General features: G+C 38.2%; 5 protein-coding genes, 2 long non-coding RNA genes and 1 pseudogene across 14 annotated transcripts; 4 read left to right on the forward strand and 4 right to left on the reverse strand.

Annotated features, from left to right (window-relative positions):
- Positions 1-11,326: 11,326 nt before the first annotated feature.
- Positions 11,327-12,309, forward strand: LOC142172839 (chitinase 2-like). The gene is given in 2 exon segments (XM_075236511.1): positions 11,327-11,489; positions 11,491-12,309. Coding segments are annotated over 2 exon segments (909 nt in total). The 5' UTR covers positions 11,327-11,337; the 3' UTR covers positions 12,248-12,309.
- A 32,414-nt stretch (positions 12,310-44,723) lies between these two features.
- Positions 44,724-45,161, reverse strand: LOC142172731 (uncharacterized). Its single transcript, XM_075236404.1, has one exon. The coding sequence runs from the start codon at positions 45,159-45,161 to the stop codon at positions 44,724-44,726; it is 438 nt and encodes a 145-aa protein (XP_075092505.1).
- A 2,154-nt stretch (positions 45,162-47,315) lies between these two features.
- On the reverse strand, positions 47,316-47,921 carry LOC142172733 (uncharacterized). Its single transcript, XM_075236405.1, has one exon. The coding sequence runs from the start codon at positions 47,919-47,921 to the stop codon at positions 47,316-47,318; it is 606 nt and encodes a 201-aa protein (XP_075092506.1).
- A 10,446-nt stretch (positions 47,922-58,367) lies between these two features.
- Positions 58,368-79,373, reverse strand: LOC107783988 (uncharacterized). Of its 8 annotated transcripts, none has more exons than XR_001647589.2 (5): positions 79,186-79,373; positions 79,014-79,091; positions 76,195-76,274; positions 74,131-74,241; positions 58,368-58,613 (listed from the first exon to the last, which is right to left on the reverse strand). It is a non-coding gene; the product is annotated as an uncharacterized LOC107783988 (long non-coding RNA). The 8 variants fall into 8 exon arrangements; XR_012702335.1 differs by lacking the exon at positions 58,368-58,613 and adding an exon at positions 59,693-59,756; XR_001647590.2 differs by lacking the exon at positions 58,368-58,613 and adding an exon at positions 65,433-65,647.
- Positions 67,434-69,786, forward strand: LOC107783987 (uncharacterized). Its single transcript, XM_016605030.2, has 3 exons — positions 67,434-68,205; positions 68,668-68,841; positions 69,392-69,786. Exons 1-3 carry the CDS (start codon positions 67,825-67,827, stop codon positions 69,578-69,580), a joined length of 744 nt encoding a protein of 247 aa, XP_016460516.1. The 5' UTR covers positions 67,434-67,824; the 3' UTR covers positions 69,581-69,786.
- A 53,723-nt stretch (positions 79,374-133,096) lies between the features above and the next one.
- LOC107773508 (histone H4) lies at positions 133,097-133,815 on the forward strand. Its single transcript, XM_016592917.2, has 2 exons — positions 133,097-133,220; positions 133,462-133,815. The coding sequence occupies exon 2, from the start codon at positions 133,484-133,486 to the stop codon at positions 133,793-133,795; it is 312 nt and encodes a 103-aa protein (XP_016448403.2). The 5' UTR covers positions 133,097-133,220; positions 133,462-133,483; the 3' UTR covers positions 133,796-133,815.
- A 2,461-nt stretch (positions 133,816-136,276) lies between these two features.
- On the forward strand, positions 136,277-137,157 carry LOC142172987 (uncharacterized). Its single transcript, XR_012702336.1, has 2 exons — positions 136,277-136,569; positions 136,710-137,157. It is a non-coding gene; the product is annotated as an uncharacterized LOC142172987 (long non-coding RNA).
- Positions 137,158-137,283: 126 nt separating this feature from the next.
- LOC142172986 (chitinase 2-like) lies at positions 137,284-138,291 on the reverse strand (annotated as a pseudogene).
- Between the last annotated feature and the right edge of the window lie 5,888 nt (positions 138,292-144,179).

Here is a 144,179-nt window from a genome sequence, read left to right on the forward strand (position 1 = left end):
CTCCGGACTCAATTGTCGCAACATCTTCTTGCTTCTTTTTCCCAAGTACACCCCAGTGCCGTTTTGGATGGCCTGGGTGGTTGCCTTGATTGCTGAATAACTCATGATCTTGTTGGACTTAAGTCCCTTCTCGACCATGTCTCCTATTTTTACAACCTCATTAAAAGACTTGCCGATTGCTGACACCAAATGACCAAAGTAGCTCGGCTCTAAAGCCTGCAAAAAGTAATCAACCATCTTGCTCTCTTTCATTGGGGGATCTACCCTTGCTGCATGCTCCCTCCATCGGAAACCATATTCTCTGAAGCTTTCACTATGTTTCTTCTCCAGTTTAGTCAAGGACAGTCGGTCTGGAATGATCTCAAGATTATACTGGAAGTGACAAGTGAACGCTTGTGCGAGATCATCCCATGCGTACCATCTTCCGTGATCTTGGTAGGTGTACCATTCCAATGTTGATCCACTCAAACTCTGACTGAAGTAAGCCATTAACAATTCATCTTTTCCTCCGGCTCCCCTCATCTTATTGCAAAAACCTCTTAAGTGTGCTACTGGATCACCGTGCCCATTGTATAGATCAAACTTGGGAATCTTGAAACCTGGCGGCAATTGCACATTTGGAAACAGACATAGGTCCTTGTAGGCCACACTTACTTGACCTCCTAATCCTCGCATGTCCCGAAATGACTGTTCTAGGCTCTTAACTTTCCTGAACATCTCCTCATATTCGGGATTTTTGGCTGGTCTCTCAGCTTCTCTCGGGAGATCAGAACGTGGATTATAGGGGTAGGTTTCGGGAGCTTTGAAGGTGGGCTCCGGGGGTAGTACTGGTTGTCCTAAGCTTGGAACATAGGCTCACTCGAGGATCTATGGAGTGCAGCTGGTGGAGATGCCACAAAGACAGGGGTGACTGGCGGAGGGGGTATGGAATTGATTTTGGTAGTGGAGCTTGTGGCATATGAGAAGTAGTGCCATGGTAATGTTGGTAAATGGGAAAGCTTGGATCGATGGCAGGATGATCCTGAGCCTAAGCCGGTGGTGGGGTGGAAGCAGGGTTAGCAAGGTAAGCTGGGGGTGATTGTCCTTTAGACCAGGCCTGATATATCTCGGCCATCTGTTGCTTAAGTTTGAGCATCTCCTCTTTCATTTTACTGACGTCCAACTCTTATACCTCAACACTTGTGTCGACATCCGGGATAGACATGATTTATGGTATTGGTCCTTTTGATCTGGTTTGGTAATGATAATGTGCCAGTATCCTCTAGATAAACTAACTGTTTGAATTCTCTGAAAAACAACAAACTTGTTAGTTTTCAGAGTTTAACACATATGCAATTACACGTTGGGATGCAATGCACCTAGGCAATTGACCATTTTCTATCATGCATTTGCTTCGGTTGTGTGCGTCATTCCGGCCTCTCATAATTGTGCCCTTCTTTTAAGCTTCCTTTATTCTATCCTCCTTTATTTATTTTTCATTTCCCCCTTTTCTTTTTAGTGGTGGTCGAATCCTATAGAGATTGCATACATATCATGTCCCCGCAAATCAGACCGTGCGTAGTTCTAGCAGATAAGTGCACAAGTAAACAGCTCTAAAAAAACAAATGCTTCCATTACAAAACACAAAACTAACAAATTCCAAAAGACTAATAGATTCTGATGCAAAGATGAAATACAGACTCCGAAAATAAGCTATCATACTCCAACAAAAGTAAATACAGAACAGAAAGAAAATACAAACTCAACATGACTGACAGACTTTAACCGAAACAGAAATACAGACTTCATGAGAAATCATGAATACATCAATGCTACTGATTCCCGCGGGACATCATTCGGTCTCGCCGCGGGCCTATATGCAAGATCCCTTTGAAGTCGGTCCAAGTCACTCATTATATGCTTAACAAATGTCATCACTGCTGCGAAGAAGATAGTGCGAGTCATATCCTTACAGATCTGGCACTTCATAACGACGTAGTCGGCGATGTTTCTAATTCTCTCTCTTATGACGCCTTTTTCTTGTAACAAACGTCCAATCTGCTGGGCCCTAGCTTCCAAAGTTTGGTCGGCCACATGATTCTGCTCCTGAAGTTGTTGCAAGTCTATTTCTAATTGCGCCAAGGTCGTATAACAATGTTCCCTTTCAACCCTAAAGTCTTTTGCTTGTTTGATCATTTTGTTTTCTATGGCGATGACCCTTTTCTTTAGCCCTGCAACCTCGTTGGCGTACTTTTATTTCAGCTGCTTAACCAGACGTGCTCGTTCTGCTGAGTTTTCGGCTAATTGTTTTCGAGCCCTGGTTAATTAACTTTTTGCTTTGTTTAGATCAAAATTATATTCGCCCACTTTCCGCCTCAGGTTATCTATAAGTTTTTCATCTTTGGCACTTCGGGCGGGGTTTTTTGCAGCTATTTTCATCTTTTGAATTTGGGCTCAAAGGGCCTCATTTTCTTTAGCTAGTTTCTTTTTCTCCCCCTCATCTGCGGCGGCCTGCAGATCTTTCTCAAACTGCAACTCCATGACTTGCTTCTCCAATCTACCTATTGTGTCCCTGTACTCATGTTCTTTAGCCAACCAATCCCAATGTTCTTGCGATGCCTCGATGAACTCCTGGAGATGGGGTTTCTTGGTCGGCCTCCCAAACTCAATTTCTCTCCTATACCAAGCAAGGTATCCCGGTGAAACTTCACCTTTGGACCGATCACGTACACATGTATTTGCCGTTAAGTATTGACACTCGCTCCAAATTTGGTGGACTGTTGCTTCGTGAAATTGTCCGTTAGGCCCGATCTCGGCCACTTGGCCACTAAGATCTTCATCTTTCGGAACTATTTGGCATCTCCCCAACTGCCTCAAAACTCGATACGGGGCATAGGGCTGGATACTCCTGAGTCCCATAAAAAGGAAATGGGGTCCAGTGGCTGGCATATATATGATTTCATCCACAGGCAGCCATCCAAATGTCCACTCTATTTGGCTTGCAGTGACGGAACGGAGGTGCGCTATCCACTCTGTGACCCCTTCTGGAAAGCTGATTCCATCAACCCTCGTAGAAAATTCCTCTATGCATGTTTTCTCTGTCGACCCATAACTCATAAATTAAGGACGACGGCATAGGTGTTCGATCATCCACATCTGCAGCAACACGTTGCGCCCCTCAAAAAAGTCTCCCTTGGCTTTGCAGGCTGTGAGAGCGCGAAAGATTTCAGCTACTATCATGGGTGCGAGGGTGTTGTTGGCCTGAGTAAACAAAGTATTGATAACCCCGACTGCTCGTATGTTAATATTCTCATCTTTTCTAGGAAACACCAAAAGTCCCAAAAAGACCACCATAAATGCAAAACATTTGTGTTCTTCCCACTTAAGGTGGTTTCCCTTGCTGCAAATTTTGTTTTCCGGCTTGTTGAACCCCCCTATATGACCATATATGTTGTATATAAACTGCAAAGTACAAAAATTAGCTGCCAAGTCTAGGTTGTGGACCTCCCTAATTATTTTCAAAGAGTCTAGGAACCTATGCACGGCTATGGCCCTCAGAGCAATTAGGTACTGGTGTCTCAGAGGAACTTTGGGACCCCCAATATATCCGGCTATTTCTTCCAATGTTGGGGTAAGTTCAAAATCTGAGAAATGAAATACGTTGTGAGCCGGGTCCCAAAATGTGACCAATGCCTTTATGATATCCCCTCTGGGATTAATTTTCAGCAACCCAGTGAGGCCTCTCAAGTATAGATTGACCGTGTCTCGCCCTGATTTGCCCAAGTCATCCCACCACATGTGCAACTTCAAAGGGATCTTGTTTATAATTGTTACTGGTAAATTCTGGCTTGTGCTCATTCTGCACATTTATTAAGGTGATTAATCATGATTTACTCTATTTTGAATCAAAACTGACCCTTTTTTAGATTTTTTTTTCTAAAACCAAAAGCCCAACTTTGCAAATACGGCCCAGCACTTCTGGAGGGAGATTTTAAGGTTGTGCCTGCTAACTGGCCAAAAATTGGAAAAAGACCAAAGGTGGTTGTTTATGCAAAATCAGTCTTCCGACGTCCCTTTCGGGAACATTTGGCTATTTTTGATAAAAACGGCATCACCTTACCTATTTACAGTAAAATAAATTATTATTTTTTTTTTTCGTTTCGGGCTATTTTTGGCAAAAAGAAGTTGGACCCGATGAGGGTTGCCTACGTATCTCACACCCTGTGAGAATCAAACTGACGTAGTTCGGCAAATAAAATAAACTATTTTTGAAAACAAGATTCTTTTTTCATTTTATTGGCAAAATAAACAAACTATTTTTGAAAACAAATCTTTTTTCTTTTCCTTCTCCTTTTTCTTCTTTTCTTTTTTAAAAATTTTCTCAAAAATTCGGCAGAGTTTCGGCACTATTTGGACATTGTTTTTTTTAACTCTCTTTAACCCTCATACTGCTATTTCTCTTTCCTCAAAATATTCAAAAGCCGGTCATCATGCAAGTCCGAAGCAAATAAATGCACAAGTAGCAAGTAAGATGCATCAGGATGGTCTTTTTCATTTTTGGTACACCTGTCCTAGACAGACCCAACCCCTGTGTTGAGCCTCCAAAGTCAAATGCACATGATGCACACAAACGTTCCTATTAGGGATCTGGCATGAAGCTGAGTTATTCTAGGTTCAAAGCCTGGGTATTTGTTCTAGACTGTGTACCCGAGCGGACAACTCAAGCCGGGGAGGGGGCTACGAACCGGGAACCAAAAGGCCATCCGGCTTAGTAACTTGTCTGAGCCTCTTTCTTATTTCAAGGTACGACACTAACAGAATAGGGAGTCTCGACCAGTGAGCACATCCCCGAAGGTGAGAAGAGAAGGGTTTCGTAGTAGTTTATATACATTTCAGATAATATCAAAGCGGTAAAAGCAGCATTTAGCACATTAGGCCCAAACATGTAAAAATCAGATAATAAACAAAGCCAATTATAACAATTATTCCAAGCTCGAATTCTCGAACCCTGAACCAGAAGTTCTGGGTTCCAGTCCCCAGCAGAGTCGCCAGAGTTGTCACACCTCCTTTTTTCCTACACTCCGGAAAGGGTATAAGGGAGTTTTTTCCAACTTAAAGTGACAATCGAAACGAGATTCATTTATTATTAAAACTTTAGAGTCGCCACTTGGGATAATTTATGGTGTCCCAAGTCACCGGTTCAAATCCCGAATCGAGGAAAAGATTGACTCTGTTTTACAGTCCGCGAACACAGAAATCCGGGTAAGGAATTTTGTTAACCCGGGAGAAGGTGTTAGGCATTCCCGGGTTCCGTGGTTCTAGCACGGTCGCTCAACTGTTATAATTGGCCTATTATCTGATTTTAATACATATTTTAGCCTATGGTTCAATTTTAACTTATTAACCGCTCTTATGTATTTTTAGGAAGATTGCAACGTCATTTAAAATATGTCTTGAACCATGTCACATAAATGCACCCGCGGTCCACGACACATTTTATTTAACGTTGTTGGGATTTGGATTTGGGTCACATGAAATGCACACCCGAGTTTAGGAAGGTAATTTCAAATTACGCGCCTAAAGCAACTACGCATTTTTCAACTTTGCGAGGGCCATAGAAAATTCGCTAAATGGCATGCCTCGAATTCTAAGGATTTAAAATTAAAATGAGGGCCATGAGTTTTGATGTTTTATTGTGGATGGAGTGGTATAAATTGATAAGTACAAAAGGCCTAAAGAAATGGGTTAGCTACATGTATATCACTGGAGCCTTTTGTTATAGCATACTACAATTCAGAAAGGTGGAGTTGGCATTTATGTGAAAATAACAAAAGACAGGTGCCAGCTTTGGGTTCATCTCCATATCATCTTCAAATGACCGACTTTCGTTTTCAAATTCTAGAAAGAAACTAACAAAATTTTATAACAAAATAATGAATCTTAAATGACCATATGAGCACAAAAAAAACATGCTGAGAACTATTCGGATGAACCAGAAGGAACAAAACAAACATGGACATACGTATTTTAAACTTGATTATAACAAAGAACACTTAAAGTAATTAATTTATTTAACACTATGCTAAAGAGAAAGTTGTAGTATCACCACTATAACTTCTACAGTACCATTTTGAAGTAGAGGAAGTTGAATCTTCACATGGTTAATTTAAGAAAATATGCAGCCAATAATATAAACTGAAGATAAGATCCTTCCACTAACGCAATCTTTTTTTTTTTTTACATCTTAATGTTGACAAATTGTTCAACTTCACATACTTCTTTAAATTTCAAAATATGAACATGGTGCTACATGAGCTTGAAATTTAAAAGTAAACAAAACAATACCTGCTGGTTACAAGTCATGAGCCAAGAAAAAAAAAGTAAAAAAAAAAAGAAGAAAAAACGAGACAGAGTCATGAACATACTAAAATAACATTAACATTTGCAAATATCAATTCACTCAATCAAAGAAACATCATTCATTCGAACAGATTAAATACGAAAGAAACTTTATCAAAAGAACCAAATCAATTTATTTCTGCTTCAATAAAGATGCTCCGACATTTTTTAACTCAAGAGCTTGAATTACATACCTACAAGAGAGTGAATTCAAATGAATAAAATCTGAAAGTTGTAGAGTCAATACAGCAGCAACAACAAAATCACTATCAACTCTTCTTCAAACCCAAGATTCAAGGCCCGAAACATTGAAAGAAAAATTTAATGAAAATTTTCAACCTAAATTTCTCTCCTCCCTCTCTCTTCTTTTTTTTCTCCTCTTTTTTTCTTCTCAAATTTTCTCTTCTATTTATAGCAAATTTTTCAGATTTTTTTGAAAAAAATATTTTATTATTTTATTATTTTTAAATTAAAAGAAATCTCACTTACAAATTGCTTTTATTATTTTTATAAAAAAAATCCCACCTTTCTTTACTTTTATTTTTTAAATTCCAACTTTAATTACTTTTATCTTATTTAAAATTCTACTTTTTTTAATTTTTAAAAGAGAATTCCACTTATTTAACTTTTCTTAAAAAAACAATCCACTTTCTTTTGCTTTTCTTTTAAAACTGCTACTTTCTTTTACTTTAATTTTTTTTAAATTTTCAGATACCTTTATATTTGTTTTTTAATTCCAACTTTCTTTTACTTTTTATTTTTTTAAAATTTTCACAAAACTTTACTTTTATTTTTTTAATTTTCAACTTTCTTTTACTTTTTAAAAGAGAATTCCACCTACTTTTACTTTTATTTTTTTTATTCAATACTTCTCTTTTTCTTATTTTTTAAATAACTCTTGAAAATTAAAAAAAATAGTAATATTTTTTCGGAATTTTTTTATTATTTTAAAATAAAAATAAAAATAAAATAATATTAATAGTAATAATTCACCTTTTAAATTTTGTATTTTTACCCTATAATAAAAAGTGTAACAAAGCTAAAAATTGTATGTTAAAACCCTTAAAATATTTACATAGAAGAAGTGATAAGAAATTAAATATTATCAAAAATTAGGTGTTCACAATCATAGTCCCTGAGGGTGATGGGTAAGAGTTATTTGTTATTTTTACGTTTATTGTTTTGTACAATTTGTACTAACATATTAATGTATTTTTTTTTTATTAAATTGCAGGTTCATCCCGAGTAATATTACTACGAGGATTATCACCAAAGCCACCAGAAAGCTTTATGATGGCACTACGAAGGAGCAAATTTTCAATCAATTTAAGGTATAAATGTTCTTTTAAGCAGTATAATTATTTATATTTATGATATTTCTATATAATATTTAACTTTTGAAATACAGAGCAAGTGTGTATGGGAACACCGCTATAGCGCGGAAGTGGCTGCAAATTTTCATCACAAAGCTCGCAAGCAATTGTCGCATAGTTTCTCCAAAGCTAGAAAGTTGAACCAGTAGCCTGACTGGTTGCTTCAAAATTTATTGGAGGATTTGCAAAGGCAATGGCTTACCGCAAAGTTCTTAGAGAAGAGCAAAAAAGGAAAGAAAGCTCGCGCATCTGAGAAGGGAGGCTCCTTGCACACTGGAGGTGCGATCAGCCTAGGGAAAATAAAAAGAAGATTGGTACGTAATTGCTTGATTTATTTTAATTTTCAAAGTATATCTATTCTGTTTATTAACTAAAATTTATGAGTTTTCATGAAAAGAAGTTGGGGCGTCCAATGAACCAAGATGAGCTATTCAAGGAAACTCATATTATAAAGAAGAAGAAAGAGACGGATCAAGAAAGGTGGGGCGAGGGCTGAGCCTCGACTGTACATGTAAGTTTTCACTTTTCATTAAGTATTTTGATTTACTTTTATATAAATTTGAAATACTAATTCAATGTAATTTTTCTTATAGGGTCACTTCCCAGTTGACGTGGAGGAATTCATATGCAGTCAGCCACCTAATGAGTCGGGTGAGCCAATCCAACCATCGGACGAGGATGCTGAAAGAATGTGGACGGAGGCTGCTGGCGGTCCAAAATGGGGGAAGGTATACGGGCTTCCTACTAAGAAATTTCATCGCTATAAGTGTGAATGCAAGGAATAACAACTTCCTCGCAAGGCGATCAACTTGATGGGGAGAGCCTCTCCGTTATGCGGGAGACTGTGACAAAGCTCACATCCGAGCTAGAAGCGGCCAAGGAAAGAGAAAAGCTTAGAGATGCTCAGTACATTGGCATGCAAGCTCAGTACCAGGGCATGCAAGAGCAGCTCAAATCTCTCCTAGCTTCTGGAGCTTTTCCGATTCCCCGGTCTCGTGAGTCATCGCTAGAGACTCGACTTGAACGTGAGCGTTCCTTCCGTCCTCCCCGTGCTCGTTCCTCCCGTCCTCCCCGTGATCGTTCTTCCCGTCCTCGACAAGTAGACCCTTCTGCATAACGTCTTGTTGATGAAAGTTCATCAGACGGTGATGATAATGATGTTGTACAAAACACTCCTTGACTTTTATATACTTTGAACTAGACAAATAGAACCGATTTTGAACTAGGTGTAATAAGCGTTAACTTAGTTTAATTTGTTAGTTCTATTGAACTTTAAATTGTTGGTTTTAATGTGTTTTTTGAATTGTGTTGTTGTTGTGTTGTTGTTGTGGTGGTGGTGGTGGTGGTGGTGGTGTTGTTGGATTGTTGTGGAGATTTTGGTATTGAAATTGTAGTTTATGAATTGAATTATATTGTTATTTAGGGAATTTGGTATGCTAACAGGTGGTGTAGCTACCAAAACAGGCAGTTTCTGCCAAAATTATACCCAGAAAAGCAACCAAAGTTGGTCGCTTTTCTATTTAAAAAAATATTTTCTGGGCAAGATTGGTCGCTAATTAACCCAGATTTCCTAAAAAGCAACCAACTTTGGTCGCTATTCTATTAAAAATAATTCTAGAAATTAGGGACCAATTTTGGTAGTTTATGTTTTAAAAAAAAAAACCGACCAATTTTGGTCGCTATTTTTCAGATTTTAAAATATAACATTTGATTTACAGACCAAAGTTGGTCGTTATATTTTGAATAATAATAAAAAAAAAACGTAATTTAAATATAGAGACCAACTTTGGTCGCTAAATTTATATTATTAAAATATTAAAGCGCCCAAAGTTGGTCGGTATATTGTTTACCCGGAATATTTGGTCCTTTTACCTTAGAGACCAAAGTTGGTCGCTAAATTAGCGACCAACTTTGGTCTCTAAGGTAGGACCAGCAAAATAGCGACCAAGTTAGTTTGGACGCTTTTTGGTCGTTTTGTAACTTGTAAGCGACCAACTTTGGTCGCTTTTTGTTGTCGCTTTTTTCCGAATTTCTAGTAGTGTAAAGACCACAACTGATGAGCTGCTAAGGGTTGAAATATGTCGTGAGCCATGAAGTGTTAAGATTTCTAAGTTGGTCACAAGCCCAATGTTTGTAGATCATGTGGACAATTTGGGAGACGAAACCTTGTTCTTGTGTGAGTGTGGTTCCATGTCTGTTTTGGCTTCCAACCTTTTGGGATGTAAATCAAATTCCATATACTATATTGAGAGTGGATACTATTCATTAAGTTCTTGTAATGATCTGAACATAATTGACCTTCAAGATGGCAGCGTCCGCACCCTTATTTCTTTCAACGAGCCACGTATTAGTAGTCATGACTCGATGATTCCACCGGCCTCATTCATCATTCCTATTCCAAAGTTTACTACTTGACAGGTTTGCATACACATATATAGTTAGCTGCACATAACATGTAGTACTGCATTTGAACTTTATTATTGTTCTTAGTATCGATCAGTCTATTGAAATTTGTATAAGTCGGAATGTTTTATGGTGTTCTGTTGGAGAATGACCTCGGAATTCTTATTTGTACAAATGGTGCTTCGAGCTCGGAACGAGCATGAAGAGATTAACATACTTCTTTATAGTTTGAGTTGCTCTGCTGACTGCTGGATAGGTCGCCCAAGATCTTTGGTCTTTATTCGGATCCAATGAAAAAAATGGAATCAAATTCTTATGGACTCGTTGAGAATGATTTTGATCTAATTCATGGCCTACTAGAAGTAAAAGGTGCTCTAGTGGGATCTTCACAGACATTCGAGTAATATTCTTTCTTCGGCCCCAGGTGCCAGTGGAGCTTTGAGGTACCGAGTTCATCTTAATATTTGTCCTTTTATCTTAATTACTCTCGTCAAAGATTTTTCTTCTTCTAACAAGACCATTAATATTATAAATCACATTGCATAGTTGTTCATTCCTCTCGAAACGAGGGTCTTTCGGAAACTACCTCTTTACCTTCCCTGGTAGGGGTAAGATCTGTGTACACATTACCCTCCTCAGACCTCACTTGTTGGATTCCACTGGGTTGATGTTGTTGTCATTGTTATTGCATAGTTGTTCATGTTAAATATCCCATCACGTTAAATTTTTCATTTCCATGCACTTCCTTTGGCTAATTTCTAGTCCAACTCCTTTATAACAAATGAATGTGAAATATAATAAGCCATCTAATGACATGGTATGAGATCCATATAGACGTTCTCCTATTGATTGGTGACTACAATTAAGGACCAGGCTATCCGTTTCTGTACACAGTTTAAATTTGGCATAGAAGGACTAGAATTTTGGCATACATGTCCAAAGAATACAATAATTTTTGGAGTCAAGCTGCAGATCCAAATCAGTGTTCCACTTCTGCTAATTAAAAAAAGAAAGATAATGTAACTTTTTACCGATTCAACAACTAGCTGAAACGGCAAACTAAAGGTAACAATTTTTAACTTTCCCTTGTGACTGATGCTTTAACATCCATCTATTAATGAACCTATATTTAAACTGCATACCATTCTAGCACACTAAGTTCTAATTAACAAATCTCAACTTCATGGAGTTCTCCAAAATTTTAATTTCAATTTGTGCTTTTCAAGCCTTAGTACTTTTTCTCTCACCAATTCATGCAACACCTGGAAATTCCAACATATTCAGGGAATACATTGGAGCAGAGTTCAAGAATGTCAAGTTTACTGATGTCCCCATTCACTAACGTCGACTTTCACTTCATTCTCTCCTTTGCCATTGACTACACTCCTTCTGCATCTCCCACCAATGGTCAATTCAACATTTTTTGGGACACAGATAATCTTACCCCTTCTTCTGTTTCATCCATCAAAACCCAACACTCGAATGTTAAAGTAGCATTGAGTTTAGGAGGAGACAGTGTTGGAGGAAGTAGCGCCTATTTCAACCCTTCTTCTGTTGATTCTTGGGTTTCAAATGCAGTCTCTTCTCTTAGTGATATAATTAAGCAATACAATTTGGATGGGATAGATATCGACTATGAACATTTTCAAGCTGATCCTGATACATTTACAGAGTGCATAGGCAGACTTATTACAACACTCAAGAATAATGGAGTCATTTCCTTTGCCTCAATAGCTCCATTTGATGATGATGAAGTTCAAAGTCATTATCAGGCGCTATGGAAAAGCTACGGTCACATTATAGACTATGTTAATTTCCAATTTTACGCGTATGATGAGGGAACTACTGTGTCTCAATTCATGAACTATTTTGCTACACAAAGATCCAATTATGAAGGGGGAAAGATGTTGGCTAGTTTCAGCACTGATGGGAGTGGGGGATTATCTCCAGATAATGGATTTTTCACAGCGTGTAGTAAGCTGAAAAGTAAAGGAGAGTTGGCTGGGATATTTGTGTGGAGTGCTGATGATTCTAAATCTAATGGTTTCAAATATGAGAAACAATCACAAGCATTGTTGGCCATATCCCACTAATGCTTTAATCTTTGTTGGCATTTCGTATGCAATATTGTAATGGTCATATAAATCTAAAGTTATGCTCCTCTTTGTTTGTACAAAATTATGAGTATTTGATATATACTACTATGTGGTTTATGAATATTTTGTGCTTAATCTGAAAGAGAAAGAAACGCTGATATTGATGAATAATTAGATAATGTCATGAGTTTAATTTTGTGTGGTTGACTCTTACAGAGTCAGGACCAACTGATGCTATGCTTATAATTAGTGTAGAATATTTGGTGGTATATCAAGAGGAAGGATCTATAAGATTGCAAAGGAGTCCACAGGCAAGTCCACGTATAGCCATTCTCAGGAATGCTATTAAAGATTAGTCAATACATATTTTGTCATAAAATTTTAAACTAATAATCTTAACTTCGAGACAATCCGGGACAATTTTTGTTCTGAAAAATTGAATTGAAAAGCTAAAATTCAAGGCGCACCGGCTAATTCCTAAATAGCAGCCCTTTAGAGTGGCTACCTAATGTCATTTCTACAAGGAGTCAATGGGACTAGGATAGCCCAAAAGTCCAATATAGTTAAGACGAAAGTGAGGTATAAATAACTTCAGCCCTCTTTCTCTTCCTCCTTCGTTTTCTTCTTCTTCTTCTCTCGGTCATAATATATCTCCAACCCGTTTTGCTTTTACAAAACAAATTTATCCAAATGCATTTATATCAGTTCTTTGAAGTTTTTTTTTATATTATTTAGCATAAAGATGAGACTTGAACATTAATTATAATTGTAATAAATAGGACCATGAATGAATTGAGGGATCATGTGATCGTAATTGTTTCCATTGTATTTTCCTGAAACAGTTACCATGTTGCTACTGAGTTGCAGGTAGTTGAAGTTCTAACAGAGTCCTGAAATTTTACAAATGAATTAAAGAACTTCAGCTTTAGAGCTGAAGTTCGACAGTTACAAAACAAAAACTTCAGTTCTAGAGCTGAAGTTTGCCAGTTACAAAAACAAAAACTTCAACTCTAGAACTGAAGTTTGTTAGTTACAAAATAAAAACTTCAGCTCTAGGTCAGTTACAAAACAAAACTTCAACTCTAGAACTGAAGTTCGCCAGTTACAAAACAAAAACTTCAGCTCTAGAGCAGAACTTCAGGTCCGCCTACTAGAAATGCTGAAGTTTTAGGCCAGTTACAAAACAAAACTTCAGCTCTAGAACTGAAGTTCGCCAGTTACAAAACAAAAACTTCAGCTCTAGAGCTGAACTTCAGGTCCGCCTACTAGAAATGTTGAAGTTTTGCGTGATTGCTTTTGCTACTTCAGTCTCGTATGCTGAAGTTATGCGAAAAAGCAGGTACGCTTGCAATTTTTTTTTGCAAAGCGGCCATAAGTTAAAACGTGACACAGAAAGCGGGTATAGATACAAATGCCCCAAGTGAGGTGCCAAAAAATTAAGCGAGGTCTTTGCATGAAATATTAAGAGAACTTTAGGCCAATAACTAATCCATATTCATACCCTTCCCATCCAATTACATAAGGGATTTTTACCTACATACACACTATTTAAAATTTTATTACGAAAAATGTTCATGTTTTGGTATTTATCCGACCTAAACACATTTTAGTTATAAAATATATACAATCCACCTTAAAAGGCTCTCAATCTATTATTTGTACCTTCAATCAACTGATTTAGTTACACCATTTTCCTTTTTTCTCTCATCTTTCCCCTCTTCTCTCCAAACAAGTGCAATTTAGATTATTTTATTACTGGGTATGCTTCATTCATATATATGAACAACATCCGAAACGACAAAAACCGGTAAAGAAAGTGAAATTAAAGGCAACATCAAGTTAGACAAATTCGATACATTGTCAAGCTAATCCAACATCAAACATTCAATAATACTCAAATGGATGCCAAATTTTTATACAAATTTTATATAATATGTCTTTTGTATATTTTGTATCTGATTTATACATAATAAAAATAAATTTCATATAATTAATAATATATTATACAATTTATTTACAATTTATCTACAACTTTCATGCATTATTTCTACGCAACTATATACAACTACAATAACATACCACTTAAATATAATTTTTATACAATATTATTCAACTTTCATACAATATTTAAATAAAAAAACATATATAAACAACAAAATACAATTTTTCTACAATTTTATTATAACTTTACTAAATTTCTACTGTATAATGTATGTCATGTCTTCTTCGTCTTCGAGTTTCAATCTGAAATTCAACCAAAATCAAGTCTAATCTTCATCAAAACACCTTCAAAATTGAGATATAAACTCCAAATAATATTCTCAATTATTTGCAACAACATTCAATCCAAACAAATAATGGTTTTTGAAAATCCAAATTCGAATTCAAAGCTTCAAAGTTTTTTAATGGTTGTAAATGGTGGAATTGTTGCTCTCTTTTCCTTTGCTTTACATTACTGGAATTAGGATTGAGAGATAGAGAGAGACGTAGAGAGAATTCCCAATTGTTTGCAACAACACCCAATTTAAACAAATAAATATATTTTGAAAACCCAAATTCAAATTCAAAACTTCAAAGCGTAGGCTGTCAATTGTGAAATTGATAGTCTCTTTTTCTTTGCTCTATATTACTAGAACTAGGGATTGAGAGACGTAGAGAGAGAGAGAGAGACGGAGAGAGAGAGAGAGCATGAGGGAGAGAGAATAAGGATGGGAAATAATTGATTCCTAATATAAAGGGATACTCATTTAATTCCTAAAGTGTATATAATTGGTAAATTTGTATATAGGAGGTAATTAAATTAAAGCTTGAGTAGGGAAGGTAATAAAATTTTCAATAGTGTATAGTTATGTAAAATATATCCTAGTTGGAATTAAATCACTCTTCTGAAGTAGCTTGATACCTCCTAGCTAGCTATCTTAAGTATTATTGAACTTTTTAAACTAATAGACAATTCAGACTTTCATGTATGAATCAGGACATGTTTCCTTTCCTAATTATATGAGCTATTATTGTACATTCTTCTTTGTCCCCGGCTTAGATAACAATTGGATTGTGGTTGTAGAAATAAAAGCGGCAAAGTTTGGAATTCTCCTAAGGGCGTTCAAAATTTTATATTTATAAATAAAAAATTATATTTGACCTATACATATAATATATTCAGAATAAGATAACATTTCGAATCAATATAATTGATATATTATTGAAAATATTTAGCAATATGACGGAACATGATTGAATAATCTTGATCAAACTGAATTGAACGGAATTCTTGGAGCAACCGTAAAGTTCTCTCTGTGTTACACCCTGCAGTATTACGATGATGTTACACTCCGCAGTATTATATTACGATGATGATATGCTCCGCAATATTATATTACGACGATGTTATACCCTATAATATTGTACGATGAATTTGTCGTGGGATAATTGACATTAGTTCAAGGACAAGATTATTTGGAGATTACAAGTATTATGCTATTTCAAGCAAGTGATAAGTAAATTCGTGAAGGTGAGAGGGGTAAGCGAATCGAAGAAAATGAGTTCTGTCGAAGTTTGACATTTTGAGATGAAATACGGTCTGAGCTATAATATCTGATATTTATGAATTAGTGCCACACAAGATACCACATGACTATGATAGTAAAGTATATTATAGTAAGATATATAAAGTGTGTTAAAAGTGAATAGTATTTTAAGTAATTTGAGATAACTCTTAATATGTAAATAATTAGGTAATAATTTTTAGTAGGAGATCAATTAAAAGATTGGATAAGGCCTACAAGACCCAACGTGACAGCACCCCCCATTTCAATTTAGTGACTCTTAAAGTTCCTACATAGGTGTCACACTTAGAAGATTAGGTGGATTAGTAATCTAATAAATGGGTCACGCCTACTAAGAGTTTTCCTACACTAGTAAGGTGTTTCATTTACGTAATAACTAAGATCAGGAATCCAGGGAGGAATTCATGAGAGATTTTCCTCAAAATCCAATTATTAGGTTTCCTCTTGAATTTCTTTGGGGAATGCTACAAGTAATTGAAATGGAAACAATTATGCATTGAGGAATACTTGTTTCATTATATAAATGTCGTAAGATTGCAATTGTCAATGCTCTGGTCATGATTTGATATTGCAAAGTTGTATTCTGGAGGTGGGATTACATGGAAACTGTTAAATTTTTGCTACAACATAAATGACATTGTTTGTTGATTCCATGCCAATGGGATAAACCATGAATTGCAAATTCTAGAAAAGCGCGGTACAATCTTTCTCAAGAATATCATACGAATTTTTTCCTAATTCGATCTGTCGTTACGTATTTTATCACAAAAGACGGGTGTTAGAGGAATTGTTAAGAGAATAGTATGTTAAGGCTAATCTTTCCTTATTTTGGCATGATCCAAGTAACGATACGTGAACGTAATGCTATTCCATAAATGGTTCTACTCTTAGCAGTTAAGGATGTCTATGTTTTTCATTCCTGTAAAGTAATATTCAAGCATGTCTAAGTATGTTCCTAAGTCTCTATTGAGGTATTCGATAAAGATGTTAACGTTCATAATATGGGCAGACATGCATATTTATTTACCACCGTGCTACGGCCAGTTGGGCAGTTACACATTTACCACCGAGCTACGGCCGGTCAGGCAGTCATGCATTTACCACCGAGCTACGGCCGGTTGGAAAGTTATACATTTACCACCGAGCTACGGCCGGTCGGACAGTCATGCATTTACCATCGCGCTACGGCCGGTCGGGCAAGCAGTTACCACTGATCAGTTGGGCAGTCATGCATCTACTACCAATTAGGCAATCATATAACTACCACCGTGTGACAGCCGGTCAGGCAGTTACCACTGATCGTTTGGGCAGTCATGCATCATACGATATGGATAATATAAATAGTCTCAAAGAGAAGCATTATATATGAAAGTATGATAAGTATGCATATACGGTGGCACTTCAGATATTCAGGTTGATTCTTATATGTCTTTAATTAATGTTGACTTATTGTTATTTTCAGTTCCACCTTACATACTCGGTACATTATTCGTACTGATGTCCTTCTGTTGGGGACGCTACATTCATGCCTGTAGGTATAGATAATCAGTTTGACGAGCCCTCATAGTAGACGAGATTGGCATTCAGCGAAGGATCAGTGAGACTCCACCTCATTCGAAGTGCAGCCGAGTCTATGAGTCACTATGTCAGAATTTTGCTATAGACTTATGGGTAAGCCGGTACCCTGTCCCATTTGATGTCAAATAATCTTAGATTCTTTGTAGACAAAGGTTCATTTTGTACAGTATGTCAGAGCCTTGACGGCCCATATACATTCATATTTTAAGAAAGATGATTCATTGATACAGTGTTTTCCCACTTATAGGACCCGGATTTTTCACCTCGGGAGTCGTGATAGCGCCTACTAATGTGAGCTAGGCAAGCCAATTATTGAACCATCTACCTTTTTACCAATTTTATTTTCTTTAACAATTACAAAGAAATAACATTTAGACAACGGAATATAACATAAGCGGAAGAAAACAATAAGCCATCTGAACATGAATGTCTATTACAACTGTTTGAGTCTCGACTACCCAGAACTGGTGTCACAGTTTCATAGACGGTCTAATAATACTACAAATAAAGATCTGAAAGAATTAATTACAACACTATTTCTGAAAATACATGTAAGAAACAAGAAAGTATATAGAAGGAGACGCCAAGGCCTGCGGATGCCTGCAAGACTACCTCGGGTCGCCTAATGATCAAGAATCATAAATCTCACTGCGGTCCGAATTCCATAGCATTGGGGTCTGCACAAAAAAGTGTAGAGTGTAGTATCAGCACAACCGACCCCATGTGTTGGTAAGTGCCTAGCCTAACCTCGGCGAAGTAGTGACGAGGCTAGGACGAGACTACCAAATAAACATGTGCATTTCAAATATATGTATAGCGGAAAAGAAATACGGAAATAAACAAGTAAAGATAGGAGGGGGAAACATGTTTCGGGGAAAAACAGGTAAAAACATAATATTAATAGAATATAAAGGAATCAAATCCAACCACTAACAAGATTAAAGAAAACAAAGGTATATTTCACTTTCTTTTCACATCTTGTTGCAGGCATGCAATCCGATCCCATTTCTCATATCTTGTGGCAGGCGTGCTACCCGCTCCCATTTCATGTATCTCGTGGCAGGCATGTCACCCGCTCTCATTTTATTATATCTTGTGGTAGGCATACCACCCGCTCCCATTTCATTATATCTCTGTTGCGGCGTGCAACCCGATCCACATATAATATTATTGCGGTGTGCAACCCGATCCATATATAATATTGTTGTGGCGTGCAACCGATCCATATACAATATTGTAGCGGCATGCAGCCCGATCCATATATAATATTGTTACGACGTGCAATCCGATCCATATATAATGTTGTTGCGGCATGCAACCCGATCCACAGATAATATTGTTGCGGCGTGCAACCCGATCCATATATAATATTGTTGCGGCATGCAACCCAATCCATATATAATGTTTACAATTATAACTAGAGTCTTGACAAGAGATCAATAAGGTCTACACTATCCCGACAAGGGATTCGACAGGATAAGCAATCACGTCCCGGCAAGGGAGAAACAGCTATAACCAAACTTGATACCACACCTAACTACCTCAGCTATAACCAAACTCGTTACAACATCTAACCACCTCAGCTATAACCAAACTCGTCACCACACCTAACTACCTCAGCTATAACCAACCTCATTCCGACACCTAACTACCTCAGTTATACCTATAATCCCTACCCAACACAAAGAATCCTCAACCTAAGCATTCGTAATATCAATTAAGAACACAATGCAAGGGAACCACAATTCAACAATAGCCCGGCAAGGGGGCAACATAATGATCTCTTCTTTTTCTCACTCTTACTTCACAATTCACTTTACAACTCGAGCCAATGCTCTAAAAGTTCAATTGTCACTTATACTTTCACAATTTTGCTATACAACTGTAACGACCCGATCGGTCGTTTTGAGCTCCGGCGCGTCATTCAGCAGTTTGAGGCCTTGAGCAGCTTCATCTCAGGTATATTGACTTGTGTGTATGGTCAGAATTAAAATTCAGGAAGTTTGGAGTCAAATCTAAATGGAAATTCTCATTTTGAAAGCTTAAAATTGAAGAAATGAACTAGGATTGGAATTTTGAGTAAACGACCTCGGAATTGGGATCCGAAGGTTTTAGCAGGTTCGTATGATGATTTTGTACTTGGGCGTATGCCCGGATCGGGTTTTGGATAACCCGAGAGCGTTTTGGCGCCTATTGTGGAAGATAGCATTTTAGAAGAAATTGCATCAGTTTGGCTTAAAATGCATTTCAGTGTTATTGATGTCCGTTTGGAATTCCGAGATAGGAGTAGCTCCGTATGGTGATTCTGGGTTTGGGACCGCGATCGGAAGTGAATTTGGAGGTCCGTAGGTCATTTTGGAGTCGTTTGGCTAAATATAGAAATTTGAAGGTTTTTGAGAAACCGGAAGTGGAAATTTTGCTATCGGGGTCGGAATGCGATTCCGAAAGTTGGGACAAGTCTGTAATGTCGAATGTGACTTGTGTGCAAAATTTGAAGTCATTCCTGAATGATTTTGGTAAGGTTTGAGACACTTAGTCTCTTTTAAGGAAGCTTAAGTTGGAAAAGTCAACCGGATATTGACTTATGTGTTAGAGCGCTCGAAATGCGAATTTTATGGTTCGTATAGCTTTGTTAGGTGATTTGGAACTTAGGAGTGTGTCCGGAATATTTTTGTGATGACCGGTGTAGAATTAAGCTTGAATCGGCAAAGTTAGTACTTTGGCGAATTCCGGTTGATAGGTAAGATTTTGATCCGAGGCACGGAATGGAATTCCGAGAGTTGTTGTAGTTTTGTTATGTCATTTTGGACTTGTCTGCAAAATTTGAGATCATTCGGACTAGTTTTGACATGTTTCGACATCGGATGTGAAAATTAGAAGTTTCAAAGTTCATAGGCTTGAATCCGAGGTGAATTTAGTATTTTTGCGTTGTTTTTGGTGATTCGAAGAAATAACTAAGTTTGTGTCATATTATGGGACTTGTTATTATACTTTGTTGGAATCCCATGAGGCTCGGACAAATTTTGGAAGAGTTTTTAGAAGATTTTTGCGAGCATAAATGTAATGATCTAAAGGTTCATTTTTAGTTCTAGAGATCCAAATTTGATTCCGAGACTTCCAGAATTTTGATAATGAATTATAGGACTAATCTGGAAATTTTGGTCTAATTTTATCAAGTCGCAATTGGGTTTTTGACGCGAAACATTAGTAATTGTTTAACGAGCGAAATGGATATCGCACTGGGCAAATGAGCTCCGAATTGAGTTTTGATTAAAGGGTTGTGTTCGTATTATTATTATTTTTGACTCATAGGAACAAGAATCGTCTAATTCCAAGTTCGTATGAAGGAGTTAGAGCCTTTTTAGTGAAATTAAAGAATGTTGGTGCATCAGGTCTGGTGTGGCACTTTTAGCGACCAGATTAGCACCTTTAGCGACCAGATTTGGGTCTTTAGCGACCAAATTTGCTTATTAAAAGCTGCTGCATTTCTGCTCGTTTTTTTTTACCTATTTTCTTGCGAAATAACACGGTTTGGGGCGATTTTTGAGCAAGAAATCTTGAGGTAAGTCACTTGTGATTATTTCTACTCCATAATATTGAATTATCATCGAATAATCCGACTAGATTACATGTTTTTTAGGTGTAAATTGGGGATTTTGGACCTAGGGATTTGAAAATAAGATTTGAAGATTTGAGGGGTCATTTGAACTCCGATTTTGGTAAATTTTATATGTACGGACTCGTGGCGAGACGAGGAATCCGGTGATATGACTTTCGTAATTTTTCGAGAAGTGAGCTCGGGGCTCGGGTATTGCCAACTTCGTGATTTTTAGCATTTTTCGAGTATTTTCGATTGGGTATTGTTCCCTTAGCATATTGTGATGTATTCGCTCTGATTTTGGTTAGATTCGACGCGCGTGGAGGCCGATTTGAGGGGCAAAGGCGTCGCAAGCTATAGATTTCACCGGTTCGAGGTGAGTAATGATTTTAAATGATGCATTGAGGGTTTGAAACCCCAGATTGCACAACATACTGCTATGTTGAGATGAGACACGCGTTGTATGACGAGTGCGGGGTCATTTACTATTGGGGATTGTGACTTGGTCCATCCCAGATGATATTTTACCGCGTAATTGATAAAGATTTATTGTTTTTCACTATGATTTGGGCTTATTGCTATATTTGGGCTTCATGCCAATTATCTGAAATCTTTTGTGAATTTACATCACTATTTTCCTCACGAATTGAAATATTATTTGAACTCAGTCCAATTGAATTATATTATTTTGTGAACTCAACTACATTTGTACTCAACTCGAGATTTAATGATATTTATAATGTTGTTGAGCTGGACACTATTGTTTTACTGATGCCCAAGAGGCTTATGATTATTTTCTGGACTGATTGAGGCCGAGGGCCATACGTGAGGATATGTTGAGTGATGTGAGGAGGCTTTCAAGCCTCGAGTGTTATGTGAGGAGGCTTTCAGGCCTCGAGTGTGATGTATGAAGGCTTTCAGGCCTATTGATATTGCGTTTGGGCTGTAGGAGCCCCTCCGGAGTCTGTACACACCCCTAGTGAACGCAGGGTACCCAGGTGAGTTGGGAGTGGGCCCGAGAGGCCGTTGCTTGTATGTGGTGAGTTGGGAGTGAGCCCGAGGGGCTGATGTTGTGTGTTGTTGAGTTGGGAGTGAGGCCGAGATCCTGATGTTGTGTGCTGGTGAGTTGGGAGTGAGCCCGAGGGACTGATACTATACTGAGATTTACATATTGAGACCGAGGGGCAAGCTTTTGATTTATCCTTACTATGGAAATTATTTGTCTTTACTGTTTTAAAAGAAGAATTATCTGATACTCACTGTTTTACTGTATAACTGATTTTACTGCTTGGGATAGCGCTATATTGTGTCGTTATGAGATTTCATGTTTTCAGTCGTTATTTATTTTTATTACTCACTGGGTCGGAGTACTCACATTACTCACTGCATCATGTGTGCAGATACAGGCAGAGCTGAGTTCGCTCCTGAGCACTGATTCTTTCCAGGCCAGGCGGTGACTAAGAGTAACGAGATAGTTGTTGACGTCCGCAGCCCCGTTTTCTCCTTTATCTTTGTTATTTATGATAATTCCAGACTTTGTAAAATATTAGTAAACTCTGTAGTAGCTCATGACTTGTGACACCCCGATTTCAGGCTGAGTTGGGATGGTTTTCCTTGTTCTATCACGTTTATTTCGCATTTAAGATTATATTGCCCATGATTTAGACTTATTCCTGCTAAGTAATTATAAAGAGATGTACTATTTTGTTGATTGGCTGGCCTTGTCCTCACGAGAGGCGCCATCACGACCGGGTTGGGATTTTGGGTCGTGACAAGTTGGTATCAGAGCCTACGTTACTAGGTCTCGCGAGTCATGAGCTGGTTTAGTAGAGTCTCACGGATCGGTACGGAGACGTCTGTACTTATCCTCGGGAGGCTGCAGAACCTTTAGGAAAAACTTCATATTCTTAAATTCTTAATCGTGCCTCCTTGATTCAGCTTGAAAAAGTAACTTTTACAGTTCCTTCCGCATATTCGTATGCGCGAACGAATGCTCAGTATTAGATGTGCCTTGATGGCTTGTAATTCCCCGATCGATGGGTGAGGTGTAATCTCTGTGAGTTTGATGTTAGGCCAGTCGGGAGGACTTGAGGCCGGATCATTGCCTATGGCTTGAGCACCGGGGTGCTGATTATGTGAGCAAGTGTTTTGAACTTATATGTTCGGTATTATCCCTATTAGTGGGAACGATGGATGGATAGCTACGTGATGAGTATGTTACAACTGCGAGATGTATCTATATGACTTGGAAGTGACGATGGAGACCTGTTGGATGATAGGTGGACTATTAAGTGTTTGATTTTTCATTGTGATACTTTGTCAAGTTGTGGATGTATTGTTAGGATGGTTTTGGTGATTCTCTGACAGGTGGATAGGCCCAATTACAAAGGAAACTTTGCCGAAATTTTTGAAAAATTTGGGACTTAGTAAAAAATAATTGTTGCCTAATAGTGGGCTTAACTGTTGTGTGAGTGAATGAAGGAGTGAGTTTAATCTCATCATGGTATTACGGCAGCAATAGTGTATATGTGTTGCGATCTATGGCTTCGAGCCAAGTTGGGGAGTTTGCTATTGATTAGATAATTGTGCGGTCATGTGCTATGTTGGTTCCGGTTCGAGGCATGCTGGCGAATCAGCTCTGGTTACGGAAATTGGTCTGAAGATGGAACGAGTGAGGGAAAACTTGGACAAAGGCTACATGGTGCTTTATAGATGTGTGAGAATCACAGTATGTCTTAAGTTGTCGTTGGTAAAGAATGCTCGGTGCATGGAGTAGGAAGATGTTTGGTTGTACTGGAATAAGGTCATACCCTGCGGTGTCAGAGTGCTAATGAGGCACGTGTGGTTATGTTCCTTGGATCAGGTGAATTGCATTTTGAATAAGAGTAAATGACTTGAGAGAATGGTTCTAATGTGTTCGAAAGTCGTGTAATAGTGGCTTTGAGCTAAGTGGGAGAGTCCCACCACTTACGATTGGGTTGCATGGTTAATTACCTGCGTGAATTCTGGTTATTAGCATATTGATGGGTTATTGCGGCTACGGAAAAGGACCATGAGTGGTAATTTGAGTAAATGAATTGTTGAATGCATGTTATGGTTAGCCTTATTGGCTCATGTTTAGACTTGAGGGAAGATTCATGATTTATGCCTCGTATAGGTGCAGACTTCGAGGGAAGTGATCCCGTTGGGTGCTTCATAGAGAGGGTATTCATATGTGATAAAATTCAGTGGAGTGGTTGCATTCGGGGCCAAGTCGGAATGGGTGGCTCTCAGTAACGGTCCTCATGAATTCAAAGGGCAAAGTGTGGTGCCTAATGATGTCGACATTATAGATACAGATAAGAATCAAGCTTTGTAGCAGCTTATGAGAAGGTGCCCAAAATGTTCTATAATATTTTGACTTGCGGTGTAGCATTTGGGAGATATGAAATGGTTCGTGGGATTTGAGACAGCATGGTCTCGTGATTCAAGGTCACTCCGGAGGAGTGCAGATGGAGTATGTTATGTGTTGAATGGAGAAGTATTATTTCCAAGGCAATTAAGGGTAAATTGGAAGGAGGTAGGTTGATTAGCCATAGTTGAATTGGCATATTGGTGTCAGTGATCAGTTCCTTCAGCGTGAGCAAGTTATGCAAGTGATTTGTGGCGGTACGTGTGAGGCTTGTCGGCCACCGTAATTGATTTTGTTCAGAAGCATTCTTCTGTTATGGCTTGTTATGTGGAGGCAAATCCCGGAAGGGTTATGGTGGCTTGGACCACTACTTAGATATTGGCATATTCGACGGTTATGAGAATTCGCCTGTATGTTGCTATAGTTCTCCCGAAGTAAGTTAAATGGAAAGTCTTATGTGATGAAATATTAGCCTATCGGCGGTTCCAGAGTTGTGATGGAAATCATGTCTATCATATATCGGCACGTGAGGTGCAGTGAGTGGTATGGAATTTGAAGTAAGAACCAAGGTCGCAGTTTGGTCAATGACTGTGATGTCACAAGCTCGGATGAGCAGGAAAGGAGTTCCAATGTTTTGAGTAAGATGGGTATTGATGTTAGTATCACCTGAGACCGGTGTTCTGTGAGAAAGGCTTTGCATCCTGGTTATGGATTCTTGATCACTTTTCAGCGTTAGTGTAGCCGGTGGTTTGAATGTGCAAACCCGTTAATTATTTCGGAAGATGGTGGGAGCTTGTCCCACAGGAAGATTGTATAAGTGTGACATGTAGTCACTTGATTAATTAGAAATTTAAACCAAGTATGAGGATTTTGGTAATATCATCCATTTGAGAATTTATGCTTGGAGGGCACTCTGCTTATTGGGTTATAGACCTATGAAATATTATTGGCCTAGCTTGGCACGATCAGGATCGACTTGAGGTTGGGGGATAGATTTAAATGTGGAAGTGAGCCTTCCGTCAGGCCAGTTGTGTTTATTTCAGCAATGCGCTCTTTATGGAAGGATAGTCGTGGTCTTATTTCGTGGTCAGATAATTCATGTAAAGATATATTGCGATGTATGAGTTGTGAGACGGCTTGGTAAATTCCTTATGTGTTGAGGTTCCGCTCAGCGGTGATGTTATATGAGCAGGATGGCTCTTGAGACTTAGATCATGTATCGCACCTCAGTTGTGCTTGAGTTGTAGCCTATAACGCTATATGTTTCCTTGGGAATGGTATTATGCACCTTAGTGTGTTTATGACCGATATTCGGTATTTGGATGTGATGAGCTATTCAGCTCGACGTGTATCTCCTTATGTGAGTTCTATATGTGGATCGAGTGGCACGCCGCCATGGGTATGTTGTTTGGATCAGGTTGCGCACCGCAACAGTGTGATGTTCAGTTCAGTGCCCATATTTGCTTTTATGTGTTCTGTTTCCCTGTTTTCTGAGGAAGTCCATGTTAGTGTGCGAGTTGAGTAGTTCCTCCCAGAGTTCGCCTTCCTTTTGTATCGCGTTCGAATTGGTAGCCCACTGGCACATTGTGGCATCTTGTGGGATTTTTTATTATGTCTGAGGTGACTTATTGCCTGAGCAGTTCGTACTGGGTGAGACGAGGTTACTAGATTTGGGGTCAGTGCAAACTGATTATATGAAGTATATTATAGAGCAAAGATCATTCTTTGGTTTGAGACAAGGTAATGGAACTTGTCAGGAGTATAGATCCAATGAATTGTTGATTTAACAGTTGATTATGAATTTCGGCACATCTCTTCAGTCGTATCGGTGTTGTAAAAACTAGATCAAGACCTATGTAGGTCATGAGATGCAATGGGAGCATCAGATTTGTGGAATTTCGACTATTATATTTAAAGAATGTTATTGTGGTCCTATGAGTAAAGTGATGCAAAGTCTGAATTCAGCAAAGTTATGCAGCCATGTTTGGGTACAGCGTGTGGATATTGATATGGTGGTCGTATGATGGAAACAGGCTTGGCAGGAAATTCAGGATGTTGGAATTGGACCTAATAGCTTATTTGCTTGAATAAGGGAGTATATCTACAGAGTTATCGAGCTAATGTGCTCAACTGAGTGGTGGTAGCACGGGAAGGTGCATGAGGTGTTAAACAAGTGATTTCAGACTACTTCAGTGTAGTTCTCAGCACGTTCGAGGACGAACGTATGTTTAAGTGGGGGAGATTGTAACGACCCGATCGGTCGTTTTGAGCTCCGGCGCATCATTCAGCAGTTTGAGGCCATGAGCAGCTTCATCTCAGGTATATTGACTTGTGTGTATGGTCAGAATTAAAATTCAGGAAGTTTGGAGTCAAATCTAAATGGAAATTCTCATTTTGAAAGCTTAAAATTGAAGAAATGAACTAGGATTGAAATTTTGAGTAAACGACCTCGGAATTGGGATCCGAAAGTTCTAGCAGGTTTGTATTATGATTTCGGACTTGGGCGTATGCCCGGATCGAGTTTTGGATAACCCGTGAGCATTTTGGCGCATATTGTGGAAGATAACATTTTAGAAAAAATTGCATCAGTTTGGCTTAAAATGCATTTCAGTGTTATTGATGTACGTTTGGAATTCCGAGACTGGGAGTAGCTCCGTATGGTGATTCTGTATTTGGGAGCGCGATGGGAAGTGAATTCGGAGGTCCGTAGGTCATTTTGGAGTCGTTTGGCTAAATATAGAAATTTGAAGGTTTTTGAGAAAATTCGACCGGAAGTGGAAATTTTGATATCAGGGTCGGAATGCGATTCCGAAAGTTGGGTCAAGTCCGTAATATCGAATGTGACTTGTGTACAAAATTTGAAGTCATTCCTGAATGATTTTGGTAAGGTTTGAGACACTTAGTCTCTTTTAAGGAAGCTTAAGTTGGAAAAGTCAACCGGATATTGACTTATGTGTTAGAGCGCTTGAAATACAAATTTTATGGTTCATATAGCTTTGTTAGGTGATTTGGGACTTAGGAGTGTGTCCGGAATATTTTTGTGATGACCGGTGTAGAATTAAGCTTGAATCGACAAAGTTAGTATTTTGGCGAATTCCGGTTGATAGGTAAGATTTTGATCCGATGCTCAGAATGGAATTCCGAGAGTTGTTGTAGCTTTGTTATGTCATTTTAGACTTGTCTGCAAAATTTGAGATCATTCGGACTAGTTTTGACGTGTTTCGACATCGGATGTGAAAATTAGAAGTTTCAAAGTTCATAGGCTTGAATCCGAGGTGAATTTAGTATTTTTGCGTTGTTTTTGGTGATTAGAAGAAACAACTAAGTTTGTGTCATATTATGGGACTTGTTAGTATACTTTTTTGGGATCCCATGAAGCTCGAACAAATTTTGGAAGAGTTTTTGGAAGATTTTTGCCATTTTGAGCATAAATGTAATGATCTAAAGGTTCATTTTTAGTTCTAGAGATCCAAATTTGATTCCGAAACATCCTGAATTTTGATAATAAATTATAGGACTGATTTGGAAATTTTGGTCTAATTTTATCAAGTCGCGATAGGGTTTTTGATGCGAAACATGAGTAATTGTTTAACGAGCGAAATGGATATCGCACTGAGCAAATGAGCTCCGAATTGAGTTTCGATTAAAGGGTTCTGTTCGTATTATTATTTGTGACTCATAGGAATAAGAATCGTCTAATTCCGAGTTTGTATGAAGGAGTTAGAGCCTTTTTAGTGAAATTAAAGAGTGTTGGTGCATCAGGTCCGGTGTGGCACTTTTAGCGACCAGATTAGCACCTTTAGCGACCAGATTTGGGTCTTTACCGACCAAATTTGCTTATTAAAAGCTGCTGCATTTCTGCTCGTTTTTTTTTACCTATTTTCTTGCGAAATAACACGGTTTGGGGCGATTTTTGAGCAAGAAATCTTGAGGTAAGTCACTTGTGATTATTTCTACTCCATAATATTGAATTATCATCGAATAATCCGACTAGATTACATGTTTTTGAGGTGTAAATTGGGGATTTTGGACCTAGGGATTTGAAAATAAGATTTGAAGATTTGAGGGGTCATTTGAACTCCGATTTTGGTAAATTTTATATGTACGGACTCGTGGCGAGACGAGGAATCCGGTGATGTGTCTTTCGTAATTTTTCAAGAAGTGAGCCCGGGGCTCGGGTTTTGCCAACTTCGTGATTTTTAGCGTTTTTCGAGTATTTTCGATTGGGTATTGTTCCCTCAGCATATTGTGATGTATTCGCTCTGATTTTAGTTAGATTCGACGTGCGTGGAGGCCGATTTGAGGGGCAAAGGCGTCGCAAGCTATAGATTTCACCGGTTCGAGGTGAGTAATGATTTTAAATGATGCACTGAGGGTTTGAAACCCCGGATTGCACAACATACTGCTATGTTGAGATGAGACACGCGTTGTATGACAAGCGCGGGGTCATTTACTATTGGGGATTGTGACTTGGTCCATCCCAGTTGATATTTTTACCGCGTAATTGATAAAGATTTATTGTTTTTCACTATGATTGGGGCTTATTGCCATATTTGGGCTTCGTGCCAATTATCTGAAATCTTTGTTGAATTTACATCACTATTTTCCTCACGAATTGAAATATTATTTGAACTCAGTCCAATTGAATTATATTATTTTGTGAACTCAGCTACATTTATACTCAACTCGAGATTTAATGATATTTATAATGTTGTTGAGCTGAGCACTATTTTTTTACTGATGCCCAAGAGGCTTATGATTATTTTCTGGACTGATTGAGGCCGAGGGCCATACGTGAGGATATGTTGAGTGATGTGAGGAGGCTTTCAGGCCTCGAGTGTTATGTGAGGAGGCTTTCAGGCCTCGAGTGTGATGTGTGAAGGCTTTCAGGCCTATTGATATTGCGCTTGGGCTGTATGAGCCCCTCCGGAGTCTGTACATACCCACAGTGAGCGCAGGGTACCCAGGTGAGTTGGGAGTGGGCCCGAGAGGCCGTTGCTTGTGTGTGGTGAGTTGGGAGTGAGCCCGAGGGGCTGATAATGTGTGGTGGTGAGTTGGGAGTGAGCCCGAGAGGCTGATGTTGTGTGCTGGTGAGTTGGGAGTGAGCCCGAGGGGCTGATACTATACTGAGATTTACATATTGAGCCCGAGGGGCAATCTTTTGATTTATCCTTACTATGGAAATTATTTGTCTTTACTGTTTTAAAAGAAGAATTATCTGATACTCACTGTTTTACTGTATAACTGATTTTACTGCTTGGGATAGCGCTATATTGTGCCATTATGAGATTTCATGTTTTCAGTCGTTATTTATTTTTATTACTCACTGGGTCGGAGTACTCACATTACTCCCTGCACCATGTGTGCAGATACAGGCAGAGCTGAGTTCGCTCCTGAGCGCTGATTCTTTCCAGGCCAGGCGGTGACTAGGAGTAACGAGGTAGCTGTTGACGTCCGCAGCCCCGTTTTCTCCCTTATCTTTGTTATTTATGATAATTTCAGACTTTGTAAAATATTAGTAAACTCTGTAGTAGCTCATGACTTGTGACACCCCGATTTCGGGCTGAGTTGGGATGGTTTTCCTTGTTCTATCACGTTTATTTCGCATTTAAGATTATATTGCCCATGATTTAGACTTATTCCTGCTAAGTAATTATAAAAAGATGTACTGTTTTGTTGATTGGCTGGCCTTGTCCTCACGAGAGGCGCCATCACGATCGGGTTGGGATTTTAGGTCGTGACAACAACTTGAGCCAACGCTCCTCAATGTTCATAGGTCACAATTCTTTCCACAAACTTTATACAACAATTAGAAATCTTCACCAAGGCATGAATGATAAAACGAAATCATGAAAATCACAATATAAGACTCACGGTCATGCTTGACACTAACGTATATATACTCGTCACCATGCCTATACGTCGTACTCAACAAGAAGTGAATAGCAAATAGGACACAACTCCTAATCCCTCAAGCTAAGGTTAGACCAAACACTTACCTCGATGCCTCGAACACAACTCAAGTTTCAACTATAGCTTTACCCCTTGATTCCACCGCCAATTCGCCTGTATCTAGCCACAAGTTACTTAATTACATCAATAAACGCTAAATGAATCGGTTTGAATGCATGAAAATGAGTTTTTCAAAGTTTTACCCAAAAAGTCAAAATCGCCCCCAGGCCCACGTGGTCAAAACTTGAGGTTCGAACCAAAATCCGATTACACATTCCCCTACGAACTCAAATATATAATTTGTTTTGAAATCGGACCTCAAATCGAGGCCCAAATCCCCAATTTTTGAAAAACTTAGGTTCTACTCAAAACACTCAATTTCCCCCATGAAAATCATTGATTTGAAGTTGAAATCATGTTAAAAGACGTTAATAATTGAAGAAAACTAGTTAAAAACGACTTACAATTGATTTGGAGAAGAAAGGTTGTTTGAAAAATTGCCTCTTATATTTTTGGAGTTTTGAAAAATGAAAAATATCTAAAAATCTCGTCTAAATATACTACCCTCAGATGCCCTGTACGGACCACACAAAATCAACAGCGGCCGCAGAGGCCTCCTTGTGTTTTGCAGTGACAGGTCTTAGTAGTTTGGCCATAACTTTCTCTGAAGATGTCCAAATTGTTATTTCTTTACCTTTCTGGAAACTAGACACGAAGGGATACAACTTTCATTTTTGAATCATCTCAAATTTCCTTATAGATCAAAATATATAGGCTTCTGAAGTCGGACCAGTGAAGTGTTCTTCACCGCGGACCGCACAAAAACTAGTGCAGCCGCAAAGGCCTCTTCGCGGCAGCAGTCCATATCATGCGGACCGCACTGGCCTGTTCAGAGGCCTTCCACTTCTCTGAGCCTGCAACAACTCTGTTTTTAAGACAAAGACATCCCAGAACCTACCCGAAACTCACCCTAGCCCTCGGAACTCCAAACCAAATGCACACAAAACCTCAAAAACATCCTACGGACTTATTCGTGTAATCAAATCATCAAAATAACATCATGAACATCAAATTAAACCTCAAGATCAATGAAATTTTCTCAAAACTTCTTTAAACATCAATTTTTGCAATTTAAGTCCGAATCACGTCAAATGACATCCGTTTTTCACCAAATTTCACAGAAACGTCTTAAATCATATATAAGACTTGTACCGTGCGCCAGAACCAAAATACGGGCCCGATACCATCATGTTCTAAGAAAATTTCATTTCAATTTTCCTTAAACAATTTCAGAAAATATTTTCCTTTAAAAAATTCATTTCTCGGGCTTGGGACCTCAGAATTCGATTCCGGGCATACGCCCAAGTCCCATATTTTCCTACAGACCCTCCGGGACCGTTAAATCACAGGTCTAGATCCGTTTACCCAAAACATTGATCGAAGTCAAATTAACTCATTTTATAACTAAATTGTTATCATTTTTCACAGATTTTCATATTTAAGCTTTCCGGCTACGTGCCCGGACTGTGCACGCAAATCAAGGTGACTCTAAATGAGGTTTTCAAGGCCTCGGAAACACAGAATTTAATTTAAAGCAAGTGATGACCTTTATCACATTCTCCACCTCTAAAACAACTGTTCGCCCTCGAACGGACAGAAGAAAGAAGTACCTGAGTCAGGAAAAAGATAGGGATACCGGCTTCGCATATTGGACTCGGACTCCTAGGTCAATGCCTTAGGAGGCTGATCTCTCCACTGAACACGAACAGAAGGAAAACTCTTCAACCTCAACTAACGAACATGCCGGTCTACAATAGCTACCGGCTCTTCCTCATAAGACAAGTCCTTGTCCAACTAGACAGTGCTGAAATCTAACACGTGGGATGGATAGTCGTGATACTTCCGAAGCATGGACACATGAAACACTAGGTGCACGGTTGATAAGCTCGGCGGCAATGCAAGTCTATAAGCCACCTCTCCCACTCGATCAAGAATCTCAAACGGACCAATGAACCTAGGGCTAAGCTTGCCCTTCTTCCCAAATCTCATCACACCCTTCATAGGTGACACTCGAAGCAATACCTGCTCACCGACCATGAATGCCAAATCTTGAACCTTGCGGTTGGCATAACTCTTTTGCCTGGACTGAGCTATACGAAGCCTATCCTGAATAATACTGACCTTGTCCAAGGCATTCTGAACCACATCCGTACCCAACAACCGAGCCTCTCCCGGATCAAACCATCCAACCAGAGACCGACACCATCTACCATATAAGGCCTCATAAGGAGCCATCTAGATACTTGACTGGTAGCTGTTATTGTAGGCAAACTCTGCTAAAGGCAAAAACTGATCCCACGAGCCTCCAAAGTCAATGACACAAGCTCGGAGCATATCCTCCAAAATCTGAATAATCCTCTCGGACTGCCCGCCCGTCTGAGGATGAAATGCTATACTCAACTCAACCTGAGTGCCCAACTCTTACTGAACTGCTCTCCAGAAATGTGAGGCAAACTGCGTACCTCGATCCGAAATGGTAGACACAGGCACACCATGAAGACGAAAAATCTGCCGGATATAGATCTCAGCTAACCTCTCGGATGAATTGGAGACTGCCACAGGAATGAAATGCACTGACTTTGTCAGCCTATCAACAATGACCCATACTGCATCGAACTTCTTCCGAGTCTGCGAGGGTCCAACAATAAAATCCATAGTAACCCGCTCCCACTTCCACTCAGGAAACTCAATCCTTTGAAATAAATCACCAGGCCTTTGATGCTCATACTTAACCTGCTAACAATTCAAACACCGAGCCACATATGCAACGATGACCTTTTTCATTCTATGCCACCAATAATGTTGTCGCAAATCCTGATACATTTTTGCAGCGCCCGGATGAATAGAGTACCGGGAACTATGGGCTTTCTCTAAGATCAACTCTCGGAGTCCATCCACATTAGGCATACAAACTCGACCCTGCAAAATAAAAACTCTATCATCATCTAAGGTAACCTGCTTGGCACCTCCGTGTTGCACCGTATCTCTAAGGACACACAAATGGGGATCATCATACTACCAAGCTCAGATACGTTCAAATAATGAAGAGCGAGCGACTATGCAAGCTAACACACGGTTGGGCTCAGAACATCCAACCTCACGAACTGATTGGCCAAAACCTGAACATCCAAAGCAAGCGGTCTCTCTCCGACCGGAATATAAGCAAGACTGCCTATATTGGCTGACTTCCTACTCAAAGCATCGGCCACCATATTGGCCTTTCTCGGATGATATAAGATGGTGATATCATAGTCTTTCAACAACTCCAACCACCTTCTCTGCCTCAAATTCAACTTCTTTTGCTTGAACAAATATTACAGACTCTTGTGATCCATGAACACCTCACATGCCACGCCATACAGATGATGCCTCCAAATATTCAACGCGTGAACAATGGCTGCCAACTCCAAATCATGAACCAGATAGTTCTTCTCATGAATCTTCAATTGCTGCGAAGCATAGGCAATGACCTTACCATCCTGCATCAACACTGCACCAAGCCCAATACGAGATGCATCACAATAAACTATATAAGGCCCTGAACCTGTGGGCAAAACCAACACCGGTGTCATAGTCAGAGCTGTCTTGAGCTTCTGAAAGCTCGCCTCACACTCGTCTGACCATCCGAACTGGGCACCCTTATGGGTCAACCTGGTCATCGGGGCTGCGATAAATGAAAACCCCTCTACAAACCAACGATAGTAGCCTGCCAATCCCAAGAAACTCTGGATCTCTGTAGTTGATGCTGGTCTAGGCCAGTTCTTGACTGCCTCAATCTTCTTCGGATCAACCTGAATACCCTCGACTGATACAATATGACCCGGGAATGCAACTGAACTTAACCAGAACTCACACTTTGAGAACTTAGCATATAGTTGACTATCCCTCAAGGTCTAAAGAATGACTCTAAGATGTTTCTCGTGCTCCTTCCGGCTGCGGGAATATATCAAAATGTCATCAATAAAGACTATCACGAATGAATCCAAATAAGACCTGAACACTCGGTTCATCAAATTCATGAAAGTTATTGGGGCATTTGTCAACCCGAATGACATAACCAAGAACTCATAATGCCGGTACCAAGTGCAGAAAGTTGTCTTAGGGACATCGGATGCCCTAATCCTCAACTTATGGTAGCTAGATCTCAAGTCAACCTTTGAAAATACCTTGGCACCTTGAAGCTGATCAAACAAATCATCAATCCTCGGCAATGGATACTTATTCTTGATTGTAACCTTGTTCAACTGCCGGTAATCAATACACATTCTCATCGATCCATCCTTCTTCTTAACAAACAACACCGGTGCACCCCAAGGCGAAACACTCGGCCTAATGAAACTCTTCTCAAGCAAGTCTTGCAACTGCTCCTTCAACTCTTTCAACTCAGGTGGGGCCATACGATACGGTGGGATAGAAATGGGCTGAGTGCCCGGAGCCAAATCAATGCAAAAGTCAATATCCTTGTCGGGTGGCATACCCGGCAAGTCTGAAGGAAATACCTCAGGAAACTCACAAACAACAGGCACAAAATTAATAGAAGGAACCTCAGCACTAGAATCATGAACATATGCCAAATAGGCCAAATACCCCTTCTCGACCATACGCCGAGTTTTCACATAAGAGATAACACTATGGGTAGAATGACTAGGAGTCCCTCTCCACTCTAAACGAGGCAAACCCGGTAAGGCTACGGTCACAATCTTGACATGACAGTCCAAGATAGCGTGGTAAGGTGATAACCAGTCCATCCCCAATATAACATCAAAATCAACCATGTCCAGAAGAAGCAAATCGATACGAGTCTCAAGATCTCCAATAACCACTATAAAAGAACAATGGGCGCGATCCACCACAATAAAATCACCCTCCGGCGTAGACACATAAATAGGGGCACTCAAAGAATCACTAGGCATGACCAGATACGACGCAAAATAAAATTGAAGCTTCTCTACCACAAACCAGAAATGTACCTGCACCCTCACCTCTAATACCTTTACCTCCACCTCTAGCATCTCTACCTCCACCTCTAATACATCTACCTCCACCTCCAGCTAACTGAGCGGGCTGGGCGAGTCCCTCAATGAACCTCCTCACTCTCTCTCACAGTGGGAAGTATGATAAGAGCATAACGGTCCAAGTCGATGCATTTGGTCTCATACTGGGTAATGGTCATAGAACCCTGTTGGAGACGCTCAAACTACCTCTGATAGGCCTCCCTCTAAGTGATAGGGAGAAACTTCTCCAGAAATAGCTGAGTAAACTGCTCCCAAGTCAAAGCTGGCGATCCGACTGGTCTAGCCAAACAGAAATCCCTCCACCAAGTCTTGGCGGATCCAAACAAGCGAAAAGTGGCAAAATCGACCCCATTGGTCTCAACTATCCCCATGTTCCTGAGAACCACATGACAACTGTCTAGATAAACCTGGGGATCCTTGGTAGATGCACCGCTGAATGTAGTAGTGAAGAGCTTGGTGAAACTTATGCAACCTCCATAAAGCCTCTGAAGATGTAGCTGATCTATCACCGGTCTGTGTTGTTGCTCGGCTGAAGAAGCGGTACATTACCTCGCCATTCGCGAAAGGACAAGAGAGGTTTCAATTTAGCATTGAGAGAACAAAATCACACGACAGGGAAGAATAGAAGTGAAACTTTTCCTAACTCTTTAGCCTCTGGGGATAAATACAGACGTCTCTGTACCGATCCCTGAGACTTTACTAAGCTTGTCTGTGAACTGTGAGACCCATGTAACCTAGAGCTCTGATACCAACTTGTCACGACCCGATTTTCCACCTCGAGAGTCGTGATGGCGCCTACTAATGTGAGCAAGGCAAGCCAATTATTGAACCATCTACCTTTTTACCAATTTTATTCTCTTTAACAATTACAAAAAAATAACATTTAAACAATGGAATATAATATAAGCGGAAGAAAACAATAAGCCATCTGAACATGAATGTCTATTACAACTGTTTGAGTCTCGACTACCCAGAACTGGTGTCACAGTTTTACAGACGGTCTAAGAATACTACAAACAAAGGTCTGAAAGAATTAATTACAACACTGTTTCCGAAAATACATGTAAGAAACAGGAAAGTAGATAGAAGGAGACACCAAGGCCTGCGGACGCCTGCAGGACTACCTCGGGTCGCCTGATGATCAAGAATCAAAAATCTCACTATGGTCTGAAGTCCACAACACTGGGGTCTGCACAAAAGAGTGCAAAATGTAGTATCAGCACAACCAACCCCATGTGCTGGTAAGGGCCTAGCCTAACCTCGGCGAATTAGTGAAGAGGCTAGGACCAGACTACCAAATAAACCTGTGCATTTCAAATATATGTAAAGCAGAAAAGAAATACGGAAATAAACAAGTAAAAATGGGAGGGGGAAACATGTTTCTAGGAAAAACAGGTAAAAACAGAATATCAATAGAATATAAAGCAATCAAATCCAACCACTAACAAGATTAAAGAAAACAAAGGTAGATTTTACTTTATTTTCACATCTTGTTGCAGGCATGCAACCCGATCCCATTTCTCATATCTTGTGGCAGGCGTGTCACCCGCTCCCATTTCATGTATCTCGTGGCAGGCGTGCCACCCACTCCCATTTCATTATATCTTATGGCACGCGTACTACCCGATCCTATTTCATTATATCTCTGTTGCGGCGTGCAACCCGATCCACATATAATATTGTTGCGGCGTGCAACCCGATCCATATACAATATTGTTGCAGCGTGCAACCCAATCCATATATAATATTATTGCGGCGTGCAATCCGATCCATATATAATGTTGTTGTGGCGTGCAAACCGATCCACAGATAATATTGTTGCGGCATGCAACCCGATCCATATATAATATTGTTGCTGCATGCAACCCGATCCATATATATAATTTACAATTATAACGAGAGTCCTGACAAGAGATCAATAAGGTCTACACTGTCCCGGCAAGGGATTCGATAGCATAAGCAATCACGTCCCGGCAAGGGAGAAACAGCTATAACCAAACTTGATACCACACCTAACTACCTCAACTATAACCAAACTCGTTACAACATCTAACCACCTCAGCTATAACCAAACTCGTCACCACACCTAACTACCTCAGCTATAACCAACCTCATTCTGACACCTAACTACCTCAGTTATACCCATAATCCCTACCCAACACAAAGAATCATCAACCTAAGCAACCGTAATATCAATTAATAACACAATGCAAGGGAACCACAATTCAACAATAGCCCGGCAAGGAGGCAACATAATGATCTCTTCTTTTTCTCACTCTTACTTCACAATTCACTTCACAACTCGAGCTAATACTCTAACAGTTCAATTATCACTTATACTTTCACAATTTCGCTATACAACTCGAGCCAATGCTCCTCAATGTTCATAGGTCACAATTCTTTCCACAAACTTTATACAACAATTAGAAATCTTCACCAAGGCATGAATAATATAACGAAATCATGAAAATCACAATATAAGACTCACGGTTATGCTTGACACCAACGTATAGATACTCGTCACCATGCCTATACGTCGTACTCAACAAGAACAGCAAATAGGACACAACTCCTAATCCCTCAAGCTAAGGTTAGACCAAACATTTACCTCGATGCCTCGAACACAACTCAAGTTTCAATTATAGCTTTACCCCTTGATTCCACCGCCAATTCGCTCGTATCTAGCCACAAGTTACTTAATTACATCAATAAACGCTAAATGAATCAATTTGAATGCATGAAAATGAGTTTTTCAAAGTTTTACCTAAAAAGTCAAAATCGCCCCCGGGCCCACGTGGTCAAAACCCTGAGGTTCGAACCAAAACCTGATTACTCACTCCCCCACGAACTCAAATATATAATTTGTTTTGAAATCGGACCTTAAATCGAGGTCCAAATCCCCAATTTTTGAAAAACCTAGGTTCTAACCAAAACACTCAATTTCCCCCATGAAAATAATTGATTTGAAGTTGAAATCATGTCAAAAAATGTTAATGATTGAAGAAAACTAGTTAAAAATGACTTACAATTGATTTGGAGAAGAAAGGTTGTTTGAAAAATCGCCTCTTATATTTTTGGGGGTTTGAAAAATGAAAAATAATTGAAAATCTCATCTAAATATACTGCCCTCAGATGCCCTATGCGGACCGCACAAAATCAACTGCGGCCGCACAGGCCTCCCTGTGTTCTGCAGTGACAGGTCTTAGTATTTTGGCCATAAAATTCTCTACAGATGTCCAAATTGTTATTTATTCACCATTCTGGAAACTAGACACAAAGGGCTACAACTTTTGTTTTTGAATCATCTCAAAATTCCTTATGGATCAAATGATATAGGCTTTCCGAAGTCGGACTAGTGAAGTGTTCTTCACCGCGGACCGCACAAAAACTAGTGCGGCCGCACAAACCTCTCCGCGGCAGCAGTCCATATCGTGCGGACCGCACTAGCCTGTTCAGGGGCCTTCCACCTCTCTGAGCCTGCAACAACTCTATTTTTAAGCCTAAGACATCCCGGAACCTACCCGAAACTCACCCGAGCCCTCGGAACTCCAAACCAAATGCACACAAAACCTCAAAAACATCCTACGGACTTATTCGTGTAATCAAATCATTAAAATAACATCATGAACATCAAATTAAACCTCAAGATCAATGAAATTTTCTCAAAACTTCTTTAAACATCAAATTTTGCAATTTAAGTCTGAATCACGTCAAATGACATCCGTTTTTCACCAAATTTCACAGAAACGTCTTAAATCATATATAAGACCTGTACCATGCGCCAGAACCAAAATACGGGCCTGATACCATCATGTTCTAAGCAAATTTCATTTCAATTTTTCTTAAACAATTTCAAAAAATATTTTCCTTTAAAAAATTCATTTCTCGGGCTTGGGACCTCAGAATTCGATTCCGGGCATACGCCCAAGTCCTATATTTTCCTACGGACCCTCCGGGACCGTCAAATCATGGGTCCGGGTCCTTTTACCCAAAATGTTGACCGAAATCAAATTAACTCATTTTATAACTAAATTGTTATTATTTTTCACAGATTTTCATATTTAAGCTTTTCGGCTATGCGCCTGACTGCGCACGAAAATCGAGGTGACTCTAAATAAGGTTTTCAAGACCTAGAAAACACAGAATTTAATTTAAAGCAAGTGATGACCTTTTGGGTCATCACATATAGTTATACATTACGAGTTGTGGCCATATTGTTCCATGATAATTTTAAAAAAAAAAAAGAGAGAGAGAAGAGTTACAAAGTGGTTCGCTCGGGCCAGTACGGCACTGGGTGCCAGCCACGCCTCCCAGGTTTGGGGAGTGACACTCCGAGTGACCTATGGTCACGGATTCGAGCCGTGGAATCAGTCAATAATGTTTGCATCAGGGTATGTTGCCTACATCACACTCATAGAGGTACGACTCTTCCTTAGATCCTACATAAATAAGGAATATTTCGCATACCGAACTGCCTTTTTTTAATCATACTAGATAGAGGATAAACATACATAAACTTTTTAAGAACGAAAGAAATAATCAAGTGATTCATTCTTTTTCTTTTTAAATCCAACCCCCTTGGAAGAATCAATGGTTTGTCACCTATCCCAGATGGAGATTTCCTTTCCATAATTGGAAATCTAACCAACTACAATAATGGAAAACTAAAGTTGACCATATCGGCCAACATTTTTAATTTCTTAGATGATATTTAGCTCTTAAAGTCTCAACTCCCAAAAGCCGATTCTTTCGCAAACGGGTAAACTTCTTTTCTCTTTTAAGCTGGCGAACATGCATGCCTAAACGAAAATGACTGTAATGCTGGGTTTACCTTTATGTTATACTCAAGTGCTCTCTTAATAATATTGCTTCTTTCCCTATCACTCGGTCTCAACTCCCATCAAATTTAAAAGATGGAACTTGTTTAATTCATAGCTTCATTTTCTTTCACTAATGTGACCATTGATGTGGAGGGCTACTAGAGTCAATGTTATCGTGGTTAGAATGTCAACCAACTCTTTTTAGGTCAAATATAAATCCTCCCCACCCCCACAAGCAACAGAGATTATAACAATGAAGACATTACCAGAACCACTAGTTATATTATCTTTTTAGATCTGACCCTTTTCGTTTGCCCTAGGAAAAGACAAGTTTAAAATTATGGGAAAGTTTGATTCTTGAGACCCCCAATGAATTTAAAATTATTTTCTTTTTTGATTTGGCACAAAGTTTAATAAAGAAATTCGGACTATTAAAACTTGTGATCTTAAATATATACCGTAACATTTGTGTTCTAAAAGCTTTTGTAACTTGTGGTATTAAACAAGTTATAACATATAATATAGGAATGTGCCAATTTTTTAAAACGGACTAATAAAAAAACAGAGGGAATAGTTTATCCCCTTTTGGGATATATCTAAGGCGAAAGGGTACAGTAAAACTGATCTGTTGGATTTGCTTTTTCTAACTTTTTTTCTCGTAGGAGTATCGTTTTTCTAAAGTGTAGTAGTTCAAGAAGAATAAACCGATCGAACTCAAATAGAAGTGACTATTGTTCAGTTTATGTCAACGGCCCATGGTTGGAAATCTACTCAGAAGAGGAGCCGCAAAAAATAGGTTCATTACCTTATAAGGTCTCCCTCTCTTCCAACTTATACGTATAATTTACTTTGATCTGCATTAGTTTAAGAAAGCAAGAAAGATTTTTAAAATATATGGTTGTGTAGCTATAAAATCAGAAGTTTAAAGTTATTTTGCTTTTAAATATAAAACACGTCATTCTTTTTTGAGTCAAGTATTTGAAAAGGTAGTACCACATTACAAATTGGAACGAAAGAACTATCACGATTGTTAAAATATTTTTATGATAAATAAGCAAATTAAAGGATGACTCCAGAGTTTCTCATTTAGGCGAAAATCCTTGGGAAAGACAAGTTTCAATAACGTTTCAATTTGAATCGGTAATCTAGCAAAATCTTGGTCCACTTCGTCATTTAGCAACAAAATTTTCTCCCATATGATTTCGCTTAGAGGTGATGCGAAATTAATAATTAATTTTGAAATTTATAAGTTTGTAATTTTAATTTTTTTAAATATTAGATTTTAAATTAATAATTAAAGTTATTTAAATTCGACCAAACTCGTAAGTTATACTGTAGCTCCATGACCCCACTGACCTGTTGAGTCAACAATGAAGGGGATGAGTGATCTTCATATATGGACTTGGGCAATCCTCACATCTTAAGGTAGCTTTCGTGGTTGAGTTAGGTCCAAGGTCCATTTATCATGGTATCAGAGTAGGACCCATCTCGATTTTCTGATGTTGCGCCCCCATAATTGTCCACGCTCCAGATATCCAGTCCTGGACGTGAGAGGGGGTGTTGAGTCTCACATCGACAATGAAGGGGATGAATGGTCTCCGTATATGAACTTGAGCAATCCTCACCTCTTGAGCTAACTTTTGGGGTTGAATTATGTTCAAGGTCCGATTAATCACCTTAATTGCCAAAAAGTATTTGCCCATGCCAATAGTTGCATGTGCGTGCTTTAGGTGTGCAAGCAAATGAAAGTTGGGGAGCTTGAAGTCACAACACAAAAGTCAAAGTAGTGTAGTGCAAGAAAGTGAAAGTTAAGGGGGTGAAGAACTAGTCACACGAAAGTCAAAATAGCATACTGTACTCTGAGCATAGAGAAGAATTTCATTTCATTGACAATATAATATCTCTACACATTTAACTTAATCTGGTTGACTCTAATTCCAGATAATAAACTTATACATGCATACAAACATACATATATATAGATATATACTTACCGGATATTTCACTGGGCCCCATCATTTATATGGCTTTGAAAAAAGGATTCTTCTTTATTTATTATTTTTTTATATTATTGTACTTATCTTCTGACGTTCCATAAAACATCATATCGCACCATATCATCTAGCTCATTCTTCTTTCAAATCTTTTAGTTTTATGTCTTTTCTTTTCTATTATTCTTCAACTTTATGTCTGTTCAGATAACCAACTTTTATATATAGAGAGATAGAGAGAGATTTGCAGTTATTAACCTGATTTACTTAGACGTGGTTTAAACCATTTATTGATAGGACTGTACAGAATATATTAACCACCGCTTGCCGAGATTGTGGAGAAAAGCAAGGTGCTGTTAGGTCGCACCCATAAAATATGACAAACTAAGGAAATACATAGAATAGAATTTTTTTTTTTATATAAAAAAAAAAAAAAAAAGACAATAGATTCAATTGCTTCCTACTGAAGAAAATTATGAATCTTCTGCTAAATCAAGCCCAAACTTTAGTCCAGTATTCAATATTCAAAAAAGCAAATAATACTAATAATTGTTAGTTATAACAACTTTTCGTACCTTCCATATATCAGAAGACTTCAACGAAACATGATTCAAGTCCGTAGAAGTTCAAGGATATATAGCTTTTACTATTATTATGTAGAAATTATTTTTCTGCAAAACAGAATTGTTATTAAAAAAAGTGACTGAATCCGCTGAACAAACCTATACATTCAAGCGGGATCAACTAGTGCAGTGGGTCTCATTCCCTATTTAGCGTTACCAATTTCTTTTTCACTTGTCCAAAATGTTGTTACTTTATTTGGTCCTCCCGTGTTTTTCATTTTCTTTTTCTTTTTCTTTTTTGTTTCAAGGACGGAATATTGAGGTGAATATTTTAAAGGACCCCAACATACAAAAATTATAAGAGTACAATTATCTAAATGTGTAACATAATAATTTTTTATTTTGAACTTCCTTCAAACATTATTTTATGTCAATTTTGCAATTTTTTCTTTGAAACGTTTCATATATTTTAAACTGATTTACTTGTCTCCTCCACTTAATTCCTCCTCCTCGTTATCCGTCTGCACTTATTCTTCTATTCTTATTCTAATTTAGCATCTTTTCATACTTTTAAAAAATTTAATATGAATTATCAATTTAATTTAGTGTGTAGATCCCTTATGTTATTTTTTGTTAACAATTAGCACAAGCTAAATTAAAAATAATTAAATAAATAGAGATTAGTATTTTAGTATGGATCAAATTGATATTTGTTACAGAAAATTTTTGTAAGAATTTCTTAAGTATAATAAATTGAAGTTGTAAATGTAGATTGATTTGTTGTTAAAATTTACGTAAATTTAATTTTTCTTAAAAAAAATTGCGGCTTCGAAATAAAATAAAGAGTGGCGGGCAAAGAATAAAATTAAAATTTTGTTAGAACCAAAATAAAGAGCCCAAGATAAACCTTATTTGTTTGTTAACTCAGTGACGCTTCTATTACTGAGACTTCAGTATATGTCTGAACCGCTTACACTGATTTTAGTTTGCAAATCGTGGCATTACTATAATGACTTTGAGTACTTTGACCTTTTACATATGTGACTAGCTCTTCTAGTAATGACCATAATATTATGAAGCAGTGTTAATAACTACTTATCTACTGTCATTTCTCGATCATTTATCAGAAAATGACATTTGAATGCCTAAGCCAAAATCTAAATGAAATAATTCAAGTGGAGGAAACTGTTTTCATGGTTGACCCCTTTTGACAAAATCAGAAACCTATAGTAAAGATGGGTCATGCCCAAAATTTTCAGTTATCATTTTTTTTGCAATTGGCCTGCCTTTTCATCTAGAAGAAAATAATCGCACCTTGTCTGTTCTTTTCTTCTATATTCCACACGAGAAAAAGACAGCATTGCCTTTCACATAGTAGGATTTATCATTAAGTTTTATAGGTATGCATTATTCTTTGGTGCCCTGCCCCTTGGAATACATAGGATGCTCTTCTCCTCAGAATTTCCTGTGTAAATATAGTAGAACAAATTATTTTAGATAGTATATTTAAATCTCAAGTGTAGCGTTCTTGATATTTTCTTGGATTCTCTTGGTAAAATTCTGTCACTCTTACACTCAATAAAGTAACAGAAAATATGAACTTTAGCTAATGAGAAGAAGAGAAGAAGAGGGAAGAAAGAAGAGAGAATTAGGAGAGAAAATTTAGATAGATTTCATTCATAGCTAATCATTGGAATACAAGGAATATAAATAACGACTACTCTGCCATTTATGTTGCCTAGGGATCCGTAATTACTGCCAACTGGCGGTGTATGACAGCAATTATGTACTACTCACTAATAGAACTAAAAGGACTGGAATTTAAATTACATAGGACTAAATTGCTATAATTAAAACTATGGGACTAATGTGACAACTATTACTAACTATATTAACTACCACAAATGTAACAAACCATGCCCCTTATAGAACCTTGTCCTCAAGGTTCGAAATTTAGAAACTGGGATTTGATGAAGCCATAATCTTCCCAAGTAGCCTCTTCCGGAAGTAAGTTGGACCATTGTATCAAAACTTGTGTCACTGCTTTTTTCCCTCTCTGGATCATTCTTCTTCCTAACACAGCAACTGGTTCAGTCATAGGAGCTCCATCAGGTAAGCACACAGAAGGATCAACACATGCAACTATATTAGTGCCTATCTTCTTCTTGAGCTGTGAAACATGAAAAACTGGATAAATTTTTGCTGATTGAGGAAATTGTAACTCATAAGCAGCATTTCTAATCCTTTTGAGGACTTGATAAGGACCATAGAACTTAGAGGAATGTTTAAAGCTTTTCCGGATAGCAACGGAGGACTGCCTATAAGGTTGTAGCTTAAGATAGACCCAATCCCTTACTGAAAATTCTCGATCAGTCATGTGCTTATCTACCTGTTGTTTCATCCTATTCTAAGCTTTTCTAAGGCTTTCCTGCAGTACCTTAGCCATCACTTGCATTTCCTTTAACCATTGATCTACAGAACCTATTTTACCTTGAGCCACTAATTCAAATGTCAGCTGAGGAGGTTCATAACCATAGATAACCTGGAATGGAGTCATTTGTAATGCAGAATGGAATGAGGTGTTGTACTAGAATTTAGCTAGGGAAAGCCACTAATTCCATGCCTTTGGTTTATGATTTGTCATGCATCTGAGATATGTTTCTAAGCATTTGTTTAACCTTTCTGATTGACCATCTGTCTGAGGATGGTAAGCTGAACTCATGTGTAACTCAACCTTCAATAACTTGAAGAGTTCCCTCCAAAAAAGGCTGGTGAACACTTTATCTCTATCAGATACTATGCTTTGAGGAACGTCATGTAACTTATACATTTGGCCTAGAAAAGCCTTTACAACTTGAGCTATATTGAAAGGATGAAAGAGTGGAATAAAATGTGCATACTTACTGAACCTGTCAATCACCACTAGGATAGTGTCTTTCCTTTTTGATTTTGGAAGTCCTTCAATAAAATCCATAGAAATGTGCTTCCAAGGATGTTCTGGAATGGGCAAGGGTTGCAGCAATCCCGGGGGTGCAATGTTTTCAGTTTTGTTTCTTTGGCAAACATCACATTCTTGGATGACCTTCTGAATGTATGATTGCATAGATGGCCAATAGAAAAGTAACCTCAACCTTTTGTAAGTGGCTAACACTCCAGAATGACCTCCTAGTGCTGAGGAGTGCATGGTCTTAACCAACTGCTACCTTATATTCCCATGACTTCCTATCCATAGCTTGCCCAAATGCCTAAGTAGTCCATTCACCACTTGGTTTGTAGAACTTCCATTTGGATTGTGAGTAAGGTCATAAATGAGTTGAGTTGCTTCCTCATCTCCATGATAGCTTTTCAACACTTCTTGATCCCAAGTTGGTCTGATGCTGGAGATAGCATTACAATGTCCTGGGATTTTCCTTGATAAGGCATCAGTTGTTGAATTCTCACTCCCTTTCCTATAATGAATATCAAAGTTTAGCCCCGGTAACTTAGTTAACCCTTTATGATGTAGCACAGTAGAAATCCTCTGATCCTTAAGGAATTTGAGGCTGAAATGGTTAGTCTTGACTATAAAAACATTCTGCCGCAAGTAATGCCTACACTTGTCCACAACTAGTATTAAGGCCAGTAATTCCTTCTCATAAGTTGATAGTCCTTGATGTTTAGGACTAAGAGCCTCACTCAAATAAGCTATGGGATGATGCTCTTGCATGAGTATGGCTCCAATACCTGAGCCGCTAGCATCAACTTCTATAGAGAAGGGCTTAGAGAAATCAGGTAAGGCTAATACATGAGCCTTAACCATTGCTTCTTTAAGCTTTTCAAATGTCGTTGTAGCTTCTTCAGTCCATGTAAAGTTCCCTTTCTTTAGTAGTGAAGTCAATGATTTACTAATGACTCCATAACCCAATATAAATCTTTTGTAGTATCCAATGAGTCCAAGGAACCCTCTTAATTCCTTAATGCTTGTTGGAGTAGGCCATTGCAACATTGTCTGAATCTTAGCAGGGTCGGTTTGTACATCATTTCCTGAAATAATGTAGCCAAGGTAGTCCACCTGGGATTGAGCAAATGAGCATTTTGATCTCTTAGCATACAGTTGGTTTTGTCTCAACAATTGAAGCACCTATTCCAAATGCCTCAAGTGACTACTCAAGTTTGGATTGGAGACTAAGATATCGTCAAAAAACACTAGGATGAACTTTCTGAGATACTCTCCAAATACTTGATTCATCAATGCATGAAATGTAGCAGGTGCATTAGTCAACCCAAATGGCATGACCTTGAATTGCCATAGTCCATGATGTGTTCTAAAAGCAGTCTTGAACTCATCAGATTCCTTCATCCTCACTTGATGATAACCAGCTCTAAGGTCAATCTTAGAAAACAGGACTGCCCCTTTTAGCTCATCCAATAAGTCTTCCACTACTGGAATGGGATACTTATTTTTAACTGTCATTGCATTTAACTTCCTATAATCAACACACAATCTCCATGTGGAATCCTTCTTTTTAACTAGGAGAGCTGGTGAGGCAAATCAAGATTGGCTAGGTACCATAGTCCTAACCTTGAGCATTTCTGTGATCATGTGCTCAATTGCCTCCTTTTGCTCGTGAGAATATCTATATGGTCTTAGGCTGAAAGGGTGAGTATCAGGCATCAAGGTGATGGTGTGGTCACAACTTTTTGTCGGAGGCAAGGCCATGGGTTCTTCAAAGATATCAGCATCCTTTTGCAGCAACTCAAGAACTGGTGCAGGTACATCCACTTCTGGAGTTTGTTGGGATAAATCATATAATTTCACTAGACAGCAGTTGCTTCCTTGTTGCAATAATTTTGCTGTGTTTTCCTCAACATCAGACCATACCTCAGCACTATCAGTATTTCCCTTAAGTGTGATGATTCTGCCCTCTTTAAGGAAGGTCACACTCAGAGGTTTTGTGTTAAGAATGATAGGGGTGAACTGATCTAACCAATTCATCCCAAGTACCATATCATAGCCCCCAAGGTGTAATACTCTCATAGGAAAATGGAATTCTTCTCCCTGCATGGTCCACTTAAACTTGGGACACCATTCTTCACTTAACATATGTTGTCCATTGGCCACAACTACTCTCAGAGGTTGAGCAGAGGAATATACCATTCATGTTATGCCTTTAGCTACTCTTGGGCTAATGAAGCTATGAGTAGATCTACTATCTACCAAGATCAACATTGATAACTTCTTCACCTTTCCCTGTATCTTGATAGTAGAGGGTGAAGTAGTCATTCCTAAGGCCACATTCATTGACAATTCTGCATGTTCCTCTTCTACCACAGCCAAGGTTTCTTCCATATTTTCAGTGGCTTCAGTACCTTCCCTTGCATCATGATAGACCTCTTCTTGTTCTGCTCCATTAGTGCTTGTCATTAGGTTTAAGGTCTTTGGTTTACATTGATGACCAGGGTAATATCTCTCATGACACCTGAAACAGATGTTTCTTTCTCTTATCTGATCATAGGTTATGTTCTTTGGGTGGTTGGTGACTGCAGTACCAAAAGGGGCTGCCTAGTTGTGTGGATAGCCTGGTATGGGAGGAGTGTTTCTGGTGGGGTAGGTGAGTCTGAGTGGTTCATTATAGGTGAGAGGGAGAGGGTTCTGAGGAAAGGTGACTCTTGGGGTAGTGGGATGGTAATTTCAGGTGGCATTTTGAGGGGGTCGATATAAGTGTTTTGCAAAGCTTTTAAGGCATCTTCTTATAGGTTGGCTACTTCATAGGTGTCTAAAAGAGTTGAGGGGTTATAGATCCTAACCAAGTGCTTAATTTCAAGCTTCAATCCACTCACAAAACTAGCTACAAAGTGCAGCTCATTCAAGTGAGGGTTGATCATCATCATGTGAATCCTTAACTCCTCAAACTTTTCTTGGTATCCTTCTATGCTACCCTCTTGCCTCAATTTGCTAAACTCATCAATAATATCTAGGGGTCTGATATAGCCAAACCTCCTACAGATATCCATACAAAATAAAGTCCATTCCACTATTCCTCCTCTATCAATAATATAAGCATCAAACCAGTTATCCACCTTATCTTTGAGGTGCATCGCAATATAAGTCATTTTCTGATGGTTAGGTACTTTATTGATTTCGAAATACCTGTCACATCTTCTTATCCAAGACCTAGGGTTGGTCCCATCAAATTCAGGAAACATAAGTTTGCCCTTTGGAACCTCAGTTGTGGCTATTTGCAGATGTTGATTCCCTGCTTCTGTAGTTCCAACTGGAGTAGGTAAAATTGGAGGCTGGGGGTTTCTCTACACAGGAGCATGTGGAAAAGCTATATCTCGAGCATCAGCTACTGAAGGAGGTGTGAGTGGAGTTGTAGATTGAGCTGGTTGTCGAACACTCCCTCCACTAGTTGCTCTCCTACGGACAAGGATACTGTTTGAGCATATGAAGATCCAATCGTAGGTGAAGGTGTCTCTGGTGCTCGATCCTTCATCAACTGCTGAAGAGTCAACTCAAGCTTCCTCTGAGTTTCAGCATTCTGAGATTGAGTCTCATCCATTTTGTCAACCTTGTCGACACAGATCTGATTCTAGTGGTTAATTGTTGGACCTGAGCATCCAATTTTTTGATGCTATCTTCGATGCCTTTCAGTTTTTGATCAGTCATGGTGGTTGGAGGACCAATGCTCTGATACCAAATGTTACTCTTACACTTAATAAAGTAACGGAAAAGATGAACTTTCAGCTAATGAGAAGAAGAAGAAGAAGAAGAAGAAGAAGAAGAAGAAGAAGAAGAAGAAGAAGAAGAAGAAGAAGAAGAAGAGGGAAGAAAGAAGAGAGAATTAGGAGAGGAAATTTAGATAGATTTCATTCATAGCTAATCATTGGAATACAGAGAATATAAATAATGACTACTCTGTCAAATCCGTTGCCTAGGGATCCGTAACTACTGCCAACTATGGGACCAATGCTCTGATACCAAATGTTACTCTTACACTCAATAAAGTAACAGAAAAGATGAACTTTCAGCTAATGAGAAGAAGAAGAGGGAAGAAACAAGAGAGAATTAGGAGAGGAAATTTAGGACAACAATTCTGTACTACTCTCCAATAGGACTAAAAGGACTAGAATTTAAATTACATAGGACTAAATTGCTATAATTAAAACTATGGGACTAATGTGACAACTATTACTAACTATATTAACTACCATCAATGTAACAAATTCCCGACTTTGCATGGTTGATGGTACCATATCGTTATTCATCAATTAGAACTAACACTGATCACACAGCTGAACAAGGTGTTTTGATTATGAAAATCAATAATCAAACGAATTAGTTCTGATTATTTAATATGTTTTAGAGGGGGAAAAAAGGAACGTGTCAGTTCTGATTGTTGATCACGTAAAATTTAGAAATAAGCTATTTCTATTAATCATGGATTTGTTTTCAAATAATCTCGAAAAAATGATTTGATTATGTTATAGAAGATGAACAACTAGAGTAAGGGATAAATTACACTTTCTAGTATGAACTTTATATCGTCTATATACGTAATGGAAAAACTTGTACGTTATTGTGGTATTATATCCCCATATACTATTTTTCCAATACCTAAAATCTTAAAGGAGTAATATGCTGTCAAGTTAATGATTTTGATCAGCTTTTTGGTAGATTTTTAACTCTTTTTTTCTATAGTTAACTTTTAATTACAAAACCTAAAAGGGAAAAAGGATTTTGAAAATCTTTACCAAGCAAGAAGGCAAAAAGAAAAAAGGTCATACCCCTTTAAATTAAAACATAGTAACTGTCAAAGAAATTCGGTAGCTTTTTTATCTCTAGACGGCATTGAAGTCTCAACTCTCAAGGATGTTAATTCAACTTATTCAAATTTGCATCGTGTAAGTCCACTTAAACAGATAAATCGCTCTCCCTACCGGAAAATTCAATATTTCCAAACCCTAATCGAGACTGTTGATTAAGAGTAAGGATGTCAAATAGGTGGGTTAGGTTACATTTGGGTGAATAAAATTGGTACATAGATAAACAGTTTGGGTCATGACATACCCAAAGTCCTTGGGTGAAAGATGTGCAGGTAAATTTGAATTATACAATGAATCATAATCAAACTCGCTCAACTCAAAATCATTTTTTATTTCTTTGTTTGTTTTTTTGTAAGTTGTTTAACTATCAAATCAAACTAATAAAAGCTTTTCCTTTTAATGATGACTATCAAACAAATCAAACCCCAAAACATGTATTTTTATATGTTTATTAAGTTTTTAATGGTTAATTTGGGCTATATATACAACCCAAACTTTACTAGAAATTCTGTAAAAAGCGACCATATATAGCGACCAACGTTGGTCGCTTATCTCAATATACCGACCAAAACGCGTCTAAACAGGCTTGGTCGCTATATTGGTGGTCCTTTTACCTTAACGACCAAAGTTAGTCACTAATTAGTGACCCACTTTGGTCGCTAAGGTAAAATGACCAAATGTTCAATGTAAACAAAATACCGACCAACTTTGGTCAGTACAATATTTTAATAATATAAATTTAACGACCAAAGTTGAACTGTATATTTAAATTACGTTATTTTTTAATTATTATAATTGAAAAATTAGCGACAACGTAGGTCTGTAAATTAAAATATATATTATTTTAAAAAATACATATTTAACAATCTGGGTTCATAAGTGACCAACTTTGGTCGCGTATTTTTAATTTTTTACTTTTTTTTATATATAAGCGACCAACCTTGGTCGCTGATTTTCAGGATTTTTTTTTAATAGGGTAGCGACCAACTTTGGTCGCTTATATTAAAATCTGGGTTCATTAGCGACCAACCTTGGTCGCCAATTTTTAATTTTTAAATTTTTTTTAGATATAAGCAACCAACATTGGTCGCTAATTGCCAGAATTTTTTTTTTAATAGGTAAGCGACCAACTTTGGTCCCTTTTCTGGGTAATATTTTTGGCATAAAATGCCTGTTTTGGCAGCTACACCACCTGCCAGCATACCAAAATTCCTAAATAACAATATAATTCAATTCATAAACTACAATTTCAATACCAAAATCTCCACAACAACCCAATAACAACAACACAATAACAACAACAACAACAACAACACAATTCAAAAAATACATTAAAACCCACAAATTAAAGTTCATTAAACTAACAAAACTAAGTTAACGCTTATTACAACTAGTTCAAAACTGGTTCTATTTGTCTAGTTCAAAGTAAATAAAAGTCAAGGAGTGATTTGTACAACATCATTATCATCACCGTCTAATGAATTTTCATCAACAAGACGGTATAGAGAAGGGTCTACTTGTCGAGGACGGGAAGATCGAGCACGGGGAGGACGGAAGGAACGCTCACGTTTACGTCGAGCCTCTGGCGATGACTCACGAGACCGGGAAATCGGAAAAGCTCCAAAAGCTAGGAGAGTTTTGAGCTGAGCTTGCACGCCATGGTACTGAGCTTGCATGCTAATGTACTAAGCATCTCTAAACGTTTCTCTTTCCTTGGCCGCTTCTAGCTCGGATGTGAGCTTTGTCACAGTCTCCTACATAGCGGAGAGGCTCTCCCCATCAAGTTGCTTGCCTTACGAGGAAGAACCTATTCCTTACATTCCACACTTATAGCGATGGAATTTCTTAGTAGAAAGCCCGTATACCTTCCCCCATTTTTGACTGCTGGCAGCCTTCATCCATATTCTTTCAGCATCCTCGTATGAAGGTTGGATTGGCTCGCCCGACTCATTAGGTGGCTGACTGTGTATGAATTTCTCCACGTCAGCTGTGAAGCGAACCTATAATAAAAATTACATTGAATTAGTATTTCAAAATTTATATAATCAAAATACTTAATAAAAAGTGAAAACTTACATGTACAGTAGAGGCTTGGCCCTCGACCCACCTTTCTTGATCCGTCTCTTTCTTCTTCTTTACAATATGAGTCTCCTTGAATAGCTCATCTTGGTTCATTAGACGCCTCAACTTCTTTTTCTGAAAACTCATAAATTTTAGTTAATAAACAGAATAGATATACTTTGAAAATTAAAATAAATTAAGCAATTACGTACCAATCTTCTTTTTATTTTCCCTTGGCTGATCGCACCTCCAGTGTGCAAGGAGCCTCCCTTCTCAGATACGCGAGCTTTCTTTCCTTTTTTGCTCTTCTCTAAGAACTTTGCGGTAAGCCATTGCCTTTGCAAATCCTCCAATAAATTTTGAAGCAACCAGTCAGGCTACTGGTTCAACTTTATAGCTTTGGAGAAACTATGCGACAACCGCTTGTGAGCTTTGTGATGAAAATTTGCAGCCACTTCCGCGCTATAGCGGTGTTCCCATACACACTTGCTCTGTATTTCAAAAGTTAAATATTATATGGAAATATCATAAATATAAATAATTATACTGCTTAAAAGAACATTTATACCTTTAATATTGATTGAAAATTTGCTCCTTCAGCGAGAATAGAATTCACTCCAAGTCGCATAAGGGCCATCATAAAACTTTCAGGTGGCTTTGGTGATTATCCTCGTAGTAATATTACTCGGGATGAACCTGCAATTTAACAAAAAAACATATTAATATCTTAGTACAAACTGTACAAAACAATAAACGTAAAAATAACAAATAACTCTTATCCATCACCCTCAGGGACTATGATGATCCTGCCATATTGATCATAATGCACCTCCTCGTCATCATCAGCATCACCGTCCGAAGCATGTATGGAAGGTGTAGGGGGTCAAAGCTACTATCTCGCAGGCGAAGGCCTGAAATAGATGGAGTCGCAGATGAAGATGGTTGTGATCCCTATGACTGCAACATAGTTGGATGGACCACAAGTGGTTGTGATACTGATGGCTGTGACCCGAGTTGCGATGGCCTGAGTGGTTGTGACACGGATGGATGTGATCCATGTGGATGTGACACGGATGTATGTGATCCATGCAATGCAAATGGTTGCGATCCACGCGGTCGTGAGGCAGCTGGACTGTATGCCGGACGTCTAGTCCTATGGCCCTGTGATGAAAGATCTAGTGTCTGCATGAAGGTGTAGGGCTCGTGATGCTGTGGCAGCTCAGAATATCCCTAGGGTGGAGGATAAGACATAGGCATAGGCATAGGCATCTCTAAAGAGGGTGGAAAAGATGGAGTATTATCTTCTACCCTCCTCTTTCCTTTCCTAGCCTTTTCTCGACCCCCAGAACCAGTAGGGTCATTGTTACCTCGATCCTTGCCTGTCATCTGCATAATGTAATACATATTTAGATTAAAACATATAAGAAACTAGCTATAAAATGAGAGTTATTAAAGAAACCAACTTTTTAAAGTTCATCGACGTATTGTTCCTCATCCGATAATTCTTCTTCCTCACTAGTTTGAGCTTCATTAGTTGATTCTTCTTCCTCATTTTCTATAATTGTTACTTCATTTATATCAACTTCTTCCAATATATTTTCAGGATGTTCCAAATTATTTTCTAAAAGTTCGTCCACTATTTGGTGAACACTGGAGATATCGTTTTGATATGCAATATCTAACACATTCTCGACTTTCACCATACCTACAGGCTTAGTTTTTATTATAACCCACCAATCGGAATTATTCTGCCGCAATGGATAAGGAGCATAATGTACTTGCCTAATATTATGTGCAATTATGAAAGGATCATAGCGATCATACTCTCTCGTATGATTAACCTCAATTATGTTGTATTGGTTGCGTACTCTTGTACCTCTTGTTGGATTTGGGTCAAACCACTTGCATCTAAAGAGTATCAATTTCTTATATGGACAACCTGTATATTCTAGTTCTATTATTTCTTTGGGCACACCATAATAATCAATATCTCCAACTTAATTGCCATCACCACCTTGAACCCACACCCCGTTGTTGTAGCTATTTTTATTTTTAGAGCAATCCTCTATATGAAACTTATAATCATTCACAACATACTTAGACATTGTTGTGACCTGAAGCCCAGGTCCCCAAGATATATCTTTCAAAAATTAATTTACACCATTATTTGGATCATTTACCTACATATTGTTAAAAAAAATCATAAGTTAGCATAACTTCCAAACATTGTGTACCTACATAGTGTTAAAATATTATAAAGATAAACTTACAAATTGTTTCAACCACGTATCAAATCTCGTATATACAGCATCATGGCCAAATTAACCCATGAAGTGACTATGACACATCAAATATTTTTAGTAGTTGCATTGATATGTAATCACAGTAAATTTTATATTTTGATAACTACTAAATCAACACTTACTTGAGAAATGCTACAACTTGGGGATAATTTAGCAACACATGAAGTGTAGCTGACTTGTACTCCATATCACTCAAACTTCTCTTCCTAACATCCTTAGAACATCGGCCTGGTTGATTGAATATGGACATAGGCGGATATAATGGATCATTCACACATTCGACCGTGTGCCTATTGGGCCTATTCCTAGCACATGGCACATACTCTCAAAATAATAAGAACAAAAATGAGCAGTTTTCTTTGCAAGATAAGCTTCGCATATAGATCCTTCAATCGTAATCCTCTGCTTAACAAATTGTTTGCATTTGCCAATTATCCTACATAATTTCAGGTTAGCCAAGAACATTCAAATAAAACAGAAAATTACATCAAACTTATAATATTACCTCTCAAAGGGATACATCCATCTGCATTGAACATGCCCTCCAAGTCGTGTCTCGTGTACAAGGTGGATTGGAAGGTGTTCTATCAAATCAAAAAAACCACATGGAAATATCTTTTCCATCTTAGTAGAAGTTACACGAATGTTCTGATCCATCCGGAGTAGGTTTTCTTCCCTTAATTTGGAAGAACACAAGTCTTTGAAAAACAAACTAATCTCTGTGATGGGTTTCCAGATTCTTTCAGGCAAACCACAAAATGCAATGGGCACTAAGGTCTCTGTGAAAACATGACAGTCATGACTTTTCAAATGGCTCAACTTCTCTACCTCCATATCAACTTTTTTCCCAAGATTCGATGCATAACCCTCAGGCATCTTCAATTTTGTTACTCAATCACAAATTTGCCATCTTTCCTCAAAAGTGAATGTGTAACTTGCTTTGGACTTGAATATCTTACCATTATTTTCTGTCTACAAGTATAATTCAGGTCGCCTGCAATATTCTTGTAAGTCCATTCTAGCCTTCGGGTTATCCTTTGTCTTACCTTTAACATCCATCACTGTGTTGAACAAATTGTTACAATAATTCTTCTCAATATGCATGACATCAAGGTTGTGACGGAGAAGATTATCCTTCCAATAAGGCAACTCCCAAAATATACTCTGTTTCGTCCAATTATAAGTAACATCGTATCCGGGGAATCTATAAGGTGGAGCTTCAGTAACTTTACTAAAGTTTTGGACCCTCTCCCAAATTTTCTCACCTGAAAGTATCGGAGGTGGAGAATCATATTTCATTTTATTCTTTTTGAATGCATTTTTCATACTTCTAAACTCATGATCAGGTGGAAAAATTGACGATGACAATCAAACCATGATTGCCTTCGGCCATGTTTCAAAGTGAACGCTTTACTATTTTCCATGCAGTAAGGACAAGCTAGCTTCTCAGCAGTCATCCACCCAGACAATATTCTATATGCAGGAAAATCGTTAATTGTCCACATTAAATTAGCACGCAAATTGAAATCCTGCTTGGTTGATATGTCATATGTTTCAACACCATCGTACCACAATTGTTTTAGCTCATCAATCAAAGGTTGCAAATATACATCAATCAAACTTTTCGAATTACATGGACCGGGGATAATACAATTTAATAATATATATGGACTAGTCATGCACAACTCGGGTGGTAGATTATAAGGTGTAAGAAAGACAGGCCAACATGAATATGGTGTCGCAGATACAGAAAAAGGCGTGAAGCCATCCGCACACAGACCTAACCGAATGTTCCTTGGTTCACTAGCAAAATCTGGATATGTCCTATCAAAGTGCTTCCAGGCTTCTCCGTCTGAAAGATGACACATAACACCAGGTGGTGTTCTATTTTCAAAGTGTTATCTCATATGAGGAGCAGAAATCATCGACACATATAACCTCTTTAACCTAGGTATAAGAGGTAAATAATGCATCGCCTTGATAGCGACCATATTCCCGTTAGAAAACCTCTTGAAACGAGGCTTTTCGCAAAATTTACAATTGTTTAAAGTTGCATCATCTTTATAATATAACATGTAACCATCTTCACAACAATCAATTCTCATTGACGAAAGTCCTAACTTAGAAACCAATCTCTTTGCCTTATAGGAGTTACTAGGTAAGTTGATATTAGGGTCAACTAGTTCACTCATAGTGTCAATGAAAGAGTCCATGGTTGCTTGAGAAATATTCCAATCAGATTTTATACTTAGTAATCTAACTGCAACAGACAGCTCAGAGTGCGGACTTCCTTCCCGTAATGGATGACTACCTTCCTCTAACTATTCAAAAAAATATTTTGCGTCATCATTAGGAGTTTGTTCAACATTTTCATTAGGCTCACCCCCTAAGTACATCCCAAAAGCATCCGCAACCATATCATGAATTCTAGAATCACGATTTGTGTTCTCCACTGACCTACTACTTTCACCCACAACCATGTTATGAAATATTCCATGGCTACCATCGATCTCTCCATGATTAGTCCACACAAAGTAATTCGCTATAAACTCCTTCCTATAAAGATGAAGCTTAACTTCCTCCGGTTTTTCAAACTTCATACAATCGCACCTAACACAAGGGCACATAATTACTCCTTCACTTCGGTATGGTGGAAGTGACATTGCATGTTTAATAAAGTCATCAACCCCTTCTACAAAGTCCTCCCACAATCCCCGCCGACTAGGATAATTCCTATTGTACATCTAAGTACGATGTTCCATCTATACAAATAAAACAAGAACAAATTAATTTAGTTAATTCATATCCTACTCTTTTTTTAGTTAATTAATTTTATGTCCTAAAATTTCAATTCATATCCTAAATTTTCAATTTATAAACTAAAAGTTTAAATTATAAACTAAAAGTTCAATTCATATCCAAAAAGTTCAATTCATAAATTAAAAGTCCAATTCATATCCTAAAATACTCAATTTATAAATTAAAAGTTCAATTTATAAATTACAATTTCAATTTACAAACTAAAAGTTCAATTCATATCCAAAAAGTTCAATTCATAAATTAAAAGTTCAAATCATATCCTAAAATTACAATTTATAAACTACAAGTCCAATTCATAAACTAAAATTCCAATACATAAACTAAAAGTCCAATTCATATCCTAAAATTTCAATTTATTAATTAAAAGTTCAATTCATATCCAAAAAGCTAAATTCATAATTAAAAGTTCAAATCATATCCTAAAATTACAATTTATAAACTACAAGTCCAATTCATAATGTCACGATCCCAAATACCCGGTCGTGATGGCGCCTATCACATTACTAGGCAAGTCAACCCAAACCATTAACTACAGCAAATTCCTTTTATAAAACTATTTTTCTAGCACAAGTTTAAATACCAAATTTCCATAATAAGTGTTTAAAAACAATAAAATATAAGTGGGAGTCAAATAAACATGAACTAGAGCGGAAAAGAACATAGGTCTAGAGCCTCTACTACATAATTGACTGTCTGATACAACATAGGTCTAGAAAATGCGGAAAAGAACAAGATAAGAAGGAGAAAACATGGTTGCGGACGCCATGCAGCTACCTTGAAATCTCCAGCAAACTCTAGATCAGCTGAGGACCCTCACTCTGCCACTCGGACACCTGGATCTGCACACAAGGTGTAGGGAGTAACGTGAGTATGCCAACTCAATAAGTAACTAACGTAAATAAGGTCTGAAAGCAGTGACGAGCAGTTAAAAATCATATAACTGAATAAACAACAAGATAACAGGTCAACTTCACAGTTTAAAACCAGTTTCGTCGTAAAATCATCAATTTCAGTTTAAACACTTAAAATCATATACTTATCAATTTTTCAACAGAGGCTTATTTTAAAGGAAGAGTGAAATCAGTGAAAACATCATAACTGGGCCCCTCGGGCAAGGTATCACTCAGATCATGGCCTCTCGGGAAGCCTCTCAGTCACTCCTGACTCACTCTCGTCACCCAGTATTCACTCTTAGCACTCTGGCTCATTAATATCTTATAATAATAGAAATCATAGTAACCATTGTGGCGTGCAGCCTGATCCATAATTTAAAGTCGATTACGCTTACTGGGGGTGTACAGACTCCGGAGGGGCTCCTACAGCCCAAGCGTCATATCGCTACGGCGCGCAGCCCGATCCAATATATATATCGTTGCGGCGTGCAGCCCGATCCATATAAGTATCATTGCGGCGTGTTGCCCGATCCATAACTCACACATATATAAATATCATCACCATTAGGTTCTCAACCTCTTTCAGTTATTAACCTCACAGCCTCTCGGGCACAATAGTAAAAATTAGGGAACTCAGTCCAAACCGTCCTCACATTTAGAAGTGGAGTCATAAAATCAGTTTTAAACATTTAAACAGGTAAAACATGACTGAGGATATGCTTTCAACAAGTAAAGTGAAGAAAAATAGTAAAAATGCCCCTAAGGGTCTCAACAGGTCGGCACAAGGCCCCAAACATGGCATACAGCTTATAATACAGTATAAATGACTAAAATACGGAATAATATAAGATTCCAAATCAAATATGTGGTTTAATAGTTGCTACATGACGGACCAAGTCACAATACCTACCGGTGCACGCCCACACGCTCATCACCTAGCATGTGTGTCACCGCATTTATCAAAACAAGTCAAATACCGGGGTTTTGTACCCTCAATTCTAGATTTACAATGGTTACTTACCTCAAACCGGTGAAAATACTACTCTGTGATGTCTTTGCCCCTCGAATCGGCCTCCACTCACGCCGAATCTATCCAAAATCAAAATCACGGCGTCAAAATATGCTAAGGGAACGAAGTCCAAGCGAAAATAATCAAATAATACCAAAAATCCTGAAATTGGCCAAATCCGGGCCTCGGGCCCACATCTCAAAACTCGATAAAAATTACATCAACGGAATCCTTATCCTCCCACGAGTCCAAACATACCAAGAACACTGAAATCGGAGTCCAAATGATCCCTCAAATTCTCATTTTAAAGTCTCTTTATCTCAAGCCTTAATTCCTCAATTTTAGGCTTAGATTCTATGATTCATTAGGTAGATTTCACAATAGAATCGAGTTTAAGTCCAAAATTCTTACCTCCAAGTGATTCCCCTTGAATCCATCTTCAATCTCCTTCAAATAGCTCCAAAAATGACCAACAATAGAAGAAATAAACCCCACATTTGCGGACAAGACGACCTTTTAAACCTTCTGCCCAGGCCTGAAATCCTTCTTCGCGAACGTGGTCAAAGTCTTGCGTTCCCGAAGCACAAATTAACTTGACCAATTTTTCCTCTTTCGCGATCGCGACCTCCCCATCGCGGACGCGATGTTTTGCTCAGACCAACCTTCGCGATCGCGTTCCGCCTCTCGCGAACGCGATGAACAAATTCCCCCTTGAAGCTTAGTTGCCCATTCCTTCTATGCAAACGCGACAACACCCCCGCGAACGCGATGCACAGCTGCCCAGCCCTTCGCGAACACGAAGGATAAATTTCCAGCTTCTCAACTGACCCATCGCGAACGCGAGGACCCTCTCGCGAACGCGAAGGTCATTTTTCTGCAGCGTTGACCTGCAATTTTCTGCAGGTTCCAACTTCATGGAATGGCCCGATTGACTACCCGAAACTTACCCGAGGCCCCCGGGACCTCAACCAAAGGCATCAACATATCCCAAAAACCTTATTCAAACTTGTACCAATCTTCAGAACACCTCAAACAACATCAAATCGACCAAGACACATCGGATTCAAGCCTAAGTTTTTAAAAACTTCTAAATTCCGCTTTTGATCAAAAACCCGACCAAACCACGCCCGAATGACCTGAAATTTTGCACACACATCCCAAATGACACAAAAAATTGCTGCAATTCTCGTAATTCCATTCCGACCCCTATATCAAAATCTCACCTATCAACTGGAAATCGCCAAAAATCTGATTTCGTCAATTCAAGCCTAAATCTACTCCAAACCTCCAAAATTCATTCCGATCATGCTCATAAGTCCCAAATCACCTCCCGAAGCTAACCGAACCATCGGAACTCACATCTGATCTCTCTAACACACAAGTCAACATCCGGTTGACTTTTCCAACCTAAACTCACTCTGAAGAGACTAAGTGTCTCAAACCTTACCAAATCCTTTCCGAACTCGATCCGACCGACCCAATACCACATAAAACGAATAGACAAAGCATAAAGAAGCAGAAATAGGGGAAAACGGAGCGGTAACTCATGAGACGACTGGCCGGATCGTCACACATAAACTAAAATTCCAATACATAAACTAAAAGTCCAATTCATATCCTAAAAGTTCAATTCATATCCTAAAATTTCAATTTATAAACTAAAAGATCAATTCATAAACTAGACGTTTTGTTTTTAATATTCAACGATGCATCTGAGTAGGTTATAAGTCGATGAATCAATTTAAAAGTGTATCAATCCCTAAAAGAACCCGACCTTGTGTTCCTAGCGCTATATATATATATATATATATATATATATATATATATATATATATATATATATATATATATAGAGAGAGAGAGAGAGAGAGAGAGAGAGAGAGAGAGAGAGAGAGAGACACACACAGACACTTCACTGTAATACTATAACGTATATATAACTTGTTATAGTATATGTTAGTGTGTGTATATAACACACACACACACACACTTCGTGCTACTTTAACTACATATATAGCATGTTATAGTATATGCTATTGTATTCATTATTTGTATTATAACAGAGTTAATGAATTACATTCATTCACCACTAGGTTATAAGTCGATGAATTAATTATAACAGATTAATTGATATAAGTCGAGACGTTTTGTTTTTAATATTCAACGATTCGGGTTCTTTTAGGGATTGATAGACTTGTCAAGATCCTCATTAGTATATATAATTTTTCATCAAATATATATATGTGTGTAAATTGATTCATCGACTTATAACCTACTCAGATGCATCGTTGAATATTAAAAACAAAACATATATATATATATATATATATATATATATATATATATATATATATATATATATATATATATATATATATATATATATATATATATATATATATATATATATATATATATATATATATATATATATATATATATACATATATAGCATGTTATAGTATATGTTAGTGTATTCATCCCTTGTATTACAAAAGTGTTAACGGATTACATTTATATTATTTAGATAGTAAATATAAAAGTGATTTTTAATTTTGATCAATGTTGACCTAATATCCGACCAACTTTGGTCGGTTATTTTCCAGAAATTAAAGTATAGCGACCAAAGTTGGTCGGTAAATGCTTCCCTTATATTAACCGACCAACTTTGACCTGTAATTTTAAATAGGATTTCTTTATATTTTATAAAATATTTATTTATATTTTATAAAATATTTTAAATAATAATATAATTATTAAAACGTTATAACTAGGTCCCACATTAGCGACCAAAGTTGGTCGCTAATTTTAATATTTCTTTGATCAAGCAAGTCTGACCAGCCCGGTCAACATGTTGACCACTTTACCGACCAAAAAGCGACCAACCTTGGTCGGTAAATTATTTAAAATAATTATTTAATAATTTTCTCTCCATTAGCGACCAACTTTGGTCTCTTTTTTTGACCGACCAACTTTGGTCGCAAAATTTTGGTAGGTAATTCCTAGATTTTTAGTAGTGAAATTAGCCAAACATTTAAATGGTGTTAACTTGGGTTATCTCCAAAATGATCCGCTAATGAATAGATGTGTTTAGCTCAAGTTATATTTTTCTGGGCTAAATTTGACACCAGAATTCCGATCATCCCACTAGCATGGTTGATCGGAAACAGCCTCTCCGGACCGAGGGTCTTTCGAAAACAGTCTCTCTACCTTCATAAGGTAGGGGTAAAGTCTGTGTGTACACACAATTCTTCACATACCCCACTCCTGAATTTCACTGGGTTTATTGTTTTTGTTGTTGTTGCCACTAGCATGGTGGACAAGACTTCCTTGTTATTGACAAGTGGTGGTGCCAGCTAATCAGCTACTGTTATGGGTACGCAATAGTTTCGTAATAACTTACAATTGCAACAGAGCTCATACTAAAATGTTTAGGTTTCTGATTGGTTTTCATACATATAGACTTAGATAGTAACCAACAAACGAACGAAACGTCAAAAAGATTTTTCAGACAATAACTATCTCGCTAGTTTCTTTTGTGCATTAACATGCAGAAAAATTCTTGAAGTCCAAAAAACCATCATATATTTTGCAGACAGAAAGATACATTTCATAACAAGTGATGCAGATGATTCTTAAGGACCTACATACCCTTCCCCAGTACAAAGAGCAACAAATAAAAGATGCTTTAGAGGTCCCCAGTCTCATTCCCATATTGATATGCCTATATATGAATATGCAACTAAGTCTTTCAAGAATTTAACGAATGTCAACTGGGGTATCATCATATCCATGATTTTAAGTCAATGAGAAATTCTCTTCTTAAAAGCGAAGTCCGAATTTGAAGTTTATGAATTCGGGATTCCACTTATTGGATTCTAAATTAGTAATTTTTGCATATTTAATGAATTTCTTGAGACAAATACAAAATTTAGACCAACGTCATTGAATTCGGTTGAACCTGTAAGTTGTACTCTAGCTCAGCCCATGCCCTTGTAATAATTCTGTAGATTAATTTAGAAGCCTTGAAATGACCCCCAAATGCAAAATTCAACTACACAAAGAAAATTGAGGTATTGAAAGAAGGACGGGATAATAATCTAAAAGGTAGAATAATTAGCACAACGACGGCACTAGGGGTGTCAAATAGACGGATTGGGCTGATTTTGGGCGCAGGTCAATGACCAGCCCAAAAATTTACTTGGAATGTAGTGAGCTGGGTAAAATTTAGGTCATAGCCCAACTCGCCCAACTCTTATCAAACTTTAATTAATGGATGTTGTTTTCTTATGAATTATTTAATTATGAAATAAGATTTTTTTTTCTTTTATTATGGTCATATATAATATATCACATAAAAAATAAATATTTTTAAGATAATTTAGCAAAGTTACTCAAGGGCTAAAAATCAGCCCAACTTTAAACGGGTTGAAATGGGCTGGGTAAAGATGAGTTGAGTTCAAGAAAAAGGCAAGGCAACCCAACCTTGAATGGATTGGACGGGTTAAATGGGTTTGGACTCAAATTATCACCCCTAAATTTGTACATTGCAGCTATTGCATAATGTTTCCTTTTTAACAATTTAAACTTAGTGTAAAACGAGGTACTCGCTCAATTTAATACCGTATCAAAGTAACGTCGTAGCTAATTCGAGTCCCGCCACTTATGCACGTAATCGGTTCAATAAAAGAAAATCACTCTCACAAATGTAAGAGGACATTAACAGACCTAAAATCTATTGATAAAATTGGCTCCTCTATAATAGTTTAAAGTAGGCATACAACTCAATGACCATAGTCTAACGTCCTGTCTGAAATTACATGTGCGTTAAAGGAAGAAAAATATTTTCATGTTAGATACGTTCTACTATAGTATGAAATTGGCAACAATTTGGTCTGCTCCTATAGTTTATTCTTGTATTGCAATTTAAAGCATAATATGATAACTTTAAGAGCCTTCAAAAAAGATAATCATAGAATGTATCATTCACATATGAGTACCATAAAAAGTTCGGTAAAATGCCTAATATAATAATAACGTACCTAATGTAATCCTATAAGTGGGATAGGATCTATGTAATCTTACCCTTACTTTGTGTGAGATAAAGAGATTATTTTCGATAGACCCTCGGCTCAAGAAAAGTATTTTCAAACCTAAGAGTAAAAAATATATGATGATGAAAATACAGAAGAAAAGAAAAGTATTAACAATAAAAATAGTATTAAAAAAACAAAGTAATAAAATAACGGTAGTAATAAAATTGAAGAATAAGAATCTAGCTCTCCCACGAAAAATAGAGAAATTGCTCGACTACCTAAAATAAGTGATTTTTTTGTTGTTTTCACACATATTAAGAAATTCACCTTTTAACATTAATTAGCAATAAAATTGACCATATTAACCTTTACTATCTCTTCACATAAACACTCCTAACACGTACTCCAACATTAATTACTCCAAGAGCAATGTAGGAAAAAAAAAATAATTAATTCATTCTTGATATCTGAAAAAATCATTTATTTTGGACCGCAAGAAAAAAGGCCAAAAAATCACTTATTTTGGACCGGAGGGAGTAACATTCTATCATAATTCTCGACCTCTATGTTCTCCTATCTAGAGCCATGTCCTCAGTGAGCTGAAAATGTATCATGTCATGTCTAATCACATTTCCCTAATTCTTTCTCGATTTACCTCAGAATTTTCAATAAGGGGTGCCAAAATATATAAAAATAAACATATCATAAAATTAAGGGGGAGTCAATACATAGTATGTATACATATAAATTAATTTTTTACCTACCTACATAGTGTATTTTTTCCCGCGATGGGGTGTCATTTGACACCCCTTCCTATAAGGTGGCTCCGCCACTGACTAAGGCATTTGCACTCCTCCTCTTCACATGTTCGAATCATCTCAACCTCGCTTTCTGCGTCTTGTCCGCCACATAAACCACTCTCACTAGTAAAATGCCTAATACATATATTTAACGTGGTTTTAGTTTGCAATTCTAAGTTTTTCTTCAAGAAAGTATTTGTCATATATATATATATATATAGACATCCAAATTCAAGACGGAAATACAAGTTTCAAAATTCTATCAGATAAAAGATGATTGACACATACAGAATAACATGTCCACTAACCCTAACATTATATAATCTGATAGTGCAGTTTGAGCAAAGGCAAAAAAAAGGTCATGAGTTTGAATGTGACATTTAACCATGTCACTAGTCAATTCAGCCATTTTTGGGAAAAGGGTTGCATGTGGAAAGTGCTTTATTAATGACACTAAATAAGAGATTAAACATCCAATTTGGAAGTTTGAACCATATGATGTCTCTCTAATGATGATTAATAGCCTAGACATTATCATCCCTAACCTATTAAGCTATTACATTAAAAAGGAAAAAAGAAAAAAAAAACATGATTAAGATCGTATATTGCCCGTCACATGGCTGGAGATTAAAAAATGAGATTTTATTTATCCTTTACAAAAATTATCCTTGTTTGAAGCTTAGGACTGAAGTGGTGGGGTCTTATTGCATCTATTTTCAAGATGCAAGTTGGGTAGGAATTGATGTCTCTTGAAGGCAGATTATTGTTGACAAAGGCGGAGCTAGAATTTGAATCTTATGGGTTGAGGATTATAATTATTTTAATAAGTTATTGAGTTCTAAATTAATAATTTATACATATTCATTGAATTTTTTTATACAATTATAGCGTTTGAACAAAAATTACTGAGTTGAGCCAACCTGAAACCAACATTGTGGCTCCACCCCTGATTGTTCAGAATTGTACTGCAAAGAGATTCATAGGACCACAGTATATCACAACTAACAAACCCCACCCCAAAAGAAATTAAGAAAAGAAAAGAAAAAATACATTAATCAAGCTAGAGCTTCATAGTTTGACCATATTGTTAATAGAGCACTAACTATAATCAACTTACGTTAAATTATACTTTGAAAGAGCTTGGCTCATGGTTAACGGCTTAACGCTGTCTTAAAAAGTTCTGTTGAGCTATATGATATCTTATTACTTTAGGTTACAAAGATCTGGTGTTATTCTACCTACCGTTTTAAAAATTTTGTTTGATTGCTCTGATTTAAGGACTAGCATGTGTGTGAATGAAGAGTTTAACATCTGTGGATCAATAATGTATAGAAATTTTTTATCAAGTTTAAATTTTTATTTGATTGCTCTGATTTAAGGACTAGCATGTGTGTGAATTCGAACTCAGGCTTATAGCCTGTTTGGCCAACCTTCTAAAATCAGTTTATTTTGAAAAGTTTTTTCTCAAAAGTACTTTTGGTGAAAAGCAACTTGTAAAGGGCTAATTAATTTGAAAAGCATTTCTGAGTGGCAATTAGTATTTGGCCACTCAGAAACAGCGCTTCTTACCGTAGTTTTCTCAAAAAATACTTTTGGGAAGAAACTATTTTTTCTGCTTCTGCTTCTACTCAAAAGCATTTTCTTTGCCTTCTAAAAGTTTGGTCAAATACTTCAACTTTTAAACAAACAAAAAATAGTTTTTTTTTTTTTTAAAAAAAAAAAAGTGCTTTTGACCTTGGAGAAGCTTGGCCAACAAGCTATAATAGTCTATCGAATATTTCAACTGATATCACTAGACAATAAACTTTGGTGGTAATAATTTTGTGTATGCCATATGTATACTTCATAAAATAGAATTTTAAGTTATAAATATTAACAGTGTAAAAAATATCAATACTATTGTTAGTATTCTACCCCATTTCATTGACATTGATCCACGCACCATTTGGCTAAACGCAACATGATCAAATCAAGATTGTAATGACCCCACTTAGAGAAGTCTCTTTCTCTCCTTTTTTTCTTCGCTCTAGCTACATCCTACAATATATATAACAATACATGTCTTTGAGGGAGTGTTAGTGCAGAAGCATGTAGACCAACGTATCTTCTCTATACATATATATGGGATTTTAAAAGAAATTAGCAAGTCAACGACTCTCATTAAAAATGACATCAGCTTCCACGTCACTCTCCAAATTGTCCATTTCCTTTTAAGAAGGTTTGTGCACTCCAATTGTCTTCTCATACATTCTCAATCTCAACTAAAGCTTCACTCTTTATTTACTTTCTTTCTTCAAAACCTCAAATATACTATGTACGGATACAACAATCATATGGAAAACACATCTAGTTATGTGTATACACATTTTCCAACTTCACAGACTATGCCACTGGTCTCTTTACCACCACCTTTGGCCATACCCTCTGTGAATAATATTGAATATGACTCATTATCTCCATTGAAGTCCGAGGTTGGTTATAACAGTAGTAGTTGTAGTAGCTATGGTTCTCCTAGTTCAGTTACAAGTTATGGAATACATGATCCAAGTAATTTGATTCAAAGAAGCATAAGCAGTCACTCACTTCTCAAGAATAATATGGAGGGCTTTTGTCCACTGATTTCTTCACCAACTGGTTTTCTTGACTCAGAAACTACTTCTGTGAGAAAAGTTTTAAGCACCGGCGATTTGCAGGTGAAGTACACTACTTAACGAACTCATATACATTAATTTACGTACGCTATCAATCGTGTATTTTAACCGGTTAAATAAGGATTACTATAGACAGTTACTTGTTGTTGTAAATCATAACTTAAGATGGTATACAAATATTATACACTGTTAATGCACAGAAGTCAAACTCTTACAATACATAATCTACACACATTTATATATCTTATAGGAATTTTATTTATACATATAACTTACATACACTTACAGTGTAAATAATTTCTTACACTTGTGTATTTTAAATATTGTAACAGCTAATCTACCTTATATTTCAGGTTACTAATTAGACTTTTTATGATACTTTTTATGGACGGTTACCTATAGTTATCTTTTAATTTAGGTCACCTTAAAATGTGAACATTCTTTTACACCGTAACATCTATGAAAATTTGTTTCTCTTAACTTCACATTACATATATGTAACAGGTAATGCACCTATTGCAACATAATCACCGGTCAGAAAGCAGTTTGTCCAGTGAGAGTAACAGCATAATTGAAGGAATGAATAAAGCTAGCAGATACAGTCCTGAAGAGAAGAAAGAGCGGATTGAGAGATACAGAAGCAAGCGAAATCAAAGGAATTTTAATAAAAAGATTAAGGTAACGATGTTGATGACATATTTTCACCATGTACCGACTCTTAAAATTAAAAAAATAATAATAAATAAATAAATCTTGGCGTTTTCGTTGTTCACTTAATTTAGCCGATAATTATAATATTTTGTCATATAATAATAAAATACGGATTAAGACTCATCAGATGATGACACCAAGTAGTAGTATTTCTGGATAGTATATTTAAGGACTTTTGTCACTTTTAGCCAGCGCCAGAAACTATTTACATTTGTAGCCGAAAAACGTATAAAATTTGTATAATTTTTGCATATAACATATAAAATGGATATACAAAAAATATACACTTTTCGAATATTATTTTTCCTATATTTAATTAACATATGCATGGCACGTACCATGTGCATACAAGACTTATGATATGTCCTTTAGATGTTAATGCGCTTTAGGGACCACAATAAGGACTTCCAAAATGATAAAAATTACATCTTTCGCACTCATACTTTCTATCTTGGTTTCTATTAAATCTCACATCAAATTTTTATTTTTATTTTTATTTTTTGTCGTCAAATATCAGTATGAGTGCAGGAAGACTTTAGCAGATAGTAGACCTCGCATAAGAGGAAGGTTTGCAAGAAATGATGAAATAATGGAGAGGACTCCTCAGAACGAATATTGGACTCAATCAAGGTTAGAGGAAGGCGAAGAAGATGATGAGAACTGGATTGGATTTCTTGATGCTTTTTCAGCAAACCTTATTCCATAATTATATTTATTTAAATTAAGGGGAGAAAACAAAAAGAGTTCCTCAAGTTTTAATGTTCAGGAACTCTTTTCATTGTGTGGCAGTTATTGTTTTTCTAGTTTTAGTGATGTTTAATCAAGAATCCCTTTTAAGATTGACGATATTATGTACATTTGGCTTATTGCATAATGATTAAAAAAATGTCCATTTGGAGCTTCTGTTTGCAAGTCTTATAGTTGCATATTTTACGGGTCAATGAATGACTTATTAATTATTATTATTTAAAATATTTTTTTTATTTTTGGCTGAAGGACTTATTAGAGTGGACCTTGGGATTCTTTTAGTTCTTGGGAGCTGGGCTCGAGTAGGTTCGTGAATAATGCGAATTAGAAGATAAAAGGGAGAACATTTTTATAAGATAAAACATATATACATTAACGTGATGCAAAGTGAAATTAAAACTACTAAATGGTATATCTGTTTAACACTTAAAATTAATTTTGTATTTTATGTCTTAATCTCTGCTATGGGAATAGATAGATTTCTTACCACAACAACTTTCATAATCCATACCAATGACAGCATGTGTTGACTTGCCACAGTCTATTCCCACTTGCAAAAATAACATGTCCTAGCTAAATATTCATATAAAACATGATACAGTTTTAACTCCACCTCAACGTTTTGGGAAAAGTTAATTGAGTTTGTGTTAGAATTGTATTTCACTAATCATAACTTGTCCAATCATTCTTAAACCTCTAAATTTTGTCAGTCCAAAATCTAATTACCACTTCTAATGAAATTGTTCGGATAAGGAAGATTTCAAGGTGTTAAGAAAATTAAGAGCGACAGTTATAGCCACAAGAGTGACAGCTAAATAAAACTTGCTTATTACAATGGATAGCACTATTCATGGGTGTCAAGAAATATTCATCCTTGGTGCTTATTGCCTAATTAATATTTGGCTATCACTTTCGAGGCAGACAAGAGGTATTGAAGCAACAAAAAGCATTCCCAATAGGCAACTACTACTCCCCATTGGGAATAATTATTGAGTTTTAGTTCGACATAATGACCGGTTTATACAATCAAATCACTTAGGAGGCAAGGCAATTGTATGTAAATTTCTCTTATAAGCATTAATCGATAACATGATTATTGCGGAAAGTAAGTTTTGGTTGTCAATACATGATAACATAGTAGCAAGTAGCAACTATATCCTATGGACTGGACAGTGGCAAAACACAACGTAACACGTTTATGTACTTCAATAACTAAAATCTGGTCAAGACATTAACCAAAAAATGACTTGACCATTGTTGATTTGGATGTTTCAAACGAGTTTATCATCAGAGGGTGTTGAAAGCGATTTGGCAAACAAAAGCTTAGTGCTCCTTTCATCTCATCTTATTCAACATTGCTCATCTTTCTAGAGTCAACCAACTAGTTTACATATTAATCGGCCATTAGTACTGTATTATTTTTCACAATAAATTCATAAATTGTAGGCAGATGTAGCCTTCACCAGCAGATGCAGGCATATTTATATTTATATTATGTTTTTACTCATTCATGGACGGAGCTACAGCTGCAAAAGGTGGTCAATTGAACACTATTTGTCGAAAAATTATATTGTGTACATAGGTCAAATATCACTTATTATACATATATATTAATAGCGAACATCCTTATTGAAATTCTTGGTTTCGCACTCATTATCAGAAAAGAGTAATTAGTGCATTAGTCATCCTATTGATTCAAAATCCCAAATCTACTTCTACAAGAGGAAGTATTGAACACATGACTAAGAACAACTTTAGTAAGACAATCGAAAAGATTTGTGGCCAACGGACTGCAATATTATTAATGCATGTTCCGTACTATGCAGTATTCAGGTTAAAAAAAAATTAACAGAAATACAATCAGCAACATGATCACTAATTCTCTATTTTCTTTAAGACCAAGAGACTCCACTTTTTAAAAATTTTAAATACAAAAGCCCTAAGAAAAGTACCCCCACCATCAGGGAAAAGTTAACGCTGGAGAAATGATGGATATAAATAAACTACTAGTTGTATTGTTTAATAGCTGTGGCTTTTCCCTACTCTTCTCAGGTGCCTTTGAAACTCTAAAGAGTGTATTTGGCTTTTAGAGTCTGTAATGCTAAATTTTTAATTGTAAAATGAAACCATTATGGCTATCAGCCTACACTTTTACACTTAATCATTTGGTTTCTCATGTTACTGAATGATGAGTTGAAGTATATTAAAATCATTTACCATGAATGACTTTGACTTAGATGTCATCAGAATCTGAACATGGACTTTGTTTACTCAAAGGCTACTTACTATCAAGTTGGCCCCTAACAGTAGGGAGGAAGGCCAGTTCTTTTCTGTCGGACGGCGGTGGGCTTCCCACTAATTAAGAGACATAATCTAATAAACTAAGCTGCTTAGACCCATGTGTGTGTATTCTTTAATTCTGAGTGATTCTAAACTTTTTATAGCTTCATCATAGTCTAACTGTTCTGTTTCCCCTAGTCTGGTCTGGTGCATGAGTCGTGAATCTTAAGCTGAAACTCCTTGTCAAACTACGTAATTCGATAACTCATAAGAAAACTTAGAGAATGGAGGGTAGGATCCAGACATAAGGCCTGACAAAATATTGTTTGTTCGCAAACAAAACAAAAACAAAGTTATGTTTCTAGTTCCCCAGTTCCATGTGGACTACATCAGTCACCCTTCATTTCACACGACGGCTCATATAACCAAACCAATACTCAGCCCTCCAAAGCCAGAATCCTCAACAAACAGCAAATCTGACCAAAAAACTGATCTTCAATGCTGGTTCCAGCCCCAAAAAAAACGCAAATAGGACACAATTTTCGACCTAATAATGGATATCAGCAAGATTCTAAAGACCCTACTATCTTGGGTAAAGCATGTCCTATGTCATACCTATGCAGCCAAAAAAAAAAAAAGATCAAGCGCAGTCACAGTCCAATGTCATGCAACAATAGATTAATCCTCGTCATTCCCATGATAATGATAATGGAAGCACACGGTAGCTTTAGCATCAACTGAGTCTTCAGGGGGGATACTAAAAGCTCGAGCGCATGAGTCCTCAGGGGAATAAACTTAAAACTTCAACATCATACATTGTTGCTATAAAATTCAAAAGATACAACTAAATACTTTATGCACCTTTGATTTCCTCAAGAGCCACATACTACACATAGACAGGGAGGATGTAAGCATGGAGTAGCCAATAATTTAAGATCGAACTCTCCATGTATAATTATGCGCACGCACACATGCACTAAGTTCGCCCCGATTATCACTAAGGAATAATGGATATTGGATTTCCCTCCAGATAAATTTCTACATAGTCATAAATAACTTCTCTTCCCTCATGTTTCAATCTTTCTACCTAAATCACCGAAAATACTAAATTTAGGAGAAGTACTTACCATAACAGGAAAAAGCAAGTCAACAACTCAAAACTAGCCGAAAAGAGAAAGTGCAGAAAAGTGATCGTGAAACAAACCAGGCAAAGATTTTCCCCTCTTTTTCTAGTAATGAGTGCAGGTCTAATCCATGTACTGATTTCAAATCCTGAATCTACTCTCAACTAGAAGGAATTATTCCTCATAACTACAACTTATTAAGATAAAGTTAAAAAGTTTCCTGGCCACTGGCCTGTGCTATACTGTTAAAATGTTAATGAATATTCCGTACTCTGCAGTATTCAGGTGAAAAAATAAAACAGAAATACAATCAGCATCATGATCTCTAATTTTCTATGTTTCTTTAAGAGCATAGAGGCTCCCTACATTTTTAAATACAAAAGCCCCCAAAAAGTACACCCACCATCAAGAAAAAGTTAATGCTGGAGAGATGAGGGATATAAATAATCTACTAGTTGTATTGATTAATAGCTGAAGGTACCTACAGCTTTTCCCTACTCTTCTCAGGTATCATTGAAACTAGAAAGAGCATATTTGGCTTTAAGAGACTAATGCTAGTATTTTATTATCAATGAAACCCATTATGGCTATCACTTTTGCACTAATCATTTGGTTTCTCATGTTACTGAATGATGAGTTGAAGCGTAACTATAATTACATATTATGAATGACTTTTCGACTGTAGAGGTCACCAGAATCTGAATGTGGACTTTGTTTACTCAAAGGCTACTTACTATCAAGTTGGCCCCTAACAGTAGGAGGATAGCCAGTTCATTCTTGTCGGACTGCAGTGGGTTGCCCACTGATGAGCATCTACTTAATTAAGAAACATAATCTAATAATGTAAGCTACCTAGGTATTTCCGTGTTTGTGTACTTTTTAACACTAACTGACGCTAAGCTTTTTAATAGCTTCATCGTAGTTCTAACTATTCTGTTTCCCCTGTTCTGGTGCATGAGTCGTGATTCTTAAGCTGAAACTACACATCAAAACAAATAAGTGAAACTTAGACAAGAGTTCTTGTCTGTCATCATGTATATCTGAAAGGATCCAGACATAGGCTTTTTTTTTAATAATGTCGGTGTCTAGGCCATGTTGAGCGTACCTCAACTTCCATGACTGTCTTGGCTTTTTATCTTGACTCTTCCTTTCTGCTATCTTGGTGGAAAATGTGACAGTGGTATCGCTTATTTTCAAGAATACCTATGAACACAATCTGACCAAAAAACAACGGATCGTGAACGCGGCTTCCAGCCAAAAGAAAATGAAAAAAATAAAAAGAAGATGCAAAGAGACCCCTACTATCTTGAGAAAAGTATGTCCTGCCACAGCAATGCAGAAAGCCAGCAACACAAACAAATGATCAAGCTCTATCACAGTTTACAATGTCATGCAACAATAAACATATAATTAAATAGCTTTGAAATACTGTTAGCTTTAGCATCAATTTAGCAATACTTTTGACACATAACAGCAAAAGCTCATGTGAAGGAGTTCTCAGGAAAAGAAAAAACTAAAACTTCAATATCATAACATTGAGGCCCCAATTTTAATAGATACAGCCAGATCCTTTATGCACCTTTGACTTCCTCAAAGCGCCAGAAACCAGGCACAAGCGTGGAGTGCATCCAGTGCTTTCAGATTGTTCTCTATAAATATAATTAAATAGCTTTGAAATAGATACATTTATTCAAGTTGCTTTGATTGTCAGAAAGGAAAAATGGGCTATGGTAATCCGAACCCATCAATTTAGAATTCTAAATTTTGCCTCCGGGCACGTATGGAGTTCTGATAATTTGGACATAACCATGACTGACTTCAGTTGCCCTAATGTTTCATTACATGTCTAATGACACAAAATTACTAACTTTGGAGCACTTATCCAGAGCATGACAAAAGGAAGTCATCTACAAGCTGTGAAACCAGTAAACGGAGAAGAAATTGCAGCAAAGTGGCCATCATACGAACCAGGAAAAAGTTCCTATATTGTTGTTTTGCTTGTTTGGGTGGGTTGAGGAGGGGCTTTATATGGGGATGAGCATATTCTTTTTGAGTCTAGCAATAGAGGGTTGACGTGAAATGTATTAAAAGTAATGGAGAATGCAAAATTTTGCGCTTGTGTATAAGAACCTTCTTCAAGAATAATACTTAAAACTTAGAAGTGGGCAATAATCCGTCAATAAATTGGTAATATATGGCTAATCAAAGGGAAAAGGAAAGATGGCTGCTCAACGTGCATTTGACGTCAAAGTTAACTTACATGAAAGAATTTTAATCAGTTTCCCATCAATGACATAATTGCAGCAACCGATATGCACTCATGAACTTTAGCACACTGCTATACCCCCAAAAGTCGATACCGCATCCATGAATTTTGGCATGCTCTTCCGCTCATTTTTGCCACCTTATAATCGTGATAAAGTTTTCCGTCAGCGACACATTTCCATCTATAACCATCTTTTTTTTACTTTCCCTCCGAAACCATCTCTTGTTTCGTATAATAGTATAATTATAACTTTTCCTCGTTAACCATTTTAATAGGATTACCTTCTTGCTTTAGAATGATTTATCACAACTCTCAAATGAGTTGTCAAAATAGATTGTTTCTGACGAGATAAGAACAAGCTGTATTTCTGACCATAATTTTCAGAAGTTCTAGCTCCTTTTCCTTTTTTTTTCCCCTTTGATTCTACAAAGTTAGATCAATGTAATAAAACAGAAATTCAAAACGAAGATGATTGGCCTTACTGTCAAGAGAAGTAGAAGCAAATTTATTGAGCAAAACAAAAACAGAAAAGCAAAACGAAGAAAAAGAAAGAGATGCAATTGACAGGACAGATTAGCTTTTTTGCTCCAGTTCTGACACATACTCGTTATGGATCTATGCAGAATTCTTGATAACTGTGATTAACTTGCTACTAAGAAAACTGAGACTGTAATGAGAAGATTTTGATGATCATGCTGATAAACATAATATTTAATGAGCCATCAATATCTGAGTGCACCTATTAGATAAGCCACGTGATATTCAGAGCTTTGATCCAGTCAAATTAACAGAAGAATCGGAATAACAAGCAAAAGAGCTCAAAGGACATTATGCAAGAATAAAGTAGCCAAGCTAAGACAATACACTTGCCAATTGACAAACAAACTAATTAGACAAACTCACAAGTTGTAACCTAATTAGCAAGCTCCTGGAAGGAAACATAGAAAGTCGACAAAAATCTGCAAGGTATCAAATTCTTCTCCCTGCAATATATAAGATCGAAGATTTAAGACATGTTTGTCACGTGCAGATACAGAAGAAAAGAGCAAAATGGAGCTGGATGAAGCTGATAGATTCAAAACGAAAAACAAAAACCACGCTAAATACTTGAAGGGAAATAAGTTGCGCAGAGCTATCGATCTAACAAGTTCCCAAACATTCCTTCAAAAAAGTCCAACTTTTGTGGCTAATAATCGTACTTTTATAGTCCCTAAATTCAGTAATATTTATTTGCAAATGGAACTTAATCAACATTTGGAACCAAATCAAAATTGTTTCAGTTTGACTCCCCGAAATAACCTGGCTAATTAAAGTCGGAGGAAGAAGCACAATATTCAGAACACTTCTTATCTACTAGTAAAAGAAATACTTCATTTTTTCAATTTTATGTTGCGCAGATACCAGTTGACTAGGCATGGAGTTCATTGTATAAATTGGGGGGAAAATCATGGTAATAACTGAAAAATTACTTTCACGTCAACGTTTAAGTTTGTAGTTAAACAGATTTGAACTTTTAAAAATTGGGCAAGATATAGAATTACTAAAATGCTGTTGAACAGTTTAAACATCCCAAAATGGAAGTGTCATATAAATTGGGATATAGGTGGTAGTAGATCTCTGTCTGTCAGAGATTCACCCTGGATCTGATAACTTCGATTATTGCCAATGTGTCTCAGCTCCCCCTCTAAATTGGAAATTTTCTGCAACCAAGTGATATTCCTCTACTTCCATTTGATTACTAAGCTCATTAGTGGATGATCCATCAGCTAGTAGAGCAATCATATCTCATATCCCTAAATAGTTCTTTCTTCCTTTGACAGTTATGAAGTTGTATCTCAATCAGCACTTCACCTACTGTTGAACTTTTAGGGTACTTTTGATCTTAATGTCGATCTTGCCTAAATAATGTGCTTTGAGATGTCTATTGTGATAAGCAGAATTTCATGATGTCTTGCTTCTCAAGATAATCTCTTTTGCTAATTAGTTTCCTTCAAAAAACTTAATGAATGTGCAATGTGCTTCCGATGCCTTCCCCATTTTGAATCATAGCCAAGTCAGTAGATCTCTTTTGATAGAGAATTGCACAAGTCCTGCCGTCCAAATTCATGAATGTGAAACACAAAAAATAAGGTCAAAATTTTGGTTTGGTCTCTGAACAACTAGCAAAATGAAACCTCATAAAGATATTGTTTACACACTCTATTCCTTTTATCTGACCATCCTTTACCTAAAACAATAGGATAGGAGAGGCCAACCCAGAAGGTAAGAGTTTACAGCGCAGCCCTGAAAATTTGGCCCCAAGGACGTATGCTCATACAATAAGTGGAGCTTCTGGCTAACAAAGGTAATACCTGCTTACATAGTGAAGTACATAAGGTGGACTGTTAGAAAGCAAGGAAGTGGATATAAATGAGAGACAAGTTCAAGAAATTGTCAGAAGACATTTCCAAATTGATGGAGTTATGAGATTGGTGAAAGAGAAGTTTTATTTTTCTATTTAAAAGAGCTTGAAAAGGGAACTTATGATCCGATTAGAGAAGCAGCCTAATCTATATTAAGAAACATGCAATCATTCCTCATCAATTCAAAGTCAAAAACGAAAGATTTCTCCAGCAAATCTTCTCTCAACAGTTCTTGAAGTAATCACTTTTCATTGTGACAATTCACAATTCAACCGTAGCATGTCACATCATCTTGTCCCCATTACGTCGAGCGGTCGAAGAGTACCAATGGTCACCCTAGCCCATTGAGTGCTTTACCTCAGGCCATCAAAATCATACACTCTACTGAATAGATTCGCAGAAAACCAGCCATGTTCGTTCATGGTTGGCCTTCCGCCCCTAGCCACTATTCATCCCTGTATTTTGCAACATACGTGGAATCGATCCTCCAAAGCCTGTTAGAACTCTCATTTCACTGATAAAAAATATAGCATTGAAGCGTGGTTGTATGATGTGATACTTAAGATAGGCAACCAAACATTTGATTTAACAAGTGTACTTTGGATTCTATGTGCTTGACATTTTTGGTCCTGTTGATCTAACTACCCCTGGATTAGTTCAATCGGTATAACTATCTTGTGATTACACTAGAGCTTTGAGAATGGACTCTCTGTACGACATCCCCCTTTTTTTTCAATGATCAGAGGTAAAATTTTATTCAATAAACAGTACCAAAGAGGTACTGATCAACTTCTACAAACTCTATGTCCAGCATCCCTTGCATGCAATATGCAGAAATCATAACTCTTCATTGTGGAGGACTCAAAAAGATGTGCTGGTGATGTGTTATTTCATAAGGTATGCGTTTAACACATTTGTAATCATGAGGACTGAAAGCAGATGATCCATCATAACCTCAGGTAACATTGCATCTGTAAGACGGGTTACATAATTCTACGTGAATATCAGGGAAAAGGAAAACTATCCAAAGGCAGAACTACAAGTCAAATTAGAGTAATAACCAAGGTAAAAGACTTCCATAGTAAAATCACTTTTCTCCAGCAAACAGTTCATTCAATGTAGTTTTACTCGGAAACGAAATTATTTTCTTGTTCATAGTTTTTATCATTTCTATTACTAGAGTATATAAACGATTTAAGATCCCAACTTGCACTTCCAATGAAACCCTAATAAATTTACATAGTGGTCCTGTCCAAACATTTTGATCAAAAATCAGATAAGCAAATGTAACTTTTATGACAATGAAGTAGAAGTACACACCTCAATTGCAGCTTTAACCATAGATTGCTTCAACGTAAATGGCAACTTTATCGAGAAATCAATAGCAATAAGAATCACCTGAAAAGTAGAAAACGACAAAGTAATCACATAAAAATTATAGCATATTCTGATCAGAGGCGTCTAATACTTCGAGTTAGTAAATGTAGACTACCGTTGCATTAATTACGTCTGTGTGGCAATAGTTCGAACTTAGTACAACTATATACAGCTACAATTACCAACGCCTTTGATTGCGCGGTTGTAGGCTACTCCGGTGTAGCGCAATTGCCGCGTAGTTTTGTTCTTGGCGGGTTTGATCAACCCGAAACTACTCTACCTTGTAAAATTGAGTAGAGTGGTTTAACATGCTAAAGCAAAATAAAAACTTTAAAAATATTTCCTTAGGTTTTGTTGGGCCGAAGGATTCCTCAAATACAAGGCCCAATAGTTAATTTCTGATTAGCTTTTAGCTTTATTATTTTGGGCCCAATTTGTATAATACCCGGGCCCAGTTAGTTTTGTAATAAGTCATGTTTGACTATATACATCAGCTCATTTTTTCTAGAAGGATAAAAGAAGAATCATAATAAAAATATCTTTCCTTTTCTATCTCTTCTCTCTCGTTTTAGGGTTTTCTTCTCATTTGAGATTTCTCCGATTGACTCTGATAATGGAGTCTAACATGGTATCAGGGCACTTCAATCGATCTGCCTCACTCACAGCTTTCGTCCGATGGTAACCATCAAGTTTGGTTCGCCGGTTTCGTTCAGATCGAAAAATCTCCTGTCAGAATCTTCTGTAAACTTCTCTAAGTTCTTCGTCTCTTTCTCGTTATTAGAAGACCTTAGCTTCTTTAGGTGTGCGAAGAAGGAGGGTAAAAGTTCTATTTTTTTACTTGCATGTGAAAATCTAGGTGAAATTAGGGCATTTTTGTCATACTTGTGAAATTTGAGATCTGGACTACTTCTGTGATTGTCTACAAATTGTTACTATAGAAATTTATTTTGTGTGTGAATATGGGAACTCCTTCATCTTCTACTGATGGTTTTGTTGAGTTCACTGTGGACTCATCTCACCCGTTCTATATTCATCCCACTGATAGCCCTGGAAGTCAATTAGTTGTCATACCGTTTTATGGAACCAGTTTTGTGCATTGGCGCAGTAGTATGCTTACTTCCTTATCTACCAAAAATAAATTAGGAATAATGACTGGTAAAGTAGCTCAACATCCACCTAATTCTCCATATTATCCCTTTTGGGAAAGATGTAATGATATGGTGAAAGCTTGGATCACCAATTCTCTGCCTAGGGAGATAGCAGCGAGTGTTATGTGTCTCAGCACTGCTAGGGAAGTGTGGAGTGACATAAATGAGAGGTTTGGACAGTCCAATGGATCCAAATACATTCAAATCCAAAGAGAAATTAGCTCTACCTCCCAATGATCTTCTGATATTGCTACTTATTTTACCAGAATGAGAGCTTTGTGGGATGAATTGAATTCTTCTTATGTTGGTCTCATATGCTCTTGTGGAACACTACCCAAATTTACTGAAGACCAACATCTTTTCCAATTTCTGAGTGGTCTAAATGAGTCCTATTCCACAGTCAAGAGTAGCATTATGCTTATGTCTCCACTTCCATCTATTAGCAAAGCATATTCTTTGCTTCAATATGATAAAAGCCAAAAGGAAAACCAGCCTCCAAATCTGGGGTTTTCTGGTAATTTAGTTTCCTTTTCTGCTACTTCTTCCAACTTCAATACTTCTGGAAACTATCAACATAGTGCAAAGCCCTTCAATCAAAGAATCAATTTTGATCAAACTAGGAAGTCTTCTTCTCTGTCTTGCAAGTACTGCAAGAAACCTGGGCACACATCAGACAAATAGGCTTCATGGTTTTCCAACTGACTTCAAGTTTACCAAGAACAAAAGGTTTGTTTCTGCTTCTTGTGCACAAGTGGAAGATAATGCTGCTCAAGTGGTACCTCCAAATGAAACCACAGCTTATGGCTTCAACAAAGAGCAATATCAACACCTCATGTCCCTGTTTCAACAGGCTCACATATCTACTGGGAATCCTTCCACTTCTAGTGACAATATTGCATTTGCCAACTTTGCAGGTGTGTGTCACATGCCTATAGAACAGTTGCTTGTAGTTAATTCTGAAGTTCAATGTTTGTCTGCTCAGTTAGGAAAGATACCTTGGATATTGGATATAGGTGCAACAAATCACATGACCTCCAATAAATAATTTTTAGACAATCTACAACCTTTACCTAAAACCTTACTTAATAACTCTACCAAATAGATATAAAGTTAAAGTAATTTATACTGGGTTATTACAACTTAGGACAGACATTATCTTACACAATGTACTGTTGGTTCCTTCTTTCCACTTTAACCTTATTTCTGTATATCAACTCATTTCTCAATTACAATGCTTGGCATTATTTAGTAGTTTCTCTTATTTTCTACAGGGCCCTTCTCTGAAGAGGCCACTAGAAATTGGTAGAGCTTCTCATGGACTGTACTTTCTGCTTCCTGATATGCCTGAATGTTCATCTTCCATTCATGGCAGTCCATCTGGTAATACATGTAATGTTTCTAATACATGTAATGTTTTCAATTCTGTAATCCCTTTCACCAGTCCTTCTTGTAATTCAACTACAAATGTTAATAAAATGGAATTGTTTTGGCATCAAATATTAGGCCACATGCCTCTTCATAAGATGAAATTAATTTCAGCTTTATCTGACATTATCCCTTCTAGACAATCCTTTTCATGTTCTATTTGTCCTATGGCTAGACAACATCCTGAAAGTCATATAAAATCTATTTCTCATTTTCAGCTGGTCCACTTAAATCTTTGGAGACCCTATAATACCAAAACATACAATGGTTTTAGATATTTTCTTACCATTGTTGATGATTTCTCCAAAGTAACATGGACTCACTTATTATCCTACAAAAGTAATGCCTTCACAATCATTAGAGCTTTCACAAAAATGGTTCAAACTCACTTTCAATCATCTGTTAAAACATTCAGAGCAGATAATGCTTTTGAACTAGGTGGAAGTTCTGAAGCAAAAACATTCTTCTCTGAAAATGGCATTCTTCACCAAACTACCATTCCTCACACACCGCAGCAGAATGGAGTAGTTGAAAGAAAACACAAATATCTTTTGGAAATATCTAGAGCCTTACTATTTGAATCCCATCTTCCTGTTAAATACTGGGGTGAATGTGTATTGACTGCAACTTATCTCATAAACAGGATGCCTTCTTCTGTCCTAGACAACATCTCTCTGTTCCAAAAATTTCACGGGCTCCTCCATCATATGATCACCTCAGATCATTTGGATGTTTATGTTTTGCCACTAGCCCTAAACCTGGGAGGGATAAGTTCCAATATAGAGTTATCAAATGTGTCTTCTTAAGATATCCTTGTGGTAAAAAGGGATATAAGCTACTTAATCTCACTAATCATTCCATCTTCTTTTCGAGAGATGTTGTGTTTCATGAACAGATCTTCCCTTACTCTTCTCCCTCCTCTCCTCTACAACCTTTTTCTTCTGTTCCTTTTGAGGATAGTATACCCTCTCTATCCTCCGTTCCCTCTCTTCCTCAAGTTCTGCCTTCCTCTTTTAATTCTCCTGCCCCTAATCATTCTCCTGACCCCCCTGATTCTCCTCCTTCTCCTTTTCCTAATCATATAGATCCTCCTCTTCCTCCTCTTCCTCCTTCTCCTGCTCCTGATCCTATGGGTTCTCCTCCTCTCAGAAAATCCACTAGGACATGTCGCCCTCCTACGTACCTCAAGGATTATGTTTGTTCTTCAGTTATTACCAAACCTGCTTCTAAAATTCCTAAGGTTTCCTCCACTGAGTTGCACATGCAAGAACTTCTTTATTACCAGCAGGATACTTCTTATCCTGCTTGGCAAGAGGTCATTCTATAAGAATTTAAGGCTTTAGATGCAAACCATACCTGGGATATTGTTCCTTTTCCTCCTCACAAGAAGCATATTCCTTGTAAGTGGGTTTATAAGATCAAATAAAAGTCTGATGGTTCCATTGAAAGATATAAAGCTAGGTTGGTCATTATGGGTGATACTCAAAAGGGGGGCATTGATTACAATGAGACTTCCTCTCCTGTTGTCAAATTCACCACCATCAAGTGCCTACTTTCTCTTGCTGCTAAGAGAAACTGGACTGTTTATCAACTTGATGTGAATAATGCTTTTCTTCATGGTGACCTCAATGAAGAGGTTTACATAAAGCCTCCACCTGGTCTTCCGATTTCTGCCCCCTTGGCTTCTGGTTCATCTCCTTTGGTTTGCACGCTTCTCAAGTCTCTCTATGGCCTCAAACAGGCTTCCAGGCAGTGGTTTTCTAAGTTGTCTGAAGCTTTGTCTTCAAAGGGCTACATTTCTAGCAAGAATGACTATTCACCTTTCACCAAATCATCTTTCTCTTCTTTTACTGTCATTGTTGTTTATGTTGATAATATTTTACTTGCTGAGGATGATGTGAGTGAGCTTGACAATTTGAAGTCTTTCATAGACTCCTAGTTCAAGATCAACGACCTAGGGGTTGTCCATTATTTTTTGGGTCTTGAAGTTCTGAAGACTCCTCATGGGTATTTGGTTAGTCAGCATAAGTTTGTATTTGATCTATTGAGTGAATTCAACTGCCACCATTTCACTCATGTGGTCACACATCTTGAGTTTTCTATCAAGCTCACCCCTGATATGGGACAACCCCTTACTGATCCTAGCCTCTACAGATATTTGGTTGGCAAATTAAATTTTTTACAACACACTCGACCTGATATTGGCTTTTCTGTACATCATTTGAGTCAATTCCTTCAGACTCCTCAGGTTCCTCATATGCTAGATGTCCTCCATGTTCTTGGATACTTGTTAAATGATCCTGGACAGGGTGTTTTCCTCTCCAACACTTCTGATTTTTCCCTTGTGGCCTATGCTGATTCTGATTGGGCTGCTTGTACTCAGTCTCGCAAATCTATAACTGGTTTCTTCATTACATTTAGTGGTTGCCCCATTTCCTGGAAATGCAAAAAGCAGCCCACTATCTCTCTTTCCTCTGCTGAAGCTGAGTATAGGTCTTTGAGGAAAGTTGTGGCTGTGATATCTTGGTTGGTTCGCATATTTGGTGACCTAGGTATGGTATTCTCTTCTCCTATTCCAGTTTTTTGTGACAGCCAGACTGATCTGCATATTGTCAAGAACCCTGTTTTCCATGAAAGGACCAAGAACATTGATATTGACTGCCATTTTGTTCATGATTGTTTGCAATCTGGTTTGATATCACTCCACCATATTATCTATTGTTGATCAACCTGCTGACATTTTCACCAAGTCTCTTGCAGGCCCTATTCATTATCATTTACTTGGCAAGCTTGGAGTGGCTTTCCCCTCCAGCTTGAGGAGGGGTGTTGGGCTGAAGGTCTCCTCAAATACAAGGCCCAATAGTTAATTTCTGATTAGCTTTTAGCTTTATTATTTTGGGCCCAATTTGTATAGAACCCGGGCCCAGTTAGTTTTGTAATAAGTCATGTTTGACTATATACATCAGCTGATTTTTCTAGAAGGATACAGAAGAAACATAATAAAAATATCTTTCCTTTTCTATCTCTTCTCTCTCTCGTTTTAGGGTTTTCTTCTCATTTGAGTTTTCTCCGATTGACTCCGATAATGGAGTCTAACAGGTTTGTGGTAACTCGAAATGCATATTTTACGGAGAAGAATCAAAGAATAAAATAAAATTATATTCATAATTAATTAATAAAAAAAAATTAAGTGATAACTCTATTTTAATACCGATCATATAATTGTCAACATATATTGCCCTCTGTATGAAAAGTTAGTTTCGTTTACTGTTTAGTTACACATCTTATTTAAAATTTAGAAATTACTTAAAAATTTCACCCCAAGCTAGAAAATAATTTACTATTGTAAAGAAATTTAACTCTAATTTGCATAGTTTCACCAGAGTAAATATTTAAAAAAGTGGAAGATGATTTTCTTTGATAAAAGCAGTGCCTCAAATGGAAGAGAAGCAAACTACTTTGTTGCTTCATCGATGGACTTAAGTTGTACATTTATACGTGCAATATTGACAAAAGTTATGATGTGTCCTAAATAATTTATAGAGCAAATTTCATTTGTAGCCTGCTGGCGAATACAATTATCATTCGCTATCCATGAATTAAGCCATACAATTTATAGCCACAAATAAATTATAATGACCAGCCTAAATTGGTCTTCTCTGCATGCCGACAAACATTATTGTAAAGCCTAAATCGTTCATTCACATTCTCATTAAAGCTGCCGCATGTTCCTTAGGCTACTGCTGGTCTAATCCAGATTAACTTCATCATCCATCTATTTTTCTTATTTTTCTTTTTGAACAAATGTCTCGTGTTAGTTCTCATTAAACAATTGTAAAGCCTAAATCATGCATCCACTAGTAGAAAATATGTGACTTGGCCATAATTAATTTTTGTCATAACCTCATCATGTTTATTTTTTGCTTCTGTGCCACACTAAAGCTAATAAGAGGCAATTTAAGAGCTGGAAATATTATGTGTTCTTCACTTTGAATGAGGGTTTTATATACGCAAAGTACTTGTAATTAATTGATTTTGTTGATGCTACCTACGAAGTTTCTGTCTTTTTCGAGTTGATGGTTAAGGACTCAAAGCCTCATGTATTGTAGACTAGAATAACAAAGGGAAACATTTTTACTCTCTGCATTTTATTTAACTACTTTAACATGAAATTTAATAAAGAAAAAAGTATATTCAAAACTTGTAGTTTTAAATATTCTATGATTTTTTTGGATAATAGCGTTCGGGATACATTAAGGATACATTGTAAAATACACGATACACTTTATATATACAAAATTTATACGTCGTAGAACAGCCTATAAACTTTGGATACACAAAAGTGCTCGGGATGCATTAATGATACATTATGGATACATTGCAAGATGCACGATACACTCCACATACAAATTTTGTGCAATGTATATACTAAATATAGTGTTACACCCCATATTTTTTGTACATGAAAGTACGCCATAAATAAATTAATGAAAGCTCGGAAATGAGATGCTTGATAACTAGGGATTCTAGCCTATTTTATGCTCCTTTTTGCTTAGGTTTTGGATTAAAAGTGTGTACAAGTATTCCCGAATGCTAACTTATTGTGCTTGTTTGCAATATTTTGTCAAAAAAAGACAAGAAAGTCATAACCAGCTCAAAAAGGAGTGAAACCTGCACAAATTCAAAGCTGAGTCAAAAAAGTGCTGACAGCAAAGAAACAAACGCGCACACGGAGGGTCCACCGCTGGGGCGGTCTTGATTTCGCTCTCAGTGGTGGCAAGGTTCAGAGAGTTACATTTTGGGCTTAACAAGTTACCACTGCTCGCGGTGAAATTGCACGGCAACGGTGTCTGACGCGGCGGCGGTCAAGTTATCGCCCTCAGCAGAAGCAAGAATAAGAGAACCAAAAGTGGAGCTAAACATTGAAGATCGCGGTCCGCGCTTGCTTTTGTGCGGCTGCGGTAGTCATAGCGCTGCAACGGTCCATTTTTTGCTTTCAGCGGAACCTCCGTAGGGGAATTTTTGTCCAGATTTTTAGGTCATATGTTGTTTAGAAGAGCACGTGAACAGCCGTTTTTAGCCTTTTTGAGTAATTTTAGAGCTTGGTTAACCATTACTCTTATACTCTTCTCTTGTAATAACTTTTTATGGGTTATATTTCATCTAAATCTTTGATTTCTTCTTTGATTATGAGTAGCTAAACCCATTAGCTAGGGTTGTGGCTCAACCCTAGTGTGGGTATTTAATGGGTCTTCAATTTTAGGGCTTAAATGTTTATGGGTAAATGATATTTGGCTTGATTTATGCTTTAAATGTTGAATTGGTGGTTGAAAACATTGATTTGTGCCTTTTTTACTTAGGCTCTTCTTGAGAAAGAGAGACTAAGTCTAGAAAATTTAGGCCAACAAGGAATTGGGGCTCATTCAAGAGATTGATAGCCCCAATTAAAGGGTTAAACCTAAAGATAATAATACCCAACTTGAGCCAAATTTGCTTGCATTATTTGACACCCAATTGGGCTTGAGAAAGTCAATTAGGGCAAAGTCCACTCAAATTACCGAGAGGTATAGAGTGAGTAGTTGTGTGCAATGGCTATATCATGATCCCAATTATAAAAAGTTTGCCCTAAGCTTTAGACTCCGCTAGATACCCATCTAGGTGTAAGTCACTTTCCTAGTGCCTTTAGACCAATTAAGAAAACCTTACAAAAATATCATACTTAGCTTATTTTCCTGCATCATTAGTATTAGAGTAGAACAATAAAAAAAACGAAGAATGATTGGAAGTGCAATTAGGAACATCGCACATTGCTAGATTAGATAGGAACCCAATTCTGAACCTATCTTAGCTCTCTGTGGATTCGATCCTGACCTTTCGGATAAAAGCTGCATTGACCGCTCTTGCCACTCTATAGCGGTATAGGGTTGGAGCCGATCACTTTTTGACGCCGTTGCCGGGGAGCCAAATGGTTTTAGCTATCTATATATCTAACTAGTTTTGTGTCTTGTTTTTCTTTCCTTCTGTGTTACTAACTTGTGTGTGTCATCAATTCAGGTACAAAATGGCAAACAATGATCCTCTTGGAAATGTTCTTCCAGGGGAGGAGGTAGATGATAATGGTGAAAATGAGGTGTCTCTAGTACCTCAATGTCAAAGAAGAGGCCGTCAGGCCAATGAAAATATTCCAGACCCTCCCCTGCCTCCTCCAAGAGTCGCTCCTCGGGTGCTTCCAAACGAAGGATACATAAGTGCAATTGTCCCACCCCGAATTCGGGTGGGCTATTTCTGAATCACAAATATGATGTTGACTTTATTGGAGCAGCGAGGGTACTTCACAGGCGCTCCCCATCAGAATGCATATAAACATCTTAAAGGCTTTGTGGATACCTGTTGGTGAAGCAAATAGACCAATGTGTCAGAGGATGCATTAATATTGAGATTGTTCCCTTTTTCACTTAGACGGAAAGCTTTGGACTGGCTCGAAAGACTTCCCAACCATTCCGTCACAATGTGGGATGAGTTGGTGGACAAGTTTATAGCTAAGTTTTTTTTCGCCAGGGCATATGGCGACTTTGAGAGATGAGATTTTGGCCTTCAAACGGGAACCTAGTGGACCACTTTGGGAGAGATATCAGACAATGGTGAAAGAATGTCCGGACAATGACATGATTGAAGCAATGATCCAGCAAATATTCTATCGTAGCATTAACACGACCAATCAATGTGTAGTGAACCAGCTAGGAGGGGTAAATTTTATGAACACACCTTATGTTGAGGCGTGTGAGATATTGGATGAGATGGCAAATACTTCCTTAGCTTGGCAAAGTCGAGCTAATGTGCCACAAGGTGATCATACTGTCATTCACCTGCACAAAGAGCTCTACGACCATGGCCAGGCAATAGCAGAGTTAACTATAATAATGAACTAGTTGGCAAAAGCTCAATTGCAACAAGTTCAAGCGCCGAGACAAGTAAATGCTATGGAATGTGTCAACATATTGGTCAACAAGAGGCGACAAAGAGCTCAGCAAGGTCAAGGTAGTCTGGATCAATATGAGCAGGGTAGTGGTGGTTTCAACCAAGATGATGGGTATGATGAGTAAAGAGAATAATGTAGTACGTGAACAGTTATCAAGGACAAAGAGGCAATGCTCCTAACCAACAACAACAGTGGAGATCCCAAGGAAATTGGGGGAATTAAAACCAATAATAAAATAGCAACTAGGGGAACAACAATCAGAATTGGGGCAACCAGAACAACCAGGGCAATTGGAGTGGCAACAACAATAATTAGGAGGAAACAACAACCAAGGGGGTTGGAATAATAGAAATCAAGGGAATCGGGGGCAAGGCTTTCAAAGACCTCCGATGTATCAACAACCAAACAATATGACTCCATTTCCGTCCTAAAGTCCTAGCTCGTCAAACAATAAGATGGGAAGGATCAAGATGATGTTTGAACAAATGATGAAAAAGAATGCCGACGCTGATGCCTAATTGGCATCCCATAATACTTTAATCCGAAATTTGGAGGTTCAACTTGTCCAGATTTCACAACCTTTGAATGCTCGCCCTAAGGGGGCGCTACCTAGTGATACGGTAGTAAACCCAAAGGGTGGGAACAATACCAGGCAAGCAATGTCAGTGGTCGGTGGTAATGTGAATACCTCCAAGCAAAAGGAAGTTGTGAGTGATAAGGTTGAAGTGCAAGACGATGATGCTCCTACAGTTGATGAGCAAGTGAGTGAAGAGAATTTGAATGTGGAAGTGAGAATTGATATTCATGATAATGAGGTGGAGACTCAAAATGACGTGAACCCGTCTAGGGAATACATAATAGACATACCGGAAATGGAAGTGCCCAGAGCTAATGCTCCCTTGCCAAGGCCTCCTTCACCTTACCCTTAAAGACTTGCGAATAAAAATAATGAAAACCAATTTAAGAAGTTTATTGAGATGATGAAAAACTTGTCGATCAATGTTCCTTTGGTGGAAGCTCTTGAGCAAATGCCGGGATACGCCAAGTTTCTGAAAGACTTGGTGATTAAAAAAAGATCCATGGATTGTGAGACCATCAAAATGACTCATCAAGTAAGTGCAATTGTGCACTCAACGGCTCCAAAGCTTGAAGATCCCGGTGCTTTCACCATTCTATGTACCATTGGGAGTGTGGATTTTGCAAAGGCATTGTGTGATTTGGGAGCAAGTATCAATTTGATGCCTTACTCTGTGTTCAAAACTTTGGGTATTGGTCAATCAAGAGCTACTTCAATGAGATTGCAAATGGCAGATAGAACAATGAAGAGACCGTTTGGTATTATTGATGATGTTCTTGTTCGGGTTGACAAGTTTATTTTACCTGCTGACTTTGTGATTCTTGACTGCAAAGTTGACTATGAGGTGTCAATAATATTGGGAAGACCTTTCCTTGCAACAGGGAATGCATTGGTTGACGTGGAAGAAGGGGAGCTCACCTTCCAGGTGGATGACGAAAAAGTTATCTTTCATGTGTGCAAATCAATGAGGTAGTTGAATAGTACTAAAATGTGCTCTTTTGTGTATCTTGTCACAGATGTGATAGTTGATGATACTAGTGTCATGATCAATGTGGAGGATCCTTTAGAAGCGGTATTGTTGAACCTTGATGTGAATGAGGATGAAGGTAGGGTGGAGTGTGTCAATGCTTTGCACGGAATAAGCTCTCATTCTTATGAGCCTCGTAAGCTCTCTTTGGATCTTGAGAATAGAAAGACTCCGCCAACAAATTCCTCAATTGAGGAACATCCCATTTTGGAGTTGAAGCCTTTGCCCTCACACCTCAGGTATGAATTCCTGGGCCCTAGTTCAACTTTACCTGTTATTCTTTCTTCCTCTCTTACTAACATGCAGGTAGATGCAACACTGGAGGTGCTCCAAAGAAGGAAAAAGGCAATTGGATGGACTATAGCTGATATTCGGGGAATAAGCCCCGCCGTTTGTATGCACAAGATTATAATCGAAGATGATGCCAAGCCCTCTGTGGAACATCAAAGGAGGTTGAATGAGGCTATGCAAGAGGTTGTCAAAAAGAGGTGATCAAGTAGTTAGATGCAGGGGTTGTGTACCCCATCTCTGATAGTTCTTAGACTTCGCCGGTGCAATGTGTGCCGAAGAAGGGTGGTGTGACTATGGTTACCAATGAGCAAATTGATTTGATTCCCACCAGGACTGTCACCGGATGGAGGGTGTGCATAGACTATCGCAAGCTAAATAAAGTGACCCGCAAAGATCATTTTTCGTTGCCCTTTCTTGACCAAATGCTAGATAGACTTGCTAGGCGTGTCTTCTACTGTTTCTTGGATGGGTACTCAGGTTACAACCAGATTTTGATTTCTATGGAAGATCAGGAGAAAACCACATTCACGTGTCTGTATGGCACCTTTGCCTTTTCTAGGATGCCATTTGGTTTGTGTAATGCATCGGCTACCTTTCAGCGGTGTATGATGGCTATATTTACCGACATGGTGGAGGACTTCTTAGAAGTGTTCATGGGTGATTTTAGTGTTATGGGTGACTCCTTTGATGAGTGTTTGAAGAATCTTGACAAAGTGCTGGCCTAGTGTGAAGAGACAAATCTTGTGCTTAACTGGGAAAAATGCCACTTTATGGTCGATAAGGGCATTGCCCTCGGCCATAAGATCTCAAAGAACGGAATAGAGATGGATAAAACGAAAATTGAAGTGATCTCAAAGCTTCCTCCTCCTACTTCAGTCAAGGGGGTTAGGAGTTTTCTTGGGCATGCGGGTTCTACCGAAGATTCATCAAAGACTTTGCTAAGGTAGTGAATCCTTTGTGCAAATTATTGGAAAAGGATGTCAAGTTCGTATTTAATGAGAAATGCATGAAAGCTTTTGAACTTTTCAAGTACAAATTGACAACAACTCCCATTATTACCGCACCTAATTGGAGCTTACCTTTTGAGCTTATGTGTGATGCAAGTGATGTTGCGGTATGAGCGGTCTTGGGTCAAAGAGTAAACAAGATGTTTTACCCGGTGTATTATGCAAGCAAAATAATGAATGATGCTCAAGTGAATTACACAGTGACAAAAAAAGAGTTGCTAGCAATTGTGTTTGCAATGGAGAAGTTTAGGCCTTATCTCATAGGTGCCAACGTGATAGTTCATGCTAACCATGCATCACTCCGTTACTTGATGACAAAGAAGGATTCTAAGGCTCGGTTGATGAGATGGCTTCTATTGCTTCAAGAGTTTGACCTCGAGATTGTTGATCGGAAAGGGAGTGAAAACCAAGTGGCGAACCACTTGTCCCGCTTGGAGGAGGAGGGGAGGCCCCGTGATGGCCTTGAAATTAATGATTCATTCTCTGATGAGCAACTCCTATCCATATATGTGAATAACATGCCTTGGTTTACGGATGTTGCCAACTTTCTTGTGACCGGTATTGTTCTGTGTCAGATCTCTCTAACCAAAAGAATAAGCTTAAACAGGAAAGCTTGGACTACTACTGGGATGAGCCTTATTTGTTTAAAATTTGTAATGATGGTGTGATCCAGAGATGTGTTCCGTAAGAGGAGCAAATGAGTATTCTGGATGCTTGTCATTCCTCTCCCGTAGGTGGTCATCATAGTGGGACAGGATAGCTTCAAAGGTGCTTAGTTGTGGTTTATATTAGCCTACATTGTACAAGGATACGGGTGAGCTTGTGACGAGATGTGATGAGTGTCAGAGAGCAGGTGGAATTTCAAAGAAGGATGAAATGCCTCTCACCACTATTCTTGAGGTTGACATATTTGATATATGGGGCATTGACTTAATGGGGCCCTTTGTGAGTTCATGTGGCAACACATACATTATAGTGGTTGTTGATTATGTTTCCAAATAGGTTGAGGTCATGTCTTTACCCAACAACGAGGCCCAGAGTGTGGTAGCTTTTCTCAAGAAGAATATCTTTACTCGGTTTGGCACTCCTAGAGCGATCATCAGTGATGGGGGTTTTCAGCTCTGCAATAAGGCATTTGACACTTTGCTTACAAAGTATAGTGTCAATCACAAGGTTTCAACCCCTTACCATCCTTAGGCTAGTGGGCACGTTTAGGTCTCCAACAGGGAGATTAAGAGCATATTGTCAAAAACTGTCAATGCAAATAGCACTGATTGGTCAAAGAAATTAGATGATGCTTTGTGGGTTTACAGGACTGCTTACAAGACTCTGATTGGTATGTCTCCATACTGGTTGGTATTTGGGAAAGCTTGCCATATACCGGTTAAGTTAGAGAACAAGGCCATGTGGGCTTTAAAAAAGTTAAATCTTGAATGGGATGTTGCAGCAAATCTCCGGGTGGAGCAACTCAATGAGCTTGATGAGTTTTGGTTTCATGCCTATTCTAGCTCGTCTTTGTATAAGGACAAAATGAAGTACTTACATGACAAATATGCCCGTAGCAAGGAATTCAAGGAAGGTGACTTGGTTTTCTTATTCAACTCGCGGTTACGACTATTCCCGAGAAAGCTCAGTCAAAATGAAGTGGACCTTTTGAGGTGGTGCTTGTAACTCTATTTGGTGCTCTTGATTTGAAAAACAAAAATGGTAAAATCTTCAGAGTTAATAGGCACAGAGTGAAGCACTATCTTGTCAAGTTTGATGATAGCCACGTGGTGGCAATGGTCCTTCTCAAATGATTTATGGTAACTTGCGTCGTGCCGCGACTTTATATCAGGCAATTCTTGGGAGGCAACCCATATGTTTTTCTTCTTTTTGATTCTCTTCTTAGTGTAGGACTTGTTTTGAACTAACTGGTTATGAGACGCATGTAGGAATGTTTGATGTAGTGCAGGACTCAGCTGGAAAATTTTTGCAACTGTCTGAAGTTGGACCGCTGACAGCGCTCCATTTTTCGCAGTCAACGGTGTCCATTTCGCGGAGGCGGACATTGGCGGCGGATGCGAGATTGAAAAGTCCAAAATGAGACTTTTCTGAAGTTTCAACTGCATCCGCGGTGCATTCTTCGTTGTCAGTGGTGCCTAGTCGCGGCCGCGTGCCATTTACCGCTCTCAGCGGTAGTTTAAATCAAGCAGGCCTTCTGTTCTTCACAAGCATGGACCGCGGTGATTTGCCGCGTCCGTGCCAGGTAAGTTTCGTGGGCCCCAAGGTGTTTTTCTATAAATAGAAGGTCATGAGACCTTTTATCCTTTTCACTCATTTGACTCTCAAACTAAAATTATCATTGTTCATCCGCGCCCTAATCCGTACAAACTCAATTTGAGTCCATTTCTCATCACTCGTTACACATCTGGTAATTTCACTCCTTCATTATTCTTTAATTTTGTGTTTGTTTTTCTTTTAATTTTTAGTTTTTACTTCTTCTTCTTCTTTTCTTTTAATTTTAACCTAGACTTTATTAGTGTTAATTATATTAGGCTTAAATAGTTAGGGTTGATGACTTTAATAGCTAGTTGGGGTTAATAGTATAGAGAATAACCACTAAATGTATAAAAAATTGAAACCCTAGGATTGCTGAGGCCGATTTTGACTTCCGCAGTCGCGGTTGATTTTCCGCGGTCAACGTTCATGAGTTATATCTGAGTTGGAAGGTTTGATGACCTCGTTCAGTGGTGACAAATACTGCTGACAATGGCTAACCTCCGCGGTCGCGGTGCTTTTCTCGCGGTCAGCGATGCACAAGTTTAGATAAGCAAAAATAAGGGTCCACGACCACAGTTGTTTTTCCGCGGACAGCGATGCAACCTCCACGACCGCACCCTATTTTCCATGATTGGCGATAGCATAGAATCAGAGGGTGGGTAGTCTGATCCCCACATCTCTGCGGCCGCGCCCTAGTTTCCGTGATCAGTGGTGATCATTCCGCGGTCGCGTTTTATTATCCGCTGTCAGCGGTCTGTAACTTTTTCAAGAACTGTCAATTGCTCTTCTACTTTTGTTCACTGCTTCTTCTAGCACCTGTTCTAACAACTTTCCACTGATCATGTTTGCAGACAATGGTTAAATCTAGAGGTGACAGTGAGAAACAAAAGGGGAAAGCAGAGTCCTCCTGGGGTAGGGGACGAGGATAAATTAAGTTAACCCCAGAAATACGGAAATTAATTAGGCAAATGAGGAATAACATTAGAGCTACAAATAGAGTTGCATCCCACTCAGAGGGAAGTGACTATGTCCCCTCCCGGGAAGCCTCAGAGGGTGACTTAGTGCTCACAACTGTTCCAGACTTCCCGGGAAGATTTTATTTGACAAATGAGCCTACACCCCCAGCCTCTCCTACTTATCATGTTGCTTCTGAGTTGTCTGATGGATCAGCAGAGAGTAGTGAGTCCTCAGCTTCAGCCTCACTCACAGCTTCGTCACCGGCACAGGATTTCATAGATGTAGATGTCGAGGTACCGGACGACAGGAGAGGGGGTGATACCCAGACTGGAGGTGTGGAAAGGACAAGAAACCTGGAGGTGTGTCAACAAAGGTTTGTCAATGAGTTGGCATATCACAAGTTCAGGGAGTGGTGGCCTCAAAAGTCACTCATACATGAACGGAAGTTCATAGAGCGGGATCTTCTACCCCACAACCCCAATGTGAAGCAACACTTCAATGAAAGAGTGGGGTGTGAGTACTTCACTAGCAAGGTGCCAGATGCTAATGAGCACCTAGTCAAGGAATTTTACGCTAATGCCTCCCACATCAAGAAGGGCATATTTGTGACTAAGGTGCGGAACCTGAAGGTCAAGTTTGATGGGAAGACTCTGAATGAGTATCTCAGATTCAATGATGAAGATGAGTCACTGTACTTAGAGAAAGTGGCTATGGATGAGGCAGCCCCCCTATGGTTGGAATCAGTACTAGCTTTCCCGGATACTACTCCAGCTTGGTTGGCAGCAGGGGTTCCTATCTTGAGGAACACCCTAAACTTTGAGGAAAAGGGTTGGGAGAACTTTGTATGCAGCAGACTAGAACCCACTACTTACGACAGTGACATGCCGGTTTCTCGGGCGATTATAGTGAAGGCTATCATAGCGGGGTTCCTGATTAATGTCGGGAATATCATGTCAAGGGTGATCACCAGAGTGGTTAACGAGGGTGATAGATCTTACCCCTTTCCAAACTTCCTCACCATGTACTTGGAAGATCAGGAGGTAGAGAAAAGGGATTACGATATCAAGGTAAAGCCCAAAAAGCCCTTATCATGGTATACCCTTCAAGGTCCAGGCAACCCCAAATCCAAGGGATCCAAGGGAAAAACGACTATTTCTACTAGCCAGTATGAAGAGCCAGCAGTGGTACTCACTACTTCACAGCCTCCCACTGCCATACCAGATCCTGCCTCTGAACCATCTACTTCCGTGCCGTCCTTAGTGTCATGCTCCTCAGCATACCCGTTGACTGCTCATAGGTTGAACCAAACACTCTTCAGCATCAACAACTGGATGCAGACAGCAACTTCTAAGTTGTATGTGCTATCTAGTTCAGTGGCATCCCAGTTAGTTCCCGCACAGCCCCAGGTGTCAGCTTTAGTGGATGAGTCCCTTAAGGAGCTTTTGGACAACCAGAAGAAGCTCCTGGGCAACCAAAAGCTTATCATGGATGCTCTTGCAGTTCAAGGAAGATCAATTAAAGAGCTGAGCAAACAGACAAAGAAACTCGAAAAAAACTCGGGCCTCAAAGGAGTCGATGAAGCAATTGAGGGCAGAGATGGAAAAAATGAAGTCAGTTGGCGACTTACCATTGGAGCTACTATTGCAGGACCAGCTTCCAACAGCTCAAACAGAGCAGGTTCAGGAGCAGGAGACTGAGGGAAAGCCCAAGAGGAGGAGAGTGATGCCCCAGGTTGATGATATGGAGATTGAGCTGGAGGATCCTGACGGAGGTGCCTCAGGCCAACCACAGGACCCCGAGCCAGGTGATCCAGAGACCCAGTCACAAGACCCCATGCAGACAGAGGACCCATAGGGAGTTTTCCTTACTCTCTAACCCTCTTTTGATCTTATTTTTGGTTATTTAGTATTGAGGATAATGCTAGTTTTTATTTGAGGGGGTGGTCCTATTTTGATTTGATGATTTTATAGTTGGGTTGTAATAATGATACTATTTTTTCTTTATGATTATTTTGCACTTTTGGTATGTATATAACTTTACCATTTTTTTTACTTTTCTTTATGTTTCAATTTCGGTATGTATATAAAGTTACTTTTCTCATGTATATATTCATTCCCCATTATGTATATTCGTCTAAATCCCCTATTGTACATATTTAGTTTACTTTTCGTATTTTACTTCATAACTTCTTTTACAATTTTCCTTAATAGCATAGCTTCTTATTTCATTTAGTAGCTTCTTTTTCGGTTCGTAACTTCTTATTTTGCAAGTTTTGTGATCAATAATCCTTTGATTTTCTTAATGCAACGGTTCTTTCCAAAGGTAGAGTTTGTGTGAACCGGGTGGCTCTTCCCGATGATGAATGGTATGACAACCTTCTTAAGGGTTTGAGTCTGTTTTCTTTTCTTTTTTGTGTAAATAGTAGTAAGTAAGCAATAGTGCCTCAGGTAAAGCTTCACTTGGGTCTAATACATTTGCCTTTGACCTTATGGTTAAAAACAAATTGGTGTGTATATGATGGTGACAATTGTGACCTTGAGACTCTTGTGTTGACTAAACAATCATCGAGTGATTTCTCCGAACTATTTTTGTTGCTCAAATCTTAGCTAAGGTTGTTGTGGTCCCTCGACTCTGTCTCTTTAGCAATCCTATAGCTTGTGTGGTGAGGTATTGATTTGCAAGTCCAAGTCCCGTGCCAATAGGTCTAGAACTTGCCCTGAATGTTTGTCTAGGCGAAATCATAAGTGTAGCTCGGCTCGAGAAGTGATCATAGGCTCTCCTTGATCCTAATTGAGACTTGAAAACATCCATAGCCCACCAAAAATGACATCCCTAGTCAATCTCGTTGAGCCATAACCCTTATTCTTTCAATAACCATGATACACGCCTTTATCCGTTCTAAAATGATCCTCTTTTGGCACCTGATCTTTACTTAGTACAAGGAAAAAACATAAGTTTGGGGGGAGAGATGAGGAATGCAAAAGTGATAAAAGGTACAAAATGAAGAAAAGGAAAGGCAAAAAAGAAAAAGAAAGAAAAGCCAAAAAGTCAAAAAGAAAGTGAACAATGTAGAAGAAATGAAGGGATTCAATAAAAGTAAAAGATGAAAGGCTTAGAAAGATTAAAAAGAAGAAAAGGGAGTGAAATGAACAATAAAGAGTGATAGTATGTCTCGCTAGCCCCTAAGGAAGAAGTAAATGACTCAAAGAGTCAAGAAAATGTGAGCCAAAATGAAGCAAACGAAGTGATTAAGGAAAGATGAAACCTTCATAGATCAATATATCCTACCATGAACCAAAGGCCTTCATTACATTCCCGCAAAAGCCCTATATGATCTTGAGTTGAGTGAGCTTACATTAGTGGTGACTCACATAAAGGGCAAGCTTATGGTACTTAGAACCGGACTTGTGACCTTCCTTTGAGAGATGTGAGCGTGTTTTCCACAATCCTCGTTCTGAGTGCTACAATCTAAAAGTAAGGTTTGCTTATGGAGAGTTGAGGAGTATGAGTTTAGATTCCACAATGACCAATATAGTAGAAAGAGTTTTCTTGATGAGTTGAGTCAACGCTTGATACTTTTGTATCGCACTAAAGTCATGGTGCTAAAAAGGTTGTGTATTGTTAATAATGCATTTGAGTTGAGGGTAATTGTCAGTCCCAATTGATTCTTGATGAGGTTACTTTAGGACAACAGAAATTTTCCTTTCTTTCATCTTGAGGAGGTGAGAATTACTTTGTTTGCTTGAGGATAAGCAAAAGCTTAAGTATGGGGAAATTGATAACTAAGAATTCTAGCCTATTTTATGCTCCTTTTTGCTTAGGTTTTGGATTAAAAGTGTGTAAAAGTATTCCCAAAAGCTAACTTATTGTGCTTGCTTGCAGTGTTTGGTCAAAAAGAGTCAAGAAAATCATAACTAGCTCAAAAAGGAGTGAAACCTGCACAACTTCAAAGTTGAGTCAAAAGAGCATTGACAGCGAAGAAACAAACACGGACGCGGGGGGTCCACCGCTGAGGCGGTCTTGATTTCGCTCTCAGAAGTGGAAAGGTTCAGAGAGTTACATTTTGGGCTTAACAAGTTACCACTGCCCGCGGTGAAATTGCATGGAAGCGATGTCTCTGACGCGGCAGCGGTCAAGTTATTGCCCTCAGCGGAAGCAAGAATCAGAGAATCAAAAGTAAAGCTAAAAATTGAAGACTGCGGTCCGCACTTGCTTTTGCGTGGCCGCGGTAGTCATAGCGCTTCAGGGGTCTATTTCTGCTGTCAACGGAACCTCCGTAGGGGCATTTTTGTTTGAAAATTTTAGTTGTGTGTAAATAGTTCTTTTTCAGATTTTTAGGTCATTTGTTGTTTGGGAGAGCACGTGAACAGCCGTTTTTAGCCTTTTTGAGTAATTTTAGAACATCTTTAGTAATTAATCTTAGAATTTAATCTTGTAATTACTTTATATGGCTTATATTTTATCTAAATCTTTGATTTTTTCTTTGATTATGAGTAGCTAAACCCATTAGCTAGGGTTGTGGCTCAACCCTAGTGTGGGTATTTAATGGCTCTTCAATTTTAGGGCTTAAATATTTATGGGTGAATGATATTTGGATTGATTTATACTTTAAATGTTGAATTGGTGGTTGCAAACACTGATTTGTGCCTTTTTGACTTATGCTCTTCTTGATAAAGAGAGACTAAGTCTAGGAAATAATTGGAAGTGCAATTAAGAACATCGCACATTGCTAGATTAGATAGGAACCCAATTCCAAACCTATCTTAGATCTTTGTGGATTCGATCCTGACCTTTCGGGTAAAAGCTGCATCGACCTCTCTTGTCACTCTATAGTAGTATAGGGTTGGAGCCGATTAATGTTACATCCCGCATTTTTGTACGTTAAAATTTCATCGTAAGTTAATCGACATAAGTTCAGGAGCGAGATTATTTTGGAATTATAAGTATTATGCTATTTCAAACAAGTGATAAGTAAATTTCTGAAGGTGAGAGGGTAAGCGAATCGAAGGAAATGAGTTTTCGTCGAAATGTGACATTTTGAGAAAAAATACGGTCCAAGATATAATACCACGTATTTATGGACTAGTGCCATACAAGGTACCACATGATCATAATATTAAGGTGTACAAAGTGTATTAAAAGTGAGTAGTATTTTAAGTAATTTGAGATAATTCCTAATTATGTAGATAATTGGGTAATTATTGGTTAATAGGGAATTAACAAGTTAATTAAGAATTTTGTGGATAAGCTTAATCAAGACAAAAACGTGGCAGCAATATATGTCTATTTGATGACTCTTAAGTCACTTTGAAAGGCGACAACATTTAAAGTAATTACCTTATCTCATTTTTTATTAAAAGATGTTATTAAGCCTTATGACTACAAAATGAAAAGGCTATGACTACAACTTACGGATGAAGCTTCAAAGATCATACAAGATCATGATCAAATTCACAAAGCAATCATACGGAATTTGCCACAAAAATTCATACGAGATTTCATAAGGTAATAGCAACGGGGTTTTGCGATTCTAAGGGAGTACGTTGCAATCTTTCTCAAGAATATCATATGGATTTTACCCTACTTCGATCCACCGTTATGTGATTTGTCCCAATTGATGTATGTTAAAGGGATTGTCAAGAGAATCGGTTCAGGTATGTTAAGGCTAAGCCCTTCCTTCATTTTGGCACGATCTCGTAACTACATGTGTTTGATAATGAGGCATAAAGAGAAGTTCAAACTCCCGAATTTATATACATTATCCTACTATCATAAGTTATAGTATTCTCCCTTATCGGGACTTTATATTCAATTAAGTATTGTCTTCTTCCAGTCAAGAGAGCAGAGGTCTATATATATATATATATACATTATTACAGTATTTTCACCACCATCGAGCTATAATCGGTGGGCAAGCCCATATTGGGCAACCTCTAATCAGATGGTAAGTTATATATCGAGCCTACTGTGGATGAGCGCCTATGAGCGAGCCCAGCATGGCCGAGATACAAAGCCTAGTATGGTCGAACACCTATGAGCGAGCCTACTATGGCAGAGCAGTTATATATACTGAGCTTTATAAAGTCGGACAATTATTTTACTTACTATATTGAGAGAGTTGAATTAGTATCAGTAAGTGAGCATATCTTCAGATTGTCTTTGACTCCCAGTTACTTTCAGTTATTAAATTATCAATTCAGTTTCAAATTTCGATATATTACCTTACATACTCGGTACATTATTTCGTACTGACATCTCTTTATAGGAGCACTGCATTTCATGTGTGCGGGTTCAGGCAGACAGACTGATAGACTTCCTCATTAGGTGTTGCCCGAGTTCAGCTTGATCAGTAAGCTCCATGCCCTTCGGAGTTGCCGGGTCTAGAGCTTATGTACATCTTGTGTATATATGCATATGTGTTATGAGTAGGCCGGGGCCCTGTTTCAATCACTGTATATCCATCAGTAGAGGCTTGTAGACATATCCTATCAGTTAGTGCAGTATGTTGGGCTTGTAGGCCTTGTATATATATTTTGATTGGTTTGCTAGTTGTAGTATTTATGACGGGCTTGTCGGTCCAGCTTTATATTGATGTTTAGTCAGTGTTTGCAAATTGCCTTGCAGTGTGGCCCATGGCCAAAGTATGATATTATATGTTCAGAGTCCCTTAGTTGCAAGTTGGTACGCAAGGATAGGCGAGGCATCGGGTGCCAGTCTCGCCCCCCAGGTTCGGGGCGTGACAAATAGACTGTCACTATATAAAAAAATATACTAAAATAGACTGTCACTATACAATTTATGTACAGTAGACTATCACTATACAAAAAATATACTAAATAGACTGCCACTATACAAAATAGACTGTCATTGTACAATTTATATATAATAGACTGCACTATACAAAAATATGCTAAATAGACTGTCTCTATACAAAAAATATATTAAAGACTGTCACTATACAAAATATATACAAAATAGACTGTCACTATACAAAAAATATACAAAATAGACATGTCAGGCTATTAGATGTAATATGTTTGGGCGAGAGGAATATTTCGTGTCAATAGAAAAAAACATGGGCCATTAAAATTTTGAGGGGCTATAGAGGGTCATTTTTATATAAGGGAATCTTACATAAATATTCCAAATAAGTTCCAACTTACCAACCTCTAGCCATTAATCATATATTTACCAAAACTAACCAAGCACATATAAAAATTGAAAACCCAAATAAATAAGGTTCTTTCTCTCCAAGAATCGCATACAAATATCTCATTCCATATTTTTAAGCGTGATAAGTAATATTAGATTCAATATAGAAAGAAAAATTCATGGATGAGATAGCAAACAAGGTAATGAAATACAAGAAAATATATATATACAATATTCTAAAATTTTAAGCAAAAAATGACCTTTTGCAATGGGTATGATTGAAATTCATTGAAACATATAGATAAGTCAATATACAAATTTTGAGGAAAATTGAAGGTGATTTGGACTAATTTGGAATCAAAATTCGTAGTTAAAATCGAGTTCAAAAAACTCTTATGCGACACATGCATCAAACATGTATCATGCATGTATCACACACAGGTATACATGGAAATACATGTGATACACATTCGATATAAATATAATGCATACGTGATACACAAATGATACATACTATGATAAACATATCAATTTTTCCTTTTTATGTTTCATCTTCCACATTGAATTTTCAATTCAAACTACCTCAAAACTCCACCAAATCATCCCAAAATTGAGATTCGGACTCCTTAAGATGTACTAAGTCTATTTTAATAACACTCACTCAAAAAAAGCATAAAATTAACATTTTTTTGGCTATAAATAGCTATTGGCAAATATTGGTAATATTCTAGATAATATTAGTAATATTTTATGAATTGACTAATTTTTATAATAACTACTTATAAATGAAAATAACTGATAATTTTCCTATATAACTATGGATCTAACCAAATTATACAAATTAAATCGTGTATAATAGAGTCATATTAATTACATTAATACTCTTTCTTAAGGTGTGACCCTTGATAGGATGGTGTAGATGTCACGACCCAAAATTCACTATAGGTCGTGATGGCGCCCAAGTCGCCGTTAGGCAAGCCAACGGTAAACTACCAACTTGATTATGCATTTTATTATTTTCGAAATCGTACATTTTACCAAATAAAGAAATCAACGCATTAAAATCATGGAAATTTACACTTTAATTGAATAGATAATAAAAGTGTGTAAATGCTAAGTATAATCACCACAACATCTAGAACATCCCAAAACCTGGTGTCACAAGTGCATGAGCTTTAGCGAAGGAGTACGATAATAATACAACATCTGTCCAGAATGTAAATAAGACAGGATAGACTAAGTAGTACAATGGAGACTCTGTGGCCTGCGAGGCGTAGCCTGAAATGCATCTCAGCATAAAGTCTCCTCAGTAGTTGCACCTACGCGCCAAGATAACCACAAATTGAACCAGTCAGATCCAGCACATTTAGTGCAAAAGTGTAGCAACAGTACATAAATCAATGCGTACCTAGTAAGTATCTAGCCTAACCCCAGAGAAGTAGTGACGAGGGGTCGACATCGACACTTACTAGAGGTCCAATAAAGCAATATAATAAATCATAAGCAGATATGAAGCAAATAATAATAATGTGATAAATATATAAGTTACATAATCTTCCATAAAAAAATTTAAAGGTGTGAATTTCCTAGTCTTATATTCTACCTCAACAACTCAGATATATCAAGTGCCAATATCAAAAGGATAAGAAATACCAATAAAATGCCAGGCATCCGAGGAAGGATAATCGCGTGAATATTCAGATTGCTAGTGTCACGATTATGCAAGGTCGTTCAGTCCGATCCAGAATGATATATACACTGTCGAGGGTCGAGTAGCACGAACCATATATGCATATATTATATTGACGAGGCGTTCGGCCCACTATACAAGAAAGGAAGGAAATTATCTAATTACGTGACACATGCTTACAACACAGTACATGAGCACAAAGTGAATATAACCTTTATATGTTTGACCAAAAATATAGATCTTTGATTAAACTAACTAAATGTATGTAATGGGGGGGTTAAACTTAGTTAATAATAATAACTTCTAATCTATAACCGATTAATGAGAATAATGTAGTGCGATACTAATAGCAGATCAAACGCAAGGAACATTTAATGTTTTAAGACTATTAATGAGGAAAAAATAAGAAGCAACAAATGAAAATAAATGGCACTAGAGTAAATAGGGGGAATGTTTAACCCAATATTGAATGAGGTGGATGATTCCTTCTTCCGACAAGGATGAATGATAGATAAAGATCAGAATATTTGGAGCCATCTCGGATCTGGTGGAAAAGGGGAAAAATAATAGAGGATCGAATCTCTCTATAAAGGTAGTATTTGTATTCAATCTAGAGAGAAAGTCTGTTTTTCATAAAGTGTTCTTATCAGAGAATATTACATGAATCACCTTATCTCTCTTTCTATTTATAAGGGGCATACCTCTGATTAACCCTAAAAGTACAAGAAAGGGAATATTCAATGGAATATTCTCTCTAAAATCCTGTTACTAAACTAGTTGTTACTGATTCTTCTAACACTCGACCTCGACCATGATCGACTGCTCGGCGGTGAGTTTCATTAGTCATTAGTCGACCTCGGCCAAATTACTTTTAGTAATACCACTTCGTGTCGAATATCCTTAGTCAGATTTTGACTCATACAGTTAGTCACTTCATTGCTTTTCATAAAGTGTTCTAAACTAGCCATTTTTAAACTTTTCAATTCCCAAATTACCCTCCTAAAGCCCCTGAAATTACTATCCTACCCAACCCCCTTCACTCTGCATTGAACCTTTCAACTCTAACCTATTCAAACCTACCAACTAACTAAGCTGAATCCAATAAACTACAACAGCTATAACAAATTCAAATCAGTTAGTAATTCAAGATATTAAATAAAATGGCATTAAAATGAAGACCAAGGGTTCAGGGCAGCACATATTGAACTAACTATGTTGGGGAACCAATCATATTTAGCTCAACAACAGATGAACTGAAATCAACTAGACGAGCATATGCCTTAGTCAGATTGGAATACAAAAGAAAAAACAGCCAGAAGAGCCTTAAGGGGATTGACAGATTCAGGATAACAAATGACCAATAAATCCAGTTTAATGAACTGAATATACCAACAGGCTCATTTCTAAGTTCAAATATACCAACAAGCTCATTTTAATACAAACTTTAGAACACAAACGAGGCAGGAGGGAAACTGACAAGAATGAACCACAAATTAGACTATTATCATGCTAATCTAACATTCAAGCATACCAGACTAATCGACGACACTTATTCAATCGGTTACACAAACTATAACATATAACAATCGACAACAAACAGAAGCAATGATAAAATTGGACCAAATAAAAGGTCTGATGGAGAAGAAGAAAGAACAATGAACAAGACTGGATTATAACTAACTAAACACAATTAACCATAACCAAATAGAACAAGAAAGGAGAAAAAGGTACCTTAACAAAATAGAAACTGGACGAACCCAGGTCGAACCATTGACTCGAACTTTTTGAGGTCAAACGGACCTTAATCGAGTGTTCTCAACTGAGAACACTTCGACTAAGGTCCATTGGACACCCAAATTCCTCTAATTCGGACCAACTCCAGCCTTTGGTTTTCTAGGATTCTTGGGGTTTGATTTGGGGTTCGAACGGTTCCGGTTTGATTCGAACCAAATCAACAGTGGTTTGGTGACGAGAGAGGTCAGGGGGTGCCTTGGTATGAGTTTGGGACTAGTTGGGGTGGGTTTCAAGTTTTGCTCGAATCATCGATTGAAGATTCGAGAAGCCACAGGCTGATTCGAGCAAAACAGGTAAGGGATTTGTGGAGAGGGTGGTTAGGTGCTCTAGGGGTGTTAGTTTCATGGTCGTTTGGTTTGTCTCTGAAAGAGACAATGAAAAGGGGGTATGGCTTAGGGGAGGTGTGAGGTGAGAGGTTGGATATATATACGGAGGGGGTGGTTTAATCCTGGTCGTTGGATCAAGCACGATTAATGGCATGGATCCTTTTACTGATAGGAAACGACATAGTTTGGTTTAAGTGGGGGGGTGGCTGGATCCGGGTAACGGGTCGGGTTTGGGAATGGGTAAGGGAGATTGAATCTCAACCGTTGGATCGATTTAATCCAACGGCCTTGATTAAGAGTGACCAAACGACGTCGTTTTAAGACGTCTCTGGCCGGGACAACTGGACCTGGTTCATGGGTGATTTGGGCCTGATTTTTGCATTGAAATTGGCCCAATTCTCATTCTTTTCTTCTTTTTTCTTTCATTTTCTTTTACTTCCTTTTCAACTAAAAATCCTAATTAAATTATAAAATTGACAATTAACTAAAACATTAACTCTTAATAATAGCTATCACACGAAATTAAACATCAAATAAAGATAAAATCACACAATTCGGACATTAAATGCAAAAATTCAAAGTACATATTTTTTGTGATTTTTCCATTTTGTAAAACGAACTTGATTGTTTAATTAATTCCTAAATTGTAAAATTAAATCCTAAATGCACATGCAACACATATTTTTATATTTTTCTTAATTAAAGTAGAAATAAACATGCACAAACAAAATACAAATAAATCACAAACAACACAAAACCATTTTATTTTGAATTTTTGGGAGTAGTTCTCATAGGGCAAAAATCACGTGCTCACAGCTGCCCCTATTTGTCCGAAAACACAAAGAGTTTTCGTGCAAAGATAAAGTGAGCGGATACGAGCGATTTTTGCCCGTTGGAATATTCCGTGTGAAGCATTTTTGAAAAGATTTAACTGAACCTTTGCTTCAAAGGTTTCCTACATATCCCTGGCTAGAAGGGAATCAAGTTAATGTAGTTCGGGAAGTTTTGGTAGCTGGGACTACCATGGGACTGCGATGTTGCTGTTACTGCTGTTGCATGCTGTTACTACTGCTTTCCGACCTCCTTATTACACCATTGCTAGAAAGAAAACAAAAAGCTAGACTAGACTAATAATTACAGAATCTTATCTATCTTCGACTTGCTCTTGCAGTCTTCTTTCAGATTTCTGAAATGGGATTCATGTTGGGGATATTTTTGTTGTAACCCTCCGTATTACTGACCTCTAATTTGATCTTGAAATGTATTCCTCTGTTCTGCAGGCGGGCTCCTGACTTTAACAACTTAAAAAGTAACGCATCCGTTCTACGGGTGGGCTCCTGAATGCAACAACTTTAAAATTTAACCACCTCCATTCTACAGGCTGGCTCCTGACCTCAATCTTGAAATTTATTTCCTCTGTTCTACAGGCGGGCTCTTGACTCCAGCTTGACTTTAAAAAAAAGAAGATAATACGGCCTTCATTCTCCAGGCGGGTTCCTGACTTCAACAACAATTTAAAGATAATGCAGCCTCCATTCTCCAGGCGGGCTCCTGACTTCATCAACTTCAAATATAACAACCTCCGCTCTAACAAGCGGGCTCCTGACTGCTTCAACTTAAAATATAACAATCTCCATTCTACATGCGGGCTCCTGACTTCGACTACAACTCAAAATGTAATACCTCCATTCTCCAGGCGGGCTCCTGACTTCGACTATTTCTTTAAGACGTAACACCTTCATTATCCAAGCGGGCTCCTGACTTCAACAACTTCTTAAAAATATAATACCTCCATTCTCCAGGCAGGCTCCTGACTTCAAGTGCAACTTAAAGATATAACACCTCTATTCTCCAAGCGGGCTCCTGATTTCAACAACTTAAAACTATAACACCTCGATTCTCCAAGCGGGCTCCTGACTTCAACTATAAATTAAAAATATAACACCTCGATTCTCTAGGCGGGCTCCTGACTTCAACTATAAATTAAAAATATAACACCTCCATTCTCCAGGCGGGTTCCTGACTTCTTCAACTTAAAACATAACAACCTCCGTTCCACAGGCGGGCTCCTGACTCCTTTAACTTAAAATATAACAACCTCCGTTCTACAGGCGGGCTCCTGACTTCTTCAACTTCAAATATAACAGCCTCCGTTCGAGCAAGCGGGCTCCTGACTTCTTCAACTTAAAATATAACAACCTCCGTTCTACATGCGGGCTCATAACTCCTTTAACTTAAAATATAACAACCTCCGTTCTACATGCGGGCTCCTGACTTCAGCTACTTCTTTAAAAATATAATACCTCAATTCTCCAGGCGGGCTCCTGATTTCGTCAACTTTAATTATAACAAACTCCGTTCTACAGGCGGTCTCCTGACTTCTAACACAACTTAAAAATATAACACCTCCATTCTCCAGGCGGGCTCCTGACTTCAATAAACAATTTAAAAATAATACATCCTCCATTCTCCAAGCGGGCTCCTGACTCCAACAACAACTTTGAAAGTAAATCAGTCTTCATTCTCTAGGCGGGCTCCTGACTCCAACAACAACTTAAAAATAATTCAGCCTCCATTCTCCAGGCGGGCTCCTGACTTCATCAGCAACTTTGAAAATAAATCAGTCTCCATTCTCCAGGCGGGCTCCTGACTCCAACAACAATTTTGAAAGTAAATCAGCCTCCATTCTCCAGGCGGGCTCCTGACTCCAACAATAACTTAAAAATAATTCAGCCTCCATTTTCTAGGCGGGCTCCTGACTCCAACTTAAAATTAAACAACCTCCATTCTCCAGGCGGGCTCCTGACTCCAACTTAAAATAAACAACCTCAATTCTACAGGCGGGCTCCTGACTTCTTCAGCAATTACGTCCCTCAAACTGGTGTTCTCACTTCTCTGAAACCTGCCGGGGATAACACTGCTGGGGAATTATCTTCCTTCTTTAAGACTAGTTACTTTCCTCCTTTTAACAATGGTGGGGATGATACTGATTCAAAGACCACTACCCTTAAAACTCGGGTTATCTTGCTTCTTCCAAGATTGCTTTCTTTAAAACTTGTATTGCCCTCTCCCGTAAACTGCTGGGGATTCCACTTCCTTCAAAACTTGTGTTATCTTCCATATTTCCCCAAGTGGCTATCTGATTTCAAGTAAATTATTACAATGAGAGAAAATTTTCTGCCCCAGTTTGATAATCTTCTTTGTGGCCATGTCTTCCCGCTGTCAATAACATTTCCTTTCCCTACTTCAAATCAAAGAAAAATTTGTTAGTTTAAAACGTGGTGAGTGGTTGTGCCACTCCTGCTGGGGATGGTTTTTTCCTTACCCTGCTTTGCGCTTTATTACAAAACTTGCTGGGGATGATATTATTTGCTGGGGATGATATTCCTGTCGGGGATGATTTTTCTTTTCTCTTCCTTCCCCGCTCTGTGTTGTCTGACTATCGCGGAACTTGGTCAATAATCTGTCGGAGTTGTTCATGCATCTCGCAAATCTGTTGGGGATCCTCTTGGAATTTGATCCATAACTTTTCAACTGTTGTTTTTCTGTTTTTCTCCAACTTTCCCTGGAAATTCGGTCCTCTTGGAATCTAGACCCATTCATCATTTGGTCTTACCACAAACTTCTTTTTGCTTTGTCGCCTTATCTTTGGCCCGTCCTATCTACATTGTGTTTTTGCACCACCTTGGCAACTGGTAATAAGCTCTGAAAATTCTTTTCAAAACAAACTGTTGGGGAGATAAAGTCTTTAGACCAAGAAATGAAAAAGTGATGATTTCAAAAGATAGAAAAAGAAGAAATCTTTCTGAACAAATGCTGGGGAAAAGGAAAGAAAAGAACTTATCTGAATGATATAACCGATCCCAACGATCATGTCGTGCATTTCGAATTAATCAACCCAGTCCACTTGTATCAATCAACCTTTCGGACGGCCTCATCTTACTGGGGATAAACAAGCACTCAATGTTTTACCAAATGCGGATCATTTCAGCCAATCTCGTCTTGTCGCCTCATAGTGCCCTTTGAGGGGTTTTCACTAATAAGACTCTTTCATTTCTCTCAACTCCCGTCATCTTATGGTGCCTGTGAAGGTTTTCACCGATAAGACTCTCTCGTTTTATTTCTCTCAACTTACGTTGCCTTATGGTGCCTGTGGAGGTTTTCACCGATAAGACTCTCTCATTTTATTTTATTTTTTCCAGCTGGGGATCGGAGTGTTACCGATATGACTCTCTCTGCTGGGGATTCTTTCGGCTAACAATTCATTTCCAGCTTATGATCCTCTTCTCTACTAGGGATCAGAGTATTATTCTCGACTTCCGTTTGCATGACTTGACACTTCTCGGATACTGATCGGGAGGTCTTTTTTGGACATCAATATGGGTTTTCGTGTATGCATAAAGGAAAAAAAGGTATAAAAAAGGTTCAAAATAATTTTGATGGGTAACACATTACAACTCTTGGAATCAAACTTCCTTCCCAAAATTATAAACCCAACTTCTGCCCCAATTTTTCTTGTTTGGAGATTTTTTTTTGTCTTTTGTTACCCTATGACCGAGCCGTGAGGCACCTACGTATCCTTCTTTGAGGAATCAGGTCAAACGTAGTTCCCAATTCCTTTGTTTTTCTTGTGACTTTTCTTTTGTCTTTATTATCATTATTTTTTCTCTTCTCTTTTTCTTTCATGTTCATTACTGATTCCAAAAGAGGGGTATGAAAGAATAAATAAGGCTCAAAAGGGGAAGCAAAGGTTGAAGTATTTGGATGGAAGAACAAATTGCCTCCGTCATTTCATTTTTCGAAACTATGCCAAGTGCAAACAAACAACAATTACAATCAAAAGAAATCATACATAATATCTCTTAACTGCGTCAGAATTGATAGCCATGTCGACGCATTTCCCTTCGATATCTGTTAAACATAAAGCGCCATTGGACAACACTCTGGTTACAATGAATGGCCCTTGCCAATTCGGGGCGAGCTTGCCCTTTGCCTTAGCCTGATGTGGCAGGATGCGTTTCAGCACTTGCTGGCCCACTTCAAATTTTCTGGGACGCACCTTCTTATTATATGCTCTTGCCATCCTCTTTTGATACAACTGCCATGATATACTGCTGCCAATCTCTTTTCATCAATCAAGCTCAACTGCTCTAATCGGGCTTTGACCCATTCATCATCATCAATCTCAGCCTCAGCGATAATCCGAAGGGACGGAATTTCTACTTCTGCCGGTATCACTGCTTCAGTTTCGTATACCAACAAATAAGGAGTTGCACCTACTGAAGTGCGGATAGTAGTACAATATCCCAACAATGCAAATGGCAACTTTTCGTGCCATTGCCTGGACCCTTCTACCATCTTCCTCAATATCTTCTTTATGTTCTTGTTGGCTGCCTCAACCGCGCCATTCGCCTTGGGACGATACGGGGTGGAATTACGGTGTGTAATCTTGAACTGTTGACATACTTCTTTCATCAAACTGCTGTTAAGATTAGCGCCATTGTCCGTGATGATCACTTTGGGGATCCCAAATCTACAGATGATATGGGAATGAACGAAATCCACCACTGCCTTCTTGGTTACCGACTTGAAAGTTTTAGCCTCAACCCACTTGGTGAAATAATCGATGGTGACCAGAATGAACCTATGACCGTTAGAAGCTGCCGGCTCAATCGGTCCAATGACATCCATGCCCCATGCAACAAATGGCCATGGTGCTGACATTGTATGCAATTCTGTTGGCGGAGAATGAATCAGATCTCCGTGTATTTGACACTGATGGCATTTCCGCACTAAACTGATACAATCACGCTCCATAGTGAGCCAATAAAACCCTACTCGAAGAATCTTCTTCGCCAATACATATCCGCTCATATGTGGCCCACAAACTCCAGCATGTACCTCTGTCATAACTGTCGCGGCTTGACCAGCATCTATACATCTCAGTAATCCCAAATCTGGTGTTCTTTTTTACAACATTCCTACAGTGAGGAAAAATCCATTTGCCAATCGCCGAATGGATTTCTTTTGATCTCCGGTGGCCTGGTCCGGGTATATCCCTATCCTGAGGTATTCCTTGACATCATAGAACCATGGTTCGCCATCCAGTTCTTCCTCTAACATGTTGTAATAAGCATGCTGATCACGAACCTGAATATGCAACGGGTCAATATGAATTTTGTCTGGGTAGTGCAACATCGATGCTAAGGTGGCCAAAACATCGGCAACCTCATTATGAACTCTTGGGATGTGTCTGAACTCCACTGATCGAAATTGCTTACTCAGATCGTGCAAACATTGTCGATATGGTATAAGCTTCAAATCCCTTGTTTCCCATTCACCCTGAATCTGATGCACCAGGAGGTCCGAGTCTCCCAAAACCAAGACGTCCTGGACATCCATGTCTGCAGCTAACCGTAAGCCCAAAATGCATGCCTCATATTCAGCCATGCTATTGGTACAATAGAAACGCAGCTGAGTCGTAACAGGATAATGATGTCCTATTTCAGAAATAAGTACCGCTCTTATTCCAACTCCCTTCGCATTTGCGGCTCCATCGAAAAAAAGCTTCCATCCTGGTTCCTTGGTTATTTCCAACTCATCTATATGCATCACTTCTTCATCAGGAAAATACGTTCTCAAGGGCTCGTATTCTTCATCAACAGGATTCTCAGCCAAGTGATAAGCCAATGCTTGGGCCTTCATGGTCGTCCTCATCACATATACGATGTCGAATTCTGTGAGTAATATCTGCCATTTTGCCAATCTCCCTGTAGGCATAGGCTTCTGGAAAATATACTTCAGTGGATCCAAGCGTGAAATGAGATAAGTAGTATATGATGACAGATAATGCTTCAATTTCTGGGCCACCCAAGTTAGGGCGCAACATGTCTTCTCGAGTTGAATGTACTTAACCTCATAGCATGTAAACTTCTTGCTGAGATAATAGATGGCTTGCTCCTTCCTTCCCGTAATGTCGTGCTGCCCCAGTACGCAACCAAACAAATTCTCCAGGACCGTTAGATAAAGAATTAACAGTCTTCCTGGCTCAGGTGGAACCAACACAGGTGGATTTGATAAATATCCTTTGATTTGGTCAAATGCTTCCTGACATTCTGCCGTCCATTCTACCGCAACATCTTTCTTCAGTAGCCGAAAAATGGGTTCACAAGTTGCTGTGAGTTGAGCAATAAACCTGCTGATATAATTCAACCTTCCCAACAGACTCATTACTTCTGTCTTGTTCTTCAGCAGTGGCAAATCTTGGATGGATTTGATCTTTGACGGGTCCAACTCAATACCTCGCCGACTGACTATTAATCCCAACAGCTTTCCAGATGGAACACCAAATGCACATTTGGCCGGATTAAGCTTAATATCATACCTTCGAAGTGTTTGGAAAAACTTCCTTAGGTCTGCTACGTGGTCCTCCTGATGCTTGGATTTTATGATCACATCGTCCACGTATACCTCAATCTCTTTGTGTATCATGTCATGAAACACAATAGTCATTGCTCTCATGTACGTTGCCCCAGCATTCTTCAAACCAAATGGAATTACCCAGTAGCAATAAGTCCCCCACGGCGTAATGAAAGCCGTCTTTTCCGCATCTTCTTCATCCATCAGAATCTAATGATACCCAGCATAGCAATCCACAAAAGAACCGATCTCACATCCGGCGCAATTATCGACCAAGATATGGATGTTGGGTAATAGAAAGTTATCCTTTGGGCTTGCCCTGTTCAGATTGCGGTAATCGACACACACCCTAATCTTCCCATCTTTCTTCGGCACTGGCACCATGTTAGCCAACCAATCAGGATATAAAGTGACCCGAATAACCTTTGCTTGTAGCTGCTTGGTTACTTCCTCTTTAATCTTCCACTCATGTCTGTTTTGAACTTCCTCAATTTCTGCTTGACGGGAGGGCATGCCGGGTTAATGGGCAATTTGTGAACCACTAAATCCATGTTTAACCCCGGCATGTCATCATACGACCATGCAAAAACGTCTTTGAACTCAATAAGTGCTTTGATTAGTTCTTCCCTGATATTTGGAGCAATGTGGATGTTTATTTTAGTTTCCCTGATATCATCTGCATCCCCTAAATTGATGGCTTCTGTGTCATTTAAGTTGGGTTTGGATTTCTCCTCAAACTGGCTTAACTCTCTGTTTATCTCTTCGAAGGCTTCATCCTCATCGTATTCCGATTCATCATCATAATCGACCTCTTGCACAATTAGTCCGAAATCAGATTGATTTCTTAGACTGGGTTGAAGATCCGTTATGCATGCCATGTCATTAGAACCAATATAAAGAGAACTGTTCAGAAAGAGAAAAGAAGAAAACAAAGTTAAAACAAAATAAGAAGAACAAAAGCTTTCACTTTATTAAAATACGGGATAACAGAGTTTCACACTTTGCCGAATACAAAACAAAACTGGATTACAACCCTGGAATAATCCAAAAAGACAAGAAAGAAAAATCAGAGCCCACTACCAAGACTCCCTCCGGGTAGGAAGGGGAGTAGCCATCCAATTGTTGATATTTGCCCTAGGCCCCACAAACTGTACATCTAACCTACTGGACCCTTCTCCAGCTTCTATCATGTTGACATTAGCGAACAGCCTTTCAAAGCCCTCATTCAAATCTCCATCTGACCCAATCAGTGGTCCGAGAACTTTTGGGACCGACAACTTTCTGATACCTATTCTGACAAATGATCTGGATAGGCGCGGGATTGGCTTGGGAAGGACCCAGACTCTTTTCTTCAACTTGCGGGCCCGTCTCACATCCGCCGCTGTAGGCTTGAACCCTAACCCAAAGGTATCCATATTTTTGGGCAAAGAAACCGGCTGAACAATACCCTGAAGATCAGCCCCTAAATCTTTGCCTGGCACAAACCCGTTCTTCAACATCTCCGAGGCTACCATGACAGTTGCAGCTGCTATTTTGGGAAGTGGGATGCTTTCACCTTCGGGAACTTTGTCCACTGAAACCGTATCAAAACCTGGTAAACCCACGACCCCTTTTCATCGTCAATCTCTATGAAGGGTACGATGGTATCACTTACGGCGTTTGTATTGTCTTCCCCATGTACTACAATCTCTTGCCTATCCCACTCGAATTTGACCATCTGATGTAATGTAGAAGGCACTGCTTTGGCGGCGTGGATCCAGGGTCGCCCCAACAGAAGATTATATGACACTGCCACGTCCAACACTTGAAACTCCATGGTGAACTCGACTGGACCAATTGTCAATTCAAGTATGATGTCACCCACTGTGTCTGTACCACCACCATCAAACCCTCGAACATAGATGTTGTTCTAGTGAATCCTGTCACCATCGACCTTTAGTTTGTTCAATGTGGCCAAAAGATAGATATTGACACTGGAACCATTATCAATCAATACTCGAGTGACTACCGAGTCTTCACACTTCACAGTCAAATAAAGGGCTCTATTATGTTCTGTACCCTCCACGGGCAACTCATCGTCTGAAAAAGTGACCCTGTTGACCTCGAAAATCTTGTTTGCTATTTTATCCAGATGGTTCACAGAGATCTTATCCGGAATATGGGCTTCGTTCAGAATTTTCATTAATACCCGACGGTGCTCATCTGAATGGATCAACAAGGATAACAATGAGATCTGTGTCGGGGTCTTCCTCAATTGCTCGACAATGGAGTAATCTCGCGCCATTTTCTTTAAAAAATTCTTCCGCCTCTTCCTCGGTAACTGGATTCTTCGTCGCTACTAGATTGACCCTTCTTAACTCTGCGAGGGCAAAACACCTTCCTGAACGAGTTAACCCCTGTGTCTCACATATTTCTTCCACAACTTCCTTCCCTTATGCATTACCATTACCTGACTGTAGCTCTATGGCACAACTTTCTCGTTGATTATCGGCAACTGCATTACTGGCCTGATAACAACTGGTCCTATACATGCCCCCTTCACGGCTACTGGCTTGCTTGATATCCCTTGCACTGTTACTTTGACCGGCTCTGGATTCTTGGCAACATCAGATGAACTCTTCCCTATCACCACCACTGGCTTGCCTTCTACCCTTTCCGACTGTACTACCACGTTTCCACTGATCAACTTTTCTTTCGGACTGGCACGAATCATCATTACCGTTTGTGAGGGCTTCTTGAGCTTCCCTCCTTCGTGCACTAGTTTGATTATGTGGGCTTCATGGTGTGCCGACAACAGGTTCTGATTGATGTTAGGTGCCTCTGGATCCTGGACCTCGATCCTATTTGTGTCAATAAGATCTTGTACGGCAGTCTTCAACTTCCAACACTTCTCAGTATCATGCCCGGGAGCCCCCGAACAATATTCACAGCTTACCGAGTGGTCCAGATTTTTGGGAAGGGGATTTGGCAATTTGGGCTCCACAGGACTCAATAGGCCTAACTGCCTCAATTTGTAGAACAGAGTAGTATAAGTTTCTCCCAGCGGAGTGAATGTTCTCTGCCTCTGCACCCTTTAATTCCTGAAGGTCTGATTCCCACGGAAGCCTGGTCCCGAAGGATTCCTGTAGGCCCTTGGTGGTGGATATGTGTTTTGTGGAGGTGGATATGTGTTTTGTGGGGGTGGATATGTATTTTATGGAGGTGGATATGTATTATGGGGAGCTAGCGCACGCCATTGCGGGCGAGCCGGAGGCTGGGTGTAAGTTTGGGCGTGATGGACAGAGAAGTGTGGCTCTTGTGGTGGGTAGTAGGGCTGTGGAGGGCCGTATGGAATGTGTGGGTAATTTGAGTGATGGGGTCTAGGTTGGTAGTGAGGGGGGGACCTTTGGATCTGGACCAAGTACATGCCTTGACTGTTGCGACATCTTCCCTTTTCTTCTTTCCGAGCGCACCTCCCGTGCCGCTCTGGATGGCCTGAGTGGTTGCTTTAATCGCCGAATAGCTCAGGATTTTATTGAACTTAAGTCCCTCTTCGATCATACCGCCCATTTTTACTACTTCGTTGAAACATTTGCCAACTGACGTCACCAAATAACCGAAGTAAGTTGGCTCCAGAGTCTGCAGAAAGTAGTCCACCATCTCCCCCTCTCTCATCGAAGGATCAACTCTTGCCACTTGCTCTCTCTAGCAGAACCCAAATTCTCGGAAGCTTTCCCCAGGCTTCTTCCCAAGTTTCAGCAATGTGAGACGGTCAGGGACGATCTCAAGGTTGTACTAGAAGTGACCTGCGAATGTTTGTGCTAGATCGTCCCAGGTGTACCACCTGCTCGAATCCTGTCTTGTGTACCATTCCAGTGCATACCCTCTTAGACTTTGACCAAAATGAGCTATCAACAGCTCGTCCTTTCCCCCGGCCCCTCTCATCTTACTGCAAAAACCTCGCAGATGGGCCATTGGATCACCGTGCCCCTTGTATAGATCAAACTTTGGCATCTTGAACCTTGTCGGCAATTGAATGTCGGGGAATGGGCATAGATCTTTGTAGGCCACACTGACTTGGTTGCCTAACCCATGGATATTCCTGAAGGAGTACTCCAGGCTTTTAAACTTTCGAAGCACTTCGTTTTGCTCTGGGCTCTTAGTCGGCTTTTCAGTCTCTATCGGGATCTCGAAGTGAGTATTATAAGTATGACGCTCGAGTGCTTTGAAGGTTGGTTCAGGGGGTAATATTGGTTATCGTGAGCCTGAAACAACGGCTCACTGGATGATCTTTGCAGCGTGGCCGGTGGGGGTGCCACGAAAATAGGAACATTTGGTGGAGAAGGGTTCTGATTGGGTTGTGAAACTTGGGGGTCATAGACATTTCTTCCCTAGTATTGGTGACTGGGGAAGCTTGTCGAAGGGCCGGAGGGAGGGTATTCCGGCGTGTGTCCTGGTGGGAGAGTGGGAATAACGGGAGGGTTAGGCACTTTTTGTACCCTAGCTAAGGCCAGCTGCATTTCTTTCATCTACTGTCTCATCTTATCCATTTCCTTCTTCAGCATTTGATTCTCCGTCCTTTCATCCTCGACACTTTGGTCTGAACTAGTCATGCTTTTTAGTATGGTCCCTTTGGATCTTGTTTGGTAACGGTAATCTGCCAGAATGTTCTAACAAACTAACTGGTTCGAAATCTCTGAATAAACAACAAACTTGTTAGCGTTAAAGTTTAACACATATTGCAATTTCACGTTGGGGGATGCAATGTTCCTAGGCAGTTTAACCATTTCTAACATGTCTTTGCTTCGACCGCATGCGTCATTGCGTCTAAATTTGTTTGTGCCTCGTTTAAGTGTTTCTGAAACTTTCTTTATCTCTCTTTTTATTTCTTTCTTTTCCTTTCTTTTATTCATTTTGCCTTTATCTTTTTCTTTTTAGTGGTGGTCGAATCTTATGTGGATTGCTTACGTATCATGTCCCCGCATAAATCAGACCGCGCATAGTTCTGCCACAAGTGCGGAAAATAAAGACACCATTTTTGGATTTTCCCACCTTTACTAGCAAACGTTTTATTACAAGGCAAAACATTTTTGAAAGGAAATTGACAGACTTGATACAGACTACAGTCTTTATGCCAAAAAGGGAAATACAAACTCCGATGGACAACAGACTCTGAAGACAAGGAAAATACAGACTCAAACTATGAATGTTTCAGAGTTTTGAATTTTGGCGCCCGCGGGGCGTCGTTCGGCCTCGCCGCGGGTTTAGGTGTAAGGTTCCTTTCCAACTGTTCCAATTCATACATGATCTGCATCACAAATATCATCACCGCCGAGAAGAAGGTAGTGCGGGTCATGTTTTCACACTCCCAACATTTCCTGCTAATAGCATGAGCAATAGTCAGGATCTTGTTCCTGGTTCGATCTTTCTCTATGAGTAGGCATTTTGTATGATCCCCTCTAGCCTTCAAAACCCGAGAATCATGCAGATGTTGTTTCCATAACTGTTGTATTTCATCTTCCATCGAAGCCATCAGATTATAGCAGTGTTTACTTTCGGTTTCAAAAGCCTTGGCTTGTTTAGCCGCCTCGCTCTCTAGGGTGGTCACCTTCCTTTTTAGACTGACAATGGTCTTTACATGATCTTTCCTTGCCTGCTGTAAGTACTGTGTGTGCTCTTTTGTTCTTTTTGCCCATCGTGCCTGGAGTTGTGCTATGGTATCCTCAGATTTCTTCAAATCATCCCGGTACTCACCGATTTCCTTTTTTAACCCTTTTATTAACCGCTCATCCGACCGACTCCTTTGTTGTTTGTCAGCATTTCTCCTTATCTATCGGATTTGGGCTTTGAGCGCCTCGTTTTCTTGGGCCAATTTGCTCTTTTCTCCCCGATCGGCATCAACCTACAGACTATTTTCAAATTCCAGGTCTCTAATCTGTTGCCTCAGTTTGCCTATTTCTGCCTTGTAACTCTCTTCTTTAGCCAACCTATCCCACTGTTCTTGCGACGCTTGGACGAACTCCTGGAGATGGGACCTTTTGGCCGGTCTCCCAAACTCGATTTCTTTCCTAAACCAAGCAAGGTGTCCCGGAGAAACTTCACCCTTGGACCGATCACGTACACATGTATTGGCTGTTAAGTATTGACACTCGCTCCAAATTTGACGGACTGTTGCTTCAGGAAACTGTCCGTTGGGCCCGATCTCGACTACTTGGCCACTAAGATCTTCATCTTTCGGAACTATTTTTCATCTCCCAACTGTCTCAAGACTCGATACGGGGCATAGGGCTGAATACTCCGGAGTCCCATCAAAAGGAAATGAGGTCCAGTGGCTGGCATGTATATGATTTCATCCACAAGCAACCATCCTAGTGTCCACTGTATTTGGCTGGCGGTGAGGGTCCGAAAGAATGATGTCCATGCTGTAACTCCCTTGGGTAGATTGACCCCCTTGATTCTTGTGTAGAACTCTTCTATGCAAGTTTTCTTCGAGGAACCATAACTCAAGAGCTGGGAACAGTGGCAGAGATGCTCAGTCATCCATATTTGTGGCAACAAGTTACACCCCTCGAAAAAGTTCCTTCTAGCTTTGCAGGCTATGAGAGCTCGGAAGATATCAGATACTATCATAGGCGCAAGAGTGCTTTCATCTTGAATGAGCAAGGTACTGACGACCCCGGCTACTTTCAGATCAATGTTTTCGTCTTTCCTTGGAAATACCAAAAGGCCCAAAAAGGTTATCATAAAAGCCACTCGTCTATACTCGTCCCATTTATGACGGTTACTTTTGCTGCATAACTTGTTACCCGGGTTGTTGAATCCTCCGACATGACCATATCTGTCGTATATAAAGCGCGAATTACAAAAACCTGTGGCCAAATCTGGGTTATGGACCGTCCTGGGTATCTTTAACGAATCCAAAAACCGATGCACAGTGACAGCTCTTGGAGCACCCAGGTATTTTTGCCTCAACGGAACTTCAGCATTTCTGATGTACCCGACTATTTCCTCTAAAGTCGGAGTGATTTCAAAATCGGAGAAGTGGAAGACATTGTGTGTCGGGTCCCAGCAGGTGACCAAAGCTCTTATGATATCCCCCCGAGGATGGATTTTCAATAAACTTGTAAGACCTTTTAGATATTTCGTGACCTCATCTTGCCCTTCACCACCTATATCATCCCACCATAGCCGCAACTTGAAAGGAATTTTAGTCATTATTGAAAAAGGTTCATTTTGCATCGTGCTCATCCTGCACATTTATTAAGGTGATTAAGAAATAAAATTTATTTGACTCAACAAATTGACTATTTTTTAATTTTTCACAGATTAAAAGGAAGATCCGGCTCCGCACACGGCTTTTCAGCACTTCGAGAACGAAAATTTTAAAGTTGGGTGAGTCAACCGGTCAAAAATCCAAAAAATGACTAAAAGTGGCCGTTTATGCAAAGTCAGCCTTCCGGCGTCCCTTTCGGGAACATTCGGCTATTCTTGCCAAAAACGGCATCACCCGACTTATTTATGTTGACAATTAAAATTTGACATTTTTGGCTATTTTTGTAAAAAGGGAGGTTTGACCCGATGAGGGTTGTCTACGTATCCCGTACCCTGTGAGAATCAAACCGGCGTAGTTCGGGTCGATAAAACAAACTTTTTTTTTGAAAACCAGACTCTTTTCATTGGCAAATAAAACTACATATTATTATTATTATTATTATTATTATTATTATTATTATTATTATTATTATTATTATTTCACTTTCTCAAAAAAAAATCGGCAGAGTTTCGACACTATTTGGACATTGATTTTTTTTTCTCCAAAAATAGGCGATTAACTCTCCTTAACCCTCATACTGCTATTTAGCTTTCATCAAAAAGTCGGCCAGCATGTAAGTCCGAAGCAAATAAATGCACAAGTAGAAGCAAGTAAGATGCATCAGGATGGTCATTTTTATTTTTTTGGTACACATGTCCTAGACAGACCCAACCCGTATGTTGAGCCTCCAAAGTCAAATGCACGTGATGCAAACAAACGTTCCTACTAGGGATCCGGCATGAAGCTGAGTTATTCTAGGTTCATAACCTGGGTATTTGTTCTAGACTGTGTACCCGAGCGGACAACTCGAGTCGAGGAGGGGGCTACGTACCAGGAACCAAAAGGCCATCCGGCTTAGTAACTTGTCCGACCTCTTTCTTATTTCAGGTATGACACTAACAGAATAGGGAGTCTCAACTAGCAAGCACATCCCCGGAGGTAAGAAGAGAAGGGTTTCGGCACAGTTTATATACAGTTCAGATAATATCAAAGCGGTAAAAGCAGCATTTATCACATTAGGCCCAAACATGTAACAAAATCAGATAAAGCCAAATATAACAATTTATCTAAGCTCGAATTCTGAACCCTGAACCAGAGATTCTGGGTTATCTCCCCAGCGAAGTTGCTAGAGCTGTCACACCTCCTTTTTCACCTGCGCCCGCAAATGCACAGAGAGAGTTTTTCCAATTAAAGGACAATCGAAATGGGATTTATTATTTAATTCAGAGTCGCCACTTGGGAGATTTATGGTGTCCCAAGTCACTGGTTGAATCCCGAATCGAGGAAAAGATTGACTATGTATTACAGTTCGCGAACCAGAAATCTAAGTAAGGAATTCTGTTAACCCGGGAGAAGGTGTTAGGCATTCCCGAGTTCCGTGGTTCTAGCACGGTCGCTCAACTGTCATATTCGGCTTGTTTATCTGATTTTAATACATTTTGAACCTATGTACCAATTTTAACCTTGAACCGCTTTTATCATTTATTATTTAAAGAATTGCAACCTCGTGAGAATGCATTTCGAATTGCGCCACATAAATGTACCCGCAACTTTCGATACGTTCCAACTTCGTTGAGATTTGGATTTGGGTCACATAAATGTGCACCCGATTTTAGGAAGATAACATTATTAAATACGAGCCTAAAGATACTAGCGCGTTGTTATTTTTGAGAAAAAACCATAAAGTTCGCTATGCGGCCTGTCTCAAAATCTAAGCATTTGAAACAACTATCTGTTGAGGGCCCCGCAATTTGTAATTTATTCGGCGAGGCACGCCTCACTTATTTTTAAAAAAGGGCTAATTAACCACTTCTATTATTTATTATTTTTAAAGAGATTGCAACGTCGCGAGAATGCATCTCGAACTGCGCCACATAAATGTACCCGCAATTTTGGTACGTTGGATTTGGGTCACATAAATGTGCACCCTGGTTTAAGAAGGTAATGTTATTTAAAGTATGCGCCTATAGATACTAACGCGTGGTTATTTTGGAAAAAGGCCGTGAAGTTCGATAAGCGGGCGATCCCGAGTTTTAAGTAATTAATACATATGTTTGTGAGGGCCCCGCAATCTGTGCGTTTTATTTGGCGAGGCTCATCTCGTTTATTTTAGAAAGGTAAACCTAAAGCAATTGTGATTTTCTACTCTATTTATCTCTAATAACAAAATAAAATCCTAATTAATGAGAATTATTTAGGAGTTATTACTTTTGAACCTATGACTTCCAACTAAGTCAAACTCTCAACGGTTTTGGGGCCTCAAGGTCTGCCCAGGAACGAAATGGCCAACCTGCCTTGACAAGTCGCTATGTGTATGAAGTCTGGGCTGTCCGGGAAGGACATTGAAGCCCAAACCGTCCGCTAGTGGACTATTAAGCCTTTAATCAGACCAAATTTTAACTCGAGGTAAATACACATACACTGAGATGCTACAAATTATTCAACATGCACTCAATGATTATGAAGATTACCTTACTTGCTTATCTATTAGTGAGTTCCTAATTATCACTATAAAGGGAAATCAGACGGGAAGCATGATCGGATTTGAGCAACATCAATTACTAACTCAAACTAACAATATTAAACCAACACTCAATACTTAAAGGAATCATGAATTTAGAAATGGATTACTGAAGACTATTAGAACTGCTTATCGCCCTAGCGTCTGTTGATTATTAATCCAATGTCCAATTGCAAAACTATTCCTCATACAGATCTAAATTGTTCTACATTGATAACCATAGCTTGACCAAAATAAACTGCTAACTCCGGATTCAACATACTTCTCTAATTAATTTAGCAATCCTTAAGCTAATAGTCCTAGATTTACCATTCAAAATAGTCCTATTTTTACTACAATAAACACTCAATCACTATACAGGGAACTATCTAACGTAACAAAATCATCAAAATAGAACTACGACAGATATTCAGCTTCAGTTTCATTTCACGTTTCCAACAGATGGAGCTACATTGACATAGGCTCGAATATGTACCTGGTATTGGAATACAAGAAGAAAAAGATCAGCATAGTAGTATGTAACACAGCAACAGCAACAATGACCCGCAACAACCGGTAGAAATAACCCAGTAACAGATTTAAAAGGAACCAGCAGAATTCCAGCAATACCAACAGCAACACAAACACCCAGTAACTGACCCCAAAACAGCTTGATAGCAACCAAATACCAATCAAAACACAAGCAGAAACACCCCTAGAATTCAGTAATCAAGAGAAAACTCGAAAATACAACTCCACAGTTAAGCTGAAACTCTTTTCAGTCTCAATGGAATAGTACTAGTTGAACTAGGATCACTCTTAAGACTCTTCTAGTTTTTCAGAATGTCCAATACCCTCAAGATTTTCAGAATGTTCTCCTCTTAAGGTCTGCCCAAAAGAAAAGCCAGCCCCTGAACTATCTTCCTCTCTTTTAACTCTCTCTTTTCTACCTTCCAGTTCTGACCCAGAAGAAGAACCAAGCCAGACTCGACTAAAAAAGATTAAGAGAAACTGATTTTTCCCCCCAAAAAACCAGCCCTTTTTCTGGTCTTGAGTGACCCTATTTATCACCAAAACAGCCCCCCCAACTCTCAAAAGCACTTTAGGTAGAATTTTTTTCTAATTCTACCCATCATCTCCTCTTCAATTCCACTAGTATGTGTTTTGTTCTCTTTTTAATTCCCTTGTTCCCCACTACCCTTGTCTTTTCTTTATTTAAATTCAAATAGGTATGAGCACCTATTTCTTAATACATTCCCTTTAAAGCCTTTCATACCATTATGTTTTGTTCCCCATTAGCATTAACAAATGCATTAGTTTAATGTTACTTAAGTGCTTTACTGACAGCCCACTTAAACTAGCCATTTTAAACTTTTCAATTCCCAAATTACCCTCCTAAAGCCCCTGAAATTACTATCCTACCCAACCCCTTTCACTCTGCATTGAACCTTTCAACTCTAACCTATTCAAACCTACCAACTAACTAAGCTGAATCCAACAAACTACAACAGTTATAACCAATTCAAATCAGTTAGTAATTCAAGATATTAAATCAAATGGCATTAAAATGAAGACTAAGGGTTCAGGGCAGCACATATTGAACTAACTATGTTGGGGAACCAATCATATTTAGCTCAGAAACAGATGAACTGAAATCAACTAGACGAGCATATGCCTTAGTCAGATTGGAATACAAAAGAAAAAACAGCCAGAAGAGCCTTAAGGGGATTGATAGATTCAGGATAACAAATGACCAATAAATTCAGTTCAATGAACTGAATATACCAACAGGCTCAGTTCTAAGTTCAAATATACCAACGAGCTCATTTTAATACAAACTTTAGAACACAAACGAGGTAGGAGGGAAACAGACAAGAATGAACCACAAATTAGACTATTATAATGCTAATCTAACATTCAAGCATACCAGACTAATCGACGACACTTATTCAATCGGTTACACAAACTATAACATATAACAATCGACAACAAACAGAAGCAATGATAAAATTGGACCAAATAAAAGGTCTGATGGAGAAGAAGAAAGAACAATGAACAAGACTGGATTATAACTAACTAAACACAATTAACCATAACCAAATAGAACAAGAAAGGAGAAAAAGGTACTTTAACAAAATAGAAACTGGACGAACCCAGGTCGAACCCTTGACTCGAACTTTTTGAGGTCGAACGGACCTTAATCGAGTGTTCTCAACTGATAACACTTCGACTAAGGTCCATTGGACACCCAAATTCCTCTAATTCGGACCAACTCCAGCCTTTGGTTTTCTAGGGTTCTTGGGGTTTGATTTGGGGTTCGAACGGTTCCGGTCTAATTCGAACCAAACCAACGGTGGTTTGGTGGCGAGGGAGGTCAGAGGGTGCCTTGGTGTGAGTTTGGGATTGGTTGGGGTGGGTTTCAAGTTTTGCTCGAATCTTCGATTGAAGATTCGAGAAGCCACAGGCTGATTCGAGCAGAACAGGTAAGGGATTTGTGGAGAGGGTGGTTAGGTGCTCTAGGGGTATTAGTTTCATGGTCATCGGCGTTGTTGCCGCCGGCTTTCAGGCGAAAGGGTTTCAGGGCGGCTAGAGTTTCGAGGGTCGTTTGGTTTGTCTCTGAAAGAGACAATGAACAGGGGGTATGGCTTAGGGGGTGTGAGGTGAGAGGTTGGATTTATATATGGAGGGGTGGTTTAATCCTGGCTGTTGGATCAAGCACGATCAATGGCCTGGATCCTTTTACTGATAGGGAACGACATCGTTTGGTTTAAGTAGGGGGGGTTGGCTGGATCCGGGTAACGGGTCGGGTTCGGGAATGGGTAAGGGAGATTGAATATCAACCGTTGGATCGATTTAATCCAACGGCCTTGATTAAGAGTGACCAAACGACGTCGTTTTAAGACGTCTCTGGCCAGGCCAACTGGACCTGGTTCATGGGTGATTTGGGCCTGATTTTTGCATTGAAATTGGCCCAATTTTCATTCTTTTCTTCTTTTCTTCTTTCATTTTCTTCTTCATTTTCAACTAAAAATCCTAATTAAATTATAAAATTGACAATTAACTAAAACGTTAACTCTTAATAATAGCTATCACACGAAATTAAACATCAAATAAAGATAAAATCACACAATTCAGACATTAAATGCAAAAATGCAAAGTACATATTTTTTTGTGATTTTTCCATTTTGTAAAACGAACTTGATTGTTTAATTAATTCCTAAATTGTAAAATTAAATACTAAATGCACATGCAACACATATTTTTGTATTTTTCTTAATTAAAGTAGAAATAAACATGCACAGACAAAATACAAATAAATCACAAACAACACAAAACCATTTTATTTTGAATTTTTGGGAGTAGTTCTCATAGGGCAAAAATCACGTGCTCAAAAATAATAAGTAGGGTATCTCTCCTGTGCTCGTTTTTTGGCGTTGTGTAGTATGCCCATAGCACCCCCAACAATAGTTCTGACCATAGTCCTTTGGCGTTCTCGAGCTTTTTCTTCATGATGTTCAGTATTGATTTATTGGAGGACTCCGCTTGCCCATTGCCCGCATGATGGTATGGGGTAGAGAGTATTCTTTTGATATGCCACTTCTCGAAGAGCTCGGCCAACCTTTTTCTCGGTGAATTGGGGTCCGTTGTCACTACTGATCTCTTTGGGGAGGCTAAAGTGGCATATAATAGTTTTTTATGTGATGGTGATCACTTCTTGTTCGCGTATCTGGGAGAATGCTCCTGCTTCTACCCACTTAATAAAATAGTCAGTTAAAACTAAAAGAAATCGTATGTTACCTCGCCCCATTGGGAGGGGGCCGACGATGTCCATCCCCCACTTGATGAAAGGCCAAGGGAAGGTGACCGAGTGGAGGTGCTCTCCTAATTGGTAGATCATAGGGACATATTTTTGGCATTGCTCGCATTTTCTCACGAAGTCAACGGTCTCTTTTTTCATGGTGGACCAGTAGTAGCCTGCTCGTATGAGACATCTGACCAGAGCCCAATTGCCAGAATGAGCTTTGTAGTGGCCTTCGTGGACTTCTTCCAGAACGTGTCGTGTCTGATTTGGGCCTAAGCATTTTTCTAGGGGGCCACCATACATTCTTTTGTACATGTAGATGTCGATGATATTGTACCCGACCGCTTGTATTCGAAGCTTCTTGGCTTCTTTTTTATCGTCTAGGAGCACACCGTCCTACAAGTATGTAACAATACGGTTGCGCCAGTCCCAAGTTACTTTTATAGTCCTTACCTCGATTTGATAAATCAATGAGTGGAGGAGGGTGACCATATTTCCTTCTCTAGTTATGCTTTTAGTGGCCGCTGCTAGTTTGGCAAAGCTGTCTGCTTTGATATTTTGTGCTTGAGGGATCTGATTGAGCTGGAATTCATCAAATTTAGGCAGTAGCTTGCAGATCTTGGCCTGATATTTTGTAACCTTTGCTCTTTGATCTGGAAAGTCCCTATGACTTGGTTGATATCGAGTTGAGAGTTGTAGTGTAGGACGACCCGCCTCACTCCATACTTGAGTTCCAACCTTAATTTTTCAATCACGACCTTATACTTGGTCTCATTGTTAGTCATGTTCGGGCATCTTATGGACAGACAAATTAATTCGCCTATCGGGACCTCGAGTACGAGTCCCAGTCTGGACCCTGATGCATTAGGGGTGACATCGGTGTACAAAATCCATAGATCCTGTATTTGAGGGGAGGTGTGGGCGGTTTCTCTTTCAACTCCGGGCATTATTTTTACGCTGAAGTCGGCAAGCACTTGCGACTTTATCGCCATTCGTAGATGATATGTGATATCATGTTTGCTTAATTCTATGCCCCATTTGGCCAATCTTCCCGATAGCTCGAGCTTATGCAGAATACTTTTCAAGGGAAAAGTCATGACTACCGAGATAGGATGGCACTGGAAGTAGGGTCTAAGCTTTCGTGAAGCTACGACCAAGGCCAGGGCTAATTTTTCGAGGTGGGGTTACCTCTTCTCGATGTCGACTAAGGTTTTGCTAATGTAATAGATGGGAGATTGTGTACCTTTATTTTCTCGGACCAAGAGTGCACTCACTACCACTTCTGATATAGGTAGGTAGACAAGGAAGCATTCTCCGCGCTCTGCTTTGGAAAGCAGTGGCGGTGATGATAGGTAAGCTTTTAACTCCTTCAGGGCATTGATGCACTCGGAGGTCCATTGCAGGCCATTGTCTTTCTCGAGTATGCCAAAAAACTTGTGGCATCTATCAGATGATTGCTAGATGAATCTCGACAGGGCGGCTATACGACCGGTCAGTCTCTTAACCTATTTTTGTTGGTTAAGTTCTCCGGTATCCCCTCTATAGTTTTGATTTGGTTGGGGTTGACCTTGATGCCTCGTTGTCATACTAGGAAGCCTAAGAATTTCCCTTATGTCACACTGAATACGCACTTTTTAGGATTCAGTTTCATTCCGTATCGCCTGAGTATATCGAAGGCTTCTTTCAGGTAGTCGATGTGATCCTCTTTCCTTTTGGACTTGACCAACATATCGTCTATGTAGACCTCCATGGTTTTGCCGAATTGGTCTTTGAACATTCTCGTCACCAACCTTTGATATATCGCCCCCGCATTTTTCAGTCCGAAAGACATCACCCTATAGCAATACGTTCCTTGGTGGGTGATGAAGGTGGTCTTCTCCTGGTCTTCCTCCTCCATGAGGATCTAGTTATAGCCCGAGTATGTATCAAGCTCAACAGGTCATGCCCGACTATTACGTCAATGAGCTGGTCGATATAGGGTAGTGGGACTGAGTCTTTCGGGCATGCTTTGTTCAAATATGTGAAGTCTTTGCATATACGCCGTTTTCCGTTCTTCTTTTCACCATGACCATGTTGGTGACCCATCGGGGGTATTTTTATTCCCTTATGAAGCTGTTTTCCAGTAGTTTTTGAACCTCCTCGCGGACTACATCATTTATTGCAGAATTGAACTTCCGCCTAACTTGCCTTATCGGGGGGGGGGGGGGACGTTATTAGTTAAGAAATGATGGAATTTACCTGGTTCCTGAAGCTTGTGGCTGATATAGGCTTTCTTGTTGTGATCATTATTATCAAGTTGGACGGGGTCGAGGTCTTCCACGGTTGATCCCGTGGCCTCTATTATTTTAGGGTCTTTGATGACGTCCTCGATTTCATCATCGCTCGACCTTGACCTTGTTAATTGCTATGCCTCTTTGGATTTGCCCTTCATTTGTTGGGTGTATGTACAATCTTGAGTGATACAATAGCATTCCCGGGAAATACATTGTTCTCCTCGGATGCTGAACACTCCCCATGGGGTGGGAAATTTGATAACTTGGTACAAGCTAGAGGGGATGACCTTCATGGCATGTATCCAAGGTCGACCTATTATGGTGTTATACGTCATGTCCTGATCCATGATGTGGAATGTGGTTTCCAAGTGACGCCGCCCGCCAGGACGGAGAGTGTGATTTCTCTAGATGTTCGTTCAACTACATTGTTAAAATCGGTTAGTGTGATGCAGCATGGCACTATCTTATCCTCCAGTTTTATCTATGCAAGTACTCGAGGGTGGATAATGCACACTCCGCTGCCATCATCCACCATAATACATCTCACATCTGTATCTAATATGCGTAAAGTGCTAACAAGAGCAACATAGTGAGGGAAAACCAAACCGTGGGATCTAACTATCGAAGATGGTACTTTCTTCGAGTTTGTCGTATAGTACATGAGTCATTGACCGTTTGAGTTTATGGGTTGTGGTGAATTTTACGCTGTTGATCGATACGTCATCGCCCCCTCCGATGATCATTTGAATGGTTCGAGTTTGAGATGGTAGTTTTGGTAGGCTCTGGTGTTGTTCACGTCCTCGAGCAAAGTTGTCCCTTTCTCGGTCACTCAATAGCTCTTTGAAGTGCCCTTGGTGGAGCATGTTCACGACCTCTTGTCTTAGAGCGATGCAGTCCTCGATTTTATGACCTCGCTCCTGGTGAAATTCGCAGAGGGCATTTGACTTCCTGGTGCTTGGGTCAGACCTCATTTTTTATGGCCAATTCACTTTTGGGCCAAGCTTCTCTAACACGTAGACTATTTCTGAAGGTGAAATATAAAATTTGTGAGCAGATAGTAAAGGGGGCATGCCTATCTTGCTCCGGTGAATCCCTGTCCTTGGCCTAGATGGACCTCCTTCATGATGGGAGGGGGGCATGATGGTTCCCCTAATATATGGTTGATGCCTTTCTAAGTTGGGTTGTGGAGCTGCTAGATCTCTTCTGTCATCGTTTCTTCGGTCTTTCCTGGACTCGTCCTGTACCGAGGTTAACCGTTAGGTCAGCCCATTCAAGTCGCCTTCGTCAACACGGGCTTCAGCACAATAGGCATTGTGTATTTCATCCCAAGTGGTTGGGGGATATTTTATAAGCCGACTCAGCAACTTTCTGGTTGCCCTCGAGCCATTTCTGTTCAACCCGTTTTGGAAAGCTACTACATCTATGCCTTCTAATACATTCGGCAATGTCATCCTTACTTAGTTGAACCGAGCGAGAAAGTACCTTAGTCCCTCTCCAGATGCCTGTTTGATAGTGAATATGTCATTCACTCTTGCTTTCGCCTTTTTTGCTTTGGTGTGGGCCGTTACGAACTTGCCGGCCCTTTCTTCGAATGTTTTAATGGAGCGCGCGGGCAGCTGTGAATACCAAGTTAATGCGCCTCCAACGAGGGTTTTGCCAAACTTTTTCAGTAGGATGGAGGATACTTGTTCTTTGGCGAGATCGTTGCCCTTTACTGTGGTGACGTAGTGAGTCACATGATCTTCTGGGTCGGTCGTACTGTCATATATTTTTAGGTAGGGTGGCATTTTGAAGGTTTTGGGTATGCATGCGGTGCAACTTCATTGTTGTATGGTTGTTCTACGAACCGACCATCATCTCTTTTTGGTAAGAGTTTTAGGGCACCTGGTATTTTGTCTAACCTTTATTAATTCTCTTTCATTTGGTTTCGAAGCATCTTGTTTTCGTTTTCCATTTCTTCCATCTTCCTCAGAATGGCCGTAAAGGGTATCGTCACCTGCACTATTAACATTGTGAGTGATACCTGTTATTGAAGAGAGAGGATCATACAACTCGGCCATTATTGGTGCAACGCTGGTCCTCGCATTTTCTTTGATTGCTTTTTGGGAGGGATCGTCGAGGATGCTAGTCAACGTGTTTGTTAGCCAAGCCTCAAGTAGTTTCTTTACTGCCGTCGGTGCCTCTTCTGTTGTGGATGTGAAAGCCCCTTCACCACGGGACGCTGTGATGCTACCATGAATGAGGGGTGAGCCACTTGCTGGGAGATGCATTTGGCGTTACATCTTCACCCTCCGTTTCCAAATTTTCATTGATGGTGTTTAAGAGGTTGGCAGTAAGGTCGGCCACTGCCTTTATCCTCTCTTCTCCATTTTCTGCCATGTTAGATCAGTGTGTACAAGAGAGTAGAGGATTTTGCATTTTTTTTTGCTAGTTATAGATCTAGAAGAAATTAAAATTTTAACTAGGAAATCCCTACAGACGGCGCCAAATTGTTTGACCAAAAATGTAGATATTTGATTAAATTAATTAAATGTATGTAATGGGGGAGGTTAAACTTAGTTAATAATAATAACTTCTAATCTATAACCGATTAATGAGAATAACGTAGTGCGATACTAATAACAGATCAAACACAAGGAGCAAACTAACTTACTTGTCACCAAACAATTTAATAGGAGACAAGGTAAGTATGTTTTGCGTTAGAATTTTTGGCAATTCTTCATGACTAGTAAATGATTTGTTCAAAAGTTATGACACAATTTTACGCTAAAGTTCTGACGATCTAGTAAAACTAGTGTAAGCAAGATAGGTTTGGCCTTCCATTAGAACTTCTGGATATTCACCGGGGCTTGCGGCCGAATTTTAACTTGCAAGTTCCAAGCCTGACTCCTAAGTTATTTTTGCAAAACTAATTTAAATTTAAACAATACAAACAAATAGCCTACTGTGTAAATCACCGAAAAATCGAAGGCTCCTGCCTCTGCTTTTTCTTATATACGAGTCGTTATAAACTCCTAGTGGTTCGCTGGACTTTGTGACAAGCTCACCCATTGTAAGTGCTTAATGGCCGAGTTTTTGTTTGGCTAATATTGTCCCTTATCTTTGAGAGTAAGTCTATTTTGGTATCTCAAATATAATCCTAAATATATTTAGTTCCTTAAGTATGCTAAACTGGAACACCTTTAGTTTCACTGACAGAATATGTCCAAGATCAATTACGGGGTTGGTTTCGGCACTCACCGTCTTTTTAATTTACTTATCGAAAATATTTTATAAACCAACACCTACTAATAGTACAGAGCTGATAAATTTAAGATTTTAACATTGAAACTTATACTTTTAAAAATTTCGGTTGATTTTTCCAAAAAGAAAAGTTAAAATTTGAAAAAAATAGAGCTGCCAAAATCACTTATAGGCATATTATTGAAGCAAACGAATAACCAGATTGTATTATCACTTTTAGCCCGCGTCAAAAACTATTTACATCTGGTAGCCAAAAAAGTATATAAAATTTGTATAAATATCATTTTATACAAATTTTCGGCTATTATTTTTACAGCGGCTATACAGTATCATTTTCTCATTGAAAACTGATACAAAAGACATTATCTAAAAATGAGGAATTAAAGTGATAATTTGCGTTATCCAATAAAAGGAGCGGAAACGTTTTGCTTTAGAGCAGAAGATTTGCTTCATGAATCAGAGTTGGTTAACACCATTAGTTTTTGAACACATTCCGCCAGTAAGACCAAATATGCTCTACTTTAACATACTTAAGAGACTAAATATGCTCAAGGTAATATTTTGAGGATCAAAATAGACCTATTCTTTATAAGGGACAATATTGGTCAAAAAAAACTCCTTAATGGCCCATCTCAGCCCAAAATAAATCCTTCCCCCCCCTCCCCCTCGCCCGGTCAATTACATTGTCCCGCTCAATGCTAACCAATTTGAGTCTTTCCCACCCTAATTTCAAACCCGAAAAACAAAACAAAAAACAAATAATGTATGGCACGCTGGCAATCCGCGTCACTCTTTCTGTACTGCATCGAGACCGTCAAAATCGTATAATCGGACGGCAATAATCACTTCTTTTACAACCACGCGGATCGAAGCCACCCCATCACAAATAATAACTAGCTATAAATAAACCCAATTTGCCCAAACTTTTCATCGTCCTCATCATTATCTCTCTCACTATCTTTCAGATTCAGAAACTTTCAATTTCAGGTTCACCTCTACATAATTTAATTACGCATTTCAGTTTATAATTTGACATTTTTATATTTTTAATGTTTTTATCAGTTAATGCCTGAAACTTGTCTCTGTTTTCAGCATCTTTACAAACGCAGGGTTTTATTTTCTGTTGTTTAACTTTTTTGCTATACATACATTCCGAAAATTTGTTATGGATTACATTTATATGGTCGATTTAGTTGCTAAATTGTTTATGTTTGCTGTTTTGAATCAGAGAAACTAAAGGTTGATTGAAAATGTCGGGACGTGGAAAGGGAGGAAAAGGATTAGGAAAGGGAGGAGCAAAACGACATCGTGAAGTCCTCCGTGATAACATCCAAGGTATCACAAAGCCAGCAATTAGGCGTTTGGCTCGTAGAGGAGGAGTGAAGCGTATCAGTGGTCTCATCTATGAGGAGACACGTGGCGTGCTCAAGATCTTTTTGGAGAACGTCATTCGTGATGCTGTTACTTACACTGAGCACGCAAGGAGAAAGACCGTGACTGCTATGGATGTCGTGTATGCTCTTAAGAGACAGGGAAGAACTTTGTATGGATTTGGAGGTTAATTGGAAGCTTTGGTTTTTGACTTTTGTTTTGTCTGCAAAAGTCTTGCTGTCAAGAAAAGAACTAGAATGATTACTATATGGTATATGGTGTTTGTTTTGCTTTTGATTAGGGGTCTGTTTTGGTGTAATTAGTATGGTTACCTACTGGTGATAGGGTTCTTTTGCACTAGTATTGCTCGCCTTTGTAAGCTGAATTTGGTAGATGCTTGTTTCAGTACTTCTGAAATTTGCTCTATTTCAATGAATATGATTGACTGGTTCAGGTTCACCATCTGTCTCACTACAGTTTTGTGTTTGTTATAGTTTGACTGCCCAATTGTTCTTATGGATAAACAGTAATGGTGACTTTTTGATTGCATTAATTTCCAAACTGGATTGCTAGTTTGCTTAGGAAAAGAGGCAGTAGGGTTGTGCATTTCTGTATTTCAGAACAGCTGACTTAGATTTTTGTGTTAATTTTCTTACCTGGACGTCTATAGAATCTGAATTGCAGAAGCAAGACAGTGTTAACTGCTACATTCTTCTGTCACAGAAAACTATCAATTGCCAGCTGGTTGCATTAGAATTCATATCTTCTCTATAATATTGTTGAAAACTAGCTCTATTTCCAGTGCATTGCCAGCCATTCTTGTTTTATTATTTGCATCTTCTGTATTGTTTTGACTTTTTAGTAAAACGTAAGGTGTTCTGAGCCTGCGTAAATCATTAGAAATTCATGAAAATCCAAATAAAGAAAAATGTGTAGGATTACTGAAATATAGAACCCGAGTTACATTGTGAATTGCAAATTCTCTTGTAAGCTATGTCCACTCGAGGAGGTGATTCAACTACAGAGCAAGTGAGATGCACATGTATAGCCTGTTTGGCCAAGCTGCAAAAATCAGCTTATTTTGAGAAGTGCTTTTCTCAAAAGTATTTTTGGTGTGAATCAGTTCGTGTTTGACTAATTAGTTTGAAAAACACTTCTGAGCAGCAATTAATGTTTGGCCAAGCTTTAAAAAACTGTTTCTAAATGTATTTTTTTCAAAAAAGTGCTTTTGGAGAGAAACTATTTTTTTCTGCTTCTGCTTCTCAAAAACACTTTTTTTCTTCCAAAAGCTTGGCCAAACACCTCAATTTTTGGCCAAGTACTTTTGGCAAAAAAAAAAAAGCGCCTTTGGCAAAAAAGAAGGTTGGCCAAACACGGTAATAGTACTAAACTCATTGTGACCACTAGTCCAGATATTATTTGAAAATTCTACCATTATATGGAAATAAATAGGTAACAAGCTTCAGCTTAATTATTGGTATAGAAGATTACCATTACTGCAAGTTAATATTTGTATCGAAGGTATGAATAAGTTTTCTTCATACCACGTTTCCAGCTTAGCTCAAAAGGAGTAGTTCTGATGTAAGTTTCACATTCATATTTTCCATAAGAGGGCACTACAGTCAAATGAATATTGCATCATTACCTAAAAGTATATAAATGAATGCTCATTCTAGGGCTGATTACTCTGGCCTAAAGATCTCAGTTAAATTCCCTCCAAAGTGTGGTTTTGTGTTCAATTGTATGTTGACAATATTTCTGCTGGTACATTGGAGGGGTGTTAATTTTTGTTTTGACTAGTGGTATGAACATATTTAGGGGTTGTTTGGTATGAGGTATAAGAAAGTACAAGGGTGGTATAAAAATTTAATACCAACTTAATATTTTGTTGCAAACCAGGTATAAGTTATCTTGGTGTTAATTTTAACACTGAGATAACTTATACCTTATAGAAGGTGGGGTAATTAGCACCGGTATAACTTATACCTTCTTCTTAGAAATTATGCAATTGTCTTTATTAATACAACATACCAAATAATGAATAAATAACAATCACAACCTAACTTATCTCAATATAACTTATATCGGTACAAATCTTATTCCAACCAAACGACCCATTACAATATTATACAATAACTGCAAATCTAGGAGCCGTTTGTTTATTAAAATTTTTGAGAAAGTGGTTTTAACTTATTTTAAAGTAAATAATGGTTATCTCACAAAATTGCAATACTTTTCAAGTGAAATGTCTGTCCAAACACAAATTAATTTTTTAGTACCTCTTTTGCAACTTAACTTCAAAAACTACTTTCTTATAAATCTCGCATATTGTATGTCCATTGGTAAATGTTTTGGGGTATTATTACTTTTAGCCCGCACCATAAACTATTTACATTTGGTAATCAAAAAAATATTTAAAATTTATATACTCTTTGTATATAATATACATAATGTATATATATGCAAAAAAATATATTATGTATTTTTTTACTATTATTTTGAGAGCAACTATACAATGTTATTTTCGCAAATGTTATAGAACATAAATTTGGGATTACAATTTAGGGCTATACCTGAGAAGACTAAACCAGAATGGTAGGGCCAAACCATAACCCAGTTGCTTCTGGCCCATTTTCAAGTATTCATCTATGGCGGTAATCGCCAATCAGTCCCGCCCCTATTTCTAGTTTCCCCCACCCTATAATAGGAGAAAAACATTCAAATTTTGGATCCTCAATTCAAACAAACACAGAGTGCCAGGTCATCAATCCTCGTCACTTTAATCACATTTCATCTCAACCGTCAAACATCCTCATCCACGGCAAATATTAATCCACGTGACAACGACATAGATCGAAGCTCTCACCAGCGTCACCCTCTTTATATATCCCAGCAATATAGCCGCTTTCTCCATTATCATCTCTATCTTCATTATTCAAGCTCCTAAGCTTCCAATTGTTATTAGGTTTACCATTCTATCCTTCTCTCTCTCACTCTACTCATTTGTTCACATTAGTTTTTTAATTTTGAGATGGATTTTATATTTTATTTTAAGAAATTTAGCTACTGTGTGTTGATTTTTGATAAATGAAATGATTTTTGCAGAGAATTGAAAGTTGATTGAAGATGTCAGGACGTGGAAAGGGAGGAAAGGGATTAGGAAAGGGAGGGGCAAAACGACACCGTAAAGTCCTCCGTGATAACATCCAAGGTATCACAAAGCCAGCAATCAGGCGTTTGGCACGTAGAGGAGGAGTGAAGCGTATCAGTGGGTTGATCTACGAGGAGACACGTGGCGTGCTGAAGATCTTTCTGGAAAATGTGATTCGTGATGCTGTAACTTACACTGAGCACGCTAGGAGGAAGACGGTTACTGCTATGGATGTTGTGTACGCGCTCAAGAGGCAAGGCCGTACTCTCTATGGTTTTGGTGGTTAGAATATTGGAATTAATTAATGTTGGTTTTACGTTTAATGTAATTATGTTCTTATAAGAGTAGTTTTTGCAAGAATGGTGTTGCTTAAATTAATGAAATTGCACTACTTTTTTCTTACTGTTGATTTGTCAACTTGACCAATTCTATCCCTTATGATGGTGCTAACAAGTGTGTAATGGGTAAAATTTATAAAATAGTTAGTTTTAGGATAGAGTTTTGAATTTTGTATTCGCTTTTGCTTACAATCACGTATATTCAAAGAGGTGCATAACTTTAGATTTATATGACCATTACAATATTGCATACGAAATGCCAACAAAGATTAAAGCATTAATGGGGTATGGCCAGTAACGCTTGTGATTGCTTCTCATATTTGAAACCATTTGACTTAGAATCATCAGCACTCCACACAAATATTCCAGCTAATTCTCCTTTACTTTTCAGCTTACTACACGCTGTGAAAAATCCATTATCTGGAGATAATCCCCCACTCCCATCAGTGCTGAAACTAGCCAACATCTTTCCCCCTTCATAATTGGATCTTTGTGTAGCAAAATAGTTCATGAATTGAGACACAGTAGTTCCCTCATCATACGCGTAAAATTGGAAATTAACATAGTCTATAATGTGACCGTAGCTTTTCCATAGCGCCTGATAATGACTTTGAACTTCATCATCATCAAATGGAGCTATTGAGGCAAAGGAAATGACTCCATTATTCTTGAGTGTTGTAATAAGTCTGCCTATGCACTCTGTAAATGTATCAGGATCAGCTTGAAAATGTTCATAGTCGATATCTATCCCATCCAAATTGTATTGCTTAATTATATCACTAAGAGAAGAGACTGCATTTGAAACCCAAGAATCAACAGAAGAAGGGTTGAAATAGGCGCTACTTCCTCCAACACTGTCTCCTCCTAAACTCAATGCTACTTTAACATTCGAGTGTTGGGTTTTGATGGATGAAACAGAAGAAGGGGTAAGATTATCTGTGTCCCAAAAAATGTTGAATTGACCATTGGTGGGAGATGCAGAAGGAGTGTAGTCAATGGCAAAGGAGAGAATGAAGTGAAAGTCGACGTTAGTGAATGGGGACATCAGTAAACTTGACATTCTTGAACTCTGCTCCAATGTATTCCCTGAATATGTTGGAATTTCCAGGTGTTGCATGAATTGGTGAGAGAAAAAGTACTAAGGCTTGAAAAGCACAAATTGAAATTAAAATTTTGGAGAACTCCATGAAGTTGAGATTTGTTAATTAGAACTTAGTGTGCTAGAATGGTATGCAGTTTAAATATAGGTTCATTAATAGATGGATGTTAAAGCATCAGTCACAAGGGAAAGTTAAAAATTGTTACCTTTAGTTTGCCGTTTCAGCTAGTTGTTGAATCGGTAAAAAGTTACATTATCTTTCTTTTTTTAATTAGCAGAAGTGGAACACTGATTTGGATCTGCAGCTTGACTCCAAAAATTATTACATTCTTTGGACATGTATGCCAAAATTCTAGTCCTTCTATGCCAAATTTAAACTGTGTACAGAAACGGATAACCTGGTCCTTAATTGTAGTCACCAATCAATAGGAGAACGTCTATATGGATCTCATACCATGTCATTAGATGGCTTATTATATTTCACATTCATTTGTTATAAAGGAGTTGGACTAGAAATTAGCCAAAGGAAGTGCATGGAAATGAAAAATTTAACGTGATGGGATATTTAACATGAACAACTATGCAATAACAATGACAACAACATCAACCAAGTGGAATCCAACAAGTGAGGTCTGAGGAGGGTAATGTGTACACAGATCTTACCCCTACCAGGGAAGGTAAAGAGGTAGTTTCCGAAAGACCCTCGTTTCGAGAGGAATGAACAACTATGCAATGTGATTTATAATATTAATGGTCTTGTTAGAAGAAGAAAAATCTTTGACGAGAGTAATTAAGATAAAAGGACAAATATTAAGATGAACTCGGTACCTCAAAGCTCCACTGGCACCTGGGGCCGAAGAAAGAATATTACTCGAATGTCTGTGAAGATCCCACTAGAGCACCTTTTACTTCTAGTAGGCCATGAATTAGATCAAAATCATTCTCAACGAGTCCATAAGAATTTGATTTTATTTTTTTCATTGGATCCGAATAAAGACCAAAGATCTTGGGCGACCTATCCAGCAGTCAGCAGAGCAACTCAAACTATAAAGAAGTATGTTAATCTCTTCATGCTCGTTCCGAGCTCGAAGCACCATTTGTACAAATAAGAATTCCGAGGTCATTCTCCAACAGAACACCATAAAACATTCCGACTTATACAAATTTCAATAGACTGATCGATACTAAGAACAATAATAAAGTTCAAATGCAGTACTACATGTTATGTGCAGCTAACTATATATGTGTATGCAAACCTGTCAAGTAGTAAACTTTGGAATAGGAATGATGAATGAGGCCGGTGGAATCATCGAGTCATGACTACTAATACGTGGCTCGTTGAAAGAAATAAGGGTGCGGACGCTGCCATCTTGAAGGTCAATTATGTTCAGATCATTACAAGAACTTAATGAATAGTATCCACTCTCAATATAGTATATGGAATTTGATTTACATCCCAAAAGGTTGGAAGCCAAAACAGACATGGAACCACACTCACACAAGAACAAGGTTTCGTCTCCCAAATTGTCCACATGATCTACAAACATTGGGCTTGTGACCAACTTAGAAATCTTAACACTTAATGGCTCACGACATATTTCAACCCTTAGCAGCTCATCAGTTGTGGTCTTTACATTACTAGAAATTCGGAAAAAAGCGACAACAAAAAGCGACCAAAGTTGATCGCTTACAAGTTACAAAACGACCAAAAAGCGTCCAAACTAACTTGGTCGCTATTTTGCTGGTCCTACCTTAGAGACCAAAGTTGGTCGCTAATTTAGCGACCAACTTTGGTCTCTAAGGTAAAAGGACCAAATATTCCGGGTAAACAATATACCGACCAACTTTGGGCGCTTTAATATTTTAATAATATAAATTTAGCAACCAAAGTTGGTCTCTATATTTAAATTACGTTTATTTATTTATTATTATTCAAAATATAGCGACCAACTTTGGTCTGTAAATCAAATGTTATATTTTAAAATCTGAAAAATAGCGACCAAAGTTGGTTGTTTTTTTTTAAACATAAACGACCAAAATTGGTCCCTAATTTCTAGAATTTTTTTTAATAGAATAGCGACCAAAGTTGGTCGCTTTTTAGGAAATATGGGTTAATTAGCGACCAATCTTGGTCGCTATTGCCCAGAAAATATTTTTTTAAAATAGAAAAGCGACCAAATAATTTTGGCAGAAACTGCTTGTTTTGGTAGCTACACCACCTACTAGCATACCAAATTCCCTAAATAACAATATAATTCAATTCATAAACTACAATTTCAATACCAAAATCTCCACAACAATCCAACACCACCACCACCACCACCACCACCACCACCACAACAACAACACAACAACAACAACACAATTCAAAAAACACATTAAAACCAATAAATTAAAGTTCAATAGAACTAACAAATTAAACTAAGTTAACGCTTATTACACCTAGTTCAAAATCGGTTCTATTTGTCTAGTTCAAAGTATATAAAAGTCAAGGAGTGTTTTGTACAACATCATTATCATCACCGTCTGGTGAACTTTCATCAACAAGACGTTATGCAGAAGGGTCTACTTGTCGAGGACGGGAATAACGATCACGGGGAGGACGAGAGGAACGAGCACGGGGAGGACGGAAGGAACGCTCACGTTCAAGTCGAGTCTCTGGCGATGACTCACGAGACCGGGGAATCGGAAAAGCTCCAGAAGCTAGGAGAGATTTGAGCTGCTCTTGCATGCCCTGGTACTGAGCTTGCATGCCAATGTACTGAGCATCTCTAAGCTTTTCTCTTTCCTTGGCCGCTTCTAGCTCGGATGTGAGCTTTGTCACAGTCTCCCACATAGCGGAGAGGATCTCCCCATCAAGTTGATCGCCTTGCGAGGAAGTTCCTATTCCTTGCATTCCACACTTATAGCGATGGAATTTCTTAGTAGGAAGCCCGTATACCTTCCCCCATTTTGGACCGCCAGCAGCCTCCGTCCATATTCTTTCAGCATCCTCGTCCGATGGTTGGATTGTCTCGCCCGACTCATTAGGTGGCTGACTGCATATGAATTCGTCCACGTCAACTGGGAAGTGACTCTATAAGAAAAATTACATTGAATTAGTATTTCAAATTTATATAAAAGTAAATCAAAATACTTAATGAAAAGTGAAAACTTACATGTACAGTCGAGGCTCGGCCCTCGCCCCACCTTTCTTGATCCGTCTCTTTCTTCTTCTTTATAATATGAGTTTCCTTGAATAGCTCATCTTGGTTCATTGGACGCCCCAACTTCTTTTCATGAAAACTCATAAATTTTAGTTAATAAACAGAATAGATATACTTTGAAAATTAAAATAAATCAAGCAATTACGTACCAATCTTCTTTTTATTGTCCCTAGACTGATTGCACCTCCAGTGTACAAGGATCCTCCCTTCTCAGATGCGCGAGCTTTCTTTCCTTTTTCTCTCTTCTCTAAGAACTTTGCGGTAAGCCATTGCCTTTGCAAATCCTCCCATAATTCTGAAGCAGCCAGTTAGGCTTCTGGTTCAACTTTCTAGCTTTGGAGAAACTATGCGACAATCGTTTGCAAGCTTTGTGATGAAAATTTGCAGCGATTTCCGTGCTATAGCGGTGTTCCCATACACACTTGCTCTGTATTTCAAAAGTTAAATATTATATGTAAATATCATAAATATAAATAATTATACTGCTTAAAAGAACATTTATACCTTAAATTGATTGAAAATTTGCTCCTTCGTAGTGCCATCATAAAGCTTTCTAGTGGCTTTGGTGATTATCCTCGTAGTAATATTACTCGGGATTAACCTGCAATTTAATAAAAAAAATACATTAATATGTTAGTACAAATTGTACAAAACAATAAACATAAAAATAACAAATAACTCTTACCCATCACTCTCAGGGACTATGATTGTGAACACCTAATTTTTGATAATATTTAATTTTTTTATCACTTCTTCTATGTAAATATTTTAAGGGTTTTAACCTACAATTTTTAGCTTTGTTATACTTTTTATTATAGGGTAAAAATACAAAATTTAAAAGGTGAATTATTACTATTAATATTATTTTATTTTTATTTTTATTTTAAAATAATAAAAAAATTCTGAAAAAATATTACTATTTTTTTAATTTTCAGGAGTGATTTAAAAAATAAGAAAAAGAGAAGTATTGAATAAAAAAAAGTAAAAGTAGGTGGAATTCTCTTTTAAAAAGTAAAAGAAAGTAGAAAATTAAAAAAATAAAAGTAAAGTTTTGTGAAAATTTTAAAAAAATAAAAAGTAAAAGAAAGTTGGAATTAAAAAACAAATATAAAGGTATCTGAAAATTAAAAAAATTTAAAGTAAAAGAAAGTAGCATTTTTAAAAGAAAAGCAAAAGAAAGTAGATTGTTTTTTTTAAGAAAAGTTAAATAAGTGGAATTCTCTTTTAAAAAGTAAAAAAAAGTGGGATTTTAAATATGATAAAAGTAATTAAAGTTGGAATTTAAATAATAAAAGTAAAGAAAGGTGGGATTTCTTTTTATAAAAAAATAAAAGCAATTTGTAAGTGAGATTTCTTTTAATTTAAAAATAATAAAATAATAAAATATTTTTTTCAAAAAAATCTGAAAAATTTGCTATAAATAGAAGAGAAAATTTGAGAAGAAAAAAAGAGGAGAAAAAAAAGAAGAGAGAGGGAGGAGAGAAATTTAGGTTGAAAATTTTCATTAAATTTTTCTTTCAATGTTTCGGGCCTTGAATCTTGGGGTTGAAGAAGAGTTGATAGTGATTTTGTTGTTGCTGCTGTATTGACTCTACAACTTTCAGATTTTATTCATTTGAATTCACTCTCTTGTAGGTATGTAATTCAAGCTCTTGAGTTAAAAAATGTCGGAGCATCTTTATTGAAGCAGAAATAAATTGATTTGGTTCTTTTGATAAAGTTTCTTTTGTATTTAATCTGTTCGAATGAATGATGTTTCTTTGATTGAGTGAATTGAGATTTGCAAATGTTAACGTTATTTTAGTATGTTCATGACTCTGTCTCGTTTTTTCTTCTTTTTTTTTACTTTTTTTTTAATTTTTCTCGGCTCATGACTTGTAACCAGCAAGTATTGTTTTGTTTACTTTTAGATTTCAAGCTCATGTAGTACCATGTTCATATTTTGAAATTTAAAGAAGTATGTGAAGTTGAACAATTTGTCAACATTAAGATGTAAAAAAAAAATAGATTGCGTTAGTGGAAGGATCTTATCTTCAGTTTATATTATTGGCTGCATATTTTTTTAAATTAACCATGTGAAGATTCAACTTCCTCTGCTACAAAATGGTACTGTAGAAGTTATAGTGGTGATACTACAACTTTCTCTTTAGCATAGTGTTAAATAAATTAATTACTTTAAGTGTTCTTTGTTATAATCAAGTTTAAAATACGTATGTCCATATTTGTTTTGTTCCTTCTGGTTCACCCGAATAGTTCTCAACATGTTTTTTTTGTGCTCATATGGTCATTTAAGATTCATTATTTTGTTATAAAATTTTGTTAGTTTCTTTCTAGAATTTGAAAACGAAAGTCGGTCTTTTGAAGATGATATGGAGATGAACCCAAAGCTGGCATCTGTCTTTTGTTATTTTCACATAAATGCCAACTCCACCTTTCTGAATTGTAGTATGCTATAACAAAAGGCTCCAGTGATATACATGTAGCTAACCCATTTCTTTAGGCCTTTTGTACTTATCAATTTATACCACTCCATCCACAATAAAACATCAAAACTCATGGCCCTCATTTAATTAATTTTAAATCCTTAGAATTCGAGGCATGCCATTTAGGGAATTTTCTATGGCCCTCGCAAAGTTGAAAAATGCGTAGTAGCTTTAGGCGCGTAATTTGAAATTACCTTCCTAAACTCGGGTGTGCTTTTCATGTGACCCAAATCCAAATCCCAACAACGTTAAATAAAATGTGTCGTGGACCGCCGGTGCATTTATGTGACGTGGTTCA

The sequence above is a fragment of the Nicotiana tabacum genome, chromosome 18 (genome assembly GCF_000715075.1).
Source record: "Nicotiana tabacum cultivar K326 chromosome 18, ASM71507v2, whole genome shotgun sequence".
NCBI lineage: Eukaryota > Viridiplantae > Streptophyta > Magnoliopsida > Solanales > Solanaceae > Nicotiana > Nicotiana tabacum.

Bases quoted from the DNA above. Each gene is read 5' to 3' on its own strand.
- LOC142172731 (XM_075236404.1), bottom strand. From the start codon at position 45,161: ATGACTGATCGAGAATTTTCAGTAAGGGATTGGGTCTATCTTAAGCTA.
- LOC142172733 (XM_075236405.1), bottom strand. From the start codon at position 47,921: ATGGTATATTCCTCTGCTCAACCTCTGAGAGTAGTTGTGGCCAATGGA.
- LOC107783987 (XM_016605030.2), top strand. From the start codon at position 67,825: ATGTACGGATACAACAATCATATGGAAAACACATCTAGTTATGTGTAT. The intron at 68,206-68,667 runs GTGAAGTACACT...TATATGTAACAG, and splicing joins TAAGCACCGGCGATTTGCAG to GTAATGCACCTATTGCAACA. The intron at 68,842-69,391 runs GTAACGATGTTG...GTCAAATATCAG, and splicing joins ATTTTAATAAAAAGATTAAG to TATGAGTGCAGGAAGACTTT.
- LOC107773508 (XM_016592917.2), top strand. From the start codon at position 133,484: ATGTCGGGACGTGGAAAGGGAGGAAAAGGATTAGGAAAGGGAGGAGCA.